General features: G+C 41.5%; 2 protein-coding genes across 10 annotated transcripts; one reads left to right on the forward strand and one right to left on the reverse strand.

Moving 5' to 3' along the window:
* Positions 1 to 401: 401 nt before the first annotated feature.
* LOC113022962 (band 4.1-like protein 1) lies at positions 402 to 96,332 on the reverse strand. Of its 9 annotated transcripts, none has more exons than XM_026168949.1 (25): positions 96,106 to 96,332; positions 43,120 to 43,257; positions 41,042 to 41,206; positions 36,541 to 36,645; positions 30,255 to 30,297; positions 29,973 to 30,048; positions 29,388 to 29,606; positions 28,942 to 29,029; positions 28,711 to 28,863; positions 27,044 to 27,141; positions 26,071 to 26,246; positions 25,626 to 25,855; positions 25,213 to 25,248; positions 24,635 to 24,679; positions 23,117 to 23,266; positions 21,881 to 21,967; positions 18,815 to 20,218; positions 16,941 to 16,991; positions 15,996 to 16,355; positions 15,440 to 15,568; positions 7,752 to 7,811; positions 6,450 to 6,545; positions 5,836 to 5,916; positions 5,630 to 5,746; positions 402 to 3,940 (listed from the first exon to the last, which is right to left on the reverse strand). In XM_026168949.1, the coding sequence occupies exons 2-25, from the start codon at positions 43,156 to 43,158 to the stop codon at positions 3,935 to 3,937; spliced, it is 4,014 nt and encodes a 1,337-aa protein (XP_026024734.1). In that variant the 5' UTR covers positions 43,159 to 43,257; positions 96,106 to 96,332; the 3' UTR covers positions 402 to 3,934. The 9 variants fall into 9 exon arrangements, with proteins under 9 accessions (XP_026024734.1, XP_026024735.1, XP_026024732.1 ...); XM_026168950.1 differs by having other exon boundaries at positions 15,996 to 16,352; positions 25,213 to 25,251; XM_026168947.1 differs by having other exon boundaries at positions 25,213 to 25,251.
* Positions 7,821 to 14,589, forward strand: LOC113022964 (zinc finger MYM-type protein 1-like). Its single transcript, XM_026168957.1, has 3 exons — positions 7,821 to 11,513; positions 11,765 to 11,818; positions 12,247 to 14,589. The coding sequence occupies exons 1-3, from the start codon at positions 11,487 to 11,489 to the stop codon at positions 13,855 to 13,857; spliced, it is 1,692 nt and encodes a 563-aa protein (XP_026024742.1). The 5' UTR covers positions 7,821 to 11,486; the 3' UTR covers positions 13,858 to 14,589.
* Positions 96,333 to 101,128: the final 4,796 nt, after the last annotated feature.

A 101,128-nucleotide genomic window follows, 5' to 3' on the forward strand; every position in this document is an offset into this window, starting at 1 on the left:
AGACATCCTGCAGGTGTTTCGCAGACTAATATAAGGTGATTGTATTCTGTGTGAAGTACCAAGTGATTTTTGAAGTTCAGTGAAAATGTTGAGCATGCTTCTTTGGTTTCAGAAATCCACTAGGTGGCACTAAGAGCACCCAGAAACCCACTGCAGCCCACTTTTACTGCATGTACCGAACGTGGTCACAAGATGGCAATACAGACCAAGGCTGTTTCCATCATATTCACTCCAGCAAGAATCCTTCACTACTCTGGTGTTACAAAAGAAGCCCTTTATTTCACAAGCTGAATTGTAAATGTATGGAAATATTCAAGTAACAGAAGGGGAAAAACAAAACAAACATTTCCTCAAGTTCAAAAAGAAATCCCTCTCCCTTCATTACAGAATCAGAGACAGTGTTTGAATCATACTGAGACATTTATTTATGCATGTATGTTTTTTTTCCATTTAGACTGAATGCAAATACAGCAAATACACACCACCAAGCACTAGGGGGATGTAGAGCAAAAGGCAGTGGAGACTTGGAGGTGGAGGCTTTACAGCAGAGCAGTTTGATGGTCTTCACAGAGGGAAAAAAACTCACATCCGTGATCCATACTGTGCTGGTTTTCTAAAGTTAATGGGGCCAAAAACGTTCGTCATCTCGTTGAGGACCAACATTTCATATTCAGAGAGACTCCTTTTCTCGCTGCCTTCAAAGTCATATTCTTTACAAGACAGTAATTCGCTTTCGAGACAGCTCCTCTTCACCTTGGGTGGAGAAGAGAGGTCGTTCCTCCATCTGCCTCGTGGTGATTAAGAGCACTTTCAGGCGTGCACTGATAATTGCTCCCGCGGCTCTTAACATAAGGCACCCATTCGTGTGACATTTCTATTGCACCGCTGTCCTTCGGGTTCTACTTACTGCCTCGTCCCTCACATAAAAACACATCTCTGCTCCTGTCAGTTTCTACAAAGTGTACAGGCTAATACACAGAAGTACAGATATTTATATATAAATACAGGTCCTCCATCCTCCAACTCACCACCTCATTACACAGCTTCTCTCCCGATGCCTACAGTTGTTCTTTTCCATCAGTAGTGTGTCCAGACCTACAGCAAAGACAGGCTTTCCCCCCAGCAGGTTACAGTACATGTGCTGCAAATCATTGCAAGCAAGTGCCTTCTCAACAGTCCAGTGTCATATGACCAGGTAAAATAAAACAGAGCAAAACGGAATATACAAATCATCAGTTTTCTCCTGTTTTCCACAGACACCACCAACAGCAGGTCAACAGGTTCAAATCAGGGCAAAGGGAGGATTAGATGAAGAGGGCAACAAAGCCATGGTCACAAGTGTTGGAAAGATTCCTTCGAATGTCATTTTACAACTCCGTGTTGTTGGTTTTGGTTACGCTTTGATACACACGACAGTTCACAGTTTTCTCCCTTTAGAGGACACAGAATAAGAAGAATGTCTGCTTATTGCAAATCTCACAAGCAGTGCGCGTCACTGCTTCAGGTAACAGTAGCACGAAAAGTTAACAGTGACAGCGGGGACACAGGCTAACACGGGTCGGGCTCCGTTAGAGGGATTTGTATGTTTGATAGCTGATGCATAGTATAGTATTAAAGGTCACCCAGAATCGACGGATATACAATATGAGACAACCAGCACGCTGTGTGGGTGGAGGCCACTTAACGCATGACATACTATACGCTTTGTCTGTGATGTGAAAAAGGGAGGAGCCGACCACTCCTATAAATACAAACTCATAAACCACAACTTCAAAAGGTTAACCTGAAAACAAAACAAAAAAATGAGAGAGAAAAAGTACCCTTGTTAATCTTGTGTCTTGAACTCTTCAGGCTGTGTCTGCAAACATGCGCACAATCCAAGAACCAGTCGCTATTTAAAGAGCTGCTATGATCAGTGGTTTTACATAACAAGCTAATCAAAAGAAAAAAACTGACTCTGTAGTTTCCTTAGCATTTTAGCCCCTTTCAGCTCACTGTTTTGGTTCACTCTTACACCTTTTTACAGCATGGTTTACGCTGCTTTTAATAAAACCTTGCGTTGCTACCGTCTAAACATGAGCCTGCAGGTAGGTTAGCAAAGTTAGCATAGTGAAGAATTTTACAGCAAAACAAAATCCCTGAAGAAAAAAAAAAAAAAGAAACAAATCATACCAGCACTATAAGAGTGCCGACAGCGATTAAGGAATGGATTTGAATTATTAGCTTGGTAGAAAAAGAGCTACAAATAAATGCTAATTCGTGCTAATCTGGCTGTTTGCTTAAATGCTAACAAGTTCATTATCACAGATGTCTAAACGTGAAACTGGACAGATAAGACTGTCGTCATGTCGCCATATCATAATTATCTTGATAGCAATATTATGTCAATAAGTAAAAAAAGTTTTTGACAATTTAATGATGATAGCAATAATGCTAGTGTTTAAATTTTACCATAGCTGTTAAGTCAGAGTAGTGATTTTTTTGCAAAAAAGAAAGTCAAAGTACAAAGTACAGAGATGACAAAAGTCTAACTATAACTGTACAAATACACAAAAAAGAGCAATTACATGAATATTTATGCTGTTATAATATGTGCATCGCTAACGCTATTAATATTTTTTAAATATCCCAGCTACCGCTTATGCACAGTTATTACGATACTGCTAACGTCGATTTTGTAGTTTGGGCTTGTTAAGCTCTTTAAACGTGGCCAACATTAGTAAATCACAGCTGGTGGCTTTGATGTCAACATTGGCTTTTTGCAGCCCAACTTTACAATCTGGAAAACCAGCTCTAAGTTTGGAGCCAGTTGGTTACAGCTCTGTCGGGGAGAATTTACAGCATGTTCACACATAAAGGCTGAAATGTCCAAAAACACAAGAGTGTCAAACAAACTCTGTTTCCCAATGGAAGTCAGTAAAGCAAGTAAGGAAAAAAGAAGTAAATATATATCACAAATAGAATATTATTTATATTTAAAATTTCCTCTGAAAACCCTAAAACTGTGACCAGCATCTCTTTGTGTTGGTGGTGAGCTGACAGCAAAACAATAACAGTGAAGCTGGACGAGGACAGTGATGCTTGTGTGTTGAAGACTGGGACCAGTTTCAGCTGTCCTCTGAATAGTTAGTACAGTCTGTCCACCATTCATTGGCCTCATGTATTTTACACTTTCTCAACGGTCCTCATTCCCACTTCTCCGGGCTTCCAAAGGCGGACATATTCATGTGTGTATTTTTGTTTTGTTTTCATTCCCCCTGCTATTTTTAATTGAATCATGCAGATTATAATCTTCTGATATTATACATATTTCATAAACAAGCAAACACTGAACATAAATTAGATCCTCTATAGATAAAAATGTAAAAAGCTAATAAGACAGCAGTTGATTATACTGAAGGTGGCATGGCTAGGAGATGGCCAACAAGCAAAAAAGGCTGGCTCTTGCCACTTGGCACCTCCCCATCCCTACCCATGCTACCAGCATTGTCCCCATACTTTCTCCCACCCCTCCTTTTCTCTAATAATAACAGCAGCACGGGGTAGACGTGTGACCCTTAAACACAAACTGTGAGAGGTGACACCTCACTGGTTCAAACGAGCCAAAACATGTTACATTAAATAATATGGAAGAAATGTGAGAAATCTTCCAATCGAAGATTTTTCCTCTTTCCACTAGAGGGTGGAGGGCTGGGATCGGCCGGTACGGGATGGGAAGCCGGGTCAGGTCAGAGGCCAGTCACAGTTGGTACGTCTAAAGGGAAAGGAGTGGAGGTCTACTGCTTCGTGGAACGCAGTCTGTTGTCGTGTTGGTGTGTACACAGTGGGGTAGAAAGTCCTCTTATCGGGTTGGTGGCATACTGCAGGGCGGGGCCGGAGACACACAGCTGGAGGATCCTCTCCTGTCCCCCGTCTCAGGAGCCACCATGTTCAATCAGGACTGCAACCACATGACAACACATACATAAAAAGATGTTTCGTGCTCGTGAGCATGTATAAATCTGTTTTTCTTCTCTTTCTTCTCATTTTTTTGTGCCATGTGTAGTCACTCTACATTAATACACTAATTTTGCATCTTTGTAGGATTCGTCTCTCCTTTTTGTTCATTTAAGATGTCTTTATAATGGTTTTGTATCTTACTACATCCCACAGAGAGCTGAGCCCTTTTTCCACGGAGAACGTTTTACAAACTGACTTTTTTGGTTCCAGAACAGCCGATCAGTGTTACTTCAATCAGCTCTGAGTTCAATCACCCTCAGTCAATGTGAGTAGAGAAAGAACACCATTATCAATGGCGCTACAATACCAAGATTCACCATAGCATTTATTAAGTATTTTTATCCAGTCATGGCAGAAATAATCTATGAGTTTGACAGAAAATAATCTACTTTAGTGTTCCCCAGTATAACCATTTACAACTTCATCTAATATCAGCCTTCACTGATAGATGATGCCTCCTATCTGTATAGCACAGCCATAAATACCAAGAGTTAAATAATAGTATCAAATTTAACAACAAAAAATAAAATAAAAAACAGGACAGGCAATATTTTAGTATAGTTTTCGGAGGATGGGCCATTTTCCATAAGGAATACAGATCATGTTGGGACCGAATAACCCACTATGAAGAGATCCAAACAGACCCAGACAGGATGAACTGGCAAATAACAGTCCAACTGGATGTGGAGCTGATCTGGTTTGAATCTCTAATCCTTATCTGTTTTAGGACTCAGTACTCTGACCTGTTTGCTGAGCCAGAAAAGCTGAGATTCCATCATCTGAGGGTTAACATACTCAGAGGTGATAACAGTGATTCCTGGAAGAGGCTGGAGGTACATTTTCATCTCATTTTAGCTATTTTGCTTTCTTTTTGTATCTATTCTAGTTCCATTTGTTTGATAATGTTCTGCATCTTTTGTAGGCATCGGGTTTATTACTCTTTTCTTCTCAATTAATATTTATTGTATAGTTAGATGTTTTGTATCTGTATGTAATATCTTTCTTTCTGTTGGTTGACATTTTGCATCCCTATGTTACTCATGGTTATTATGCACGTCATTTAGCAGTCAATTTATGTCTTTGTATATCTTTTTGTGCATATTTTTCATTCTCTATAGTAATTTGGAACAGTTTTGCATCATTTTGTTTTCATTTCTCCTTTGTAATGTGTGTGCATCTCTGGCAAGTCTAAACCACTTTGTATCTTCTTGGTCATTTGGTCTGAATCTGTAGTTGCATTATTATGTAGGTACTTGGCATTTCTTTAAGGTCATTTTTCATCCTTCTATAGTCCAGTTACATCTTTACAATAATTTTTTAATATATAGTTATTGTCATTTGGCATCCCTCTGTAATCATCTGTTATCTCCTTTGTAGTTATTTTGTATCTCATTTTGATGTCTAGTTGCTTTATTTCTCTCGGCAGTCATTTCCCAACTGTTTATAATTGTTTTGCATTTCTTTGGATTAGCTTTGCACCTAGGTGGCCCTCTGTACTTGTTCTGTGTTTTGTAATCATTTGGTTAACTTTCCAACAAAAAACCTTGAGTCTAAGCATAGGCTCTGTGCCTGTCAAGTGCTTGAAGTAATCCTTAAAAAGTACAGAGTTCTTGTAACAAGAGATATTTACCTCTGCTTTCTGTTGTAGCTCCTCAGTGGGCGACTCTGTTTCCCTGATAACTACTGCTTTTGTCACCAGCATGTCAGGATGCTGCTGCTTTGCCTCTTGGATTGCCATGGCAAGTGCCTGGGGACATAAAAACCATCAACGCGTGTGTCGTAACCCTCTCATCCGAACATTGCTTTGCGAGGGTTTCTGTGAACAGTGTCTCTCACCTGATGTTGGTCCACATCATCATCTCCTGTGATTATAATCCTCTTCTCGATCCTGGTCTCTGAGTAGCCTCCTTTCACAGTCTGTTGAATAAAGAAAGAATGAAATTTAATGAATCATATAAAATGACACACAAGAAAAAGCAGCAGTGTGTTGTTATTGTAGTCTATTTTATCCATGTCCTCCTTCCAATTTACACAGATCCATTCAGTTTATTTAGTGTGAGACTTTTTTAACTGTTAAGTGATATGAAACTGGTGTCCTGTAAAACTAAATGTGTCTTTATGCACTAAAAGTCTTGATAACGTAGAAACACACTGAATCATGTTGTCTAACAGTAATTCAGTCCTAATAGAGCTGCAGGGAATAATGATTTGTATTATTAGTATTCATGTAAAGCCTATCAGAGTCGATCACCTTATCAAAATATATTGTTAACATATTAATTACAGTTTCCTGTTATTAATTAAGAAGTTAAGAAGTTAGGAAAATAAAATCTATTTGATCTTCCACTCCAATGCATCTATAAGGACGGGTAACGCAGACAAAGATGTGATGGCGCTGACCTAATGCTTCGGCCATCAAACTGTAACCATAGGAACTCATGAAGTGTTACCTTGGTAACTTGTGTCGTGGTTGCTGAGGTAACGTTCTCAGCAGTGATGGTCAGCGGGGACACAACAGACTCTCTCCCCTGGGTGCTGGCTTTTACCTGCAGCACAGTCATTAGAGAGCAGTTATACACAAATAGACGAAGCTAACAGCAAAAACATGCTCGGACACAACGTGTACTGCTCTGCCAGCCTTGGGGGGTCTCGGCCTCCTGGGATCTAAATCAAAGATCTGAAATCTGTTAACTGTTATCAGAGTTTCTGTGCACCACATGCCCTGGTCAACAAAACTCTCTTTATCAGCTGTTGGTAATAATACAAGCCACTGACAATGCTGATGTGTGCAGCAACAATTTGCTTTCTCTGCGTTATAAAAAAAAACTTCACTAACAGCTGATCTTGTAATGATTTCCCATAGAAGTACATTCTTTGTAACTTTGCGCCTAATAAACCAGTGAGTCTCATCATAGTGGACTGTGCATAACAACAAAAATCAGCTCCACTGTCTTGAATGACAGTTGGCAACAGCAGTCCTTGTTCTGCTCTGCAACGCCGCTGCACCTGCTGCAGGTACTCCAGCAATTAGATTTCCAGAGCAGAACTTAAAGTTGCTAGCTGTAGCCACACCGGTAAGAAAGCGCGAGATGGGATGTGTCAGTGGTAACCGATTAGCAACAACTGAACTTTCAAAATAAGAGCCAGAAAATTCGTCACTAGTACACTGATCACATTTTTCACACCAATGAACAAAAAGATTGCACAATATGCTTGCAGGGCTTGTAAAGACAAGGGGACGATGAACACAACTGTTAGTTCTATTAATGTACTCTAATGTTTCGTTTCATCACATCAAGTGAGACATGCTGATTGGTCATACAGCCTTGAGCAGTTGTTTTAGTACTTGGCCACATATTTAAAACATCAAGCAAAACTCTAAGTTTAGCATTTTCAGGACTTTGACTTGGACAGAAATATAATGAGCATCAAGAAAAAACAGCTATCACTGCTGGTAGAATGTAAATGTTGGAATCAACAGACTATATTACAAAGAAACACGTGAAGATATCTGAATGTGGTCCTGCAAACAGCTGCCTCGTGTAACATTATTCATTTCTACAGTCATTCAACAGGATATGAAAGTTCAACGCAAGAAGAGAGGAAATCAGTGGACAAATCGCTAGGGTTTCTCACTGTGGACACACACACACACACACACACACACACACACACACACACACACACACACACACACACACACACACACACACACACGTACTGTCCCTTTGCTCCTCATCAAAGATACTTACAGGAGAGCCATTTTCTTTGACGGCAGCAGGAGCCTCCTGTGGACTGACGACTCCATAGTTCTGAAAAAGAGGAAATGGCCCTTATTAACAGTCTTTAATGAGCTTTTTAAATACAATCTGTGATTAGTGCAAAGAAGCATTAGTGCATATTTAAAATAGAATAGTGTGGTTTTGTTCTCTGCTAATTGTAGTGGATTTAACATTGCACTTTGAGGAGTTTGATTTTACTTCCTTTTTCATAGAGTTTACATTTCAATTTTTCACATTTACATTTTGAACCACCCCTGTTATAGAGACAACATATATATGATGAAATGAGGCCGTTCATTCTGACACACTACAGCAGGAACATAATGGTCATATTCAAAAACCTGAATTAAGGCTGCTCCTCAGTTAATGACAATGCCAGGGCTGGACCTCCACAACAGACATTTTGGCATGTCAAACAGGACAAGCGGCTATAAACAACATAATGAGCACCGTCGCTGAGCTGCTTCATGGTGTCACTGCTGTTTGGACAATTTATTCTAATTTGTTTCATCTGTTTTTCCTGTCGAGTCAAAAAGACCTGCTGTTAATGCTGCCTTACTGTCTTTATTTATTTATGTCATTAGATACAGTGAAAGCGATCTAAAGCACATCACACATGTCTGCTGGTGAAGTTCTGCTGTTTATCTCTGTTTATCTCTACACTGACTCGTTAAAAAGTCTCACTTTAAAGAAAGTGATGAGGACTGATTTACTGCTCCATCAAATCCAAGTCAACAGTGTTTGTGCTGACAGCATCCATTTCATCATGGATATATACAAGGTAATATATAGAAATAAGAACACCAACCTCTGTACACCCCTGTACTCAAACAGTACATATGGATACAGTAAAGGTAATATAAGTACAGCAGTGTGCTCAGAAACAAGTATTGCTTTGGCATTTTAGCAAGAATAACTATTTTGTGCAGGACTTTTGTATAAAAGGTGAAGTTTTTCACTCTTCTATGCAAAATCAGATATTTGAGGGATTTTATTAAATGTATTAAATGTACAACGGTTCAATGGGACTTCAAAGTGAGCTTTTCACGAGCCTTCATTCTTCATTCGAGGGCATCTCTTGGTAGAATTGCTAGTGCGTTCAAGATTATTGTCTCACTGAAAGGTCTCGTTCCTTTTTAAGGTCAGCTCAGGTAAATTACAATGTCTTCCAGCAGACATGAATCAGCTAGCAGCTAAATGCTAGCCGCCCAGTCCTTGATGTCACCAAAGTGACGATATTTTCTATCACCATATTTGGATGGCATGAGAAGCAAGTGGTTAAATAAAAACCGAAATTTGATTCATTTATCCAGCAGATTGTTCAAAAAGAACAGCAAACACATTTTTCCCGGGAACCTCCCAGTCGCGTCGAATAATTCTTTGTGCTGCAGAAAGTGCTAGAAACATTCCTCAGAGATTTACATGCCAGCATCATCCAGTAGCTGCATGTCCTTGACTTCCTGTTCCACCACATCGCGAAGGTGTTCCATGGGATTGAGATCATGTGACTGTGGAGGGCATTTGAGTACAACAGACTCATGATGAAGTCATGTTGGTGTGCATGGTGCACTATCCTGCTGAAATGCAGCCATGCATGGCCAGCAAAAATACTCCGGTAGCCATCACACCACCAGCAGCAACTATACATACAAGGCAGGCTGTATCCATGCTTTCGTGTGGTTTACACTCAATTATGACCCTGCCATGCAAATGTTGCAGACCTGCAGACCAGCAACACTCTTCCAGTTTTTCCAGTGTCCAGTTTTAGTGAGCCTTTAGAAAATGTAGTTTCCTGTTGTTAGCCGGTTAGAGTGGCGCTTGGTGTGATCTTCTTCAAGGTTTGATGTGTTGTGCATTCAGAGACGCACTTCTGCACACCTTGCTTTGAAGGACTTTGTGTAGAGAACTGCCGTTTATTGGATAGTTACTCTCTTTTGGACCTTTCCCGGTAAACCCAAAGGATGGTGGTGCAGGAAAATCTAAGCAGATCAATAGTTTCTGAAATACTCAACAACCATGCCACATTCAGAGTCACTTAAATTACTAGACAGTCAAGATGCTAACCTTGTCAAATTTGTAGTTGCTGCTACGTAATTGGCTGATTATTTTTATTATTATGCATCAGCAAGCAGTGGAAGAGGTGTACCTATTAAAGTGTGAGTGTATATACACCCTGTTTGTAACAGCAGACTCATAAAAAGAGTTTACTCAGAAAACAGTCTCCTCTTTGGTGTAATTTACTGGAATGGAAGTATAACCCACCAGCAGGAATTTTTTTTACGCTTAAATAATTCATTTATATATATTTTAAATCTTTTTATATCCCTAATGAGACTCATGGGCACCCACAATTAACCAATTTCTCTAGATTTTGTCATTATGGCACTTCAGTAGCAGAGAGAACGTCAGATTAGATAAGCTTAGTCACATCATGGTTTAGTAATTGGTACTAAACTGGAATGTGAGATTTACTTTTTGATTGTGTCCTAACTATAGCTTTATATCCAAAGTTTTGCATTTGACTGATTTGTTTATATTCCTTTAAAATTGTTTTTGTGTGTCATTCATTTCCATTATTGTTCTGCTTTAAAGAGGCTGCTGGTGTATTTTCATAACTATACGTGATGAATTGTTTGTGAAAGCAAAATAAATTGTCCTACAGTGTGGGTGCTTTGCAGACAGCTGGAACGGAGCAGCTGCTGAGCCTTTGTGCTTTTGTTTAGAACCCAAGCTCAACAGACAAAGCATGTCTCCCTCTGCTGGCTGTGCAGTGTCACTGCTGAGGATCTGTGTCTGCCCACGAATGACGTCAGTTTGCCTGAGAAGCATACATGCACACTCTGTACTGTGGCTTTCTCTGACATCTTTGAAAATGTAACTCAACGCTGATGTGGCACTTCAAAGGCACCCTCTCTACATCATCGCCTGAGTTCATCCACACTATTAGCTGAATGGCTAAAGAGCCCAGCGATGATTACATTTTAATAAGGCTCCTGTGGGACAGCCAGCCGGCACTCAAATCTCTGCCTCCGGAGATGAATGGGATTCGCACCTGCTTTCATCATCCTCATTAATACACTGTCAATACTTTAATCACTTCATAATGATGCTATTATTCCATCCGTGTCTGGGGAATATGGCCATCATGTCACTGCAGCTCAAAGAAGACGCTTTTTCCTCTAATCAAGCTCTGTACAAATAAGAAATTCTTAATCGCGAGTCACTTTGATGGCGACTGTTGGAACTGATCCTCATTTCCTCTTTCTGCCAGTCCCGTAGCCCTAATTCTTTAGCACTCACCAGTGGCGTCGTTAGGCCTATTTTAGGGGTGCTGAAGCCTCCCTAAAATATTCTTAAGCCCCCCTAAATAATTTGGTGGGTTTTTTTTTTTTTTTTTTTAACTTATTCGATTTTTTTTTACAGAACTTGCAGACAAATTCAATATAAAGATGCAGGAATATGAGTTTAAAGAAATAATAATATAAACCTGTCGCTATTCACACAAATATGATCATAACTCGGTTGGTCCCTTTCGCTTTACATTGTTAAGGTAGCGTCAGTGCTTCGTTATCCAATCCCTTCCAGTTGTTCACAGGGGACATCCACATGACTGAAAATCCAGTCCTCGTTTTCACTGCTACTTTACACTCCGCTCGTATACACCTGCAGAAACACTAGCGTGCATGTGGCAAACGGCAAGAAATCATGGATATACGCAAGTTTTTCAAGAAAGTAAGTCTTCATCACTGGCTGGTAGTAACAATTAGTTAGCTCCAGCTAACAGCAGAGAGTCCCATGTAAATAATGAACCAGATGCTCCCCATTTTGTAAATAAAAACCTGGCTAGCGCACTAAGTTAAATTGTTAGCATAATGTTAATTTCTGTCACTCGTTTTAGCTCTGAAAAATCCAGCTGAGCTCATTCAGGTATGGTTATCATCAGTGGAAATAATAATAATCACTCCATCCCCATTAACCTGTAGGAGTCAGGGCAGAGGAGCACAGAGAGGCAGAGGGGAGAGACGTCTGCTGGAGAGGTGAGTCAAAGGATGGAGTCATTTGTGATGGAGACAGTCTGATTAGAATTTTATGGGACTCAATATGGATATGAAATATGAAACATTTCAGTCACGGTACAACATATAAGACCTGTTTAACTTGAGCTTTTATTTAGGAGAGTCAAGGTTAGAAAGTGGAGAGAGCAAAGAGAGAGATATGTATATAAGTCAAATTAGCCTGACTCACATATTTTTGAGGGTTCTATTTTAATATTACTTCAATTCAAGTAATTTAGTAATATTTTTCAGGGCTTTAAATTGCAACCATTTTAGTCACATGTGTGCTCAAAATATAATGTTTGTAACTTCAAAATATTTGGGAGCAACAAATTACTGTGGAGCGGGAGCAGAAGTCATGATATTAGCAATTTACATTACAATTCAGTATGTTTTAATGTATCTTGAAGGGTGAGGCAGAAGGAGTGGCTGAGGGAGAAAAAGGTCAACAGGCAAGTTCAAGTCAGAGAGAGCAAGGAGAGACAGAGGAGCTGCAGCAAATAGATCGAGAGGCAGAGGAAGATCAAGTTATTACAGAGAGAGGAGAGCAAACAGGCCAAGAGAGGGAAAATGATGAAGCAGCTGCAGCAACTCATTCTACTACAGGGTTTGATTTAGGTGACAAAGACACAGGGCCCAGACAGGTGAAGCTGAAGAGCTATCCACATGATACTTTTGGTACACAGAAGCGAGCATTTAACCACAGCTGGTTTGAAAAGCACAACTGGTTAGAATATTCAGTCAACCAGAATGCAGCTTTCTGCTTCCCATGTAGAGTGTTTGGCAAAAACATCAAACATGATAGTTTGGTCAGTAACGGTTGCAAGAACTGGAAGAAAGCTTTAGTCATCTTTGGCAAGCATGAGATGGCACAAACACATAAGGACAGTGTTGTTACATGGAAAAGCTACCAGGGAACTAGCAAACAGGGAAACGTTGCACAGATGATAGCAACTGCAAATGTGAGTGAGATAGTCGAAAGAAGAGAGTATCTCAGACGAATTGTTGCAGTCACCTCTATGTTAGGGAGACAGGGACTCCCTTTTCGTGGTCATGATGAAGGTGAAGACAGCCCAAACAGAGGGAATTTTCTTGCGTGCATGGAGCTTTTGAAGGAGTTTGATCCTTTTCTTCAAAAACATAATCCCCCATCAAATGCACAGTATATCTCACCAACATCCCAGAATGACATGATTGACTGTTGTGCCCAGGAAGTTACTAGTGTCATTGTATCTGAAATGACAAAGTCTAAAGTCTATTCCATCATGGTGGATGAGGCAAGGGATAAAAAGGCAGAGCAGTTAGCTGTTTGTGTCAGGTACGTGTCAGAGGGGGCAGTGGAGGAGCGTTTCCTTGCACTTGCAGAGATAAAATCATTTGATGCCCAGTCCATTGCAAATGAGATTCAGCAGCAGATCCAAAACTATGGTCTTGCAGAGCTTAAGTGTGTAGCACAAACATATGATGGTGCAGCCGTTATGAGTGGCTCCACTAGAGGTGTACAAGCACATTTTAGAAGGCTCCATCCTGAGGCTATCTATGTGCATTGTTATGCTCATCAACTCAACCTGGTTTTGTGCAATACTTGCAAGGCTGTCCCAGAGGCTGTGGAGCTTTTCAGCTTGTTGGAGTGTGTGTATTCTTTCTTCAGCACCTCCCTAGTCAATCATCATAAGTTCATGGAGACTCAGGCAAAGCTTGGATTGACAAAAACTGAGCTTGTGCAACTTTCAAACACTCGCTGGGCATGTCAGTTGCGATCAATCAGTGCAGTTCTTGAGACATTGCCTGCCATTTTGGAGTGCCTATCTGCAATTGGATCCCCCATAGCTGTTGGTCTCAGAGCAAAGCTCTACAAGTTCTCAGCAGTCTATGCACTACTGATGTTTCAGTCGATTCTGTCTGTAACCGAAGGACTCCACAAATTCCTGCAGAAAGAGACTTTAGACCTGGCAGAAGCTTTTATCTGCAAACAAGCTGTGTGTGACACACTTAAGGGCATTTGCTACAGAGCTGTATGAGAAAACCAAGGCCCTGTGTAACACCCACAGTATCCCTGAACCAGGTGCCAAGACAAGGCACAAACAGAGGAAAATGGAGGATTTTGTCCTGGAGGCAACTGTGGGTTCACGCACTGAATTGAACAACTCAGACACATTGAAAAGAGAGTTACTTTTCCCTTGTGTGGATCGGATGGTTGGCGAGCTTGATCAAAGATTTTGCAGTGTAGATGCAGGGCTGCTAAAAGGCGTCCAGGCATGCAGTCCTAAATCTGAGAACTTCTTGAGTGAACCACACTTGAATGAACTACAGACTTGACCTGAAAAAAGAGGAGGTTCTGGTGGCCAGAAACTTTCTTACCCGGAAAACAGAGGCTGGATGTCCACCCAAAAATATGTTGTCTGTGTACAACCTCCTTGATTCAGACATGTTTCCCTCTCTGAAGGCAACCATCCAAGTTGCCCTAACAGTGCCTGTCAGCAGCTGCTCGTGCGAATGGTCCTTTAGTGCACTGCGTCGGCTGCACTCCTGGCTGCGTCAAACAATGGGTCAGAAAAGACTTCACAGTCTTGCAGTCATGTCTATTGAAAAAGACACGCTTCAGCATCTGAGTCACAACAGAGTGATTGACCGATTTGCCACTCTTAAAAACAGACGTCATTCTTTGATGCTTCCACCCACCAAGTAACTGGTGATTGCAGCCAGAAAAATGTACTTTTTTATTTTCAGTTTTTTTCTTGTTATTGATGCAGCAAACACATTTCCTCTGTTTTTTTGTTGTACTGTATTATAAAGCAGACTGAAATAAAACAATAGATCTATTGGTGGCCTAGGATGTTTAATCTGTCCAAAAAAGTAGGAAAACAATTTCTCAGTCTTTGTTTTCTGTTTGTGAAATTTTGTGCTCATTCACTACGTTCGTTCATGTCGTGTGCATCTCTTGGGGGCTAAGCCCCCCCTGTCCTTAAAACCTAGTGACACCCCTGGCACTCACCTATAAGTATTTAAAGTACTCATCATATTCAACCCAACATTTCCTAAAGAAGTTAAAAAAAAGTAAATACTTTGTCAATTTGGGAAAACAGATCTTCATCTTGTTGATGAGTTAGAGGAATAGATAGCAAGCCAAGCTCAGTCTAGAGCTTTCAGGCACATCCAAAGCCCAGTATCTAACATGTTGTAAGTTAAAGCTGTGCAAATAAATACGTGTAAAGCCAACAGCACCTTCCATGCTGAGTGGCATGGAGGTTCTTGTAAAAAAAAAAAAACAAACCTAAAATTGTACATTTTAAAGCAAAGATTAATTTTTACACTTTAGAGGTACAGGTCGGTGGATTATGCTGCTTTGTACACAGTCAGGACTAGGGATGGGTATCGAACACCGGTTCTTGTTGAGAACCGGTTCCCACTGTTTCAATTCCTTGGAATTGTTTGTCATTTTTGCAAACGATTCCCTTATCGATTCCAGTCGCCCCGAATGACGTCACCACGTTGCAGAGCGTCATTTACCTGGCAGGAAACATGGCGGCTCAAACGCTCACACGCACACACCTCACACAGACTATAGTGCTGTTGTTTCTACTGCTTTTGCGTTCGGTTTACCTGTGAAGAGACATTAACGACGCTGGCGTGGGCTTCCGATCCATTTGTGTGCGTCTCCGTCTTGCTGTCAGCTCTTTTCAGCTTGTGGGCCACGCTCACCGTGTTGGGGTCTTTCTTTGCCACGGGAGGCTGCATCAAACACAAACAGTACAATACAGTCAAAGAGCAGCAAGCGATTTGCTCACAGCAAGTCGCCTGAAGACTTCAGACCCATTCTTGTAAGCAGCATATTAAACAAAAGAAAGCAACCGAGCGATGTTAACTTATAGGAACAAACTGTGAAATGCATTTTTATTAGTCTGGATGACAACGTGCAAGAGGTGCAATAAATTCAAAGAAACACCAACAAAAATAAAATGGGTGAATTACAATTAATACATAAGAATGAGTAGAACAAAAACTGAACACAATAAGGAATCAACAAAATTTAAGGAACACATCATGGTCCAAAAATAAATAAAAAATACAGCAGGGGGCTACTGAAGTCCAGCCAGGCAGGGTGAAGCCAGTGGGTGATGATGGCGATGAATACGTATAAATGCGTTCATCTGTCTACCTCATGATGCATTCCCTCCTCAGGAAGCCTCTCCTCTATGGGAGACTTGTCCCGGGAGCCCATTAGACGGGCAGAGTAGAACCTGGAGGTCTCCTCAAAGTCCTCCCGGCCCACCTCTGGCTGTCGCTCCCTCTCTCCCAGTTCGGGCACACCCTTAGAAAAGTCCTCGAGGCCCGAGTGGAGGTCAGTGATGACAGTGAAGTCGACCTCGGCCTCCAGGCTGGACGTGGAGCTGACCGTCATGCTGGAACACTTGCGTTCGATGCCCAGGTGGGGTTCCTTCATGCATGCCACGGTGTCTCGTTCCTGCTCCTCCTCCGAGGCTATGCTCGGCTGAGGCCTCCTCTCCCCAAACTCCTTCTGGTGCAGGTACAGACACAGGATCAAAACTCTGGCATCGCACAGCTACAGTGTTTTGAATGGAGATGGCAAGAAATGGGAATCATCGATGTTATAGAAGCAACTTGCTACTCAAGCTAGCCATTATCCATTAGTTTGCAAAGTCCTGTTGAAGACCCTGAGAGGAAAGTTTTTTGCCACTGCATCCTTGACGTTTTGACAGTGAATGTGATGAGGGCTGGACCTAACTCCAAAAAAAACCAACCCGGCTTCAGACATAGTGGTGTGCATATTCCATCTAGCTCCAACTACCTAGCTACCTAATAAACTAGCTACAATATGTTTCCTTAAACAGCTAGCTTACTAACATTAGCAATGCAACAGCTAGTCTTCTGCTAATATAAACACACGACTTTTCTTGTATCCAAAGCTCTGACAATCCACTTACAGACTCACTCTTGTTTTGGTAAAAGTAGCAACTTGAACGTCACATACATTGATAACAGGTAGTAAAAGCTGCAGTCAGCTACGAGACATGCATCGAGGGAGGAAAAGAGAAAAATGGACAGAGGATATGAAGGGTGGGTTCAAATACAAATGAATAACCTTGAAGTCAGCAAATGGCTCTTCATATATAGCAGGAGTAGAGACAGGCTCCTGCAGAGGGAAGCAGAGGAAAGAGCAGAGAGAGGATCTCAGGGTTAGCACAAGCTGGAATGGAGTGTGGACTGACTGACACAGCAGTGATTGACTGGGGTCTGAAGATATGAGCCCAGTGGGGTTCTGTGCACAAAATATTGCAGCGTAAACCTAAACTGGGATCCTGAAGGGTCCAAATGTAAATACAAAACACAAACACACTAGTAAGTTTGTGCTATTAACTCAAACCCAAGTTTAGGTGAGAAATTCAGCCAGACCCAATTCAAGCCCGCTGGTTCTGACCAGTCAGATCCAGTCAGGTTCAGAATGGATACCAGCACAAATTTCAAGGACTGCTCTACAGTGACAAAAGCAAACAGCAGTAGAAGTTTAGAGGACAGAAAAGCAACCACGATATCTACAGCCATTTGTTGTAGTTAGCAGAGGCAGGGCAAGAAAATCATGCACTTTGTATAACGAGCAGGTTTCTGGTAGTAAGAGCAGCCACTCATCCACTAACTGAGAAAGTGTTGCAATGGTTCACCGTGAATTTAAACACAAATACAGTCAAATGATGTTGTTACATTTCTGATTAAATTTTTTTTTTTTAAAAAGGTGCCGTGATGCATTTCAAAACCTGTCAAAATGACTGGGAGAGTGGGTCCACGTGTTTGGAGGAGCACCTTAATATTTTCCCAGCCCCCCCCCCCTCTCCCACTTCAATCAGATCTTAATGTGATTGTCACTCGCCAGTGAGGTCTGTTCGCACACTGAGAGCTACGCAACACCTCTCTCCTCATGCCTGTTTAATCCAATATATGCAAGAGCTTGACTCAGATGAAAAGGTGGGGAATGATGAAAGCTGTCATGTCTATTCACTCCAAATTCCTTTCATTCCGGTGCCAAACACGTGCAAGCTCCCAATGATACCAACAGTGAAATGAAAGCAGCAAATCTGACTGTGTCAGGCACTGAGCTGTGGTGTCTGTTTGCTTGCTGCCTGCTGGGCTTTCACAGTTGGAGGAACTGGTGTGTTTAGAACACCGCTGGGCTTTCAATCCAGGTGAGGGTAAATGGAAATAATGCAACGCATGATTTCTGATTTATTACCACCCATGTGACGGATCCAGCGACAGTTTGTAAATTCTGAGTAGTTTTTTTTAAGGGTTATCAGTTTGATGTGGTTCCTCAATCTTTTGCGCACAAACCAATTCTATACTCCATTTATCTCTAATTTTGGAAGATATTAGCTCTCTAACAAAGTAATGGATGACAGTACACCCCCACCCTCTCCTTTCACAAATGAGTGATTTAATTTCTAACGTTCATATGCAATAAATCGCTTATTTTGTATTTCCAGCTTGGAAATGACATGGAGATGAGGATAAATCATCGGAGCGGCGGTAATATGTGAGTCTGCCGCCCTCTGACAGAGAACAATGTGAGCTGGGAGGAAATTTCAGGTTCAGCAGCTGAAAAAGATGAACCAAAACACCGAAACATGACTTTTTTTTTTTGCGTGTGTGTGTGTTTAAACTTTCACAGCCAGTGTTGAGCTGTACAGATTTGCCAGACAGTGTGGTGCATGTCAAAAGGCAATGGGAGGGGGGGATAAACTGGACTGCCTTATGGGAAAATGTCCACACTTTTTGACTGCCACAAGACAGAGCAGAGGTACGGCTCCGCCTGCTCTTCATGCAGGCACGAACAAGGCAAGATGGATGAGTGTTTCAAGTCATTGAAAACGTAGAAAAAAGAATAATGGCGTGCTCATGCTGAAGTCTGTCTGAAGCTCATGCTTTGTTTCCAATGACTGAATAGCAGATGCCAAGAGGAGTTACCGAGTGTCTCTTTTTGGCCGCGTCCAGGCTCGGCTCCCTGCTGGCGTTTCTGCTGTTCCGGAGTATTAGCACGGACTCTCTCGCCTTCTGTGTTTTCACCGGCGGCGCTGGAGGGGCCATTTTGGGAAGCCCCGAAACCTTTGAGCTGAACGACTGGCTCTCCGCGAACACTCTACCACACTGAAAGCTATCGTCTGGATGCTCGATTTTAGCAACGCCCTCCAGATCTGACGCGAACGCTGGATGAAAGTTGGAACCGTCGGTCCAGCTGAGGTCTGAGGATCCCTCCGGAGAGCCAACCGACCACCGGTATTCTCTTCTGATCCCCCGTCTTGGATCGTCCTGTCCCGTATGGTCCCTTTCGTCCTTGGACGTGACGCTCTTCGAACGCTCCGGCTTGAGAGGAACAATCCTGGTTATTTCCGACTGGTAGCTGCTGCCTGACAGTCGGTGGAGAGACGTCCTCTGACCTCTGTCGCCCAAGAAACCCTCAACATCCTCTCCTCCAGAGCTACTGACCTTCCGTTCATGTGTCCTGACCTGTCGTAGTTTAACCTCTGCTAACTCTTTGTTGTCAATGAAGCCTTTCCCTCGCATCTTCAGCACACACTCTCCTTTAGACCCTGAGAATGAGCTATCATGCTCTATTTTTCCAGGTCCATTCACTGAGCCTAAATCGACATCTGCTGTCCCAACAAGGCTCACTTTTTTCTTTACCTGCTCTGCTCCTTGGGTGGAGACCTCCCTGCTTTCTCCAACTAATTTACCCTCTTGTTTGCCGTCTTTATAGACCCTGACCAGCTGATCCTTTTCTAAACCCTGATCATCTTTCATCGTTGCGACTGGGGGCGACTCGCAATGATTTCCTCTCTTCGGTGCTGTTTCTGAGTTGTTGTCTGAGTCCGAGCCCTCGTTTTCGTCTTCGGTGGAATCGCTTCCTCCTTTCCTGTAGACGAGCTCTGTGGGCATTCCCAGGTTTAAGCTCTGGGGTCTCCTCTTTTTCCTCGGTTTAGAAGCCGTGCGCTCCTTCATGTGCCGCAAGCCCGGGGCTGCATCGCTGTTCGCCTCAGGGTCTGAGGCTCGAGCTGGTTTGCTTTGAGATTTGTCTTGAAACGAGTCGGCATTCTCGGATAATTGGATCACAAAACGTCGAGGCTCAGAGCATACATCTGCCTCTCTGGACGATTTTGTTGATGGAAACTCATCAATATGGCTTTTCATTTCTTTTCTGTCATACCCTGCTACCTCCTTATGCATCATCTTGCTAACGTCTATCTCTTTTTCCAGACCCTTTTTCTCCCATGAGGAATCAGGTGTGAGAGATTTGTTCTTTTCTTCAGCCTTCCAGTCATGGTCTTGTTGATAAGGTTCTTGTTTTTCAATCAATACCCACTCCTCAGAGCCCTACATGTTGGTATAGATTAAACACAGTTAGACAAGCACAGCTACTGCAAACAATCAAATCTAGACAAGGACTTCAATCCAAGAAAAGGGCCCAAAATGTACATATTGGAGTTATAGTGAACATTGGTATTACCTATTCAATATGCATTTCTTTAAAACGGTAAACAAATCACCACCCGAGTACCATGGGCAGACCTTTGTGCTGAATCGGGTCAGCCGGTCTTGACATTTATTTAACCCAAAAACAGTCATTGAAATTGCGCTGAGTTTAATTTGATTTAGTCTAAATTTAGTCCAAAATGGATCTCCCATTGGGATCACATGTAACCCTGATAGACTCACATCAGACACTGCAGAAACCTGTTGAAAAGATGTAAAGTAATAACAATAATATTCATTTAAAAAGACAAACTTATCAGATGTTGCTACAAATTGTCTTTCAGGCTGTTGAAAAGCCTCATCTTTTGATATACTCCCACTAAATCTACAAAACATCACATTTATTAGCTGAATAAACGAGTTTAGTCGTTTTTTTTTTTTATGTTTAACAACTAATTCTGGGCCAATTTAGACTTTTTTCAAAGGAGTAAAAAAATGGCTGACTGAGGGACTTTGGAGGAATTTAACATAAACAAGGCCGTTTTTAGAAGTGTGGCAATAATTAAAAATAAAACTTTATGAAACACAAAACTCTAGTGAGTGTAGCATAAAACACCCGCACCATAGCTTGGATACAATAACTTCTAAAGGCTCAGTGCCTTTGCTAAGTCTAAGTCAGACTAGGATAGTTGAATAGGGCAAACAAAGTATCCTCACTGCTTTATATTGCCAGTGAGTCATTACAGACTCTAACAACTCACCATGATAGCATTAGTACAAAATATAAGCCCTTCTTTCCTTTTTGAGTGCCACTAGTCAGAGCAGGTGTTGCTGATTGTTACCAGGGCAACATCAGTAAGAGGCTCGAGTCCGACAGGGGGTCGTTTTTTGTGGCTGTAAATGACTCGGTATTTATTTTTCTGAAACAGTCAAACTTACAATAGACTAACTGTGAGTAAAATGAAGACACGTCTAACTCTACAGACTAGTCTAATGTTTCTTTGTGGACTGCTCCTCAGTCCTGCTCTGTGTTTTAGGGCACAATGTTTAGGCGCTATTACAGTCCAGACAGTATAAAGGATAGATGTAGCAACCGTGATGTTGGTTGGCAAAGTCCAGTTAGGAAGACTCAAGATGAGCTTTTCCACCATTGCCATCTTGACAAAAATGGGGCAGAGCTGACTGAGAAACCGCACGCTCGTTGCCTGTTGACTTGAGATTGACAGCTCGTTATGCAATGAGCATGCGGTCTCATACTACAGGTACTTTTTTTATTTCTAAAGGACCGCAAGTCTTTCTGCAGCTACAACTATCATAATCCAGCAGCCTTCAGATAGAATCCAGCTTTAAGGTGCTCCTGCTTTGGCTTTATGCATATCAATTGTAACAGACATTATTATTGAAACTACTTTTTTTGTCATACGTCATAGCAAAGTCATCTTTTCAGCAAGTTTTTGCTGGGTGGGGAAAGACAGCAGTACATAATAGGAATTGCACTGCACCATGCCAATGCTACAAACAGTAAACTGCTTAGTGAAAGAGAAAGAGTGAGAGATGTGCAACCTCGGGTGAAGTCACCAGAGTCTTCTGGACGAAACCCTCAACAGACAGGCTGTTAACAGGTTCCTTTCCCATTGCCCGGCCCACCGACTGACCGAGACGAGGCAGAAAAGAGGGTTTAAAAGAGAGAAGGAAGAACAGCCATTAGAGCAATTCTGTGAGACACAACTTCAAGCAAAAGGCAGAAAGAATCAGTGTTAACAGGATACAAGCGAGTTGTTCTAGCAGAAACTTTTTAATGAACTTCAAACTAAAATCATGCAGCTCCATGTACCTGACAGCCACCAAATCCACATAAGCAAATCTGGAGGCATTTGCAATGCAAAAAGATTTTTTTTTTTTATTCTGCAACAACATCAAAGAGCTGAGTTTCACTAAATCTCTTGGAAACAGTAAAGAGCAGCAAGACTTTCCCAGCTTTCGAATGTCACTCAAACAGAAACAACCCCGACCTCTGGAATGAAGCACACAGCAGATTACATTTTCTGCCACAGACAACATTTGACATTCTGTGGTTATAATCTGATTGTGGCAGACAGCAGATGAGAGATTGTCTGAAGGCAACTTAGGCACCAGCAAACACTATCCTATCTGAAGAGGCCAATCTCATCTTTAAAAGCCCTATTACCACAATACCATGAAAGCTTGAGAGATTTTGTGATCTAGCATAAAGAAAACGATCTAACTGTTAGGCAATCAGGGGAGAAAAAAACGACTGATGATTGGTTCTCGAGTGCCTCGCATTGAGAAAATCTCAAAAACATCTCGGATCTAATCTCTTCAAGATGTTTCCTTGTGTGCTACTTGTCAGTCATCTTCAAGCACCTCGGAGATATTTAGAGAATTATCCTGGTATTCCAGAGAAAAGGTAGAAAGCAATTCATTACACGGCTGTCCTAAAATAAACAGGGGATTTGTATGTTTGTTTCCGACTGCCATGATATTGGAGACACCTGTTTGAAATGCCTGCAGGGAAAACAGAATCTATCTTCAACAATCACGCTCAATCACTATGTTTCTTTAAATCATATGACCGTGCAGTATCTCTTTAGGCTAATGAAGCAGTTAAAAACCTGCATAACGAGCACGAGAGCGAGAAGTGGAAAGAGGACACTGGCACACGGGAATATCGATGGCCTTTAATGGAATGTCAAGTTTTAGAGGTCGCTAGATTTGAGATATTGGCCATAATGGACCTGAAAGCCCTCCACAGCTCCCCTACCCTCATCCCCCACTCACAGCCTTCTTCTCTGGTGTGCTGGTTGGGGAGGTCGCTGACAGACGCTTCTCGCGGTTCATCAGCTTGCTGTTGGGCTCCCTCAAGGCTCTCTTTAGCTCATTGATGCTGGCCTGGTGCTTCAGCAAGACGTCCTGCGACTTATCCAGAAACTAGAGAAGAGCAGAAGATAACAGTCCATCAGTCTGTCATGAACACCTGAGACTTGTATGGCATGTATGGGAACGTTGTGAGGTAATACTTCATGTACACAGGGAGAGGAGGCCACGCAAACTGCTCGCATTTATGCCAGTTAGAGATTCCGCTAACATTTTGGTCCTTTGTGCTGGTGTTCACTGACATTTAAGATGCTTATTGAAGCTACAGCATGGCTTCAATAAGTTACGACAGAATTAGCTTTCAAAACACGAATGAGCACAACAATCAAGGCACGCACTGCAAAGAGGATGCAAGACAAAATGAATATGAATAATCAATTAATGCCGTTCGCTAATCAAAACTCAGAAAGCTCTCTTTTTGGAAGATTAGACAACAGCTACAGGAAACAAAACAAAACCCATATTCCTTCACCTGCATAAACAGTATTCTGCAGTTCACCTGAAGAAACGGCTGTTCAGAACAGGAACTTATACTGTTTCTAGTGCAACATCCCCTCTTTGAGCTTTTCAGTTCCACTAACAGTATAACAGGTAAATATTTATCTGATAAATGCCCCCTACAGATATAACTGCACCAATCATAACATTATAAACTGTGACAGGTGAAGTGGATAACACTTATTATCTTTTAATCCTGTCACCTGTTAATGGGTGGGGTATTTTAGGGAGCAAATTAGCATTTTATCCTCAAAGTTGGTGCTTTAGAAGCAAGAAAAACAGGCAAGGGTCAGGATCTGAGCAAGTTTGATGACGTTTAAACTGTGATGGATACACCACTGCGTGAGAGGATGTCTAAACGCAGCTATAGTAGGGTGTTCCTGGCCTACAGAGCTCAGTATCTATCAAAAGTGATGGTGAAACAACAAAGGCGATGGGCGGCTAAGGCTCATCGATGCACGTGGGGTCAAAGGCTGTCAACAGACGAGCTACTATAGCTCATACTGCTGAAAAAGTTCATGCTGGTTCTGATAGGTGTCAGAATACAGCAGCATTTTACAATATGAAGTGTTGTTGATGTTTTCAGTGGATGTTACTGTGCTTAAAGTAGAGCTTTGAATGAAGGACTTGTAATACAACCTAAAAATGGAGAACTTGTACCAGCACATTCACTTAAGTCGAGCATCTGAGTGCTTTTCCCAGAGAAGAATGCACCGATGCTGCATTACAGGCACTTAAGGACGGGGAGAAGCTCACGTCTATCTCTGAAAGCAGTGCTAGAGATTTGTTGCTGGATGTTTCAAATACCTTTTAAAATATATAAATAAATCAAATATAAACTGACTGAAAAGATGCGGGCAAACCTCAGTCTATTAAAGGCACACACGACAAGAAGCACAAGAGCCAAAATCCAAGAACCTGTACCTCCTGTTTGTGCCGAGGAGTAGTCTCCTGGTCCAACTGAGAGAGCTGAGTTGGTTGCAGGACAATGGGCGAGCAAGAGAGGGGGTCAAAGGTGAAGAGTGCGGGGCAAGAGAGTGCACGAACAAGGTCAGATGCAGACACAAGGCGGTAAGCCGGTGAGAGGACAAGCAGGCAGACAGAAAGCAAAGATTTAGCTATCAGATACACGTATCATGCTGAGACAGATTCTGAAATGAGAAAATAAAGCCATCCCAGTAAATTTTGAACATTTAATAAAACTATAAGCATTACAGCCATATCTAAATCTTAAGTGAACCTTTACACCTAATTCTGACCATCAGTGTCTTTCAAATGTTTGCTGGGATGCCAAAGGCCACTACAGCCTTTGGATCACTTGTTAATGTGGTGCAATGCAGTATAGCTTTTTTTGTTTGTCAGTGATGACAGCCACAGGTACAGAGACAAAACCCAGTGGGAGATATGCAGAGAGGGCGAGGAACAATTAACAGACACAGTATTTATAATAAAGACAGCATACAGACAGACAGACAGAGACCAAATCACCAGACACCAAATACCTCCTGTTTACTGTCAATTGGTGACCCGGCCTCCTCCTTCTCGCCAGCAGGAGTTTAAAAATAGAAAAAGCATGTTAGTAAACAGAGGCACGGCTCGGGTCTGCATTTGTCAGCATAATGAGAAAGGGTTAAAAACTGTAAAGCCGTTAGCAGGATTTATGAGCAGTGCAGAGTAAGCATGTAAGCCTGAGTGAAAGGAGAAGAGTTAGTGAATGCTAAATCCAGCAAAGCTGCCACAGCGTTATGCCCCTGCTGGATAAACCTCAGCTGGACTGAGACGCTTGCACTGCACCTCTTTACATCATCGCCTCCCTGCACTTAAGCCAGAGTTGTGGGCAAGGTGACTAAAAGTGTGCGTTTAGCCCTTCTGTCATTGGAAACGCATTAAAGCTCCATTGGGAGGTCTTTATTACCATGATCTCTTTTTTTCTGCTTGGAGTCACGTTGCCGTCATGGTCTTTGTCCTGCTCCGCCTCCCGGCCCTGCTCGTGCTCCTTCTCCTCTTCGTCCTGTTCCAAACTTGGCTCCAGCTCTGTTTCCTGCTCGTCCCCGGAGGGGCTGTGCAGCCGTCGGTGTTCACTGATGCTGCGGTGAGAAAGGCCGTCGTGGTTCTCGCACATGGCTGATACCGGCCGTGAGAACTCTGTTGGTCAGACAGATGAGAAGCGTTGGATATTCTGGGAAGGACACTTAATTTACTTTCTTCCACAGATGATGAGAAAAGGTTGTCTTTGGCTTAACTTAGTTTAGCTTCACATGCTGTTCAAAGGTAAAAACAGTGTGATTTACAACACTACTCTTTGAGCAAAGTGAAGCTAGCTTTTCCTCCCTGAGAAGCCTTCATGCTGCACTGCTCACCTCCATCCAAGCTCCGGGAAAGCAGATACCTCTTACTGGTCGACCGCTCGAAGTGAGGAGCAGGCCGGTCTATGAGAGCACTGGCCTGCCTGGTTTGAGCCTGCGTCCTTCCGCTGTATCGAAACTTTGAACCCATCACCAAGAATCCCTTAGGAGGAGGCTCAGGAGATACCAGCCTGTGAAACAGACTGTGATAAGCAAGCAATCTAGATCTCTCAAAGGCAAAATACAGAGATATGTGGATTACTAATAGCTGAATAAATTATTTCAAGTCCAACTTAAATAAATGTGCATCATGTTTTCAGCTTCAAATTCACAGATTCAAGCTTCCCATGGATTGAAATGGTTCCATTTATTTGTTCACAGAAAGATTTATTCACACCTTTCATAAACTCTGGTCCATTGTTGATCCATATTTGTTGATCTATATTTGCCTGTTCTAATGAAACCATTACAATACAACAATTGCTGACCAGGAAGAGTTCTACTATTTTCTTTCCTCTCTCCACCCAACTGGCCACAGCAGATGGCTGCCAGAGATGTTTTCCTGTTAAAAAGCAGTTCTTTCTTCCCACAGACACCAAGTGTTTGCTTAACTGTTGAATCTTGGAGGTTTTCCCTTTAATATCTCAGGGCCTTACCTTACAATATAAAGTGCCTTGTGGTGACTGTTACTGTAAACTAGCTTGACCTTTAGGGTAAAGCTAGACTTCTCCTTTATCACTCTATAATACGTACATGCAATTGTAACTGCGTGCTATCACATAGAGAGCTGTATCATGCAGTTCATACATGTGTGACCTCTGTAATGCTAAATCAGTATATAAGTTAAGTTTACTAGCAAAGCCACGGTGACCATGGCAGTAGCCCGAGCGACTGTGCCTAATGAAGCTGTACACAGGGAAGTGTTCGGTTTGCTTTGATGGCCATCGAACGAAAAACCCTCCAACCATGAGAGCGGATCGATTCTTACCGGAAGAAGGTGTGATGCTCGATGCAGACCTTCCACAGCCTCTTGGCAGCTCTGTGGTTGGGGAGCTTAAAACCAATTGTACTTTCAAACTGTTCATACTAGAGGAGAGAGAAAATATGGAGAGACAGGGAAGGTGAGAGCTGAAAACACCACCAGGTATGTTTACTCTGTTTTGCTGAAGGGCGCATCAATTTGTTGGACGAACATTTAGAGAGAGTCCTAAAAATCTATAAATATACAGCATCTCATATCTGAATGATCACTGGAGCCAATCAATAAAAACAGTCCTTGTTTTGTGCTTGCAAAAAACTGCTGGCACCAAACTTATGTCAATATATAAGCTACCTTATTATTTACATATATTCTGCAGACTGGACAGAAGGCAGCAGGTCAGAGGCAGGAAGGATAACATGCAGTGTTCAGAGGCTGGGAGCAAATGAGTGGAAAACAACTTCATGGCTCTATATTTACACTCTTTATCCCTCTGTTCTGACTGTGGCTGCAGCTGCAGCAGCTCTGTTAAAAGACTTCTTTCTTTGGCTCTATCACAGGCTCACTGTGCAGCTCTGTCACTTGACTGGGTCTCGCCCAGACAGCCTGACACTTTGAGGCTCAGCATGGAGGATAAGCTGCAGCACAATGACGAGGGCCAAAATAGAGACCCTTATAATAGAGGTATAAGGCTGTGTTTAGTGTGTGTGTGTTCAGGCTGGTTATTGTTTCCTTTATGACTCCTTTATATATATATATATATATATATATATATATATATATACATAAAGGAAACAATAACCAGCCTGATTTCAAATATCTTACATGCTGTATATAAAATATGGGCATAACTCAGCTCATACAAGGTCATAGTCCATAAACTTGGTCATAACTAAGTTTATGGGCTTGATCTGTAGTTGTCAGCATGTAGATTTGAATAATTCTGGTCATCATTAAAGCTGTATGGTAGTACTAGGGTAGCAGCTGCTACCCTCTGAGCATGCCGTGTCAGCCAGATCACCTCCTCGCTCATTAAAACACCAAGATAGTGACACCCAATGGGATTTTACTGACAAATGGGTGCTGCCATTGTGGCCAGGCACGTCCATCTACTAACACCTCAAAAGCTCTCGAATTTAAGTTCTTTATTTCATAAGCTACAGGTGCACAAACGCCCTGTAGTGGCCTTATGGGGCGGGTCAGGCAACCGGTAGAGACTATGGAAATGTACAAAACTATACTTCCAGTCCTTGTGTTACTTAAAGCTAGCACAATGGTGGCTGTAGCAAGGAAATTCTTAAAATTGAGGCTCACATCTCCCTTTGGTTATGCACACATTTGTATGAAGATTTATTGTTCTAAGAGTGCACCAAGATCCTAAAAACCAAGAGCCCCATTTCCTTTGATTGTTGTATAAACAGACTAGTTCAGGCATGTCATACTCATACTCATTTTAGATTGTGGGCCAGATACAGCCTACTTTGATCTTAAGTGGGCCAAAGGAGTGAAATTTCTCTTTCTGTTAGTTTAAAGACATTTTTCATTTGAAAAAGCTGCAAAACTTTGGAAAAAGTTTTTCCAAAACTGGAAAGGGCCGGATTGGAGTCTTTCGCCGGGCCAATTCTGGCCCCTGGGCTTTATGTTTGACCCTCCTGGTCCTTAACCATAATGCGTACTTCTCCAGGTCTTATCTTGATGTAGAAGTTGCTCCTCTTGTATGAAATCTTAAGGATCTTTGGCCAGGCAAAGCGGTTGATCCTCAGCCTGTCACGGTAAATCAGCAGGCCATTGGCACAGACACCAAGCATTATTTCAATCCCCTCAGAATCCTGCAGCAAACACAGACAGAAATTATTCAGGAGTGCATTCATGACACCTGAAAATCAAAAAACGCCAGAATAGCCAACCTTAGCATGATGGAGGTCGACTCCGTACATGGACAATTTCTTTGCGTTCTCCAAGAAGTTCATTTCAGCCTCTGCTGGAGTCATCCCCCTAGAATAAGAGCAGAATAATAACAATACTGTAGCAGACTTTCTTAAATAAAAGATCCAGAATGGTGAACAGCGGGAGCAGTATTCGAACATGCTTGATATATTCTCTTCTAAGTTCCTCCCATCAAGTACTTCATTTGGGAGAATGCCAAAAAGCAGTGCCACAGCATCACCATGTGAATTGAGAAGTATTGTCACACTGGCAAGATTCACACTGTGTACATTTCAGTGACAGACGGCATCTATCAGCAATGTGCATGATGAAGTGTTTTTGATGCAACTGAAAACTCATCAGATGATCACCCTAAGACACTTGTGGATACACAAAGGTCTGATTTAAACAACAGCGTGTCATGTACTTGTAGTTTCGATGGAGCTCCATCACCCTCTCCTCCAGCTCGCGCGTCTGATTGGGAGCAAAGCGGAAATCGCTGACGTAGTCGGTGCCGTGGTCATCCTGGTCGTAGTCTCCCAGCTCGGCCTGAACGGTGTAGGAGCCCAGGAGGGCGTGAGTGACGAACGAGCACGGCAGGCGACCTGACAGCATGTCATCCCTCAGCTGCAGACACAGGTAGTATCTGTCAGATGAGACGAAAAAGGGGAGGAGAGGAAGGAGTGTTGGCAGTCAAACAAGCCCGAGCCAATGCAAGCTCCAACAAGTATTCAGCCTAGTTAATCCATGGCAGTTAGTAGCATTCCAGGGCTAATCCTTCAAAAGAAGAGAGGGATTTGGGCTGCTCTGACACTGGGGCAAATATGCCATGAGAATTGTTACAATGTGTTTATGTAAACATCCATCAGTGGGAATATATAAAAAAGGAAATTATCTGTACTGCTGACACGTGTTAGCGATTTATCCTTTGAATAATTCTGAGGAGCACCTGACAGCACAGCCAGAGGAATTATGACTGGAGATGTAGTAGAAGTGTGTGTCAGCACTCTACCTGGTAATATCTTCCATGAGCTGGGAGGGGTCAGGAGGGTAGAACTTGACAGCGAAGGCAAAGTGCCACGGAGAGTCTGGTGAGAGATTGTATTGAGAGCAGGAAGCTTAAACACATCCAGTATAACGGAAAAAAAGTGTTCATTAGAAGGCAGTTTTGGAGCTCTTCTTAGCAATTTAGCTGACAACTCCAAGTACAATGAGCAACAAAGCTAGTTTTATGTCTCTGCTAATTGAATTTTAAAATATTAATCCACTACAGCTACTTGGAAAAGACACTCACTGCGCATTTGCTTCTTGATCTCCTTGGAGGGGTCCAACCAATTCTGAAAGACAGAAGGCAGAAATCACACAGAGTAGACTGGAAACATGGCTAATGCACACCCCGGTGTCACATTTTACTCTAATTGCCGCATGTGTTCCTTATGAAAGCCTCTCCATATGGTAAACAAAGAGACTGAGCCCTCCCCTGCTGAGGCATTCAAACCCGCACAGAGCAGTCGTGTTTTATCACTGCGCCACAAACTCACTGTCAGCCAGTTACCTATGTGATCTCATAGCATCGGATTGTTCAGTGAACCAGTTCACCAACAGGGGCACCATTTCAGATTTGGTTGCTGGAGCATTTCATTAGCCGAAGAGTTTGTGTGAATTCACTTGTTACAGCAGCTGTAAATCATGCTGTTTAGACAGATGTCAGCGGGAAGACAGTAACAATATCTCCCACAAGAACTCTTAGGGAAAAAACGATGTATACTGCTGTGAAAAAGTATTTGCTCCTTAGTTCTTTTTTTGGCATATTTGTCACAACGAAATATTTCAGAACATGAAACAAATTTGAACATTAGACAATAATAATACCAAAATTGCTCCAAGAGTTCATTGGCGACTCATCTTGGAGGTCATAAATGAACAAAAAACAACATCTAAACAAATGCAGGTCACACTCGCCTTGAGGTCAGAGTTCATGATTCAACACTGTGCAAAAATGGGACTGCTGAGTAAACAGAACACAACTGGACAACATCTCACTGATCCCAGAGACTGTTGGGAAAGTGTTCTGTGAACTGCCGAGTAAAAAGGTAAACTTTTGGAAGGTTTGAGTCCCATTACATCTGGCATAACACCAAGAACACCATGCCAGCAGGCAAGCATGGTGATGGTCATGATCTGGGGCTGATTTGCTTCAGGACCTCGTTGTCTCTACTAGACAATCAGGGAGACGATTATCTGGCCATCGGTTCATGCCCTGAAGCTCAAGAGCAGGACAATGATCCAAAACAGACTCGCAAGACCACCTCTGAATGAGTAAAAAAGACTAAATTCTTCAATCTGATTGTGATGCTTTGATAAGATTTCAAAAGTGTGGGCATAAAGTCTTCAAAAGTGGTGTGAAAGACTCACTATCAGTTATTCCAAACACTTGGTTGCATTTGCGTGATGAAGATTTTGGTTCCATTTGGGGGTTTGCAATGTTTTCTGTGTTCAATGTCATGTTTTCTTATTTTTTTTACCTTTCTCAAGGCTTCTGATGACGTCTTTTTCTGACCTTATATCCAGTTACTACTGTTATTTATGCATTGTTTCCATTATTTAATTCAACCAAAACAACCTCATAGTTGTAATTTTAATACATGATACATACTCTAATCAGAAAAGTCTGAAAAATGTATATTTTTTACATTTAAAATAAGCAGCTTCTCTCTTTAAACCAGCTTATCTTCTGACTGGCTGCCCCTGACTTCAGCAGGATTTGTGCTTCTGTGCGGAGGATCACAGAGGCACAAACCATTTGTCACCTTGTGGTGCACAGGCCTCGGAGTCAAGCGAAAATTTGACTTTAGAGTAATAGTAGTATTGCTGCTAGCCAGTAAAATTGCTTGTGCAGTTTGTTTGGCCTTGACATGAAGAAGTTTATCCCTGCGGTGAGAAACCACTTCGTCATTTATAAATAAAGTTTGTAAAAGGTGCCCGGCTTGGCTCAACTTCTAAACTAAGCTCCCCTGACTTGCCTTATTTGGGTACATTACTTGTTTGTACCAGTCTTGTCCCCAAATGTTTGGCACGCCCACCATTAATCAGTGAAGTGATGTGTATGAGTAAATCCTGGCTTAGAGCAGTATGAAGCCTGAGTTTAGTCTCCAAGACAGTCCCACTTAAACATACACTGACCTCCTTAATTGGAACCCTGTCTATGTGCACCCACTGTTGTATAAATGACGTAAAATAAGCTAACACATAGTATATCCTTTGTAAACATGAATTTATTGGTTCCTGGTTTATATACTACGATGTCAACAGATCAAAATTGCAGCAACACTTTTATTATAAAGAACAACTGCATTGTTCTTAGGCTAATTTAAGGTTTTTATGCCATAACATACTGAATTTCATATCAACAGCAGATTATTTAACAGCACAAACAGTTAATGGAATGCAAAATAATCTGAAACGGCTATTTCTGCCAAACATGCAAAAGTGAACCACACTGAGTCTATAGGCATGTTTGCTGGTCGGTAACTTCGTCACAGCATGGTAGCACACTCCCACTGTCAATGCTCATAAATGCCGCGTCCAAATTCATAGGCTGCATCCTCCTGAGGTCCTCCGAAGGCCGGGTAGACTGGAAGTAAACGGCTGTGAAATTGGACGGTCTAGCCTTCAGTTTTGCGTCACCGCTGTCTCAGTGGCGTTTAATAAACTCGGCCGTCTGTTCCTTTCTATCTAAAATATAACAGGACAGTGGCGTAAATTCTCGATCATCTCACACTTCTGTTTAATCAGTTTTCCGTTTGACATTTATTCAGCTGTAATCTCAAATAATGAAAACGATGTGCCGGGGGTTCGCTGTTCTCACCGGCTCTGGAGAGCCTTGAACCTCCGGCTAGCTATCAAGCTGATGGGTGCCTCCGAAAACATCGGAGTACTTTTGCAAATATGTGATGTCTTGATAAACTGAGCAGATGTTTGACGTTTACACAGCTACATTCTCACCTGAAAATATCTTAAAAAGTTAATTTTGTGACCCAGAAAGATTAGTAAGAGTAATATTAAAACTAAGTAGCTGCTGCTATTGTTGGAAACTGGAATTGGCTGGGCCACGCTATGAATTCTGGGATATGGCCACGAAGGATATACCCGACCCATCCCTCAAATCTTGGGAAAAGGAGGACGCATTTGTCGGCCACATTAGGAGGAGTCTACGAATTTGGACAGCCTTCGTCGTGTCGCTGTGACGTAATCGGCCTACAAATGCGGCCTCAGGAGGATGCAGCCCCCAAAGCCCCCAAAGTTTATATTCAGCACATATAACAAGTCTGTCTACAGTGGATGTTGTGGAAGCAAAGTTAAGATGCTGCTCAAGTCATTCATAAGAATCATCTAAACTTAAACCAATCAGCAGTTACCAAGAAGTTTCAGGAGAAATCAAAACTGTGATGCTGACAGCGGAGCTAGAGGAAAGGTCAGTGGACTAGCAAAAACCTAATTAAAGAAAATGAGTTGCAATGGGTGTCTATTGTTATGTAAATTCCACCCTCATGCTTACAGACATAAAAACGGGTGTTTGAGCAATCCACGATGCAGAGAGCTGACAGTGATCTGCACTAACCTGAAAACCACACAGCAGCTGTTTCCTAATGCTGACCGTCGTCTTGACAGCTGGTACTACACGAATCAGAGTGAAACCATGAAGGGTTGTTACACTACACTGCAACTCCGTGGCCTCAACGGGGACAAACTGCAAACTGTATCTCTCACAGTTTGCCTCCTGCGTTACTCCTCTGGTGTTTAATCGAACTGCTAAAGACTAAAGAGCCGCAGCCATTCGATTGTCACCATGAATCCACCTTCGATCAGCTAAGGGTAAAGAGAACTAGTCAGGTGCTGAAAAGCAGGAAAAACTTTTCATCACTGATTCATTATTTTACACTTTGTTTTTCAACTTTACTTTCTAAAGAAATCACATAGAATAAATGTTCTCTTGGAGAGCGGAGATTGAGTTCTTGTTCCCCCAACTGAGACAGGGAAAGGGCATCTGAAATGACATTTAAATTCTCAAGCTTGTTTGGTCTACCAATCAGCACTGACCCCTGACACTAAGCTCACGCTGTGCCCTGATAAGGCCATCTTTGATGAGACTGTCATATTGTGAGGTCCAAGATTATCCTGTGCACCTCGAGTCACAGCATGTGAGCTGACAAACTGTGTACAAGCCAATGACTGGGGCAGAGGATACGCACCAGATGTTAAAAGGGGCTTGGTCTTGTCCTATCTTTAAAAGACTGGAGGTTCCTCTGTAGCCTGTTGTGCAATCCCATACCTACCCTCTGGGAAGACATCAATGAAAACCCCAGACCCACATCAAACACAGCACTCTCATGTGAGTTGACAGCCAGGACCCATCAGGTCCGTATTAATTATACGATTATATGATAAGTCTGGTCCGCACACCTTATAACAAAGCAACAACAATCCGTGACTAACATATTCAGACCTTCGTTTCAAAATGTCAAAAAGGTTGGTGTGCTGACTGGAGATTAATGTTAGAGCCCATTTATCAGGAAATAATTAAACTTCAGATGATGGAAAAAAGAGGCAAACGAAAGTCAAGTGACACAAAAACAAGCAAGATAATGCCACGAATCTTAAGGGTCAGTTCACCCGAGAGATTACTTCCACTGAGATATTGTTCAGAACTGTAAACACACAGATTCACTCTATGTGAGGCTGTTTCAGCTGTAATTATCAATATTTTTCTAATAACTTGTGAGTTCTTTTAACTTATTATGAGTACATGAGAACAAAGATGTGCTGCTCATCATGAATAATTTGTCCCCTAAGGTACCAATTGATGGACAAGTTAGTAACTATCTAGTGAACATGTAATCAAACTAAATGCTAATTTTGTGTCTGATCTATGCATGTCTTGCTATCTTAAAAGAAAAGCACTGCCTTATTTAGCCAGTGCTCTTTGTTATGGCTACACCACTACAATACATCCAGTCAACATTATTAATGCATGTGGTTTCTGATTACTCTTTCCTTTGGGCAATAGAGTCACTCTATGCTAACCATCAGTGAAACTTGCTTGCTAGGTGATATAGGTTGCAAAGATGTGGTGCTCTATCTCATACCCTCCATGTGATTGTGTTTGTTACTAGCAGCGTTCATCTGTAGTTTGTAGGGAAGGGCCTGTCTCGTCTGCAAACACTCACTCCAGAGCAATCACAAGGAGCTTTGTTGTTTAGCACTCACCTATTTCACCCAGTGACACCCAGCAAAAACTAGCCAACTGGTCTGGAATATACCTTCTTTCCTTACTGGAGTTACTGATGTTACCATGAAGTAGCTGATCAGTCTCTAGGCCTGTGTAAATGAATCCTTATATTCATGGTCTTAGTTCGCACTGAACTAATGTACATATTTACTGCTCTAACTCACATTTTCGTTTATGTTACATGATCACTAAACGCAGCAATCAGCTACTTGTATCTTTAGCAGCACCAAGTGGCAACATCAAGGCTTGAAATTCAGCACATCTAGAAATGATTTAATGCTGTTAAGACTCCTATGTTAATTGCTAACTATATTTTATAACCCATCCATCTGGATAAAAGGCAACGGCTGCTGTGATTGACAGGTGTTAAGACACCTGCAGCTGTAGCCGATAGCTGTCTGCCATACTTTACCTCTGCTAATTAAACTGGCTGAACTGGACCTCTAGACCCTCTTTGTGATGTTCGTGTCTTTTGTTGCATTTTTAACAGAAATATCTCACAGAAAAATGGTCCCGTGTGGTACAGCCTGTCAAGAAGGTTGTGCTTCAGTTCAGCATTTATTAATCTGCTGCTTAGCATTATTTAGCAGATATGTGTGCAGTTTATGAGTGCAGTCTGCTAATCGATCTTTTTAACTGATTACTGCGTACCTAATACATTTCTAAAAAACCTAGTCAAACAAATCCATGCATGGTTAGACGACCAACACTGAGAACCTTTCTCCTTTATCTAATTTCAAATAAAAAAATACTCAATAAGGTAATTTTATTAGCTAATTAGCCAGTGCGACCTAAAAGTTAAAACTTGCCTTTAGCTATTGCCTGAGAAAAAGCAGAAAGTCATCCTGCTTACTCTTCACCTTGCCATAGTCATAAATGAAAGAAACAGCAAAGTCACTGAAGTCATTTTGATCTAACTTTTCTTTTTAGCTCTTCAATTTTTTCTCAACTGTGCTCTTAGCTGGGGCCCGTGGAGATTTAACTCAACCCATGAAATTATTCTACCTCCGGAGCAGCTCTGCCTCTGAGAAATATTTCTATCACTAAATTTCATATATGCATCTTGCAAAGAGTAGATGAGGCACTTTCATTTCTTCTTCAACTGTACAACTTATTCAAATGTCTTTTGTCCAGGCCCAGACTTTAGCACGGACATTTCCATTTTCCATTCTTCTCTGAATGATGGATAGCGCACCCCAGAGAGTGCCAGCAAAAAACTGGGAGGAATACAGATTGTTTAGCGAGCATTGTTTATGCACTGAGAGGTTACTGTGGTACACAACTCACTGACCTTCTGGCTGTCTGTGTCGGCAAAGGTCAGACCAAAGTAGTCTTTCTCCAGCAAGTTAAGGTGTTCACACACCATGTCCATCAGGGTCTGTCCTTTGGAGTGTTTCTGCAAAGACAAACATACATGACATAAAAGTGTGGAAAAAGGTCAAGAGAGAGAGAAACAGTGCCTGCTACATTTTTGACTATCGTACGTGCATACTCTAAGTGCCTTTTACTGTAATAGTTAGCTTTTAATATGGAAAGAACTGGGTTACTAATACACTATCAGACTTTATTAGGCAGCAGGGCTTTTTAAGGTTCTCTGGACCTAAACACAATTTAATAACTCATTTGGTGCGGTTATACAGTCACTGCGACATGCTGCAGAATACTAGACTTTGCACTACAGGCAGAGATTTGATACTTACTATTGACAGAACTCAAGGTGAATTTTAGTAATATTTCCTGTCACATTAAATAAACAGGCTTCTGTGTGTGTGTGTCCACAAACACACACAAAAGAAAATATTTTCTGTCACACTACTGAAGGCACAGTCAGCCATATTTGGTAGAGATCTATTTATTCTGGTGTATGCAAACTGCAAGCATGGAGTTCAATAAAAATAAATCTGCAGGAGAAATGTAGAAGATTCTGGATCAAAAGCTGCAAAACTGATTAGGCACCAATTTGGGTTAAAGGTCTAGAAGAGCACTCAAAGGAGGAAACACACTGGCTGCAAAGTTCAGTTTTTTGGTTTGTTTGTTTTTTAATTCAACTATTAAAAAGAATCTTTTATTTTATGTTACATTTATGTTAGTTTATCCCATTAATTTGAACCTCTGAAAATGAAGCACTATGTATAAAAATTGCATTTTACACAAACATTCTGTAAATCCTTTGAATTATAGTTGAAAGTCTGGACTTCAATCACATGCCTGACTTACAGCTCACTGTGGTGATGCACGGAGGCAAAACTACAAAACATCAAAGACTGTAGGGTGCTGTATACTCTTGCCGAATTCTGTCCATCATAACGATTTTGACATTTTCCTTTGAAATCCATACCACTGCATTCCTAAAATAGTGGAACATCTGACTCAAATCCAAAAATGAAAACTTCAAAACCTCATAAATAAAAAAAATCAGGAGGTCAGTTAGCAGGATGCAAAGGAATGATGTTGAATGACTGCCAAAAAAATGCAGACAGTGATGGATGTGACCATATTAATTAGCATATAACTGTGTACGAATATCTTTAAACAAGCATCGCATATTTCACTGGGCTGGGCTGCATATACGTATTATAAAGGGAATATAATATTAGGAGTACAATTTGTGCATGGGCTTATACTCCATAGTAAATATAGAACAAGAAAAACACTTTATAAGTATGCATACACAGTTTTATCCTTTCACAAGGCCTACTTTAAGAGGTGACAAGATTGAGCGAGGAGTTGCCAGGGAAACTGAAGCAGTTTTTTCCTTGTGCTGTCTGTTTCCTTAATATCTCAAGGGTAGAGTTTGAAAAAGTATTTTTCCTTTTCGTCACAATGAGTGAAGGGAGGTTGGTGGAGGAACACTTGGGAAGTGCTTCTAAGCTCTCATCTTGTCAGTCAGCGAGTCCCCGACAGCAGCGCTGTTTATGTACAACGAGAGCACGCTGCCATCGGAGGCGGCACAAAGAATGAAATAAACAAATCACTGGAGTCTTGGAGTCTTAATAAGCCGTGACTGAAGTGATCCCATCTATTTGCGAAATAAAAATAAAAAATAAAAAAAACACCTCAATAGACGGGGAAATCTTGGATGTCAACTAACCAGCCATTCCACCCAAAATGGCCTCATTCAACACATCAGCATGACCAAGCATGAAGGAAGGGGCTGGGTGAGAGAAGTGGGTAAGGGTGTGGTGTGTCCTTCCCTGTTTGAGGGCCGCAGGGAGGCTCAGAGAATTAATTAACTCGTGAGTACCACCTCCTCCAGTGAGAGCGCTCCCAAGGTGTATCCTGCCTCCTCACAGGTTCCTCATGATTACTCCTGGAAGTATGAGGAAGGTTCAAAAACTTCTATCCTAGCAGGAACAAGCCTGTAGTCCGAGACCGTCGGCAAACTAGACTTTTACAAAACGTGTGTAGGTAGACAAATATCCAGATGTGCACTTACAATACCAAAGCTTTCATAAGCATAATGCTGTTGTCTGTTGAGGTGCGGATAAAACCCAGATGTTTTCACAGTGCTCGGAGAGGTTGGCACCAGAACACCAATGCCGATGGTCTTACTTCACACACTGTTGTAAATGAACAGCCCCCCTCCTCCGTCATCACACCACATACACAAGGTTTCACGCACTTGTGCGTTAGTGTCCTGAGGGTTGCTTCATAATAATATTGTTCTTCTATTTTCTCCTTGACTGCACCGGGTCTCCAATCATGTAATAGGTATATAGATTTCTTTACACCCAGTTAGTAGCCTGTGCTGGGGGCTTTTTATTAAAAAATGCAATGAAATCAGAATTTATTGACACCTTTGGGAATTACTCAGTATAACTGGGCAGCCTCACACTATAATTTTGGTCAATATTGTAACCAAATTATTTAATATGATCATGTAACCATGTGATTCTTGAACTTAAAGACGCTTTTACAGGAGAGTTCAATATATCAGTGCCAGGTGGCTATAAAGAGAGTTTCAGGCTTTATAATAGTTAATATACATGAAAGTTATTTAAACTCAGTAAACAACAAAATGCGGCTGCCTGTTCTGCAGTTTACTATTTTCATTTGCCTTCAGCATACTACTGAACTGTGTCACTGGAGCTTAAAGGGGCATACTAACCACTGGCAACCTGAAAATGATTTGTAAACTAAAAACAGCCATAAAAAAATTCCGTTTCTGTTCAAAAACACTGCCTGTAAGCATCACTGCCAAGTAACCATAAGGTGAACATAAAGAGAACAAATAGTAGGATCTGCTGTATCGAGGAATTACTAATGTAAACGAAGAACACGTTCACAGAAACGCCTTTCCACCATCCTCTTTGCAAAATAAGGAGCGTAAGAATACAGAATTGTAACAAAGGACAGTTTTCTTTGAAATGTGGTGTCTAGATACTTTCTTTGGATCACATTACAGTAACACTGTGAGGAATCCTGGAGTTATTTCTGAGCAGGGAATGTCCTTAAATATGAAACAAATACATGGGGCTGTTTTCTTAAATTTCCACAATATTTCTAGTTCGAAACATCCTGTCTAAGAGTGATGGTGAAAAACTAGCTGAGTCTAAAATCTCCCCGAAAAGCCTTCAGTTGATCCAGATAAAACTGAATTGAACTGAACTGAATTAGACTCTTGGTCGCGAGCGCAGTTATTCCTTCTGTGTCCATGTGCTGTGTTGCCGGTGGTTGCTAGGGTTCGGGGGAAGCAGAAAAGTGATGCGATGTGGTGCAACACTTGTGTCTTTGCAGCAATATCTGCTGTAATGCTATTTAGAATCGCTAAAGGGGCAAAAACTGATCTAATGTCAGTTTCCAAAGCATGTTTACAAGATGTTACAAAAATCTGTTTTACCCCACCCTAGAATATTCTTCACAGTTCAGATTTAAAGTTTTTCCATTAGAAAACAATGGCTGTACAATGGATGGTTATTTTTATTACAGAGATTTTTTGAATTTCTAGGATTTCATTAGTTTGTTGCTAATGAACAGTTTCTGGATGGAGTTTGCTAATCGAGTGTGTCATCCAAATATAGTCAGTCTTAGCTCCAAAATACATCAAATGAAACTCCAGAAACCAATGGCTACATCCATCTGTTGTAACACTGTGCCCGCTAAGCTTTTGTACACACACGATGGCTCCAGACAGGCTATTCACTTCCTGATTTTTGATGTACATCCACACAGATTTCTTTTGAGTGGGATAAAAAGTTAAAACGTCACATAGCTTGAAATATTGCTGCCCAGTCATCTCCACAGTCAAGTAACTGAATATAACGACATCCTTCACATCCTGAAAAGATATTTTAGCCAAAAAACAGATAGGCCTCCTTTGCCTGAGGTGCATGCTGCTGCTAGTCATAAAACTCCAAGTTCACGTTCAAGTCGACGCCTTGTATTTATAATAGAAATAGACTTACATCTATCGCTTCTGTCCTCACTTATGCATGCATTCAGTTTCCCTTCTCAGCAAGCGGCAAATGCCCTGTTTCACTCTGCAGTGTAATGACGACACATCTCTTGTGTGGAATGAAGACTTTTTTTTGTCTCTGTGTGTATTACAGAAATGTGTAACATTTCTTTGAATTCACCCTCTGGTGAGTTCTCAGCATGGCACCCTCGCTTTTATTCTTTTTGCCCCTTTTATCCGCTTTGTGCAACACTATACAACACACACAACTGCCCACAGAAGGAACCAACAACAAAGGGAAAAACATAATGTTCCCTTTTTCCAACTGTTTGCTCAAAGCACGATAAGCCTAATTCCAGAAAACGTGTAAATGCAAATTGTTTTCCGTCTGGCGTACCTCAGTTTCTCCTTCGAACTCGGAGGAATCCAGTAGGGTCACTTTAAAGGGGGCTGTTTTAAGCCGTTTGGAGCCTTTCTGGGGAGATTTGAGGTTCTTGTTGGGAGATGTCTTTTCAGACATGTCATCGGTTTCTCTGTGTCCATCCATGTGCTTGTTCTGGTCCTTTACATAAAAGAATATACAGAAAATGAAACGACAGATTTAAAAGTCTCAAAAACAGAACAGACACTTGAATCTGTTTAAATGTTTTCACACTTTAAAATGGCAGTTTCACGCATACTAAGTCCAATAATGGCAAATACATTATAATATATATCTGCTGTAAATGGGCCTGAGTTTCAGTCATTAAAGTAATCGCTAAACAACAATCTGAAATGAAATACAACCACTCTGCTCTACAAGAAAGAAAGTTATGGCAACATGAAAGAATCTTGTGCTGAAATATGACAAAATAAGTGGATGAAAGCTCTGTCCTGAGAAGACAGCCTGGACAAAAACTATTTTTTAAGTGTGAGAGTTGTATTTTGCAAAAATCTGTGTGAGTTATGAGCTTCGGTGCCAAACTGTCAGAAGACACAAATATATTCAATAAAACAACAAAAACAAAAAATCCATAAACACAAATCATTTTTGCAGACACATAAACATAAAACAGCTGAGTTATATTTAGATACATTTCAACATCAGTAGTCAGACCTGCATTATACAGTGGTGGCTATAAAAAGGCCTGTGAGCTGGTGACAGTTTCTCACCACACCCACTAAATAGCAACTGCTGCTAGCTAACAAAACCGATAGCCAAAACTTTTCTTCTTCTTTCTTACACTTCTAAGTAGTATATGGCTCGACACGTCACAATGTCTAGTAATGATGTTCACTGGAAAGACTTTAAATCTCGTATACCCCAAATTGCAATATGTCATGTTATGAACATTAGTAACATTTGTTAAGTTAGCATGACTGCCTGAATAGTTTAATTCATATAAATACATTTATCTCTTGTCCACCATTTTGGACATGTGACAATCTTGGTGACAATCTAGGATTAAGCGAATAAGCCCGACCACACAGGCCTAGAGACGGGTATGAAGTGGCTAGAGGAGGTTGATGGCAGTTCCCGGGAAAATGATTACTGCAGCTCCAGTTACACAGGCCTACAGACTTTCAGTCATCTATTGCAACCGTACAGCAGTCGCTTTGCTCACTAGCACATTGCAACAGTTTGCTTTTTTTTTTTTTTTACAGCACATTGTGTTTTGCATCCTGATTGGCTGTAGACCTCCTGTACAGTACAGAATGCGTTCAGTTTGTCAAATTTACATAAATCTTCGTTCGCTAGCAGTGTGACTCTATAGTGCTGTACTGTGTGTCTGTCAGTTTTCTCCCCAACAAACACAACAATGTCAATGAAACATAATACTGGACTTATTTTTCTACAAAGGTGGTTAAACAAGAGAGAAAAATGTGAAAATTTTCATGCCTGTCTGAGAAAAGTGTATAAAGTTTAGTGAGGGGTTTTACAGCTTTAAAACATCTATAACAATTGTAAAAAAATAAAGTTGGCTACTTGGCGGATTTCACCTATCGCAGGTTATTTTTAGAATGTAAGTCCCGCGATAAACGAGGGACCACTGTACTTCCATTCAAACACAGAAATGAGCTAGCAAGCAAAACAATCACGCTGAGATTTTTGGTGCTTCACTTTCTTTATAGTTTCACGCAGCAAGACCCAGCAGCCTCCAGGAACCACTTTCAACCAGTGGAGGAACACACATTTTTCCAAAGCAACTGGTGATTATACACTATCCAGTATGTGTGTATGGCATTACAAGATACAGGAATAGTCTGGCACAGATTAGTCAAGAAGATTAGATAATGGAGTAGACGTAAACAGGTTAATGAAGAACAAAGACTTTGGTTGTGTAGACAACAATTATTTTTCAGATTAACTTTTACTTAGAACAGTTCCAAACTTACTATATAAAAGTTATTATATCATGTTTTTACTGTGTTTCCACCAACTAGATTTCTGTAGCATTAACAGTAGCCTCGTAGCACTATGAGATCCATGCTCACCTGTTTCGCTATTTTACTGTCAGAGGCTGAGTCCTGCATGTCTGCTGCTTCCCCCTGCTGTCCGGGAGGACTCCTTGTTTGCGTTCTTCACCTCTGACTCGAGGCCTTCGTCTGTCACTTCAGCAAAGTAACACCAACCTGAGAAGAGACAAGAGCATTGCAAATATATAATATCAAGTTTATAATGAAAAATAACTGCGTGCAGGGCTACAATGCTATATCGCCGTCATTAATCGTTCCCCTCTTTAAAAAAGAAAAAGAACAATTTTAGAAAGTGAAACATTCTAAACACAATTGCATGTATTCCCAAACCATAATGGCGCCTTCATTATAAATTCTAAAAGCTATGCTTTCTTTGTAAAACACCACTTGCAAAGACATAATTCATGCTGCCGTCAAGGGCATTTACTTTAATTATAAAATCCCTCACTGAGCCAGATAGTGATCATCTATTTAAGCAAGGCAAGTTCTGACACTCAGGCGACGAATACCAGAAAAAAGTAAATCAGGTTGTGAGCGCTATAGTCAGTATTTGCTTCAAATACCAGCTGTTAAAGAGAAAAAAAGGGTAACAGTAGGAGATTACTTATCCATCAGCAGCTACGCCTGTAATTCTTCAGTCTGTCTGATTTGAGTGCATATGTGCACAGAAGTTATTAAACCTAATAGTCCGTTGTTCGTCGCATAAAGAAAACATTCTGCCTAATAAATCTAAAAATGCATAGAGAGCAGCAGACGCTTTGTTTCAGTTATGTAGGTTTATTATGTATCATCAGCGATTGAAGTCAAGTGTTAATTTTCCTGGATATTTGTTGGAGCTTGCTGTCTTTAGTTGCAGGGTATAGGTGTGGGTGGATAGAACAATAACCGCAACTGCAGACACACAGCAGAGCAGCCAGTTATATCGGTTTGCAGAGGTGTGTACTGTTAGCACGTCTAAACAGAGGCCCAGAAGATAAACACTTAAGACACTTAAGACACTCTCACAGACACCTCTGCACTAGTTAGAAACCACAGCGTAGAAATGTTGCAGCAGATGCATTGTTGAATTACTATTCTACCAACTTAATGCAACAAGTAAAGGTTCAGTTTATTTAATTGGTTCAGGAATCAGAGCAGTAAGCATCCATTGCAAAACTGGTAGGTTAGCATTTGCATGGATGCATATTTTTGTGTCAGTTTTATCTAACTAGTGACTAAACAAGGTTTTTTTTAAGTAAAAATCACAATATTTCCTTCCAAACTGTAGTGGAGTAAAGAAATAAAAGTGAAACTAAATAAAAATACAACTACATAAAAACTGTAGTCTTATATATCTTATCTTAGATTAGTTTAGCCTGTTTTAGCTTATTGTAGATTAGCTTAGGATGTGTTCGTTTATCTACATCAGTGGAGAAGTCTGCGTTAAAGGCTTACTTTACACCTACTTTACAACACACAATACTCGCAAATTAAATTTATACAAAAACAGAAGTAGGTGCAAATTTAGGCTGCGAGTTTTCCAGGGTTTATGTGGCATTTCACCTTGCTTTAGCAACATTTCTGAGTCTGGAGTGGTAATTAATGAGCTTTAGCCTGTTTCTCTCTTTTTCTGGGCTTTGTGCTCAGTTCAGGAAGAAGTTTTCCAGGCTGATATGAAAGAGGTTTTCCCTTAAAATGCCTGCGTGTTCAGGTTATTGTGTAACAGTCACAATATGTGCAGTAAATAGCCAGTGTTATATATGGTATGGAGCAAACATGCATCAACAAAACAGGCTGTCTCGTATAAAATGACTAATGGAGAGGATACATCAAGGACTTCTGTTTGCAATATCCCCCCCCCCCCCCCCCCCCCATCTCCTGGCACCATATTACTTTTTTTTTTTTTTCAGTTTTAAACAAGGAAGCTTTTTGTGACTCAGATTTTGTTTGTAGTACTTAGAAACGCCATCACAGGAGAGGTATTCTGTTCACATTGTAGATTTTCTGTGTAATAATTTATGTTCTTTTCTGAGAAGTCTTGTTTCAGCGCTGAGGCTTCATGTTTAATGTCTCGGAAGCCCACGTGGGTTAGATACATTTACGTGCGAGATGCAAAAATAAAAATGACACTGTGTGCACTGCCTAGTCGTCTGTTAAAAGGGAACAGGCAGCTCTGCCTGCCAACAATGGATTTCTCACTGTATGATTGCTGAACATTAGCGGAGAGCAGCGATTTAAGCATGAAGCTTCTGAAGCCGTGAAACATTTTAGTGCGAATGGCCCAGATACACACTAGTTAAAACTTCCTGCTCCTGCTTTTATTTTTGCAATTTACTGAACAATGAAGAAGCTGCTCATTATTTTTTCAGTCTAGGGGCAAATTAAAACAAAAAAAGATGACCCAGGAACACGTTCTTCCTTAACCTTTGATCAAAAGAAGGCAGTGTAGATAATGTGCATAGCAGGAAAAATGCTTGCGTTATACAGAAGTCCCCTGAAGGCCTGTGCTGTATATAATCCATACTGTATATGACCCTGGAGGTCTCTATGCCCCACAAGCAGCAAATCACATCAAAATAATGCACCTGAGGATTGTAGGCAATCACAGCCAGCATGGGCAGCACAACCGGTTCACACTGGTTCAGAGGAAAAGACAGTCCCCTCCCGACTCCCAACCAGAGGTCTTGACATACACGCACGTGTTTAAAGGAGTGTGAACCCCTCCTCTCACTCCTCCTCCTCCTCCTGGTCTGCAGCTCTATCACAACTGCACCATTACTTACAATCACAGCAAATTGACAGAAATGAATTCTCCTCCTTGGGGACAAAAGTGAAGCGTGGACTGGTATGTCTGCTCAGGGCCTCATTTCCTCCTCGCTGTCTGATCCAGCTGAGTACTGAGCTATGAGGTGCCAAATCAATTTTCTGTCACTGGCTGGATCGTGGGTATGACTGCCAAGTAAACTTCCCCGAGTGAAGAGGTAAAGCTCAGGTATCGCATTCTGACGGAGGAGGAAGCACAACACCGGCGTCCTCCCCTGGTCCAATTCAGTCAAGCCGAAAACACCGAGCCTCTCCCCTGCGTGCTTTACAGCTGCGCGCTTTCTCATTCTGTCCAAGAGAAACAGAAGCTGACGTGCCTCCCCCACCACCACCACCATCACCGTTTAAGATCCATCTGGGCTACATGACACGGTGCATTCATCTACAGCCGTTTCTGTGAATATATCTGTCTCAGTTGTGCTGTGTTCACAGCAACAAATTACCTGAGAGCAGCTCCGCTCTAACAGTGTCTGTTCACGGCTGTGGACATTTTTCACTCTCACTTCAAACACGTTAGCAAGCCCACAGCCAAGCGTGACACATTTTATAACCATACTCAGATCGATAGCTACTGTTGCTTTTGAAGGGATATCTTCGATTCACGCCAGCCGATAATGAGAAAGCCTGTCGAGGACGCGCGTTCAAGCAGGTAACACGTAAGAGAGAATACAAATCACACGATCCGGAGCGGGCTCGGCGCTCGATGGGGTCTCTTATTGAGACATCTCTTGAAATCAGATTAATTACCAAATTAACGCAGATTGATGTCACAGAGCGAGGCAGTCAAGCTCTGCAAAGGCATTAATTTCCTGCAACAGACTATTACCCACAACGGCCTCGATCACCGCTCTCAGCGAGACCTCTGCGGAGGAGAAGAAAGAATCTGAGAGGGCAGAATGTGCTGCATGCTTCCTTTGTTGTACGCTGGGTGCAGTTTACTGACAAGGTCTGCCTTTGATATCTGCCATCAGTAATAATAATTCATTACAGGGAGCGGTGTATTGTTTCCTCAGAGGGTTATGACACGCTACTTTTCCCTAACAAGTGCAGCCTTTCCCTCGTGTTTCTTCTGCCTCTTTCTCTTCACTCTCATCAGAGCTGAGCTTTCATCTAAGCTAGCCAAGTGGAGGGAAAACGAGGGAGGGAGCACGCACGTCTGTGGAAGACTACTGGCTCGGCTCTGAGATGCAGTTGCCATGGTAACGGCATAGAGCGCCTCTCTTTTTTTTTTCTTTCTTTCTTTCATGCCCGCTCTCCTCTGTTTCTCCAAAGAGGAGTGACAGAGAAACAGCAAGACCGAGCGAACGAGGAGGGAAAGATGAGGCGGCTAGAAAGACGGGCGGATGGGGGTGGAGAGGTTGGGAACGAGGATAAACGGAAAAGAAAAGAAATTACAAGAGGCAGGAAATAAGCTGATGTGGCACCGCAACTCAGAGGAAATGTCAAGCAGCCTTTCCTCTGATTTTGCGTCGGACGAGCTGCGCACAGGGACTGACATTGAGGCTCCAGGCCACCTCCTGCTAACCTCCTTCTACTACATGCTGAGCAATGAGAACCCTGTGCTCACCACTCTTTGCTAATCCCATTGTACAATCCACCACTCTGGATTGTACAATAGGTGATCTTAATCTCATTTACCATTAGCAATGCTTCAGAGTAATCAAAGAGCACCGGAGAGTAAAAGAAGTGAACAGAATAGCTGCTGCAAAGGGCTGTATGCTAGATGTAGGATAAATGCAGCCAAGTGAAAGAGTCCAAAGAGTCCTACTGTTTGATGATGAAGCAACAGCAGTGATATGTGGTATAAAATGTAGATAAAAGAGATATCTTGGGTTCCTGGTACACGGCGCCTTCGCTCAGCCCTGCTTCAGGGCTGATGTTCAAGTACAGTAAAAACAAGTCGAAGAAGCGACTGTGAAACATTCCAGCAGCAACAGTTCTCTGAATATTTTGCATATCAAAGTTATGTGACTCATATTCATATTCACAATGGGCATTTTGACTTCGGCAACACTGCATTTTGGGATTGTTTGCAGTAGCAATGCACACACCATACACAAGGCATTTAAGTGTGAGTGTTAGAATACAATATGTTGCCAGTGATAATAGCGGGAGTCACTATGAAGCAATTTCTGTGATGTTATACACATTGGAAACAATCATCTACAATACAGCACAATATCTGTGCACCTGAAGATGAAAAAAATATCAATAAGAGGGCTACAGAGCATGAATTATATATTTATTCCCCACACTGTGCTGTCAGTGTCTGTGTACTATCACAACTGTTTTACCTGAACGCTGTTTCAAATCAGTTATTTAGCTCTCTGATTTGACTTTTACTTGCAGGTTCATTCATTTCTATTTTCATTTATGAAGTAGCCACTCTAAGTGCAATTAGATGGGAGAGTTGTTTAGAGGCGATGCACGTTTTCATGAAAATATCAAAATTTGCAGCTAATGTGTTGATAAATTTATACAAATTGAGCCCGGTTCTTCCAGTGTGTAACTCACCCATTTGGATTTTGGTAACTGACAGATGTGGCGACACAGGCAGTTGCTCATAATTGTCTGCTAGGCCACACCTCAGCCAATACAAATGTGAACTGTACAACATCGTTATGGTAAAGTCAAGAGACCAAAACTGAAAAATGCTGTAAAATCCTGCATCTTTCCCCTAGCACGAAACTTTTTAATACTGGCCACACGTTAAACTTTTTTTGCAGAGTTGAAAGATAAAATGTGGTCCATGCATTTTCTATCCTCACTCTAAGGTCACTGGGCATCTGCTACTGTGCCGGGCAATAGGCTACCTCATCAAGTTGTCAGCAACTCTGGCTCTTCCTCCCAAAAAGCAGCAGTGCTGCTGCTAGCATGTCTCGGCCCCACTGATCTGAGGCGCACAGCTACGTGTCAGAGGCAGTTCATAAAGTCGATCCGACCGAGAAGGAAGAGAGACTCAAGGACGCTGCCCTCACTCGCTCTAATGATATTCTCTTCCTAAACAGCAATGTCGTCGGGGCACCTCTTGTAGCTGGAGTGCCCTCTCATTACTCATGAAGTAATCATGGGTGATCATCAACCAAAGTACAATAACAAGATGAGGCTTCGCCAGACAGACAGCACAACAACAACAATAACAACAGCAGCATGAAGCTCCACATTCCTACAGTGTGTCTGGAATCACCACAGAGGAAGACAGGCTGTGTTTTCCTTAGTGCAGGCCTAGCAGGAGTGTCGCTCTCCAGACTAAATATGTGAATCAAGATACGAGCTCACCAAGAGATAAGTATCAGCACACAAAGTTGCAGATAGAGAGCAGAGTTATGGAGAGGGCCAGAAGTTGAGGTTAGTATAAATTGCTGCAGAGACATCCTTCTGTCACAGCGTATCTAATGTGAGATGACCTTTCTGATGCTGGGCCAGAGACTACTGGAGTATGCACGAGGACCTTACCTCTGATGGATCAGTCTCTGTGGGTGCCCAGAAGATGCTCGCAGCGGGGGCTACAAATGCAGCGTTTTTTCCTCCTCCCTTGCACTTCTTCCCTCGTTCCCCACGCTCACAGCTGATATTGTGATAAACAAGCGAACGCAATGCAACTAAAGTGAAACCTAGCAGGCTGACAGCATGCTAATGAGAGTTTAAAACAGGGAAATGAGGACATGGGCGTGGGAACACATGGGCGGTCGAAGAGGCATCATCACGAACCTCGAGGGCAGGGAGACACATGATAGCAAGACGAAGCTTGTCGGCTCGTCGGTGCGCTGTCAAAGCTGTGCAAAAACCTAACTCACTGATCGGTGCTTCTTGAAGGGCAGAGGCCTTTAATGCTGCGTCTTTTTTACATATTTCCTTGGGTCTCCTGAGAGTGTCAGACAATAATAGCCAAAGTCGCTTCCAAAAGAAGTCCTCCAGCAATGTTTGTTTCTTCACACTGCCCACTTTGTGTGTGAATATCTGTTATTTCCCAGCTAAAGTTCATAAATGTAACTAACTTAATTTTATCAGGTAATAGCAAAAGAGAAAAAGTGCAGTTTGTTCCACTTTTGTCCCAACAGATGCATAAAACATGTACAAGCGGCAATTAAATGCAGCCATTTTAGATGTGAGGCTATGTGCTTCTGTTGTTGTGTGAAAAAGAAAAAGAAAAGGCGCTGTCACATTGTCAAAGGCCATATGTGTAATTGTCTCCACAGGAAGCCTCCAATGTGCTACAGTTAATGAGAGACTGTCACAATGGTTGCACTTCCCAAACCAGATTCTCAACCACTGTAATCTCTGAACAGGAAAATTATTTCCTATTGCTTAGAATCACAATTGCAGCTGTTGGGTTTGTTTGGCTCTTGGAGAAGTGCTGATGACAGCAAACAGCAAACAAGTCCGTGCAGTTCAGAGAGTCACTTTGAAGGAATCTATGCTCACTAGCATTTGTACTGTTTAATGTTGCAGGGTTAAAGGAAACTAGGGCACAAACGAGGGTAAACATTGTTAAGATGCTGACAGCATTAACACATCAGTTGTTAGCTTTGTAGTTTACACTGGCATGCGTCAGTTTTTAAGTTCAAGCCTGTAACACAAGGTACATGTGCAACCTTCTCACTCGAATCTCAAACAAGCTGCTGTTTGTGCTCCGCGGTTTTGCGATCACGCTGTCAACAAATCCACATCTCCGCTAACAATTTCAAACTGCTCTCGTCTGATGACCCAAACGGCTTCAAGTTTTGCCTCCACACAGCACACAAACTCGGTCAATCATTTTGCTTTTCCCTTTGAAGAAATGCACAAACACACTTACCCCCACACGCCGGCGTTCTCTCACTTTCTCTTTGATTTGCCCTTTCTGCGTTAAATCTGCTAAATTACTTTTCTACGTATGTATTCAACTCATGTTTATATGGCTTTTCATTCATTTTTACATGCTTACAGTAATTCTTGCTTTCAGTAAAATTTCAATAGCAGTTGTGGCAATGCACAAATAATGCTGATTCACTGAGTGACCAAACTCTCCATGTGTCTGGTGCTGCTGTAGCTTTATAGAAATTGTTTTTTTTTAGCCAATTAGGGCAGCAAACGAGCTCTCAACAAGATACTAAAGGTGCTCTAAAGGTGATGTGGGTAGCTGCTTCCATGTCAAGGTGACATGCGGTTCAGTATGTCATCCCGTATGTTGGTTCAGTTGATGTTAAAGGTGTGCCTAGGTTCAGTATGTCATCCTTTTACCTCTGTTTTGTTCTACCACTTCGGTGGCTAACTTCTCCATTTTGCTAACTAGCAAGCAACTTGTTAACTTGTAAAATTACAGCATTACTGAGTTTATTTAACAATTTCCTACAGAGAAAAGTAACAACTTTCAACTTTTCAATACTGAAATACTTTAAAATTCTTCATTCATTCAACATGACTGCACACCAGTGAACAAAGCAAGGTCCATAAAGACATGGATTGAGTAGTTTGGTGTAGAAGAACTTGACTGGCCTGCACAGACTCCTGACCAACAGAACGCATTTTGGATGAATTAGAGCAGAGACTGTGAGCCAGGCCTTCTCGTCCAACATAAGTGCTTGGCCTCACAAATGCACCTCTGGAATAATGGTCAAAAATTCCCATAAATGCATTCCTAAACCTTGTGGAAAACCTTGCCAGAAGAGTTGAAGCTGTTATAGCTGGAAAACTTATGGATTAAGAATAGGATGTGAGCCATATTTATATGTGTGCGAAGGCAATTCAGTTCAATTCAATCTTATTTATACAGCGCCAAATCACAACAATAGTTGTCTCAAGGCGCTTTATATTGTAAGGTAGACCCTACAGCGATACATAACGAGAAAACCCGACAATCATATGACCCCCTATGAGCAAGCACTTGGCGACAGTGGGAAGGAAAAACTCCCTTCGAACCGGTGAAAACCTCCGGCAGAACCAGGCTCAGGGAGGGGCGGGGCCATCTGCTGTGACTGGTTGGGGAGAGAGAAGGAAGACAGGATAAAAGACATGCTGTGGAAGGCATGGCAGAGAAAATAGTGTATATACAAAGTAAAAATTTTAGTGCAAAGAAAATCTGTGTTTTATCTAGGAAAACACCAGGTCAAGGCATGAAGGTTTTATTGTTTGTGGTGTGTAAAATGTTACAGATAAATTACCAAATGTTTCAACTAAGACGTACTGGTGTCAAGTTGAAGATACTGGCATTGGTTCTCTACCATTGTCTGTTTTGGTAAGATAAGTGGTATTTGTTGACTTTAACGATGCTTTTTCTCATAGAAAACAGACGTTTGTGGAGGCTGGAAATGAATGAGGACTGGTTAGTTAACCAGCGAAGTAGAGCATTACAAGGTCAAACCAGAATAGTGAAAAATGAATATTCCAGCAGGGTTTGCCACTATACTTTAAAATTAGTGTCATTTGGGAAATGGTTGCCAAAGTGCAGCTTAATTTAATGCCACAGCATTCAGTTCAGACTTGGTATCATTATTTCCTGAAACATGTTTTTCAGTTTATCTCAAACTCATGCCATTTCTCTGAGAGTAATGTTTTAATAAAGCCATTTATTTAATGGACAAGAACTGAGCGTCTGAAAGATAACGGCAGAAAAATGAAACCAGTAATTCTACATATTCTTTATCTGAAAAGGGCTAAAGGAAAATGTTTCAGTTCTATCTGTCCTCGATAAAGAGAATTCACATAACAATGATGATTTTTTAATTTAAAGTATTAGTGAGACGTTACAAAAAGCTCTCCTTAGATATTTCAGCCTATAACAGTGAGATAAATAAGTCTGTTGTGAAATTCATCCCTTCCAACCAGGAAGTTGTGAGTCGTGCCTCATGATCCCGGTATAAGCACCGATACAATACCCGCCTTTGTTTCCTGCAGTGTTAGCCCGACTGGCACAAGGCTCAGATTAGTTTTCTTTTTTAATGGAAAACTGATCTGCAGACAGGGTTTCTTTAAAACCGAGCACCCAGTGAAGAGGAGTGTGTCTCAGCACAGTCCATTTTTAATGTAAAAAAAGGGCGCGCTTTCATCTTTTGTGGCCCTTTCTTCATGAACTTTTGATGTATCCAAAGTCAATCCGAGTCCCACTTATTCTCAATCAAAAATACGACTTACACGTTCAGGAGGATTTCAGCGCTATGCCACACAAACGTGACAACGAAGCCTTGTGTCAGCTGGCATATATTATGCTAATGGTCACGCTCAAGTGCATATTGCAAATGCATGTCCTTGTAAGAGAGTTCATCGGAAAGAGCAGCACTCTGTTGGAATAACTCCAGAGAACACAACACAGCCAAGACTCGGTTATCTGGATACTAAGGACACAACTAGCTGCCTCCTAACACTGAGCTGCCGTTTGCACACAGCAGTGCCCTCCAAGATGATTTTTCCAATTTCCTTTCACCCTTACAAGTCATAGCAAATGCCATAAATCAACAGGAAACGCCGGGTGTCAGGAACCCCTTACAGCATGACTCATCTCTTCACAGGTCGCCTTGAGTTATAGTCCCAATCTTTTTTTTACTGTATCTGAACTGTACTCAGGGGATCAACATGGATCAGCCAGCAGCACACAGGAGGAATTGTTGGGATTCCCCTTTGGGAGGATGCCTGGAGCTAATTTGTTTTGCAATCCCATTACATTTGTGATCAGAATTCCTGGAATTTGCAGGGACTACTCCACATGCAAGGACACTGAACAGTTGAATTTGCTTCATGCCGACCTTTCTAAAATGAATGAAATACTGCAAGACGCAGTGATTCACAGCATCGAGGAAACTATTTCACCTTTGTTGCATTAAACAGAAAGATAAAAGCTGCTATTTTCATCTCCAGAACACTTCTACGTAGAACTTCCATGAATGTTAATGGAAACATAAAAACCTCATCAGAACAACACTGCAGTGTGGTCCACCGGGAACAATTCAGAAGACTTAAGAGATTTGCTGGCCTCTGTGCTATTTTGGCACAAATGGACCCTCCGCCTAGCCCCCAGTGGCACCGCTCTCTGCCAGCTGAATGCATCCTCCTGCTGCAGCTGCTGCTGCCCGGCTAGCTCCGGCAGCCCTCAGTTGCTGCTGGCTAATGGACTGCTTACAGTGTGAGGGGGAGAGGGGGCAGAGCGGCTGTGGGGCATTGGATCAACATGGTGCAGGTGCAGACCATCACCACACAAAGAAGGCTGGAGTGCACGACTCAGTTTGTGAGTGTTTGTTTGCTTGCCTTCATCGCCAGTCCTTCTATGCACACACACACACACACGCTGGGCATGAGCTTTTCCATCATTCGAGATGAGTGGCACACACTCCAAAATGTTTTGGATACAGACCAATTCACATTTTCCATGCCAGGGAAAATGTGAATTGGCAGAGGTCATAGCTGTCTCAAGCTCCTCCACATGGATGCAAAATGCCGCAGGAGAGGACACACGGGGAAAGAGGGGGAGCAAGACAACCTGTGCAGCACACATGTAGCCAATCGCTTAAGCCAGTGGTGTAAAGGTGACCGTGCTTGTGCCTGCTTTTGCAATGAAGGCCCCTCAGGTTTGTTACGACCTCCTCGAGACGCTGAGAAACAAAGAACTGTTTTTTTTAATGTTCTCGCTTAGTTTTCCATCATTTCTTTCTTCTTTTTGTTCTTTCATTCATTCAGTATTTTTTAATTATACTCACAATGTGTGCGCTTTTTGTCTGTTTTCTCCCGGTCTTTCTATTCGTGGTCTAACGCTCTGCTATTGCTCTGCTGTCATTAAAGAGGCTAAATAAATCAGTTATTATTATCCCCAACAGTTTCACAAAACACTATGGCAATAGAGACTGCAGCATCACCCACCGTCCCCACCATGGCCCATTTCAAGCTTGGTCCCTAGCGCCCAACGGAGAAGGTGGCACCATGCCACACCATATGGTATTCTATGTGGCGGAGTGCAGCACTCTGCGGGAGAGCTGAGCTGTTAAAGCACGAATGCTGTCCACTGGACTAATTAACGTCTCTGTGATCTGGGAGGTTTAACACAAGACACCCTTCACCCAGCATTACCTTTGCCAGGGCCTTTCAGCCGAGCAATACGCAACTATCTTTACACGTAGAACAGATGGCAGCTCATGATCTTGACTGTAGATGAAGGAGGCATGTTAGAGTAACATTTTATCACTCTGTCTCTCTCTCTGTCTCTCGTTCTGCCTCTCCCCAGTGCCCTTTGTGATCTGATAGGCCTGGAATAATAAGCAGTTAGCGCGTTATCCGCTAGCAGCTCCGTTGCAGTGCGGAGATAAAGCCGCACAGATCTCAGCAGGTGTGACCCCGCAGCAGAGCCTGGTAATAACAGCGGAAGCTTTCACAGTGACACGTAATTATCATAAGAAAGGAGCTTTTAAAAAACAGAATCATCAAAAGATCGACTTCAGAAATTAGCTTCAGCATGTTTAATGTTAACATTAAGGTGGTGCTGATAAAGCGCTCACTGTGTTGCCAAAACACACATAGATACAGTAAAGGATATGAATTTTAGTTCACATGGCTTCTATTAAGCCAAGACAAAAAATCTGTTCGGCAGAAAGCAGAGCGCACAATCTTTTTCTTTTCCTATTTTTTGTCGTTATTACAGGTAAAAATTAAATGAATCAATCTGTTAGACTTGATTATTAATCTGAATTTAAACGGCAACATTTGGACAGCAAATTCTGCAGATGGGTCAGATGTACATAAGAGCCTTTTGCACCTCATCAAATGTGTGACACATTTGATGAGGTGATTTTTCACAGAAATCAAAATGTCAGCACACAAAAGATACGACCGGAGAGTCACGCTCAATCAGTCGAGTAAAAATACGGATTAAGAAACAATGTACCAAAAACAATATCAAAACAGTTTATAAAAGCAAGCAAACAGGAGACGGGGAGTTGCGGCAGGTGTTGATTAAAATGAAGCTTGAGCACGATGCTCAGCGAACTGTGAGATCACTACAGGCTATGACTGCGCTCTGAAGATAAGAACTTTGCAGCATGCACTGAGCTACATTTAGTCAAGCATCAGTCGGATCAACAGCATCTCCACCCTCCACCTGCTCGGCTGGGTTCCCAGCTGTGGTGGTTCTTATGCTGATATCCTCTCGTCTGAAAATATTTTTACATTATTTATTACCAGCATTTTTCTCCAATAGCCATTGATTGTATCTGCAAGTAGCAATTTCCTCTTTAGAAATGTATTATTGTTGGGCATGGATGGAAAATGAGTCAACAAACCCGATTTGATGGTAATAGTAAAAATAAAAAAATAACAATAATAAACTTTATATTTTAAGCCATACAGAGTAGCTAGCTCCACTAGAACGACAGAATGAATCAACCTTTAACAGGACTACATAAACTACATAAAGATACATGCTAGTAATCAAATCTATCAAATTTATGAGAGAACATTCAGTTTTACTTACTAAACCTAAAAATCAGAATGTGAATGAATAAGGACTTTTGTGTTTCAAGTAAACAAAACCACGTCATGGTTTTGTTGGAAAGAGGGATCAAATGCCAGACGCAGAGATAAGCAAAGTAAACAATAAAAAGTGAGACTTTATCCAAGAGCAAACAAAAAAACAACAACCACAAAGTCCAATGGTTGAAAGCAAGGCAAAAAAGGAGCATGAGGAGGACAAGGGAGACGAACAGACTGTCTGATAGGGAAAGGTACCAACCACCACACAGGTGGAAACAGAAGCAAAACGTAAAACAATAAGAAGACAGATGAGAACACTAACCTCTGAAATAAAACAGAAAGTAAACTGCTGTCTGAACTGTCTGTGCTATTCTTACTGATGTTTTCACACCCACAGTTTTATCTGTGTGGACCTTATGCTGACCACCCAAGCTAGCTAGCTTAACAGTGGCGCAGCTAGCTCAACAGCTGCAAGCTAATTTATGTTAAACGCTTAATTCCTACATATTAACATTAAGTTATTAAACAAATTAGTTTTACAGACTAACTGTAACAAAAAAACAGACAATTGTTAAGCCTTAACTTCTTCACACTTCCAGGTCACCAGTTTGCCATACTGACTTAAGGTCACAGTCTGTTTGTGTCTGTTTAGCCACATGCTAAACAGACACATTTTCTGAAATTAGAAGGTGTTACATTTCAGTCTCTTACATTTTGGCGTTAATTTTGCTCTCTGGCTCTCTTCATGCTTTAAGTGGGAGATGAACTCCCCCATCTCTCTGTATCACCCACTGTGTCTACACAGAAGTAGCAAGAGCTACACCTACACACTCCGCATGTGCCTTCCGTTTGCCTTATAGTCTGCAGCGCTGCATTAATTGAATGCAAATGCAAGAGCACTAAACTGCCCCCCAGCAGGCTGGATGTAACCCTCTGCAACATACTGCTGCTTCTTGATATTAAAAGTGCTCATGCAGTTGAAACAAGGGTGTGAAGTAGCCACAGGAAATGTAAGGCCATCCACCCTTGCTCATGCAAAGTGGGGGGTGTGGTGATTTGGAGCCACAAGGACCAGTCCAACACAGAAAGACTGCCTACCATACAAGCTCACACCCACTCCTATGGCCAATTCCCAACATTTAGAATAATGGGGGTTGTTTTTGGCCCGTGGGAGGAAACTGCCTGTGAGACGACAGTACCTTCATCTGGATCACTTGTAAGTTGCAATGACTATTAGCTGACGTTGTCATTTTAAAACCATGCGGAGGTTGGTTGCACTGTATGCAGACACACCAGTTTCTCCTCTGCCCTATTTATGACGCAGTGGTGGCTTAAGGAGTGCCTGATGTGGGATGTTACCGTGGTAACCTGGGGGCAATGCAAAATCAACCTGACCTCACATATGTCTGTAAGACCTTTGTGTTTACTCCTGTATGAACAGCTATAAAATACAAAACTGGCCAGCAGAGAGAGAACTGTATTATAACATAATGGGGAATTTCTCCCTACATCTGTCTGCGTGTTAGAGGTACATTTTTGATCTGTGCCTCTTGAAAAAAAGATATACTATTACACAAGGGAAACTATTTTGGAAGCATATGGAATTAAAAGGGAAGTTTAACCAGTGTTCTATGCAAATTATGCATGCATTTGAGTAAAAGGATATAGCATAGTGAGCTTAAAACCGATGCAAAGTAAAGCATAAGTTATTATGCACTGCCTGCAAACTGCAAATCCCAGTGAAACGTGAAGCAGCTGCCCACCCAATCATCTGCAGAGCCACCCATATCGGTAAAGAGAAGAGGAATATGAATTCTTCAGTGGCATATGGTTTTTCACTAATGATGCATACAACGGAATTTGTCCCAGTAAGAACCAGCAGTTGCGGCGACATCCCTGCGCGCGCGGGTGTCGCTCTTGTGTTTGTTTGCTCTCTGTGGTATGAGATTTGCCACCACACACGCTTCGCCACCATCGATCTGTCCTCCTCAAAGTGTCCTCTGCTGCTTGGCCTTAGAAAGTGACAAACAGAGCAGGTTTTGGGCTGCCTGCAGCCCTGTTCAACATCTGTGGCACAATCTGCCAGCAGGCAGGGAGCGCGGGTGGAGGGGAGACTTTATACCACAAGGTTAACATAAACAGTGAAGTCAGAGGACAGGAGACACAAGCCAGGGGCAGTTTGATGCAGCAGTATCACTTTTTTATATGACAAGTGTTAAATGATCTGTGGGGGATTGTTTTATGTTAAATTACATTTTAAGGTGCATTTTCACACCAAACGATGAAATACTATACTCATTTCCAGCTGCATCGTTTTATTCTAGGACTAGAGCATGAGCCACAGTTTGATATGGTCCATATTTATCTTATACTGTGCTCCTCAAATCAACTTGCTGTTTTACTTCTTCACCCCCCCTTAAGCCAGCTTTCTTTCAATTGGCTACATGTCATAAACTGACTGTTTGAAAAAAAAAGTGGGAGGGGCTTCAGTTCTCACAAAATGTCTTTAATGGTATCCGGTCTTTAAGTCTGACGTCATTAGCCGTGTCTGGCCCCAAACTCCGCTGCAGGTCCCAAAGTCAAACGATCACTGTGGCATCACTCAGAGTTAAAAACTGTCTAAATTCTTTCATGTGTCATAAAATGATCTGTGTGGCTGCTCTACCAGGTGTAACAATTAAGTTTAACATCCAGGGATCCATGAGAAACAGGATTTATGAAATTTAACAGAGTTAGAAGTTAGCAGGAAGTTAGCTCGCTAGTTTCCATCTAAATATAATATACCATGTTCAGACTGAGGAATTTCTAAAACAAATTAAAACATTCAGCTCTGCTATCACTTCCAACATAAATGAAGACAGGAAAGTAAACAGCAGTGACATCTGTAGGGTTACTGAAGTTGGGCTAGCTGGTATATAACAATGCGCTACGTGGTGGCTAGCGATACAGCTATGTTAGCATAACATAAACACAGTAAAGCTAGAGGATGAACGCCAACTTTTTTTCACTCGATAAAAGTTGACGTGAGGCTTCCTGAGGGTTAGGGATAAATGTAATCGCATGGCAGGCTGCTGTAAACGGATCAAACTTCAGTCAGGAGAACAACTGAGATAATCCATCCAAAATACGAGGTTAGTCATTACTGCATGGGCTGGGCTGTAGTTACATAGTAAGGTTTTAAAAACTGAGCTTTAAAATTAATAGTGGTAATAAAAACTGAGAGAGGCCAAAAGTGACTTTTATAGGGACTTGTTGAGATTAAATAGAACAAGATACAAAGCAATAAAACATGTTAAAAACACAACAGCCTTAATAAACACAGAGTTGCTTAGAGCAGGGTTCATAAGTCACTTAAAGACCGGATATAAAAGCAGTAAGGGATGAAAAAAAACCTGCTATATGAAGCCAGAGGTTTCAGCTGAACTGAAAATTTCAAACTTTAAACATGTTTATTATGAGCATCCATCATTGGAACAATAAGAAGGTAAAACCAGAATAGATCTTGGAAACCATGTCCAAGTGATCTAAGTGATCATCGATAACCGTAACCCTAGCCTGTTCTCCTTGTTTCTATAGCATAGGGTCAGGGGTTAAGGTTGAGGTCACGAATGATGATGATTTGGATCTCTGGGGGTTAAATGAAGGTAATCAATGTGAACAACTGTCAAAAGTGTGGCAAAATTTGGTCGACGTGTGTTATTTTGAGATAGGTTAGAATAACTGTATCATTTCCAAGAAAACAACAGTGTGTGTTCAGTCATGTGGCGCTTGGCTGCTGAGCTTGCATTAAGTGACACTGACAAAACTGACAAAAAACATGATAAATGGAATATCCTAATTTATGGAGAAGCAGCAAAGAAGCTTGGCGTCTTTGCTTGATTTCACTCTTGGCTAATGGACTGTTGGCTTGATGAACGAGTCAATGAATTAATCAATTGTCATTCAGCTGATCCTCTGCTGCTGCTGCAGGAAAACAGCGGATATGGTTCTGTTTTTGTTTCATGGCTGACTGACCAGTGCATTTTGGAATTTTCTCAGCACCGACTCTGAGGTGCAAAACAATGGGCATTGTATAGAAGGGCAGCCAGGGGACTGTTCCACATCTCATTAAGATGCTTCCTCGCATCTCTTTTTACTCGAAAACCTAAATTAAAGGTGAGATTGACTAAAAAAAGCAAGAAAACAAAACCCATTTTCTCCTGCGAATATGCAGCATGGTTGTCAAAGAAAGAAGGCTGAGGCTGTTTTGTTCTCAGCCTTTTTCGATTTCTTCGTAAACCCACTATCACCACACCAAGGCTTCTACTGACTTGATCTATTTAATCAAGATGAGAAAGCTGGAGTCCTATTTAGCTGTGAGTGCCCAAATCAGGACTCAAATAAAGTCTAAAATACTTGAGGAGACCTCATTAGAAGCAGCTTATTTAAATCAAGACAAACAGAAATTAAGGCTTTGTTTTGTCACCTTTTAAAGAGGGATTTCTGTATGAGAGGGTCTTATGTATTGAGCCTGCTGGCACACAAATCACTCCCTTAACAGTTTTCCGCCTGCATGTTAAAATGGTATTCATCACAACGGTGCAAAATGTTTTCAGTAGGAGAGACGTGTGGCTCAAAGAGGGCATCAGGGATGGGAGGAGGCACAACGGTGCAGTCGCTGGGACAGTGAAGAAGTGTTCCACCCCTTCCTATTAAAACACAAGCTTCTTCTTTTTTAGATTTAAAATTTTTGCTTGTCTGCAAAAGGTTTACCGTCGCTGTGACCTCGCAATATGATCAACTGCACTCAAGCACCGCAGCACACACGGAAAAAAGCTTATATGGAATATAATATACCAGTGAAGAATATCAAAACACGATAGCGACTCTTGCCTTAAACAAGCTGGATCAAAACACGGCATTTGCCAATGCCAACAAATATTTTTTTCCATGTTTATTGAGTTTTAAATCTAACCTTTAATACTGAAATCAAAAAGAGTTCTCGAAACATATTCAAAATAGTTCACACACCAATTTCACCCCTCCAAACGCGCACCACCATGCCCAAATTCAATTGAGGAATCAATGAAACTTAACAGTTCGGATGGCATTTGAATCTCATTTGGTTCTGCTTCAAGCCAGACGTATCCATGAATTCCATGAATTAAATTGTCACTGCTGCAGCAAATGTGAGCGAGAGAGGCATCCCCGAACAAGCTGGAGACATTTAGCAAGAGGAGCGAGCCTTCTTTTATTGACTCCTATGATGTACACGGTTAGACGTCCCCACAGATAACGCTCCAGCCTGACAAGTTAAGACGGAATGGGCAGAGTTTCCCCTAATTCACATACCAATCCCTTTATGAATGAATTCAGTCGCCTTAAGGCTCGTTCCTGCATTTGCCACAGTGACAGGCCCGGCTCATACTTTTGCCACAGTGCCAGCCAGCCTCTTTCCAAATAATCGTGTCCTGTTTAGAACCATATTTCACTCCGCTTTTTATTACACATACGCTTTAGTACTCTATTGTTGTGCGCTCTACAGTCTCGGGAGAGAGATCAACAACATTCCAAGTGTAAAGCCACAGGGAGAAAAAGCCCCCTGACGCATTAATGCTATGTGAGGTTACTCCTGAATACGGCTGGAGTTCAAAATGGGACGCCCGGCAGACTCCTCCATGCCTGCATGGGCGCGCATTCCTACCAGGAAATTACACGGGGGAATCACAAACAGACGCGCACACACACACCGTGGAATACACACACAGCTCGTGCTCTGAGGCTAAAGCAACTTAAATGCGACTTTGTTCACTTGAGGGGAAAATACACACACAAACATAAGCGTCCGCCCACACACTTTGACTGACACGACCTTGTTACTGCAGATTACACATTAAGGCAAAGACACGAATGCTCAGCTAATCTTTGCTATCCTCCCACTGAGGGCATGGCAGGAACCACTGCAGCACAGGAAGGAGGCTGCATCAGTCCGCATGCGCTAGAAGGGGCAGAGAGGTGCATTTCTTGTCAAGCAGCAAGCAACCATGCTTTACCTCGTGTACTGCAATGGCAATAATAAACATGGCGTATAAAAAAGACTCACTTTAAAGCACATTACAAAAATAACATGCTGGAATTTTAACCTGCAACTATTTCATAAACTGAACATTAACCTGCATGAGCATAATCTCTGACTTCGGTATGAAATGAACCACCTAAAACATAATTTCTTTTATCACAGCAGCACTCAAAGCAAAGTCAACCCTAAGTGGATAGTAGCTCTAACTTGTTTTCACTGGAAAAATATTGCTGATAGCTCACATCATGTAATATAATGCACAGCCTTTATTGTATTAGTGTTCACTTTGCACAAGCTGTTTGAAATGTATACTCAACTGCTACAAGCTAGCTGTGTGAAACGATATGCAATAAGCTAACGGATGAGCTGGTCTTTTAAAACACCAGAGTCTCTCTTGTCTTTTCTAACAACACAGGCAATTAGACAATAACTAAAGCAGGAGTTTGATGGATAGTTACTCAGTTAGTCACAATAATTTGCTACAGCTAACTAGCTTCAGATGTTTTAAGCTAATGCTAAAAAAGAGCAATCATTCAGCGGGGCTCATTAAACAGTTATTTTGACCAATACCGAGATAAGGATTATTTATCAGGATTACTCAATGAATTTTTGACTTTTTTAAAATTAATTTATCTTTGTAGAGAAAAATGTTTATTCATCTCCAAGAAGCAAAATAGAAACGTATTCATTACACCTGTATGTACTAGACAGGCATGTGAGCTCCCTCTCTATTTCCCCTGTGACAGCGTAGGCTTTTCACTTTGGAAAAATAATTGCACAAGGTGATAAGATATCAATTGTCCAGCACGTCGACTATTTTCCTGAAGTCTTAGTCACTCACTGTGTTTAACCAAATGTTTGGTCCAATGGAATAAGATTGTGTTGGGGATTTCAGTGAGTCTTTGTGAGCTGGATGGATGTGCTGTACAGGCTTGCTGAGTTGACAGTGGATCAGCAACACTGTTTTTCTTAGCCTTTGTTCATTAATTTCACTGCAATCTAATTAACTGTAATTAAACTGTAGTGTAATTGCAGTCATGAACTTATTCAACCGCAGAATAAGTCAGCTGTGTTGCATTCATTGCAAGTGATTTCTTCTTGCTTAACATCATTTGGACTAAATCTAAAGTATGTCCAGCCAACATATCATGATCCACTTCAAGGGACGAGCACTTTGCCTGCTGCTGTATCCACATATATGACATTTGACTCGTGTCTGTTGTCTGTTGTATGTCACTGCAGTCGTGAATAATTACATATCTGAAAACATGACTTTACATAATACTGCTGTGCTTGACTTTTATGCATGAAAATGTTACCTTACAAATTGTGAATGTCTACATAAATGCAGTACCCAAAAAATCAGATCAAGGGTTGCAAGCAAGCAAATGCTATAACATACAACAGCAACACGAACAGAACGACAAATCAGGAATTCGAGAAAGTGAATCAAAAGCGAGGTTTATATAGAACAAAGGTAATCAGGAGATAATGAGGTAATTGCACCACATTAGAGACCTGACACACACTCCCAAAGCACACACACACACACACAGACATATCTCTGCTGCAGCTCTGTAGAACATCTAAAACACACAAATCTGTACTGAACTCACATTCGGTTCAATTAGAGTGACCTGAAGGTCGATCCTAGATCGGCTCTCGGCCTCTAATTCAGCACAAACTGCTCCCTCAGCCTAAATCTGGGCTTGACAGCACTGCGTATGTGTGCAACAGTTTGTGTGTTTCACCAAGATCTTCTCCTGCACTGTTTGTCACCTCAGAGACCCTCACAGATCGATAGCAGAAGGCATTGCACATAATCTCCTGTTTAATATGCCTGTCCTGAGCCTGGAGTATAATTGGAACCTTTAGTAAAAACCTGCCAGTTATAAAATCTATCAGTCTGTGCTAAACAAGGCCTGACCTGGAACCAGAGCGGATGAATAATTGAAGAAGAGGCACGCTACCCATGATTCTCCTCCATCGTCAAAAGCTCTGAGTTAACTACGGGAAAACTTGGCGGCACAAAAATGTCATGTCACACAAACTCGCGATGTTTAAATCCCTTTTCTAAAATGCTCCACATTCATACTGATGCTTGGCTCTGTTTATGAGGAGCTATCAGAGGAAACTCAGATCAGGAGCTTCTTTTCTGGTTATGATTCCCCCCTTACTTTTCCCATGTGCAACCGGATGAATAATGCATGCTTCTACTTAAAGCCAACTTCTATGTCGTCCTTAAGACATGAAGAGCCGCCCCGTGACACCTCCAAAGAGCGTTAGACGCAGAAAGTCAGCTAATGCTAGAAGAAGGCTCTTTTTGCACTCTTTTGACTCAGCCTTCATCAAAAGATAAAGAGTGCGTTCAGATAAAGCTACAGTCTACTGAAATTCTGATTAATTACTCTAAAAACACTCATACTACAGCATCGTGCTCGGAGAAGGAGAAAGTCAAGCGCAAAGGTGCTACTTTGGCCTGAGGGTAATCCAGCATATAATCCATAGTAAACATAATTGGCTGATAATAAGATAAGATAAGAAACCAGCTGCACCTCAAGCATGAGTGCAGAGGTATTAATAATGGGATTTTTTTCATCATACATAATATTCAGTACATACAAGGTATTTATCTAAGTATATCCCCCAATTTCACAACTTGGCAACATCTACAGTACAAATTATTCTAATAAATTTGATGCATTTTTCCAACTGATTGGATTTTATTATGCCACCTAAAGTGAAAATATGAAAACCACCCATGTAAGCACTAATAAAATTACTATTACTAAGGCTACATCTACATTAATCTGGATAAATCTGAAGAAGGGGTTTTTGTCTAAAAACGCTCCACGTCCACACTATTGTTTTCCATCGTTTTCATCCACACTGAAAACGCTACGTTGCTGTATTGCTTATACGTGAAACGTAAGACGATTTGACCTGCGTCATTTCCGTCTGCCGTTTATTTACTTTGCGGCTCTTTGAAACGTTGCGGCAAAATGTTGGGGAAAAGTGCCGAGTTTTATCTGAAGCATGTGCAATCTTTCAATAGGGCTTTCAAAATTGAGAGCAAACAAAACAACTGCTACACAATGCCGACCGCCATCTTAGCTGAATTGGTCACATGACTGCATTATATGACTAAAATGCATCGTCGTTTTCAAAAGACTTTCGCTGTCCACGCTGCGATGCGAAAACTGTGTTTTCAAATGTATCTACTTTGGAGAGTGTTTTCAAAAAGCTCAATTTTCCTTGATGAAAAATGCCGTCTCAGTGTGGACCGAAGGCCATAACGGAGAGAAAAAGATGTGTTTTCAAACGAAAACTTATTCGTGTGGACATGGCCTAAGATATTCCACAGTACTTTTTCAGGTGGTCACATAATCAGCTGTGAAGGGGGAAATCACACAAAGATGATGATGACACCTACAAGCAATGCATGCAAAAAAATAAAAATGATTCTATGATAAACATGCATGATATTCTGAGTGAAATGCACCTAAAGTATATTAAGTCAAAGATTTACTTATTCAAAGAAGTAATCATTAATAATTAGGAAAATAGACTCAATATATCCCAATCAAATTCCATTTAAGTTAAAATTTTACACTGTACCTATGTAACTAAACTTCATGGGAATTTTACATGTAATCAAATTACTTTAAGTCAGCATTTTGGGCAAAAATATTTTTTTGAGTGTGGAGCTGAAAGTACATTTTCATTGGTCATCACACAAACACTGCTATCAGTAGTTTTGGAATTGTGCTGGCGCAAAGAAAGTAATCCTTATAACTGACGCATATTAAAAGCTGTTTGCATTTTTTTCCAAAACAAACGTTTTGCCTTCGTCTAAATATCAGGTTAGGGTTCATCACTGATGCTGACTTAGACCTCAGAGGGTCCAAAGAAGTGTACATGCAGAGCCTAATCTGAAATAATTGTGCTTTTTAAAGCACGGTAGGCAATAGGCTTTTTAATCCCCATCATCATCTCTCACCCTCAGGTTAATGCTGAATGCTTTTCCACAAAAATGAACCCAAAACCAACTTTAACTTGTACCCTTCTGAATTTAGAGTTAAGTGGAGGGTTCTCATTAATATTGGATGACTCGGTGTAAAGTAGTATACTAAAGTTTGCGTTTTGCCCATACAGTACTTTTCTGACAGCGTGATTAAAAATGTTTCAAAAAAAGCACAATCGGAGTAAAAGGTGCTTCCTGTATAAGCGCATGAATGCTGGTTTAGTCTGTGACCTTGCAGAGGATTCACTGCTTAGTACTCATCACTATCTGCCAACTGAATACAGCATCGGCAGCATCGAGGACAAAAGCGGACTGTATGTCACCTGAACATACAGCAGTAGAAGTCATACAGTGAGAAGAGGCAGCAGCGGGCCACAACAAAAACACCTTTCAGTTCTCTCCTCCTTCCTTTCATGGGGTGGCTGGCAGGCCTTGAAATAAGAGAGGCCGAATGTGCTGACCCAGCACTCTGTAAGTAAATGGCTATCTGTCCTATCAGCCTTGTTCGTGGAGGGACCAAATGTAGTGGACACTCTCACTCACAGTCACATACTTCTGTGCACAACAATGTTCAGTGGTGGGTCCTTGAGTTGTGAACCGTTGAGTCCAGCTGAGAGAAAAAAAGAATACAATAACTTAAGTGGACATTTTTTCTGCCTCACCACGCTTAATCTAGAGACCTTTCTCCAGGCAGCGTCTGCCAATGTGACTGAAAAATATGATTCAAAGCTGTGTGACTGGGATATAAATTAGGGGTGGAGTAATAATGTTGGCTACTGTTATTATTTCAAAACATAGACCTATCAAATTAGTTAATAATACTCCTTAATGTATTAATGTTATGTATAATATACTCAAATATGTATGTGCAAAAGCCTGCCTGACATTAGCTGTTGGATTTGCCAAAATACCTGTACCAGCATTCTTAATGGTCGATAAATGAAAATTTAAAAAGTAAAGAAAGCGAGAGAAACACCCTTCAGCCGTGTTATGACTGTTGAGGGTGAATAGTCTGTCCAACAGAGGTTAACTATGCAACTCTGCAGCACTTGGGTTTGGAATGACACATAAACAGAAACCAGCTGCTGGGCAGAAGGTAAAGAAGTAAATAAATAACGAACAAATAAAAAAGTACATAGAACTTGTGTTAAGGATATCTGTTTATGTTCTGTGTGTCTGAAAGAGAATCAACCTTAAAAATCCCATATCAGCCAATCTCTAATATGTGCTGTTCCTTTACTAACAAATTTCAAAAGCAGTTTACATTGTTACAGTTCTACTGGTCTAGAAAATTTTCTATTATATCTATACGAGAACGTGAGTAAATACAGAATTCTAGTTAAGTAATAACCAGAATTTAAATGCTCTTTTGTTAACTGAATGCCCAATGCAAGATTGGCTTCAGGCTTCATCTTTAATCAGAAATGAGTGCACTGCAAAGCAAAGCTTTAATTCAAAGTCACATCGCAATACATCACGATAAATATGTGTAGACATGTATGGTTAAAGAAGATGTCAGTCGGGCTCTAGGTTGAGCAGTGCAATGTCAAGTGTAAAAGAGACAAGGGGCTGAAAACATGAAATCAATAACTGTCCACCACATGTTGGACTAAATTCCAGTTCACAAGTAATTTAACTGGCAAGACAGAAAACCATAGGAAAGGTTGAATGATAGGGCCATCTATCATCCACTCACATATTCAATTATTCATTCCCTCGTTAGCGCAAATGTTAACAACCCTGAATGAATTCTGAAGCAAAAACACAGAAGTACCAGTAATTTACTCTTTAGAACGACAGCAAACACGTTTGTCAAACGACGGTTTTTGATATTTTAATAATAATTTAATGTTACGTTACTTTTTTAACCCTTAAAAGTTTTATGTTGTTTATATTTTATAAATATAATATAATATATATATATATATATATATATATTAGGGGTGCAACGATATTCGTATCGATATTGAACCATTCGATACAGTGCTTTCGGTTCGGTACGCATATGTATCGAACAATACAACATTTGTAATTTATTTTATCAACTTTCCTTCTGACGATGCTGTCTGTGTTGAGTGCTCAGTGAATCTGCGTTCGACTACTCCGCCTAGGCTGCACTGTCAAGCGCAGATCCACTGAGCGCTCAACACAGACAGCATCGTCAGAAGGAAGAGCGCAGGGCAAGCTAGCGAGACAGAAGTTAAGCTCTCCTTGTAACATGGACCTCCCCCACCCTCATTCAGATCTGGCGTTTGGAATTATTTTGGTTTTCATGTGACGTATGACCCTGAAGGTAAGCGAGTCATGGACTAAAGTAAAACAGTATGTTGGATGTGGCGATCGGCAGTAGCTCGTTAACGGAGATTTGCCGTGTTGTGGCGTTAAGGTCATTTCAACGAGATTAACCTGAAAGCACTAGTGGGAACACAACGAATATGACTGCACATTTACGCCGACATCATCCTAGTGCAAAGACAAAAACAACAAGCATGCTACTAACTTTAGCCGAGTCATTTAGACAGCTGTTAGCACATGATTCTCCTTATGCTGCTGAGAATATAGCCCAGAAGAAGCGGATAGTATAGCTTTTATTTTGGAAAGAGCCATTTCTCTGTAATAAACTCTCTTTTCTAAAGATGAGTGATTCCTCAATCAGATACAGGGCTTGCAATATCGCTAGCCCGACGTCCTGGGGCTAACGATTTTTTTCAGTCGGGCTACCAAAATCTATCTCTTCCCTGCCTGTCGGGCAGGAAGGAAAAATATATGTCAATGCTTTTGCATTCTTTCGGAAATGTAGCTGGGTAATTATGTCATTGGCATCGGTGAGCCACTGTCAATATGTGACATATTGAAATCGCGTTTGAATTTGTGCTTGTTTTTTTGCTTTCACTGTGTATAGAGAGCGACAGCACTGATCTGTGAGTGATGATAATTTTTGCACCAATTCCTCTGACATAGTCTTATTAATCGTTAGCTTACTATGCAAACATGGCAAGTGAAATCTCCCGCAGCTTAAACATGTGAGAGGTTGATCGCGCAGAGAATCGCTGAGCTTACGTGAGTCCGTGTGTAAAACCAGCAGCATATATATTTTAGTTCTGCTGAGCCAAATAAGACAGGTCAGGGTGAAGAAGTGACAGCCAAAGAAAAGCTTACCACAAAACGGAGAAGTTATGACAAATGAGACTATCAGGCAAAAAGAAAGTGCAGCTTTATGGTTTCATGGACAAAAGAATTTCTGTGGCTGCAATATGACGAGCTAAATAACCAGGGCTGCACATAAGTGGTCCGCAGGTGCGCATTCGCTGTCAAAATAAAAAACACGCACAAGGGTTAGGGTTAAATTTAAAAACTGTACTTTTGAGTTAAAATATATATTTATAATTTTAATAAATGACAAATTAAAAAGGCATGAACATTTTTTTTGTATCGAAAAAATATCGAACCGTGACACCAAAGTATCGAACCGAACCGAACTGTGAATTTTGTGTATCGTTGCACCCCTAATCTATATATATATTATCTTATTATATTTATGTATATGGCTCTCAGGTACTGCGTGAAGTAGTACAGTACTGTAGCATTTATCTTTTGTTTGTTAGCTAACAAGATCACCTATTTACACATTATTCAAAAACATCATTCCTCCTCTTTTTTTCCATATTTGTGGCGAGCTCACAAATGATGATTATCTGAAAAGTCCAATATTCTTACTGCTTTCTGCAGCCACTTCAGATATTTGTTTGTGTGTTGGCTGCTAAAAGCTTTATTGTGCCTAGCAGCTAGCCACTAACATTGCTAACTACACAAACCTGCTAAGCACTTGCTGAGAGTGAACACAAATAAGGTTTTTGCAGACTGTGAAACCAAAACACACTGTGGAGACCCGGGCAGTGCTTTTTGATAGGCTTGCCAATGTAAGCCACTTTATCCACTTTTAAAAATGCACCAATTTTTCCAAGTGCGTATGTTTGCCCTTCTATAGCGCTAAAGCTAATGCCTGTGCCTGTGTTTCCTTATTCTTTTGTGGCATCACAGAAAACTGTCTTGTCGATCTAACAGTCATTGCTGTTAGTGGAGTCAGAATGATGTTATTACATCTCCTTGCATCATTCTTATTATCTATCTGCTGTAATAATTGTCAGATTTAGAAACACTAAGATTAAATGCATTAGCCTGGCAGCACCTCGGTAAAGCAGTAAATTATTAGAGCTCCCTGGGTTAACATTTCAGACATGCTCCTGTGTGGAATTGGCATGAAATTGATGTTTATTTGTGGGTGTCCTCTGGCTGGCCTGGTTTCCTCCCACACAAAAAGTCATACATGTCCTATATTAAAAATATCTTGCCATCGCTGTTGGCTTGGGCACTAAATTAGAGTCAATCCCCTGCCAGTAAAGAACGCCTGTATTTGCTCCTAAGAATTGAGAATGGGTCAAATCCAGAGGACAGATTCATCCTTGGGGTCAAAACTTTTTTCTAGCTGACAGATAAAATCAGTCACACACCCTCAGTGCACTCACTGCGATAAACAGCTCTGACACATGAAGGATGGCACCGTGGACAATCTGATGCAGTTTTAGATGTTGACAACAATTTTGCACACCCGCTGAAGAGGTATTGTAATAACCTTGAGAAGACGGCTAAATTGAGATTCTATCAAATAAGTATGATGGATGAGTCAGTGGCACAAGCCTGCGATTGATGCGGCGTGATAAAAAGCCTCTTCAAATCTAACATTAATCTGTGCTCTGCTTCCTACGTTCGACTTTGGCTGAAGACTGCTCTGATGAGTAAACAAAAGAGATGGCTAATAACCTGTCACCCTCTTTAATCAATGCTCCCTGCAAGTCTGGTCAAGATACTCACATAAGACCAATACAAGAGTCGTGGAAGTTTGGAGCTTTGACTAAAGAGGCATGATGGCCAGAGAGGGTATGGATGAAGTGGGGGAGAAAAAAGGAGAAGGTGGATGAATGCTGAGAGAAAAAGCTGGATGGAATATTCTCAAAACAAATCAAGTGCAACTTGATCCCTTTTAAATCACAGTCATTTGGGTAGTAACTTTAATTTAAGGACTAAATTGACTTTTCAGGAGTCTTTTTTTTATTAAGAAGTCTGTCATATTTAGGGCTGGATATTGACACCAAATTTGTTAAAAGTTGATTCTTGATGATTCAGTTCACCGCTCGTGCTGCATAAACAGCTTCAGCTGAGGGACCAGAACATATTTCCTCTTCCACAAGTGAGCTGGCCCGCTCTCCTGCTTTCATTTGAATATCAAAAAAATTTGTAAATTATAGGCTAAATTGCAAAAGCCCTTACCGCAAACAAAATTGGGAACCGAAATGGGTGTCCAAGGGAAAACTGTCAAGGACCGAGTATTATGATATTGTATGCACTGCCACATCAAAGACGAAACTCATTTACTTCTACAAAAACTCTGAGACGGCACAGAACCTGAGAGTCTGCTCACTAGTTCATCAACCCAACATCTGCATTAGGACAGACTGACAAATATGGTCTTTGCAGTTTTTATATAATGGGAAAATGCCAGTTCTGGGGGTATTTTCCTACTTTCATACTGACGTTTGTGAGTTTATTTTGCAACAAGCCGCAGGTTTCAAAAGATGCAACTTTTACTTGGAAGGCACACTATGTTTTCTTTGCCTGCTTGCTGCTCATTTCAGTTTCAGGATGAATTATACTGAACGCCTTTGCCTAAACCTACAATGACACAGGCAATGTTTTCACACTGTTTAGACAGCATGGGCTGTTAAAGAAGCTACTGACATACAGAGTGTATGTATACTTAGCATAAATGTGACAAAAACTGGCTTTTCTCATTGTACAGTTGACAATTACAATAAGCTATATTTCACTACACACACACAATAGAAACTGAATTATTAGACAACACTATAATAATAAAAAGGAATTAATTAGAGAAGGTAGGGAATTGCTGCGATGTATACTGTCCTCACCTTTGCCCTTAATTTGTTTTCCTTTAATTTTTTTTGATCCACATCAAATCTTTTGCGTCGTAGCTGGTTGGCTCGGTTCAAGGTTTAAAACTCGAAGAGTCGAAGTTCTTAAAAAATGGGCAATCGCTGTCGAGCTCTTTCTGCATATCAACTTGAAATAATACTTCCATGAACACGACTGACTAAGCCCTCCATAGCAACCATAGCAAGTTTTAAATAACTTGGCAGCAAACTTAAGGTTATTCTGATGCCTCTGTCTAAATAAACAAATGAAAGATCTGCATTACTTGATTTTCAGTGGTCATTGATCCCTTGCAGGTGTGACAGCCAGTGGGCCGGCGTTCTTGTTGCCTGTGTCTTTCAGGTATGTGGTAGGTGGAGCTGACCCAATTATAGACAGAGCACACCCGAGAAGGCCAGTCCCAGTATATAAAACCACCTTGACTGAACCTCTCTTCATCTGGGGCTCATTGTGCTCCTTTGGTTTTGTTCAGTTATGGCTGTTGTATCATTTAACCTGTGTTTGAGTTTCTTTACTTTATATTTCATTAAAATATCTTTCAGCCTTAATAAACCTGTGTGGTCTCCGACTTACTTGTCACATCCTTTGACACAGGTTATACTAACACATGTGTATTGTTTCACAGCGTTACAGCTTTACTGATGCTCATTTCAGAGAGACATGAACAGCACATCTGCACATTCCAGTGCAGAAGATTGACACGGCAGATCACCCCTTGTTTTACTCTGCTATGTGGAAACCCTGATCTTGCAAAGAAAAGCGTCTGGACTTCTTTAAGTTGCTTGAAGACGTTTCACCTCTCATCCGAGAAGCTTCTTCAGTTCTAAGGTCAAATGGTGGAGAGTCCCAGATATAAACCTAGTGGGAGTGACCCCCCACAGAGGGACAAAAGGACCCCCTGATGATCCTCCACCATTTGACCTTAGAACTGAAGAAGCTTCTCGGATGAGAGGTGAAACGTCTTCAAGCAACTTAAAGAAGTCCAGACGCTTTTCTTTGCAAGCTCCTTTGACTACGATGACCTGGATGACTGAGAACCTTCACAGACAAACCCTGATCTTGTTACCTGACTGGACTCTTGCGCTACTGAGCTTTTGCTACTGTCATCTGTGTCACTGATCCTTCTACCCCATGTTCTCAATATGTGGCACACCCAAAATGTGTGGTTTCACCTTTGTTATTGTGGCACGATTCCTGGGGCCCGTAACATATGTATAAATGGCACTCATTTCTCCGTTCCTTGTAGTCTCCTGTACAAAAAGTAAACTTCTAGATGGCCTTGGGTCAGCATACCTTCTCAGACCCACTCTTTGAGCAGGTAAGCCAACCATATAATGCAATACTATCATAACAAACATACAATACAATTTCACTGTAAGCCAAGAAAAGTTAAAAACTATGCTTGCCTACATCCCTATTATAACAAGCACACAGATCCACCTACCACATATATTATACACAGCTGTCAGGCATTGAGCCACCTTCTTATATAATAACTCCTTTATTTGCTCCTTTTCTCTTTAGGAAGACTAACTGTTTGTTTATTGAGACAGCAGTGCCTTAATGTCAGTATCTCCATATGCTTTACACTCCTAGTAGGTGTGATGCTTTAAAGTGGATGTGGCAAGATAATATGAGCTACATATTGAATGAAGTGTTGGGGGCACTCACAGTCAGTCAAGGTCTGTCAAGTCCAGTTTCAGTCAACTTTCATTTATTTTACAAACCTGCCAGAGACGGCATATTGCCAAAGAGAAGTGCGGGTATGAGGAGGATTCTTGGTCCAAAGAATCAAAGCTGATTTAGGAGATATGAATAACATGCTAATCTTGTCCTCCTGACATCGTAGCTCAGTTGTTAAATAATGTGAACCTCTAGCAACTCAAATATTTTCTATTTTACATTCAAGTTATTTCCAGAACTGAAAAGCTTTCACAGCCCATTACTCGCTTTTGGGTTTCAGAAAATGAATTTTAAATCAATTATATATTCTTTCAATTTGCATCATTATCAATCTGAAAGAGAGGCAGTTCAAGTTCTCCAAAAACTGGGAAAGAAAAACAATTTTGGGGAGCAATAATCTTTGCCGGCACATTCTTGCAGCCACACACACACGGAGAGAGACTTTCTGCAGAACTTCTGAAGCAAGAAATTTGAAGATATAATTATTTGAATTAGATGAATGGCTCATCCTTAATTTTGCACTGAACACCGCTCAAAGGCAGGAGCAGAGCAGATCAGCACTAATCGAATGCTGCAATTTCCTTCTATCACCAATCATCTGATGACAACATTTAATGTGCTGCAGCCATGTACTCTCCATCTCCAGACATTAAATATTCATACAAACACAACAAAGCTGCGGTGGACAGGGGTTGTTGAAAAATGGATAATCACCCTCAGCCGTGAAATATGAAAAATCTGAAAGTATAATAAGTGTAAATTATGAATGTGGGCATGACGAGCAATGATAAGGGAATAAATGATGTACGTGGGCCAACACGCAAAGAGGTGGATGCCCCGCTGAGCTCATTCATCTTCCGCGTTCCATCTGAAAACAGTCCATGGCGCTGTGACCAGAGGAAAGCTGCTTTGATCCAAGTGAAATGCCACATCGCCCATCCAGATCAGACTGGAGCCATTTAATTTATTGTTCAAATTCTCAATGACATAATGTTGCCATTTTGAACGGGGCCACGACTGGCCAAAGGCCACACAGATGCATCGGCACAAAGCCCGTTGGGTCTTTCAACAGCAAAGAGATTCCATTTGCTTTCAAATGACCACACAGAGCCAAAACTCACAGGAATCAAACCTGGATCAGCATTAGACGGGGTGGTGTGGCTGAGTGGAACGTTTAATATTTCACAGCTCGTTTCTGACACTTTGTGTGTGGCTTCTTGCATGTTAATTGTGGAAAAGGCGCACTGGCCTAAAGGTTAGACTGGCTGATGGGTGAGGCACAATCGGCATGCATAGCCAATATTAAGGTGGGGTTAGAGTGGGCCATATCTGCGCCGAGAATTATCAGGATTACAACAGCTCAAACGTAGCCACACCTAGAAATGAACAAATCTTTAAGAAAATCCTATCTGACTTCCTGCATTAGGCAATTTCCAGTTAATGCAGTCCAATAGCACTGCCAACTTTAAATCTCAATATCAATTGTATTTCTGTAAACACAGTTATCTCATCGTGTGTGTTTGAACTTGTTTTTCTTTTCTGAGAGACAAAGATCGGTTAACCTGTAAAGCCTAAACCATGAAAGAGTTGACGGAAAATTCTGATTTCTTTTTAAATTGGAGTTTTTATTGAAACTTCTGGCAAAATAATATAAAATAAGTTTGTTCTTCAGCAGAAAAAAAATGATGTAGAGGTCTCTAAAACTCACAAAAACTCATGAATCAAATATGATACATTTGGCGTTACAGGATTAAGAAAAGCCTTTATGTTGATAGTTGGAACATATCTTTAAAAGGATAAGAGGTTTGAATCCAGAAGTGAGGTAGCTATCGGCACGGGTGGTCTCAGCTCATCCAAATGTCACTGTTGCACCCAATCAAAATAAAAAGTACAGCAAATGGAAACATGGGGATATTCTCCTAACTCCTGCTTCTGATCCGGTGGGCAGCCTACAGCCAGCCTTTCAAGTCAGCTGCTGCTCTCGTCTTCTTTTCGCTGTGTTCATGAGTCTTTGACGGTACACTATAAACTCTGATGGCTCAGACTGCACACACATCGTCTTCCTGCTTCTGAAGCATAATATACCAAAAAAAAAAAAGAAGAAGAAGAAGAAGAAGTAAGCTTAGAGAGAAGCTATGCCAGCATCTAGCCTCAATTTGGTAAAGTGTACTTTCCTTACCCCAAGGCTACAGCTATGCCTACATCCCATTTGCCCACCTATTATTTATACAACACTGCTCATGGAACTTGTTAGACTCAGTTTAGCAAAGAAAGTTCCTTGTGAACTCAAAAAAGTGTGCAAAAACTGCACCTTTCATAACATCAGCTGAACAGGAGAGAAAATGTTCGACTCCACCTTCCACCGTCCCTGCTTTGCTGTGAGCAGCGTCCTCGGCTGGACCACCAGCGGTTTCTCCTCAGTCTCAGGACTTCAGCATGAACGTGTTAAGCTTAGACAAATCATATCAGCCGGCCCAACCTTCGAGCATGGTCCCAGGCACTGACTGTGTAATACTGTGCCGTTGTTCAAATAAAACTTGCATTGAGTGCAATGACGTGTAGATCAAATTTGCTTGTGACTTTAATAGAAGTTCTTCAAAACACAAGAAATAGGTAATCTTATCAGTGTAACTATCTCGGCTGGGGGAAAATGAAAAGGTTGGTCAACAACAGGCAGAGACATGAACAGTTTACTAGCGGTAAAGGAGCTGGTATGATAGAACACAGTAGGGCAGGCTCTATTAACCTCTGACACCAGGGCATGAAAAATGAAAAAAGAGCAGCCAACAGGGTTAGAGAACATGGCATGGGCGAGTTGGTGTGAGTTGGAAAAAAGTAAAAGTATACGATTACTGTAATCGGACTGAATGTCCCGGTTGAGTCAACTTGCTGCTCATTCTCTGAATTAGCGCATCTATTCCCGCTGCAGCATGATGACTGGACGTGAATATGAATTAGAGTTACACAAACACAGATCCTTGTCAGACTTCCTGATAAAAATCCGTCGCCGTTTCATCCGGCCTCTCCGATGGTACATTTTTCCTGATGCTTCAAGAGTCAAATTAAATATGAACACTTCGAGCCAAGAAAGATTTCTTCAATGAAAGAAAAAAATGGCACTTGAGACATGAAATATTCAAAATGTTGATGTAATAAATATGAATTATGAATCGAGTTTTCAGGCAGAGCGCTGAGGGATTAAGTGATGACACAAAGCAACACAGAAGAGTGAATGATGATGGCCCTGCCCTGCTATAACCACCCATGTACATTTGTTATTGTGCATGTGGCTGCAACCACAGTGAGGGTGTATCGATCGCTCTGAAATGTCATCCAGACAGCACTCTGCCTTTTTTCCCCTTGTTTTGGAAACTTGTTTATCTTTTTAAACATTCTAATAGCAACACAGAAAATCTGAGCTAAAACTATATGGAGGCGGATGGAACAGCAACAACACCGTCTGGAGATTAGACCAGGGGTGGGCAATCTCAGTCCACGAGGGCCAGTGTCCCTGCAGGTTTTAGATCTCACCTTGGGTCAACACACCTGAATCACATGATTAGTTCGTTACCAGGCCTCTGGAGAACTTCAGGGCATGTTGAGGAGCTAATTTAGCCATTTAAATCAGCTGTGTTGGTTCGAGGACACATCTAAAACCTGCAGGGACACCGGCCCTCCTGGACTGAGATTGCGCACACCTCGATTAGACCCTTATTTTACAAGAAAAAACACTTAACTATATACAGCCCCATATATGTGATAAAGACATATGTCTCATTAATCACATATTGTAAAACGTTAACCAAAAATGAAAATACAACTGGCCTGCTGTGCTGTACACCCAGACTGATATATGAGTTTAGCAATATGAGCACTAGGTGATGAAACTGGCATCTGCATGAAGAATCTAGTGCAAGAATTTAGCTTCGTAACACCCAAATATATAGGTGTGTGTGAGTGTGTATTGTGTATGTTTGTGTGTATTCACACAAGACCAAGTGCTAGCTGTAGAAAAAGCCTGACAGTAGTTCTTGCTGCCAAGGGTGGCACAAGAACTGCGCAAACAAGTATTGCATTTAGGGGACAACAATTTTTTTCACAACTAGGTTTAGATCATCACTGTCATGGTCCTGGGCCATGTTGGCCCAGTGTTCTTAGTTTTCTTGTATGTTTGTATTTTGTTCCTTGCTTAGGCCATGTTTTCTGAGTTGCCCTGTTGTGTTGTTCCCTAAGTGTTTTCCCTTCATGGCTTTTCCCCCTGTGTGCCCTCTATGTATTTATGAGCCCTCGTCTCCCTTTGTGGTTGTTCCATGTTTCCCCAGCCCGTTATGTCTGTGTTTTCCCCGTGCTCTCTCTCCTCCTGTCTGAACCTCTGTGCACTTCCTGTTTACTTTGTGACTCTCACGCCCGTACATGTCATGTTCAGTTCACCCCGCCCTGTCTCGTTATGATTATCAGTGTCACCTGTGTTCCCCGTGTGTTCCCACTTTCCTCGTTAACCCTCTGTGTATTTCTGTCTGCGTCTCCCTCTGTTCAGCGTGACGTCGTCCCTCATGCTGTGTGTGATTCCCCCGTGTTTCCTGGTGAGCTTTATGTTAGTTTTCCCAGTTTAGTTTTGTATCTCCTATTATCTTTTGTCAGCAATAAAGCTGCTTTTTGAGTTCATCCCCGTGTGTGTGAGTTTTGCATTTTGGGTCCTCCTCCTGCCTGCCACACAGCCGAGCCTTGACAATCTCTTTTCCGTTAAGAAATTAAATTATTATTTTAAAACTCCATCGTATTTACTTGGATTATCTTTGATAATCAATTCGCCCTGCTAGCGCAGAGCATTATCATTCCCAACACGTAACATAGCGATGATTTGTCACGCCCCTAGCCGTCTCATAGTAATGCAAAAAGTACCCTTCCACATCCCTAAGAAACGCTCTGCGTTATATTGAATCCCATATAATGCTGCTCATGTCAGTAACACACACTTGGAGCAGAGGCTCCAGCCATAACCTTAATCTTAACCATAACCAAAGTGTTTTCCAAAGTGATTCAGGGTCAGAATGTGAGACACATTTATAGATTCATTTCAACCAGATCTCGCGCCTCCAAACGCGTCACATTCGTCGGTATGTTACGCGTTGGGATGAGAACATGTTTTCTAGCGGCTATCTGTGAAGCTCAGGTCCTCTATCAGAGACCTGGGAGCTTGAGGGTCCTGCACTGTATCTTCTGGACAGAGATCTTGGATGTTGTTCCTGGGATCTGCTGGAGCCACTTGCCCAGTTTCGGGGTCAGTCCCCCCAGTCCACCACTGTTTCCTTTACCCTCCACATCTTCTCGAGCTCCTCTCTCAGCCGTTGGTATTTCTCCAGCTTCATGTTTTCCTTCTTCCTGATGCTGCTATTGCTTTGTATAGCTACATGTATTACTACAGCCATCTTCCTCTCCTTGTCCACCAATATTATGTCCGGTTGGTTAGCCATCACCAGTTAGTCTGCCTGTATGTAGAGATCCCACAGGATCTCAGTTCAGTCATTCTCAACCATGCCAGTGTCTGTGTCCCATTTTGACATCCGGACTTCCAAGCCAAACTCGGCATAGATGTTCCTGTATACTATGCCAGCCACTTGGTTATGGCGTTCCATATATAGGTGCAAGCTGTTCAAGAAAATATTGAAGGCCCTCCTTTCACACTGCAGAGACAAATACGGTCTAATTCTGTGGGAAACGACACAATATGATCCTTTTTTTACACCGTGGTGTGATATTTAAATTGCTTAATAGTTCGTTAAGCACATTGCTGAAAAGTTAATGAGCAGTAACCTCATCTCATTTTTTTGACTTCCAAATTGTAATTCATTGTAACTGTAATTTTATTTATTGGTAATTAATCATAAGCAATCATAATTAATGGCAATTAATCAAAATGCTGCAGCTGGACAGAGCATGATGAACTATTTCCTCATTTATGCTAATATAATCCAACTTGCTCTTAGTTATGCATTCATGTTTGAGAGGATACTAAACGAGGACACAACGGGATTAGCCCCATACTTTTATAGGTGGAAGAAACTACGGCTCTTCGGTGGAAAAGGTTTTGCACATGTGTGTAGTTTGTGTATTAATAAGCTGAGGAAGATTGCTGTGCTTTCCACATTTATGATGTTTCTGCCATACCTCCCCCATTAGGGGTGAAGAAACTTGATATACAAGTGTAAAAATACATTTTGTAGATAAATTGATCATATTTTTCTGTATTTCTTCAGAGGTGTGAGTGATAGTCCAAGCTTGTTGTCACACTAATTCCACGGTTTGGGAAACTAAACTACTTCTGCTGGTGAATGATGACTGGCTTCTTGGGAAAAGCTCCTGAAACTACAGGCTACAGGCTTGAAAACCAATCAGTGACACTGACAGACAGCTAGTGGCTCAAATCAGGATGCTGTCAACTCGCTGTTAACAAGCAAAGTAGAATTAACTTGACTAATGGTTAGCAGTAGTTCTCCAGACACAGAATAAGCCTTATCAAGCAGCTCCCAAAATGAACAGTAAGTGACCAGAAGCACTGACTTATCAGCCTTAAATGCTGTCCAAATCGCTAAACAAACATTAGCCTGGGCTACTCTGTCAAAGCTGAAAGAAGCTGTTAATAAGAGGTGTCAGATTAAATTAAACCCTCGATTTACGTCGTTTGCTGCTGTTTCCCGATCAGCTCCAAGGAGTTTCATTCTGAGTAAAGCCTGCCCTGTGGGGGAGAGTAATTTTATATTTTGGAGAAAAAAAAGTCACGCCTGATTTGTTCTCATTGTAAACAAGTAAGGGACTAAATATGTGGATATGCTGGTAAAAAGCAACACCGCCTGCTACCAAGGAACAAAAAAACACATAATTCTAACAATGTTGTGACGGTGCACTGCTTCACTCCCACATCTGTTATGCAACATGCAAACCACAGTGAGCACTCATGTGTGGAGTGAGCACTCAGTTCAGAGCAATAAATTGGAGCAAAGACAATAACCTGGCGTTTCTCTGGTTTTTATTGTTTTCAAATTTCATATTCCTCTACACTAACAATTTCCACCGCTTCCTCTTTTTCTTCTTCTCTTCTTATCTTTTTCCACATTTGCAAGCAAGTGGAAGTTCGAATAAAACACCTGCCAGCTTTAACAAAAACGTAGAAGAAACATACCTTATCTGAAAAACACTGATGCTCCTTTCCTGTGTCAAACTTAGTCTGGAGGATTAAGGAACCATTTAGTCTTAGAATGAAGCACTGAAATGTTTCTCTCACTGCAGCTGAAATGTGGCTTCTATTCCAAAATAATCAACAAATATTAACAAAAATAAAATTCCCCACTCGCCCCTGCAGGCGGTCTATCCTTCAAGCTCGGGGCTTCTACCAGCGGCCTGGGAGCTTGAGGGTCCTGCGCAGTATCTTAGCTGTTCCTAGGACTGCGCTCTTCTGGACAGAGATCTCCGATGTTGATCTGCTCAAGCCACTCGCCTAGCTTGGGAGTCACTCCACGTAGTGCTCCGATTACCACGGGGACCACCGTTACCTTCACCCTCCACATCCTCTCGAGCTCTTCTCTGAGCCCTTGGTATTTCTCCAGCTTCTCATGTTCCTTCTTCCTGATGTTGGTGTCATTTGGAACCGCTACATCGATCACTACGGCCGTCCACCATTATCTGTATCTTGTGTACCCACAGGATCTTAGCTCGGTCATTCTCCACCACCTTTGGAGGCGTCCCCCATTTTGACCTCAGACTTCCAGGTTATACTCGGCACAGATGTTTCTGTACACTATGCCGGTTACTTGGTTATGGCGTTCCATGTATGCCCTGCCAGCTAGCATCTTGCACCCTGCTGTTATGTGCTGGATTGTCTCAGGGGCATCTTTACACATCCTATATATATTTTTTTTCCTTCTCTATTTTCCTTCACACATAATATTCATTCGTACTAACAGCATTTCAGTCAGTGCCAATCCCCTGCTGCTACACTGACAATCTGTAACAAAATCCACTAGGACTATATTGTGTTCCTGTCCATTACGAGAACTACGTACTTTGTGGTTGTCAAGTCGATAAATGTGTTTATATAGCAAAATTCAACACAACAGTTATTGACCGAAGTGCTGCACATCATCATCATCATCATCATCATTTAACAAATAATGCACTACCAATAAAAGTAATAATGTAAAAAATATTTTAAAAGTGAAACAAAAAATACACTGGGGAAAATGACACAGAGAGTGAAATAGAAACTGAAAAGGCCAGAGAGGGCTCTGAATACTGATAGCAAAGGTAGATAACCTAATGTGAAGAGTGAAGGAATTCCAGAGGTTTGGAACTGCAACTGAGGATGCCTGGAATTTTTTTTCATAGGACTGAAAATAGGAATGCAATGATGGATAGAGCAAGCCCATACATGTGATCAACAACATTTTCAAATCGATCCTATACTTCATAAAGAGTCAGTGTAATGATTTAAGTACAGGCAAACTATGATCATGCTTCCATGCACCATTCAGCATTTTGAATCAACTGTAAGCGTAATATTGGTGCTTTGCTCAGTCCAACATTTAACAAATTGCAGTAAGTTAATAAAAACATGAATGACGTTTCCAAGGTTGTTAACAGACAAAAACCTGAAAGGCTGTAGTAACTGATTTGATCTTTAAGTCAAATTTTTAAAAAGGAATAAAAAAAACACTGATACTCTTTACATGAGGTGTAAAATGTTAAAAAATAAGATTTGAGTTTTGGTACAATTAACTGTCTGAACTGAATCACTAAAGCTTCATTTTTGTTTTGATACATGTAAAGGATATATTGTGAGAGCCAAGTTTTAACCTCAGCTGAACAACAGTTTAACAACCTGCCTGAGAAGCTGGTGTCTGGTTTAAGTGGCAGGTAGCATAAAAGTAGTAAGCAACACAACGTTTTTTGAATATAGTGATAGTTTATACAGTGAAAACAAAACAAAAACAAAACTGGCCCAGAATTAAACCTTGAGGTACACCGCAGGTTAAGGAGAAGTTGCTGTTAGGAGAGTAGATGTGAATGCTGACAAAAAGGAGCCATGAGTAAGGTAAGACTTGAATCAAGTAATGGCAGAAATACAATTACATCACTCAAGGCTGATTTGTGCTCCACTGTACTAAATACACCAGTGACATCCAGAAGTATGAGGACAACAGAGTCAATGACTCACGCAAGGTCTTTGAAAATTCTTAAAAGAGTTGATCCTGTGCTGTGATGAAATTTAAAACCAGACTGAAAAATCTCAAAAATATTGTTTTTATATAAGAAAGACTGCAGCTGCAGGTAAACATTTTGTCCAGTACTTTAGAAAGAAAGAGCTGGGTAAAATATGATGGCTCTATAAGGTTTTAAAGACAAAACAATTGTTTAGTGACAGGGACAATTGTTCAAATTGATGGCCCTCTTATGTAGAAACCTGTTAAAACAGATGAGAGGAAAACTTATCTGATTTATACGTAATAGTTGTTGACTTATAAAGATATTACTTAGGACTGAAGGTGAGACAGGCGCAGAGTGGTCCAGTACAAGATGGATCATTATTGTAAAAAGTGGCCTTAATTCTAAGAGGGGAGATCTTATCAAAAAAACAATTTTAGGGAAGGTGTCATACAGTGCAGGATAGATAAAGCAGGGGGCAGAGGGTTAAGCACAGAACTAACTGAACTGTGGAGGAGTGCTTAAGATTACTTAAGACTGTAAAACTATTTAAAAACAGCATTTTTACTCTCTTACCTCACATTTCTAAATAGAGTTAGTTATCAGTACTGATATCAGCTGGCAAAACAAACCTTTCAAAGGAGTGGGAGGTATGGTTTAATTGATTAATTTTACCCTTTTTAATTTTAAGCCATGAAATCAAATCCCTGTGCAGTGTTAGTCCGTTAGGAAATGACATGATACATATTCCCCGTGGAACTGTGCAACATTAGGTAATCTAAAGAGAGAGTCATTAGAACTTGAAAAATATATTTTCTAACGTAAACAAACACAATGTGGTTTGTGCTTTTCAGCAAAACTGGCAACTCTCTGTGCCATGAGCCTAGCATTCATCTTAACTTTATTAAATCTTGCGCTATCCAGAAAGACAGTTCATTGATTTGTATACTCCCACCCATGTAATTGAGCATTGCGTGGCACATCCGACATACTGTTTTACTTTTGTCCTTACCATCAGGGTCATACGTCACATGAAGACCAAAATAGTTCCAAACGACAGATCAGAATGAGGGTGGGGGAGGTTCAATTTGCCATGTTGCAACGAGCTTAGCTTCTGTCTTGCTAGCTTGCACTGTGCTCAGTGGATCTGCGCTTGACAGTGCAGCCTAGGCGGAGTAGTCGGACGCAGATCCACTGAGCGCTCAACACAGACAGCATCGTCAGAAGAAAAGTTGATAAAATAAATTTTAAAAAATGTATTGTTCGATACATATGCGTACCGAACCGAAAGCACTGTATCGAACGGTTCAATATCGATACGAATATCGTTGCACCCCTAATATATATATATATATACAATATATATGTATATATATTGTGTATATTCCCCATCACTTTTAGAAAATGATTTAAGAATATTGTTGGAAAGTGGGTTCTTTTTTCTTTTATACATAATTTTTGTGGTACAAAAATGAACCACATTAGTGAATTTGAATATTTTTGATTTTAACAATAGTGAATTTGTATGATCAATAAACAGCATTATAGATGATCATTATGGCACATTTTTTACACTGTGGACAATGATGACTTCTAAGTACTGCCACAAATACTAATACTATATTTAACAAACTTAACAAGTCCTGAAAATGATTGTTCAATCAATCCCATCAGTCTATCTGCAAGAAACACCTGCAGGGATGATACTGTGCCATGGTCACCGGTTTGAGCACTGCCCCTCTGTTCTTACAACTCCCTCATGTGCACTGTTCGGGTTGTTAACCTTGTCCAGCCCAGGTGCTACGGGAGCTTTCCCCTCTGTTCACACTTACACTGAGCAGTGACCATTTCAGTGGAGGGCCACAAGATCAGCAGGGACTGAAAAAGGAATTTCACCCAGAAAAAGCGAGAACCAGTGGGCATACATCCAGTCCCCAGCTCAACTCTACTGTTTGTATAGAGCCATTCATCTCCTTATTAGGATCAGTCTTAAGGCTGAAAGGAAACTACAGGACTCCTCTGTGTTATTGGTGTCAGTGTCAGAAGGTTTGTAAAGATGCTGAACAAGGCGCTCAGTGCTATTTGTTTAGGTATAGACAGGGACAGGCACAGAGATACAGGCACACATTTTAGACTTGTCTTTAAAACTTTTTTAGCCAGAATCATCCTTTTGCTAAAGACTGCTACTTTGCAGACAATAGAGTGTGGTTTGCTAAATGGCAGCTGAAAGCCAACACCAATCGTCTTAATCTGTACACCGGAGTTTTTGGCAGGGCTGTGCGTGTTGTTGGCATAGAAGTGCCTGGTGAGATTGCAGCATGAAAACTGCTACCAAAGGGACATTGAACATAGCATCAATTATAAACGAGCCTCTCATTACCGCTGCCAACATAAAAACAACAGAGGGAAAATAAATCGATGGATGACAAAGAATCCATGAATGATCAGTACGTGCAGAGTCAAACGCATTATGCCAGCAAAAAAAACAACAACAAAAAGCTCTGAAACTGTGGAAGAATGAAAGAAAAGCCTCCAGTTATATAAAAAACACTTTCTGACTATCACAGAGGGAGCTGCTGATGCCAAAACAGTGAGAGGTTTCCATTACTGAGGAACAGCCTTACAACTTTATGAGTGCAGGTGGGGGAGAGAAGTGAGAGTGCTGTGCGGGGAGAGATAACGATACAAATGCATGAGTGATCAAAAGCCAACGCACAGCAGTTTCAAGCAGGAGTGGACCACCCTAAAATACAACAACATTTCATTTCCTTTACAAAACGCTGCTGCTTGTTGAACAGAATGACAAGGAGTAGTTGCTGTACTCTGAGTTTGGCACCGACGGACACGGATAACTGCTGCAGAGATGGGCCCGCTACAGACTGGAGCGCCTGCTGATTATAAATCAACAACAATATTAAAGAAGTGCGAGCCATACTAGCACACCAAGGAACAAGACAGGAAACTACATTAAAGAACATGCACTCAAGTCAGCAATGTTGGACAGGCAGAAGTAATAGAAGAAGTTTACAGTTACCTCACTAAGAGCTAAAACTTCAAAGCTAGAAATTAGCTTAACTAGGTAGTTAATTAAGCTAACCCTGAGCTTAAAGAATCTTTAAGTAAAAATTGACTTGTTCCTGTTCCTGTACGACACCAGTGTTAATAAGTTATACTGTAATGATGAGACTGAATGGAGACATCAGTTTCGTGTTTCTTTACTCAAACCAAAAGTAAAAAATGTAGCATGTAAGTATACGCAGGAATATAATTTTAGTGAATTTTTCACAAAAAATGACGACAGGCTCAAGATAAAGAAAAAGTATATTCATGTCATTCAACAAACTTATTAGAACTTTTATCATTTTAGCTTAGTGTGACAGTCATTAGTGCACATTGCTGATATTTACAGTCACGCTACCTCCTCGTTTCTTGTAACCAAAAATGTAGGTTTCCTGACAAGTATAAGATTGAACACAATGAGAGAAAGCATGTCAGCCCTCAATTTCAATTCAATTTTTATTTATATATTGCCAAATGACAACAATAGTTACCATAAAGCATTTATACTGTAAGGTAAAGATTCTAAAATAATCAGATGACCCCATGTGAGCAAAACACTTGGCGAAAGTGGGAAGGAAAAACTCCCTTTCAACACAATGACACCTCGCTAGGCTCAGTGAGGGGCGGCTATGTGCCGCAACCAGATAAACGGCAGTTTGTGATGAAGTAAAAAATCAGATGTGACAAAGAAGAACTCCCGGTGCAGCACAGGTGAAATATCTTTGCTGTTAGCATTTTTCCATGCTATGCTAACTCTCCTCCTCCATTACTGCTGCCCGTTAGACAACAATACCCCACCAGCTTTTTTTATTTTGTTTCATTCATATCAGTGCATGTAATTTTATTCATGTTCAACTATACTATTACCTTGTTATGAATAAAATATTAAAGGCATTACAGAATATTATTATATAGGTATTGTCTAGGTTCTCTGTTGGTTACATAACAATCTAGAATAAAGTTCAGACTAAACATCTGGACTGAATTAATCAACAACTGCGTTACAAAGTAATGTCAGAATACAAAGAGAAGGTAAAGCAGTCATAAAATGAACACTGTGACTCATAAATCCTCACAGTATGTGCAGAAACGTGTTTCACCTGTATGAAAAAAGGTGGGTGGGAGATAAAGCAAAAGCTCAAAGTAAGCACTGCCAACACTTAAGGTGAATGTATCCACTTTTTCAGCACAGCTGTGCAAGTAGACACTTGATCCTCTTTGAAACAATACCTACCTGTAAAGGTGTGCTTGAAAACAGTCAGAAGGAAAACGTCCCTTTCTGTACATCATTCAACAGCAAATTAATATCATATCTTATTATTTTGTGGAAAAAGTAGCTAAAGCCCCCCTTTAAGAAAAAAAGCTACAATTTTTCATAACCTCTAACTTTTTTCCATGTATAATTCTATCAGTTCACAGATGTTTAAGGGTTTTACTGTATGTCTCCACCCAATGATCAATTCTAATCAGGGCTTTGAGCCTTTCCATTAGCTTCCATTTCTTCTTTTAGAGCCACTCCTCGACGGGTTAGTGCGGTCTGGATCATCTTCCTGTTGAAAGGTCTAAGCACTTTCTGATCTGATGCATAGCTCATCGCATCTCGCTCCCAGTGTTTGACTGGGCCGCTCCCACCTCTATGTTTCAGTTATCATGAGTTCCTTCTCCTGGAAAGCTGTATTTCCTCTGGGCAAACACGGTCTATTATTACTGTGGTCAAACAACTCTATATTTTGAGATTTCTTTCATTTGAACAGCTATGACTGCTGGCTCGCCACACAGATCAAATCTGAGCAGTCGTTTACACTTTGATACCAACTGCTGCAAGAGTTACATGTAGATCCTGGCATGTTTTAGAGCTTTTGGAGATTTCTTTTTGTGTCTTTTGCTGTAGCTACTGGTCTTTTTTGCCTTTTTATGTATTTAAGTGACTAAAAAATGTGTGTCAACTTTTTTGTGCAATTTTTTTCAAAGAGATCAAAATCCTTGCCTGTTTAAATGTGTCAGGAAAGCAGTAGACAGACCATATGAAGTGCCTGCATGTCTCAGTGTAGGATGGTGTTTACTCTTGCTTTAAAAAAAAAATCAAAACTCTTAATGAATTTGCTCTGAAGATCTGCACAACTTCTGTACCTACTAGGAGTCTGCTACAGCCGTCAGCTGTACAGTACAGCCAATACAAACTGCATTTATCTATTCATTTATTCCCACTGCATGCCACAAGGCAGTCATACTTAAGCTCACAGTCACAAAACTCACTGTGATGGATTCTCCATCATAACTACATTTTAAGTCTAAAAGCGGATCATTTTATTATGTGCATATGTTACTGCTACTGATGGCTGCGTGGAAGATGTGACTCATGCATTGAGTAATTTAAAATATGGTACGCTTTGCAACGTAAATACAAAGTTTACACATTTTGTAGCAAACTGACAAAAATAATGTAAAATATAGTATGACTGATGGCAAAACAATTTAATCATACGGTCCGTTTAGAGTTGTTTTATAGCTTTCCATTTTATCACAAAGTCTTCCTTTGCAGATGAAAGTATAGATGTTCAAATTTCAAGTAGTCTGAGTCCTTCGGTGCCTTTAGTTTTATGTTTAATAGCTCAAAGTTCTGATTGAAAGTTCAAGAAGAAATAATAAAAAGGAAAACCTCAATATCACAGGAAGTTAACTAACTTGATGATAGGCTCTGATTAACATGAAATGAAATCCTTTCATTTCATTTAAGCAGTGCATTTGGCCAATAGCCAATTCAGATACTAATATTTTTGTTACATATTTATCATTCATGCCAAAAAACAGTTTTAGCTTGTCATGATACCGTTTCTAAACATTTAGCCAGTTTACAATTAACGTGAGAGGTTAAACGGGACTAACATGAGCCAATACCAATAATTTGGCATGATTAATCACACGACACGGTCCAAACAGCTACCGAATGGACTCTACAAAAAGCCCATTAGCTAAAAAAGGATTTGTGACAGAAGAAAATATGTGAAGCTGAAGAGGTTTCTCGGTTGTGATATAAAAAAAGATGACGTCATGAATAGGATTTGATGTAAGAATAAGTACACAGCTCGCATGCTTTGCCACAGATTTTCTCTGTGTGTACAGCGCAGTACAGTTGATCCTTCACGAAGCTCCAAAAGCAGCAACACAAACAAGTCAGTGCAACAAACGTATGAACAACTCAGAAAAACACACACAAGTGTGTCACGTGTTTCCGCAGCATAAACTGAGAAGTGTAAACACACACTCTGTAACCAAGCATGACTGTACACAGTGCAGAGTAATGACTGTGCCTGGATCTGCCTTCCGACCTGTCCGACCAGTTTAAAAGCCACACAATGGGCCCGAAGGCAGTGGGAGTCGTATGTGCGCCTACTGTACTCCTCCACAGACCACTGCAACAAACAGCAGCAGCAAGACCCTCAATAAACATATTTTCCAGCACGGAGGACCACTGAGTGATATCCAGCAAGAAGACAGCCAAACACAGCCTGCCTGCAGACTACGCCCACCTGCTTCACTGGGCATTTGGTGCACAATCCTCTTCAGTTTAATTATCAGTGAAATATAATGTAGACATCAGAGTGTACCTACTGTCCTTAGCTGAGCTGTATATCTCGTTAACCACGCACCAGCAGCAGCAACATTTTAATCACTGAGCACTTGGGCCAAATGCAGCCTTACTTTACCTGCAACGTGCAACTTAATCATGCTCGAAAATTATTTTATGCAAATCACCTCATCTGTATTTTGCTAAGCAGCAGTAAGCAGGCTATTGTTGTGATTCTTATTTTACTTTTTGCAACCCTAATCTCACCTAATCCTCTTTTTAGGTCTTGATTTATGAATTTATTAACAGTTTGCACAGAGATCGACCTTGGCACCGACTATTTTTTCCTCGTTTTACCGGATTTTTACACGGAAAACTCAGACGATCCCGCTCAGCAATCACAGGGAGAAATGAACAAAGATCAACAGCGGAATTAGCCTTCCTCCACAACTGATGAATGCAACGGCTCTAATTAGGTGAAGCGGCCAAAAGGAAACAATAGCTGCTGGCCTGGTTTTTTGGAAGAGGCCAAAATAGCTGGATAAAAGTATTTCCACAGCAGACCTCAGCGAAGGCGGAATAATCAACCTGAAAAGAAGTGGCTGCTGTTCACCGCCCCACATGAACCAACTTTGCCTGTAAAATATATTTTTCCTTTACTGTGGGGAGGCAAGAAAAAGCAGCATTATGGGATATCGTGAGCCAGATCAAAGCCAGACAACAACATGATGAGTCTCATCCTTCAGAGGCAGGGGATTTGTTCAAGGGAGGCGGCAGCGAAGAGGGATCAAGGGAGACGAGCGCGGGTATGCAAAGAAGAGGAGGAAAAGGAGCAAAAAGAAGGACAACCTGCTGAGTCACTGCAATCATGAGGCTGAGGCGAGCTGAGCCACAGCTGCTCAGGGTGAAGCTAAGAATCCCCCCCACCTCACCCCCTTTAGAAGGACAAAGTGATGCTTCTCATCGCCGGGGAGGGAGGACACATGTGACCGAAGGTGGGAAACAGAAGAACGACATAAAACTGTCTTACAGCATGAAATAGCTCCTCCTTCTTTATTCTCACATCTGAGGGCAACAGAATGATGCAACTGGAAGAAGGAAATAAATCGCTAGAAGCTGTAGAAAGCTAAAAAACGCGGCCTTGATCAGACAGACAGCAGCAGGATATAACTGGCTTAAAATGAGACCTGTGTCATAAAGACGGGGGACGACCAAATAAGTGTCGACATTGCTGCTGGCAACCCCGAGACAGACTGTGAAACAATGATGTTCCAGTCTGAACCCTAATAATATTCTGACAGGACTGCAGTGGACGCTACAATCTGATGAGGCTTAATTCGATCCCCATTAAAAAAACAAATCACGCAACCACTGCAATTATGTTGTCAGACTCAGTGGCAGTAATGTTGTGTTATCCTCTTTTGTTTTTTTTCCCCAAATCAAGCTGACAAAAGAGTGTGTAAAACAGGAGAAGATTCCCTCTCTGTGCATATTGGCTAAACAAACACACATCTGCAGAGTGCTGCAGGTACTGCTGTACCTCTAAAATTACAGCTGTATCAGCCCACAATCAGTAACACAGTACTACTCATCTCTTATCAGGTATCAGGCATTAGACACACGGTGTGTAGGCTATGCTCGATTTGCATGTGAAAGTAGTCAGCATTCTAGTCAGCATAGGCTTGAGATTGGACAAAAATGACATCTTCCCAGTAGCAAAGCCAAAGTATCTTGATTGTGCCCCTTGTGGCTGGTTGTATTATAGGTCATAAATACCTCTCTCTATTGAGCCGATGAGACATGAGAAAATAAATCCCCAAACATGATCTCTTACATATCAGATTCACGTTATTATAGAGCTCTCCTTGGATTTTTTAGCAGCCTTTAGGCTTTTTTTCTTTCATCTGTCTGAAAGAACAACACTATAGAGTCACTAGTAGACAGTTGTGTGCTCTTATTTTGAAAGTTCAGTCACTACTAACCATTTACCTATTCACGTGGTCCTTGATATCCTTCTCCTGTCTGATAACCCGTGGACGTGAGAATGCTAGACGTCGCTCTGACCTGGAGATCAGCTGTGAGCTGCATGGCCACTCACTCAATCTAGCAGGTGGGGAATGGCTTAATGTGCCACTATGGTGCACTCGCTGAGAGGCAGCTGCAGTCCACGACCTTGGAGTTGGAGTACAGAGACTCACTGAAGAGGAAGATGGCATTACTGATTCAATATTTGTCACATACTATTTCCCATTTAACATTGTTGCTCAAAAGCACATTTCAACCAATAATTTGTAGCTTGCACGTGAGCTCCTGCCAGACTACTTTCTCCACAATAGAATCCAAATCAAAAACACTGCAAATTAAGGGCTTCTTATTATATACTTCATGTCAAATTTTACTTTGCATCATTTATTTGATATTATAAAGCATCTGATGTTGTCACGACTGACAGCAGTGATTGACAGCTGCTCTGAACTAAGTAGTTACAAAGTAACTGTCAGACCAACGTTCAGAAATTGTGCTGAACATCAAACTGCACTTAATAAAACTCTGAGGGATACGTGGCATTTTCACCATTCTTAATCTTCATAAGAACTATCGCCCAAATGATTTATGGGGTGTTGATATTATCATCTGATTAAAGCTATTTGCTGATCTGGGTGACTGATAAATGAAAATGTAAAACGCAAAGAAGAAACTGAAGAAACACCCTTCAACCATGTTCTGAGTGTTGACATTGCATATTTTGTCCACCAGTGGGCACTCCCTGTTCCCTACAAACAACAACGAGCTGATCCGAGCACAGTAAATGCGCGTAAATTAGTAAATAAATAACTACACAAAATAAATGCTAGGAAAATGCACTTTGATGTTTGTGTGTAAAAGCAAAATAACATCGCTAACTATCGATATCGCTCTTGAAACACTGTAATCATGGTTCTATATAGAACATCTTACACATCCTCTGATGATGGAATTTGCATCACTTGAACCCTTGCAGACTCACTGATAGGAAGCACCACTAGCATGAAGCTATCTGACGTACTCCATGTCTGAAAACGTAGGAGAGTTAGCACCGCTTTCCCTTTGCTGCTTCTGGTTTGAATATTTTGTTTTCATTAACTTTATTATTTTGTAATAATGAATCACAACAGCAATGCTTTTACATTTCAATCTCAGCTTATTTGTTTTTACTTGTGGGTGCAGCAAATCTTTTCATAATGAGAAAGGCACAAATGTCTCCAAATGAGGACTGAGACGACTCTTTGTGCAGTTTTTTTTTTTAATAATGACAGTCATGCTTGTGGTAAAGCATGGCTCAAAGAGTTGGCAGTTCGTCCTGTAACCGGAAGGTTGCCGGTTCGAGCCCCGGCTCGGACAGTCTCGGTCGTTGTGTCCTTGGGCAAGACACTTCACCTACCGCTTACTGGTGATGGCCAGAGGGGCCAATGGCGCGATATGGCAGCCTTGCTGCAGCCTTGCTGCCATATCAGTCAGCGAGGCTGACTGATCGCCCCTGTCAGTCTGTCCCAGGGCAGCTGTGGCTACAACTGTAGCCTCCACCAGCGTGTGAATGTGAGAGTGAATGAATAGTGGAATTGTAAAGCGCTTTGAGGGTCTCGAAAAGCGCTATATAAATGCAATCCATTATTATTATTATTATTATTATTATTATCATTATTAAATGATAACTAATGATCAGATCCGTAATCTATGAATACACAAACTTTTGTCTTCCACATCACGTCTTGCGCATGCATACATTGTGCGCCCTTGTGGAGGAGAAATGCAATTTGAATGCAGCCCCACTATTGGTGAAAACAACTACACAGAGAAGCATCTACAGAATGCAAACACTGAACAGCTCAAAGAATCACAGCCAGAAATATCGATGCTGTTACACTGAAGGTTGATGCATCCATGCTTTTGAAGATTATAACACTGAAGGTTAGAGAAGGAGGCATTTAGATGAGACGGGTAGGGTCGGGGTCAGGGTAGTCTACACAAACACAGAAGTGCAAATACATTTCTGTGTGCGTGTGTGTGTCTGGGATCGGTCCCTGGAGTTCAGCAGGCAGGAAGAGACGTGACCACACTGGCCAAGCTACAAAAACACGACGGGTCAAAAAACATTTAGCTAGGCCAACAGCAATGACAGCCAGAGTGCAGGACACGCACGCACACACACAGACCCACACAGCCTTGGTGCCTTGTTTATTAATGTTTGTAACATCAGGGTGACCCTGCATAATTATGCAGCATTCCATGTTCCTGTACCAAATGCTAAAGAACATGCAAACTAAAACACGGCTGAAGGAAGATTTGTACTTTAAAATATTCCTCCTCTGTGGCTCTGAGAAGCAAGTAACTGCCCTCTTTTTCCAACAGAGACGTAACACTGAAATAAGAAATGGCTGAGTTCATCCGCAAGTGCCTCCAAAGAGACACAGAGGAGAGGAGGGCTGCTTCAGATGCCTCATACAAACTCATTTGAATTGCAAATGTTGTTAGGCAGCATGCTGGGCTGTGAAATCCCAGCAGTACCCTCGGGCATCACGCACAAACACCGACGTGTGCACATCAGTAGCGAAACTTTGTGTGTACACTACAGTAAAAAAGACAAGACACAGAGAATCGTTGAGTTTGGAGCACTTTCCCATGTCTGAACGTCGTATGATCGCAATTTGATGCAAAAATAATGATGAGCTAGCAGTGCAGAAACTGGTGCTGAGATGAGGTAATGGCTCCCCTGCAGGTAGGAGGCGTGGGGGTGGGGGTGTTTGGTGAAGGAAAAGAAGAAGAAGAAGGAGGAGGAGAAGAAGCATCAGGTGATGCTCGGAGGGAGGCTGGCTGGCAGGCTGATTAGGCAAGGCTGACACAGCAGGAGCAGGAGTGTGTCCGATGTTAACGACATAGATGCGGTGTGACAGCAGGCCTGCCAGCTGAGGCTGACGGTGCATGTGCGGCCTGAAGAAATGTGTTGACAAAGTGCCATAAGCACACCTGTATGGGGGCAGGGAGCAGGCCAGGAACCCTGCAGAGGGGACTGTCTGACTTGCACAAATTTAAGGATGACAAAATCAATAGGAAGAGGTTATAAACATTTGGAAATATCCCTTTGCATCAGCTGTTAACAACTCAATCGGCATGAAACATCAAAGCTATCAAATGTCATTGGGAAAGCCATGCAAATGCTGAAAGATTCCTACTAAAGCATCCTGAAGGCAAGTCCTTCCAACTCTCCAACCAAGTCCACATAACTAGTGAAAGCCAGAGGGCAGGGGGGCGAAGGTGAGGTCACTTCCATAACGTGACCTGCCTCAGTGTTCACCTCTGCGGCCAAACTGCCTTCACAGTTTTCACTAAAGTCACTGTTTCAGGCCACAGCACTGACAGAATCACTCACTGTGGGTTTTACAGCATTAAATGCACTGTACACCCCCTCCACTTTGTTTTGGAAGCTAAATATAACTGCTTTGTGTGGGTAAGCCAGAGGTGTTGATGGGAGGCAACATTGTGCAAGTAACTCCTCTGTGTGTGTGTGTGTGTGTGTGTGTGTGTGTGTGTGTGTGTGTGTGTGTGTGTGTGTGTGTGTGTGTGTGTGTGTGTGTGTGTGTGTGTGTATTTGTCAGGGTGGCTGTTGCATAAGTGCTGATGGGTGCATTTGAGAACGAACAGACTTAAACAAGAGAAGATCCAGTTTGCCCTGACAGGCTGAGACACAAACACAGAAGGTGATTTTGTTCTTAAAGCAGCAACTTTTAACTTCAGGATGAAAACATCACGTATATATAAGAGAGAGAGGGAGGGAGGGGCTGCCTGGCTGCAGGCTTGCAGCTCTGATACCAGCGGGCGCAAACAACTCGCTCCTGCCCCTGCTCCATTCCCATAATGTTATTCATCCCTCGGCAGAGGACGGCGCAGGCAAGCGGGCATAGTCCGTGCGCCTTCTACAATGATCGCTTCTACGTGAAGTAGCTGCAGCTTGGATAAAAGCCCCCGTCCCCTCCCGCCCCACTGCAGCACAAAAAGACCGTAACAAGAAGCCGTGATCATACAATTACGTGTGGAAAAGCAGCAAAAAAGAAAAAGAAGCACCAAAGCGCGACATTCAAATAAAAACCAACAGTGTGCTAATTTAAAAAAAAAAGATGAAGATAGTCAACATACCCTCCTGTCAGACAGACATCCAGGGGAGGACCATGGATGGTGCGGGCCGGGGGAGTTCGGTCCTGCTCCTGCCGTCGCTTCGTGTTTATTTCCCGGTTTAAGGGGAAGGTGGCGCGTGTGTCTGTGTGTTTATGTGTGTGTATGTGTGTGTTGGAGTTTTGCCGGTGAAAGGCGTAATGAGAGAGGGAGGTGGAGGAGAGAGAAAGAGGGAGGGACGCTGTCAGATGCAGGGAGGCAGGCAGGAGGAGGGAGGAAGACACGCTCGGGCACATAGCCTGTACTGTCCGCGTGCTGCTGAGGGGGAAGTGCGCAAAAGAAAGGAAAAAAAGGGAAAAAACCCCGCTGGTGTCAATCCAGCAAGAACATTTTTAAGCCCTCTCTGTCAACAAGTGATCACATCTGAATAAAAAAGCAGGAGAAATGGGGCAGCGAGGTGACACCATCTCTTATTGTTTCCACTGCTGTTACGTTCACGTACCCCTGTGTGCCATGACAATGTGACACATAAACACTTTTAAATGTGTTTCCTTTTGTTTTTCTTTTTTTTAGACAGCTTCTCGTGCAATCAAATATATAATATGTCTTATAATAAGCCAATATAATAAACCCTAACTGCGCGAGGAGCTGCTCTTATTTCTTGTAGTGTCGTCAGGATGAGGATGGCACAATCCCCTCTCTGATTTCATCACCAAGTCAACAGCTAACAGCACACAGCCTATTGACTCCCTCACTTTTTGCATACAGAGATGATGGGATTTATTGGCCCAAAGGGCAGGGCATCCTTATTCTGCCCCCTCTTGTAAATAAAAATAATGGGAGCGTGTCCATGAAAAGCAATAATACGGAGGTATCAGTTCCCTATTGTGCTTGCTAAATTAACAAGGTAGGCTATTATTTTGAGAGCCCGAGTTAGATATAATTAATCACTGATGAGATATTGCTGAGGCTGTTTTGATTAATCCTTTCCTGTTCTCAGAAACCAGTGCTGCAGTGCTGCAATATGCTGGGAAAGCTAGTGGACAGTATGTGTGTAAGATTGCCATGAGACTCTATACACTATATTTGCTTTCAGGGTTACTAGCAAGGCACACTCCTAAAAACTCTTAGAGTCAGATAATCTAGTACCAAGGTTGCAGTTTGTTTGCCAGGAGGTCGCTGTTCCTATCCCAGTAGGACATTTGTGTTTTTCACCTTTTGAGTTTTCCCACTCGCTGCTTGGGTTTAGGCTCCAAAAACAAAATGGTTAGACTGTTGATCTGAAAACTGCCAAGTTTGCTCTTGGTGCTAATTGGTTATATTTTGGCACTTAAAACGGTCATGGCTTGGGTTAAAACATGCACGTTCAAACAATAAACATGCTCACTGACACATCAAGAGCAGGAGTAACAGTTCCCTCAGAGCATCAGGGCACAGACGTGAAGGGAAACCTCATGCTTTGACAAAACAGCTCTAAACAATGCACTGGAGAAGAGTCCAGCTTGGACATGACAGTCTCATTAAAGAGCTGGTCAGTATCAAAGAACATGTAGCCTAAATCATTTACCATAAATGTGTTTTTTTCTGTAAAAACCTCATGCCTGCATTACTCTCAACACAACTTAACCACCAACGGCTCCATCTGGGATTTCTGTGTGTTATGGAGCTAATGAAGCCTTGAGCTGCTAGCCTCAAGCAGAGCAGAGGAACAGATTAAGCTCACTCAAACTCCAAAACCCAGATTTTTTTTTTATTATTTCATTAGCACAAACTGAGTCGAGACATCTCTTGCATCTATATGTCAGTCTGTGTAGTCTGTGTGTACCACTTCACTACACCTGTAAAGACTTTGATGTGTAATTTTGGTTTGGGCTGCATATTAAAATGAATCCGCTGCCTTACTTTGGAATATGTTTTGGACCTGTGAGCTAAATCTAAATTTAAGACCTTTGTTTTTTCTTTGCACATGACTTTATTCACCTGTTTAATGCAGTGTTTTACCATTTCTAGGCTTTGTTTACAGCAGCAGCAGTGCATTTCAGAGGTTTAAAGTCATTCCACATGCTACAATTAATTTGTGCTCCCAGTACGGTTCTACTTCACTTAGTGGGAATGGTTTGTCACCAGCCTTATTGCATATGCAGTCAAATTCTAATGTTTGAAAGTATCGAGCGTGGCTATATAGTAACAGGTTACTGTGATTATACACTTATTATCTTTAGAACTTGACTGCAGGTGCCCTTATGAGTATCCACTCACTGGCCGCTTAATTAGGTACCCTTTTTTAACCCACTAATGCAAATATCTAATCAGCCAATTACATGGCAGCAATTCAAGACATCCAGGCATGCTGGATTTCAACCTGAGCAACAAAACTGGGGGAAGAAAGGTGAACGCAGCATGGTTGTTAGTGATAGATGGACTGGGCAGAGTATTTCAGAAGCTGCTGATCTAGTGGAATTTTTCTGCACAACCATCTCTGGGGTTGTGTCTGAAACACAAAAAAAGATCCAGTGAGCAGCAGTTCTCTGGGAGAAAATGCCTCGACGATGCCAGTTGTCAGAGGAGAATGGCCAGACTGCTTCGAGCTGATAGGAAGGCAACCGTAGCTCAAAAATAACAACTCAATACAACCGAGCTATGAAGAAGATGACGTCTGAATGCACAACGCTCCCAACTTTGAAGCATGGGAGCACACCGGGGGCCAGTCCTGTCAGCTAAGAACAGGAAACTGAAGCTATAATTTGCATGGCCTCGTCAGAAAAACACAAAACTGGAAAAATGTTCCCTGGTCCAATGGGTCCTAAATATGGGGCAGTATTTGAACGGTTGGGTAGAAATTTGGCGCATACACCATGAAAGCATTGATCCATCTGATAGAGCACCTTTGGGATTTTGTGGAATGAATGATTCACATCATGGATGTGCAGCCAACAAATCTGCAGCAACCGTGCGATGCTATCATGTCAATATGGACCAAAGCCTCTGAGGAATGTTTCCAACACTGTGATCTATCTATGAATGCACTTCTAAATGGAAACAGGGGCGTCCAGCCTGGTAGTAGCAAGGTGTACCTAAAGTAACAGGTGGGTGCCAATCGCTATTTGCTAAAATTTGTGTTGATCTTGACAGTTTTTTAACAATAGCACCACAACTGCTCCATAACACAAAACAAAGCCAGAAGCACTTCAATATTTTATTGAAATAAAGTTAGACATAATTGGTAAATGTTACCTAATCCCTGCTGTAGTACAGTTAAAATCACTGCAATGTTTTGGTATCTTCACAACTAGAAAGTGATGTAATAGGTAATGTAAGATGCTAGGTTTACCATTCTGTAATAATTTTTTGAAATGTTTTCTAAGATACTGATCGATAGATTGAACTTCATGTACAAAAATGTGTACATGTAGTGCTGTGTAGTATCAAAGGGGTTTAGAAGCTTGTTTTTGTTCTGATGCACGCAACCGGGGGGGCAACGCTCGGTCCTTGTTCGTACTTATCCAGTGTTATGTTTCTCCATTTTTTATTCAGCTTTCTCCTCTTCATTTGTAACCCGTCTGTAAATTTATCGTCTTTTCCCAAAGTTGCATCATTAAGACATTTCCACTGAGAGAACTGAATAGTAGATGAGACAGCCTAAAAGTCAGTGAGAGATAAAAGTGTTGTTGCACTTTGAAAACAAGCATGTGTTCTGTGTGAAAGTATTCTGAGGCTGAGAGTGGTTTAAGTGGCTGTGTTCCTCCGTTACTCCAGTTCAAGCCGGCCAGATCTGCATGCACGATGCGCCGAGCTATAAGTCAAAAATGAAATTACTATAAGTGTTTAGCTATTGATCCTTGCCGCTCGCCTCCCCTTAACACACGCAGGATTGTTTAAATTGCGGGTGGACAGATCAATCCGAACTACTTCAAAGGCTGCCTGTTTAATAATGAAGCATCTATCTCCTCTGCAGTGGGAAACATAATGGCTCTTCAGAAGAGAGTGAAGTGAGACGATGGCCTCGGAGGAAAGTGGAACAGACACGGGGATGGACATAGCACACCAGTAATGCATATTCATAGACAATCAGGATGTTAATAAGTTGATCCCGGGCTCCAGTCCCTTGCTTAGAATTTAATTATCCAAACTGGCTGAGTAAGCACAGAAACATGAGTCAGAGCTGCCGGTTGAGGTTCAACCATCACCTTAATGTTCCCTTTGAAACATGAGGTAGCAATTATTCTTTGTAATGATGATCATAATGATCTGCTTTTCATTAACATCTTTATGAGAAACTCTGAAATTGTGGAAAAAGCTGCCAGAATATTTTTTCTAAAATATTATTTTTAGGGCTATATTAGCAGTCGTGTATTTTAATTCCACATTTCTTCCAAGACTAATTTAAAGTCATTAGAACCAGAAGATTGTCTCAGTTCACCTTGTGCATATTTGTTTTTTAAATGTACTTTTTATAAATCGGTGGCGGTGCTGGAAATTGTTTGCCTGCTTAAATCGCCCTCCTGGGATGAAAAGGGTTTTAAGCTCAGTTCAATTATACTAACATGCTGTGAGGAAACAAAACGGCAATTCTGGTGAGAACTGGTGCAAATTATTTGTTCCTCTGGCTCATCCATCTCACATTACCTAGATCAGTATTATTGCTGCCTACTGCAATCACCTTTTTGGATTCTACCAGTGGGTTCCCCAAAATTGGGAAACCAAACTTGTGAGAGGCCAACAGCATATTTAAGTCTTAGAGCTGAAACTGGATTTCTGCTCTGTCCTGGCTGCATGTCTAATAGCATCCTGAACCCCCTGCCCCCGCACACCTTTTGGCCTCATATAGGAGGTGTCTGTGTCGCCTATTATCAGTAAATTTCCGAAACCGAAGATGCAGCACTCCCTTTACTTCACGCTGTGCTGAGGTGAGAGAGATCTGTTTCCCCCGCTCGCTTGGAAATTATGAAACCACTGAAACCGGCAGAAATTGAGTTCCATCGTGCAGGCGCAGACCTATTGCTGCATCCAAATGATGCTTTAGTTTAAACTAGCTCGGTTTACGACT

This window comes from Astatotilapia calliptera, chromosome 5, assembly GCF_900246225.1.
Source record: "Astatotilapia calliptera chromosome 5, fAstCal1.2, whole genome shotgun sequence".
Taxonomy (NCBI): Eukaryota; Metazoa; Chordata; class Actinopteri; order Cichliformes; family Cichlidae; genus Astatotilapia; species Astatotilapia calliptera.

Excerpts from the sequence above, each read along its gene's own strand:
- LOC113022964 (XM_026168957.1), top strand. The coding sequence starts at position 11,487 with ATGGATATACGCAAGTTTTTCAAGAAA. Across the intron at positions 11,514-11,764 it reads TACGCAAGTTTTTCAAGAAA|GAGTCAGGGCAGAGGAGCAC; the intron begins GTAAGTCTTCAT and ends ATTAACCTGTAG. Across the intron at positions 11,819-12,246 it reads GAGAGACGTCTGCTGGAGAG|GGTGAGGCAGAAGGAGTGGC; the intron begins GTGAGTCAAAGG and ends TGTATCTTGAAG.
- LOC113022962 (XM_026168947.1), bottom strand. The coding sequence starts at position 43,158 with ATGCAGGACTCAGCCTCTGACAGTAAAATAGCGAAACAG. Across the intron at positions 27,142-28,710 it reads TCAAGATAAGACCTGGAGAA|TATGAACAGTTTGAAAGTAC; the intron begins GTACGCATTATG and ends TCTCTCCTCTAG. Across the intron at positions 23,267-24,634 it reads CTCCTCGGCACAAACAGGAG|TTTCTGGATAAGTCGCAGGA; the intron begins GTACAGGTTCTT and ends GCTCTTCTCTAG.